Source organism: Rattus norvegicus, chromosome 1 (genome assembly GCF_021556685.1).
Source record: "Rattus norvegicus strain SHRSP/BbbUtx chromosome 1, alternate assembly SHRSP_T2T, whole genome shotgun sequence".
NCBI classification, from domain to species: Eukaryota; Metazoa; Chordata; class Mammalia; order Rodentia; family Muridae; genus Rattus; species Rattus norvegicus.
Window position 1 is genome coordinate 215,982,215 of NC_141534.1, and position 138,964 is coordinate 216,121,178.

The 138,964-nt window shown below is 49.6% G+C and overlaps 6 protein-coding genes, 3 long non-coding RNA genes and 2 pseudogenes across 30 annotated transcripts in view; 4 read left to right on the plus strand and 7 right to left on the minus strand.

Moving 5' to 3' along the window:
* Positions 1-3,454: 3,454 nt before the first annotated feature.
* LOC147997033 (uncharacterized) lies at positions 3,455-4,951 on the plus strand. The gene is made up of 2 exons (XR_015652834.1): positions 3,455-3,563; positions 4,413-4,951. It is a non-coding gene; the product is annotated as an uncharacterized LOC147997033 (long non-coding RNA).
* A 23,114-nt stretch (positions 4,952-28,065) lies between these two features.
* Positions 28,066-32,359, plus strand: Neat1 (nuclear paraspeckle assembly transcript 1). The gene is made up of 3 exons (XR_015652832.1): positions 28,066-28,173; positions 28,314-28,398; positions 30,105-32,359. It is a non-coding gene; the product is annotated as a nuclear paraspeckle assembly transcript 1 (long non-coding RNA).
* A 1,513-nt stretch (positions 32,360-33,872) lies between these two features.
* On the minus strand, positions 33,873-35,953 carry LOC147997035 (uncharacterized). The gene is made up of 2 exons (XR_015652835.1): positions 35,688-35,953; positions 33,873-35,476 (listed from the first exon to the last, which is right to left on the minus strand). It is a non-coding gene; the product is annotated as an uncharacterized LOC147997035 (long non-coding RNA).
* An 884-nt stretch (positions 35,954-36,837) lies between these two features.
* Positions 36,838-57,479, minus strand: Frmd8 (FERM domain containing 8). 2 transcript variants are annotated; one of them, XM_087563252.1, is made up of 11 exons: positions 57,297-57,479; positions 56,919-57,003; positions 55,070-55,234; positions 51,862-51,963; positions 51,585-51,643; positions 51,270-51,436; positions 46,879-47,103; positions 45,241-45,364; positions 44,281-44,424; positions 38,827-39,031; positions 36,838-38,282 (listed from the first exon to the last, which is right to left on the minus strand). In XM_087563252.1, the coding sequence occupies exons 2-11, from the start codon at positions 57,001-57,003 to the stop codon at positions 38,161-38,163; spliced, it is 1,398 nt and encodes a 465-aa protein (XP_087419378.1). In that variant the 5' UTR covers positions 57,297-57,479; the 3' UTR covers positions 36,838-38,160. The 2 variants fall into 2 exon arrangements, with proteins under 2 accessions (XP_087419378.1, NP_001008349.1); NM_001008348.1 differs by having other exon boundaries at positions 36,840-38,282; positions 55,070-55,237; positions 57,297-57,453.
* Positions 57,480-60,339: 2,860 nt separating this feature from the next.
* Slc25a45 (solute carrier family 25, member 45) lies at positions 60,340-68,094 on the plus strand. 4 transcript variants are annotated; one of them, XM_087591891.1, is made up of 6 exons: positions 60,340-61,195; positions 62,466-62,509; positions 62,699-62,774; positions 63,055-63,240; positions 66,704-66,962; positions 67,082-68,094. In XM_087591891.1, exons 4-6 carry the CDS (start codon positions 63,076-63,078, stop codon positions 67,348-67,350), a joined length of 693 nt encoding a protein of 230 aa, XP_087448017.1. In that variant the 5' UTR covers positions 60,340-61,195; positions 62,466-62,509; positions 62,699-62,774; positions 63,055-63,075; the 3' UTR covers positions 67,351-68,094. The 4 variants fall into 4 exon arrangements, with proteins under 4 accessions (XP_087448017.1, XP_087448019.1, XP_087448016.1 ...); XM_087591893.1 differs by having other exon boundaries at positions 60,340-60,607; XM_087591890.1 differs by having other exon boundaries at positions 60,340-60,607; positions 62,699-62,770.
* Positions 65,202-65,339, minus strand: LOC120100409 (U2 spliceosomal RNA; annotated as a pseudogene).
* A 3,986-nt stretch (positions 68,095-72,080) lies between the features above and the next one.
* Positions 72,081-74,860, minus strand: Tigd3 (tigger transposable element derived 3). Of its 2 annotated transcripts, none has more exons than XM_087563254.1 (2): positions 74,702-74,839; positions 72,081-73,870 (listed from the first exon to the last, which is right to left on the minus strand). In XM_087563254.1, the coding sequence occupies exon 2, from the start codon at positions 73,851-73,853 to the stop codon at positions 72,441-72,443; it is 1,413 nt and encodes a 470-aa protein (XP_087419380.1). In that variant the 5' UTR covers positions 73,854-73,870; positions 74,702-74,839; the 3' UTR covers positions 72,081-72,440. The 2 variants fall into 2 exon arrangements, with proteins under 2 accessions (XP_087419380.1, NP_001101043.1); NM_001107573.1 differs by having other exon boundaries at positions 72,441-73,867; positions 74,702-74,860.
* A 2,434-nt stretch (positions 74,861-77,294) lies between these two features.
* Positions 77,295-92,599, minus strand: Dpf2 (double PHD fingers 2). 5 transcript variants are annotated; one of them, XM_087574393.1, is made up of 12 exons: positions 92,517-92,590; positions 87,185-87,345; positions 86,695-86,802; positions 85,724-85,887; positions 84,689-84,781; positions 84,478-84,556; positions 83,960-84,001; positions 82,860-82,997; positions 82,602-82,730; positions 82,344-82,456; positions 81,485-81,566; positions 77,300-78,548 (listed from the first exon to the last, which is right to left on the minus strand). In XM_087574393.1, exons 1-12 carry the CDS (start codon positions 92,546-92,548, stop codon positions 78,472-78,474), a joined length of 1,218 nt encoding a protein of 405 aa, XP_087430519.1. In that variant the 5' UTR covers positions 92,549-92,590; the 3' UTR covers positions 77,300-78,471. The 5 variants fall into 5 exon arrangements, 4 of the variants coding, with proteins under 4 accessions (NP_001101986.1, XP_087430519.1, XP_087430524.1 ...); XM_087574398.1 differs by lacking the exon at positions 92,517-92,590 and adding an exon at positions 92,057-92,200; NM_001108516.1 differs by lacking the exon at positions 83,960-84,001 and having other exon boundaries at positions 77,295-78,548; positions 92,517-92,599.
* Positions 92,600-95,626: 3,027 nt separating this feature from the next.
* On the minus strand, positions 95,627-104,485 carry Cdc42ep2 (CDC42 effector protein 2). 8 transcript variants are annotated; one of them, XM_087563281.1, is made up of 5 exons: positions 104,433-104,485; positions 100,906-101,083; positions 98,401-98,546; positions 96,953-97,074; positions 95,627-96,848 (listed from the first exon to the last, which is right to left on the minus strand). In XM_087563281.1, exon 5 carries the CDS (start codon positions 96,758-96,760, stop codon positions 96,116-96,118), a length of 645 nt encoding a protein of 214 aa, XP_087419407.1. In that variant the 5' UTR covers positions 96,761-96,848; positions 96,953-97,074; positions 98,401-98,546; positions 100,906-101,083; positions 104,433-104,485; the 3' UTR covers positions 95,627-96,115. The 8 variants fall into 8 exon arrangements, with proteins under 8 accessions (XP_087419407.1, XP_087419398.1, XP_087419401.1 ...); XM_087563272.1 differs by lacking the exon at positions 98,401-98,546 and adding an exon at positions 103,622-103,844; XM_087563275.1 differs by lacking the exon at positions 98,401-98,546.
* Positions 104,486-112,998: 8,513 nt separating this feature from the next.
* LOC108348875 (40S ribosomal protein S27-like) lies at positions 112,999-114,175 on the plus strand (annotated as a pseudogene). Its single transcript, XR_015652839.1, has one exon. The product of XR_015652839.1 is annotated as a 40S ribosomal protein S27-like (transcript).
* Positions 114,176-120,806: 6,631 nt separating this feature from the next.
* The window catches only part of Pola2 (DNA polymerase alpha 2, accessory subunit), a 24,144-nt gene continuing 5,986 nt past the window's right edge, over positions 120,807-138,964 (minus strand). Inside the window, 14 exon segments of one of the 5 annotated variants that reach the window (NM_053480.2) lie at positions 120,807-121,295; positions 122,229-122,355; positions 122,580-122,639; positions 123,635-123,741; positions 123,971-124,079; positions 126,957-127,030; positions 127,883-127,921; positions 128,635-128,759; positions 131,400-131,442; positions 132,077-132,139; positions 132,693-132,848; positions 134,209-134,297; positions 134,801-134,994; positions 137,275-137,381. In NM_053480.2, coding sequence (NP_445932.2) covers positions 121,140-121,295; positions 122,229-122,355; positions 122,580-122,639; positions 123,635-123,741; positions 123,971-124,079; positions 126,957-127,030; positions 127,883-127,921; positions 128,635-128,759; positions 131,400-131,442; positions 132,077-132,139; positions 132,693-132,848; positions 134,209-134,297; positions 134,801-134,994; positions 137,275-137,381 — 1,449 coding nt within the window. In that variant the 3' untranslated portion in view covers positions 120,807-121,139. 5 annotated transcript variants of the gene reach the window in all.

Sequence of the window (138,964 nt, forward strand, 5' to 3'; positions counted from 1 at the left end):
GGAAGGCATTTTGATGATTCATTCATCACTGGTGGAATGTGAACAGCCCTGTCAATCAGAAAGGGTGGCCCAAGGTTATGGGTTTGCTAGAGGTGACAATAGACATTTTTGTATGTCATTTGACTATCTTGACTTTTATTTATACGTATGCATTTGTCTGGGTATAGATTTGTGCATGTAAATACAGCACTCCTAGAGACCAGAAGAGGCCCTTTGATCACGTGGGTCTGGAGTTACATGTCCTTGTGAACTGCCTGACATGGATGCTGTCCTCTGGAAGAGCAGCAAGTTCTCTGGCCACTGGTCCATCCCTCGGGCCTCCAGCAATCTTTCTTTTCTTTTCTCTTTCTTTCTTTCTCTCCCTCTCTCTTTCTCTCTTTTTTAAAAAGATTTATTATGTACACAGCGTTGCACCTGCATGTACACTTGCAGGCCAGAAGAGGGCACCAGATCTCATTATAGATGGTTGTGAGCCACCATGTGGTTGCTGGGGATTGAACTCATGACCTCTGGATGAGCAGTGCTCTTAACTTCTGAGTCATCTCTCCAGCCTTTCTCTCTCTCTTTCTTCTCTCTCTCTTTCTTCTCTCTCTCTTTCTTCTCTCTCTCTCTCTCTCTCTCTCTCTCTCTCTCTCTCTCTCTCCTCCAAGTACTTGTTGCTTTAGTTCTATGTATGTTAGCGGGGGATGGGGGGAGGCAGGAGGGTTGCTTTAAATTCTAAATGAGCCTAGGATTATAATTCGAGATAAGACCCTGTCTCAAAAGATCCAAGCAGTGGTGGCACACACCTTTAATCCCAACACTCGGGAGGCAGAGGCCAGCCTTGTTTAACAGAGCAAATTCCAGGACAGCCAGGATTATGTAGAAAGAAAGCCTGTCTCAAAGCCCACTACTTGGAAGGCAGAGGCAAGAGGATTTCTGTGAGTTTGAGGTCAGCTTGGTCTACAAAATGAGTTCTGGGACAGCCAGAGGTGTTTCACAGAGAAACCCTGTCTCAAAAAATAAATAAATAGGGGTTGGGGATTTAGCTCAGTGGTAGAGCGCTTGCCTAGGAAGCACAAGGCCCTGGGTTCGGTCCCCAGCTCCGAAAAAAAAAAAAAGAACCAAAAAAAAAAAAAAAAAAACCAAAAAAAAAAAAAAAAAAAAGAACTTTGAAAAAAAAGAAAAAGAAAAAAATAAATAAAAACAAATAAATAGGGGCTGGGGATTTAGCTCAGTGGTAGAGCGCTTACCTAGGAAGTGCAAGGCCCTGGGTTCGATCCCCAGCTCCGAAAAAAAGAACCAAAAAAAAAAAAAAACCAAATAAATAAAAAAATAAGTAAATGAGAAAGGAAAAAGAGAACAAATTAAATTAAAAAAGAGGGCTGGAGAGTGGGCTCAGCAGTTAAGAACACTTGTTACACTTTCAGAGGACCCAGGTTCAAGTCTCAGCACCCACATGGCATTTCACAGCCCTCTGCATCTGTGTTCCCAGAGAATCTGAACGTCCCACGCACCAGGCACACACATGGTGCACACACTTCCATGCAGGCAAAACTGAATACACATAAAATAACAAAATAAATCTAAAGACAAAAACCAGCCTGGTATTGCACACCCTTGGTTTTAGTACTGAGGAAGCAGGCCAGTCTCTTGTGACTTGAAGCCACTGTGGTCTACATAGTGAGTTTCAGACCAATCAGAACTTGGGGGTGTGGCTTAGTCTATAGAGGGCTTACTTAGCGCTCAGGAAGCTGGGCCTTTGATCCTCAGCACCTGGAAGGTACCCGGGTCTAGCACTCAGGAGGAAATCAAGGAAGATGTCTTCACTCAAATGGGGTGGGTCTGCAAGATGGCGCCGCGGACAAAGGCACTGGAACCCGCACAACCTGCTGTGAGGACTCCCTCAACTTCTCTTCTGACCTCTGTTGTGGGTTACCCACCAGAATAGACTGCTGACATGACTTTAAGCCAATGGAAAGTCTTTATTAGCAGGCTGGCAAATGCCCTGAGTGCTTGAGATCCCAGTGTGGCCGGAGCCTTTCTCAGAGTGCTTGTCATGGGATCTGCTTAAGTCCAACATAATTCAAACACCAGGTTAATGCAGGTGACAAAAATGTATTGTAATCAAGCCGCTACTGATTGATTGATCAGAGCCACAGATCGGACTCGGGAGCTGAAGTGCAGCAAGAGCCGGAGTATCACAGATTATTTAAACTTGAGAATAATAAACACCCGTGTCAAGTTATTGTTACAGTTTCCACCAATTAGGGTAAGAGTTGGTTCCTGGGCCTGGGAACATGACCTTAGTTTGACCTTGCCAGCAAGATGGAGAAGCTGGGGGTTGGAGATTTAGCTCAGTGGTAGAGGGCTTGCCTAGCAAGCGGAAGGCCCTGGGTTCGGGCCTCAGCTCCAAAAAAAAAAAAAAAAAAAAAAAGATGGAGAAGCTGTCCCTGAGATGGCTGGACTCAGACAACTGTCTCCTTACTGCAGAAGCTGTTCAGACATTGGGAAGTCCCCAGCTCCGCCAGGGCCTGGGACCTTGAACTTACTTTCCCCCATGATTAAAGGGAGTCTGAAATTGAAACACCAGTATTTAGAGCAAAGTTTTTGTTTTGTTTCGTTTGTTTGTTTTTGCCTGTTTCCAGCAAGCTTTTTTTTTCTTTTTTTCAGAGCTGGGGACTGAACCCAGGGCCTTCTGCTTGCTAGGCAAGCGCTCTACTACTGAGCTAAATCCCCAACCCTTCCAGCAAGCTTTTAAGCAGAAAAACCATGTTCTGGTTTGACTTCCTTCAGTTAACAAGAAAGGTTGCCCAGAAGGCAACTATAGAACCCAAAATGCAAAGTCAGTGCCTTTAGAGACTGTCCCAGAGCTGTGGAAGTCGATTAGGTCTGTGTTTCACTCTGGCAGGTGGTGCTGCCTGCGTGCTGAGTTTTACCAACTGAATGGAACTTTTATCATGGAGTCAGTTGTGCTAAGGTCTGGGGGCCTGTTACAATCTCCACAGGAATGCCAGAAAATGCACACACACACACACACACACACACACACACACACACAAGCACACACACACTGCTTATACAAATAACTCAAACAATAGTCCTTAAACACCATCTTCTTTCCTACAAGCATAAGAAAGCTATGGTTATTTCTGAAACCAACCAGTGGTTGCTGCCAAGAAACGGAAGTCGAATTTGAGACTCAAAACAACCAAGGGACTCAAGGCTGCTCAGGAAGCCGCTCTGAAGCTTGCATTTAAAACACTGTGACAACTGATAAATTTTATAAATAATGAAAATGAGGTGGGGGTGGGGCTCAAAGTACAACCACCCCGCCCAAGCAGCTTGTTTTCCCAGGATTTCACCTTTACCGCCGGCTTGGTTCTGGAACATGCTTTTGTGGGGCAGAGGGAAGTGCTTCCTTTTCTGGAGTTAAGCACAACTATAAATATCAGTGACACAGCTAGAGATGACTGTGGCTGAGTCTCCCAAACCTGCGTCAGTGATTGCCACCAACCGCGGGTGGCTTCCGACAGCGCTAAAGTGTGTGGGACTCAATTAGGTCCGGAAGGATGAGTTTCTAGGTAAATTGGATAGGATATTCCAGGCAGGGGACTCTTCTGGAGGTAGGGCAGTTATTGCTAACTGACAGGATCTTGACCGGGATTAGACTGGGTGCTCACACACTGGAGAGATGCCTAAGGCTAGAAGCCAGCGTCAGAGTTTAGCCCCGTGACTGGAGTTCCAATGGCAGACAAAAGTCCAGGCTGTGAACTTTGCCCGCCTTCCAGGTGGGGACCACAAAGCTCCTCTTTGTTGCAAGGAGAGGCACAGAGCATTCTGACCAGGTCGTTCTGGAAGGCTGGAGCTGGGATCCCACAGGTGCAGGAAGCCAAGGCTGGCACTGTGCCCGCCCTGCCTCAGAGACTCCCACCAGGCTAAGGCTGGCACTGTGCCCACTGTGCCCTGGGAACCCCCACCACTGCTCAGAGTGATGCCCTCAGTCTCTCTCCCGCCCCATTGATCGACAACTGGATGTCCAGAGCCAAGGTATCCTGAGTGCCACAGGTCTAAGTTGTGATTCTAGAATTCCTTCCGGAGGCACACTGCCTCCTAAGGAGTCAGTGGGGAGCTGCGGCTGCTGTGGGGTACCCATCAGAGAAGACTGTTAGGACGTGGGTTCAAGCCAATAGAAAGTCCTTATGAGCTGGTTGGCAACTACACAGGGCACTCAGGATCCCAGTGTAGTCACGAGCCTTTCTCAGGTGAGATTTTAAGCACAAACCCCTAGGTTTCTGGGTTGACATATTTCAGTTAACAAGATCAGTTACCCAGACACGGACCTACAGGAGCCAAAAAGCAATGTTCGTACATTTAGAGACTTCCCCAGAACTATAGGCTGTGATGGATTCTGTCTTTGTTTTCATTTGCAGGTGGTGCTGCCTATGTGCTGAGTTTTACAGACTGAATGGTATTTCCATCATGGAGTCAGTTGTGCTAAGGTCTGGGGCCTTTACACAGAAGATCTGCCTGTACCCTCTGCAAAGTCAAACTGGTGGTGCTACTTGCCTGGAGGGAAATGACTGGGGAAGTTGGGCCTGGCTGAAGCTCCTCAGAGAGAGGGAAAGAATTGGACTGATTCCCATCCCTGCCCTTAGTGTTTGATCCAGCTCCTCTGCCTTTCATTTCCTCTCAAAAGACAGTTCGGGGTACTGCTCTGCCTGAGACTTGGCCAGTATGGTGAAACCACCAGCACGACTGAGGGTGGGGAACAGTGAGACTGGGGTGGGGAATGGTGGGACAGTGCCTGAAGCTCTTTATCCTCCTGCTGTGTCACACAGTGAAATGCCAGCCCTGAACAATGTAACACTATATCAAGTTTAGGGTTCATGTAAAAACTGTACCCTAAAAGGACCTAGGTCAAAAAGAAAGGTTCTTTAGGTTTTTGAATAAAACTGCTGTCTTAGGGTTGCTACTGCTGTGATGAAACATGGTGACCAAAAGCAACTTGGGGAGGAAAGGGTTCCCCGTCCTAAGTCAGAGCCCATCAGGGAAGCCAAGGCTTCAAACAGGTCAGGAACCTGGAGGGAGGAGCGGCTGTGGCGGCTGTGGAGGGTGCTGTTCACTGCTGGCTTGCCCATAAGGCTTGCTCATTACAGAACCAAGGACCAGCAGCAGCAGGGCCAGCACCACCCACAGAGGTGCTGGGCCCTCCCACATCCATCTCTAACTGAGAAAATGTCCTACTGGCTTGCCTATGTATAGTCAGATCTTTTGGAGCCATTTTCTCAACTGAGGCTCCTTCCTCTCAGACGACTCTAGCGTGTGTCAAGTTGACAGACTAGCCAGGAGACCCGCCTTCTCTAGTCCAGATCCTCCTGCTTCAGCCTCTAGATGCTGAGATCACCCGTGTTCATGCCTCAGCTGGATAGGAAACTGCAAGGCCTGTCTCGTTCGCCCTGAAGTCAGGCACAGGAGTTCTCCTAGGCTCTCTACTCTCTGGCTTTGTTTCCAAATATAGCAAACATGAATGTATCCTCAGGAGTGTGGAGAATGGTGGTCAGGAGGGAGGGGCCAGCTGTGCTAGCATGGGAGGCTGAATTGGGAATCCCTGGAATCTAAGCAGTGGGTATTGGTCCTACGTGTCACTAACCTGAGGGTGCTGAGGCAGGCAAGTCCCAGAGCTCGTTAGCCAGCATCGTAGACAATTAACTGGTTAGCTCCTATTTGGACACAGAGAGCCTGTCTGTCTCTAGAGTACTGTGGATTACAGTAGCAGAAGTGAGCCTCAGGCTCTGGTCTCGTGGTGCACAGGTTTTTTTTTTTGTTTTTTTTTTTTTTTTTTTTTTTTTTTTTTTTTTTTTTTTTTTTCTTTTTCGGAGCTGGGGACCGAACCCAGGGCCTTGCGCTTCCTAGGCAAGCGCTCTACCACTGAGCTAAATCTCCAACCCGTGGTGCACAGGTCTTAAAGGCATCTCAAGGATTCCAAATGCTGTATCCATTAAACACCAGCAGCCTGGAGGGAAAGGCCAGAGAGATAGAGACCTGACAACCAAGAAGTCAAGGAATCAGACAGAAACCACGGCTAAAACACCAGGTGTTGAAGGTCACTGTGAACTCAGGAAATTGGTGATCTACTGGGGCTTTCGAGGGAGAGAAGGACTGTGTAGATTTTGGCCTGGTTCAGCTCTAATGCCACTGTGAGAAAACTGTGACCATGGTTTGTCCCCACACTCTGAACTGGAAGAAGTGTAAGCTATCATGTGGCTCACAGTGGCCTCCTGTTTTTCTGAGGGGACACAGAGGATCTGGCAGAACCTGGGCAACTGCCAGCCTCTCTCCTAGGAATTGCTAAGTCCTTTGGGGCACAGGAAAGAGAGGCCTGGAGCCAGAGCAGGAAGGAAGCAGGGTACTGCGGGGACTCGAACCCCGGCCCACACGGGCGTGCCATCACCAGTGCCTTTTGCTTTTTCCTGCTCACATTCTCACAGACAAAGGTGAAAAGCAAAACCTGACCGAGGCTCGTGGCTGCGGTCAGGAAAAGAAACACCTGCGGCGGCTCCGTTACCCCCCCCCCCCAGGCTCACCCCTGCCTGTCCTGACACCCTGTCAGAGGCTCCGGGGCACCTATGTCCCCCTGCCTCCAAGTGCGTGTTCCTCAGCCTATGAGAAGTGCATGAAATCAGACCCAAAAACTGAACCACAAGTCACAGCCTCCTGGCTCTGAGACAGGGTCAGATGCAGTAAGACCTATTTGAGTCGACCCTTCCAGGAAGATCCGAAGCTACCTTAGGCTGCCTCTGTGTGGCGGGGCCAGGTAGGAGAGGGGAGAGGGATGCTACTCTCATTTTATACTTTTCCCTCAGCTTCCAACTTCATGCCAATAACTCACAGTTAAAGAGGTCTCAGAACTAAGGGAGCTTTCAAGCTAGCTTAAGTGCAGCCGTTCTTGAGGTCTGCTGGATGTCACCACCTAAGTCACACAGATGGGCCCACCTGCCTTCCATTCTCTGAGCTTGTGGTCACAGCAGGAGTCCTTCCAGGGTACTGCCTTGGTTTGGAAATGAAGTCCGTCCGGAAGCCGTGTCCCCACCAGCTCTCGTTTTGAGCTCTAGCATGCAGTCCATGTCTCAGGGAGGAGTCACGAAGGTCCCAGAGTCACCAGGTGTGCAGAGAACCCTATAAACCCTGCAGCCCTCTGAGTCATGGCGAGGACTGTGGCTCCCCTCTGTGAGTCTAAAGCAGCTCAGGAACCCATGTCCTCCACAAGGTTCAGGGGGAATCTGAGGGCTGTAACCTGCCCAGGGAGCCTGAGTCAGGCTGAGAAGAGTCCTCAACTCATACCCAGAAATCTGAGCAGTCTGCTCCACTTTATCCCCACACCCACACCACAGGCTCACGCACACACATGCGTACACACAGTAACTCATATGAACACATATACAAACACAGTAGGCTCACAGACACACATATACACACAGCAGATTCACTTACACACTTATAAATATATAGTAGGTTCATATGTACACATTTACACATGGTAGACTCACATGTACAAGCATACTAGGCTAAAGTGCACACTTATAAACACATAATAGGCCCACACACACACACCTTTACAAACACAAAGTAGGCTCACATGCACAACTTATAAACACATAGTAGGCTCATATGCACATACAAACATATACCACCCATAGACTCATATACACATATACAAACACACAGTAGGCTCATATGTACACACGAACATACATCACAGGCTCATATGTACATATACACAGGAGGAGAGCACGCGCATATGCATGTGCACACACACACACACACACACACACACACACACCCTGAGGTTTGCAGACTGACAGGTAGGCCGGTTCCTGCAGACCCCACCATCTCCATCCCCACTCCGCCCAACCCCAGCGCTCTGGCTGGTACCCCTTTCTCTCCCCGCCTCCTTTCAGCTCCCCATTGGGTGAAGCGCACTTACTGAAGCAGCAGCAGAGGGAATAGGTACGGTCATCTAAGTCCCAACCTGAAACGAACTCATAGCTTGGCCCTTACAAGCCTGGAAATGGGGGAGTCAGAACACATCCTGTAAGATGAGCAAAGCATTAATTCAACATGGTGGTGACCAGACCCTCAGGTGTGACTGCAGCACCCCAGTTGTTGAGCCACATAAGGAACAAGACCCCTTAGGCAAGGTGTGAAACGGCATCCAGGAATGTACTCAACCCAAAGGGTGTCACATCATCTCAGTATGAGTAACCAGGCCTCACCATATCACATGGAGAACCCCAACCAACCAACACCACAACTGGGAAAAAGAGACTTCAGCTCACTGCAGTCAAGACTGTGTGTGTGAGAGACGTGTGTGTGTGTGTGTGTGTGTGTGTGAGAGAGGTGTGTGTGTGAGACATGTGTGTGTGAGAGACATGTGTGTGTGAGAGAGACGTGTGTGTGTGAGTGAGGTGTGTGTGTGTGAGAGGTGTGTGTGTGTGAGAGGTGTGTGTGTGAGACATGTGTGTGAGAGACATGTGTGTGTCATGTGTGTGTGAGAGACGTGTGTGTGTGAGAGAGACGTGTGTGTCGTGTGTGTGAGAGGTGTATGTGTTGAGTGAGGTGTGTGTGTGAGAGAGACGTGAGTGTGTGTGAGACATGTGTGTATGTGTGAGAGAGACGTGTGTCATGTGTGTGAGAGGTGTATGTGTTGAGTGAGGTGTGTGTGTGTGTGTGTGTGTGTGTGTGTGTGTGTGATGTGCACGTAGGCTGTAGTGGACAGGACAGCAACTCAGTCACAGATGCAGTGGTGACAGAAAAATACCGTTCAAATCTTTCATTGCTCAAGGATACAACCATGGATTTATTTATTCCCAGAAAATTGAAGGGTTTATCCAATGTGACAAACGCCTCTCGCCTGCCATGAAACATCTGTAGCCTTTAGTGGCTGTGGCTGTGTATGACAGCTATGCCTGTGCTATGAGCCCAGCACTTCAGAGGCCAGCACATGAAGATCATGAGTTCAAAGCTGACCTCGGCTACAAAAACTAAACACCCTCTCCTACTCCCCCAAATAAAACCCAAACCAAAAAACCACAGCCAACAACTAAAATCAGTAGAGGCAGGTGCCTGGGAATCAGGGGCAGGCAGAGCTCTAGTTTGAGGCCAACCTCATCTACAGCGTGAGTTCCAGGACAGTCAAGAGCTGCACACAGGGAGACCCTGTCTTGAAAAATAAAAGAGGGGTGGCACATTCTCCGTATGTTCTGCAGTGCAGATTCTTTTCCGACTCCCTCAGATCACTAGGAATCACAACACATGTGGACTATGGGAGTGGAGAAATAAAAATGGCCAAAGCACCTGGAATCTAGAGGGCTAAGTTTAAATCACAGCAGAACTAAACTACAAACACAGCAGAGACAGCAAAGCTACTTCTAAATGTAGGGACCACAGTCAGCCCTGCTCACCTGCTGCCCTCACCAAAGAGGCTGTGGCAGGCCCCAGGCTCCTAGACCACCTGAGCCTCGGGGTGGGTTCTATTCACTCCTGGCTGCACTACATTCTTCTGTGGTTACTCTTGGCTTGTGCCATCACCTTCTGAGGCCTGTTCCTGTGAAAATCAGGACAGGACCAGTCAGTCACCTTGTATGTTCACGGGTCTCCTCAGTGCAGGGCGGAGGGATGCTGGCCAAGGGATGATGAAATTTGAAACCATGGCCAACAGTTTTCCTTTGCTGGAAACCCCAGTGCTTGCAAAACACTCACTCCTCAGGGGTTTCAAGTGGCCTCCTCATAAATGCCTCACCATCAGCAACTGTGCCTTGCCTGTAGCCAAAGGCCAGAACCAGAGCAAGACTCCACCGACACCTCCTGTTCCTGTTGATAGGTGTGTGACCTGGGCAAGCATAAGTAGGTTGAGCGTAAGAACACAAAATCCAAGGAGTCCTGGGAGAAGAATGAAGGAAACCCAGGTGGAACTGACTCTCCACAGTAGCAGAGGTCTGGGGACAGAGCAGTGGAGTCATGTGTACAAAGTTTCATCCCCAGCACCAGAACAAAACAGAACCCAGAGCGAGCTGCTTGCTTCATCTAAAGCTTCTTGTTAAAGGTCAAACTGGATGTCTTCAAAGTCTATTCAAGAGAAAGAAAAACCAGGAATTAAACCAGGGGAAAGGCCATTCTTAATGAGGATGTCAAATTACTTATTTATTAAAAAAAAACCAACTTCTACACTAGCAATTTTCTTGGAAAACAAACTTTATAGATATGACTTACAATGAGATAGAAATATTGAGTAGTCCAGTAACCCTAGAACAATGACTTTCACAGAGTGACTGAGCCTCCAGTGAGGAGCGCCAAGCACGCAGGTGTCATGGGATACCGTATGCCGTGTATTCTGTAGGTCACAAAAGGGTGTGTAGCCCTCCCCTGTCCCACACTGTGCCCTTCAACCTCACACTGTATTTATCCTCACTTCATTGTTGAGATGCCTTAGAGAATTTAAGAAACGTAGACTGGAGGAGGAGGAGCACTAACTACTCATCCAGAGAACCCAGGTTCAAATCCCAGCACTTAGATGGCAGTGCCCAACCATTTAACTCCAGGCTCTGCCAAGGGATCTGATGCCCTCTTCTGGCCTCCATGACTACTGTATGCATGTGGTGCACAGAAATACATACACAGGCTGGAGAGATGGCTCAGGGGTTAAGAGCACTGACTGCTCTTCCAGAGGTCCTGAGTTCAATTCCCAGCAACCACATGGCAGCTCACAACTGTCTGTAACTCCAAGATCTGACACCCTCACACTCAGACATACATGTAGGCAAAACACCAATGCACATGAAATTAAAAAAAAAAAAAAGAAATACATACACACATACCAAAAATGAACACAAGGAAATGTAGGTGGGCCAACAACAGGCACTCTGCAGCCCCAGCTACCTGGCTGGAGATCGCTTGGGACCAGTTGGATAACACACTGAGATTTTGTCCTTTATAAAACCAGTAAGACTAAAACAGCAAAATCTTAAGAAACATCTAGAAAGCTGTGCTCAGACCAGACCTCCCAATTGCTCTGATAATATCCTGATTTTAACCTTCCCTGGCAGTGTCCTGAAGTCCATGTAGGTCCTCAAAGTCTACGTCAGCAAAACAAAACTCAAGGTTTGATGGGGCACGCTGGTACACCCTTAACTCCAGCACTGCGGAGGCGGCAGGGGAAGGCCAATGTCTGAGTCTGAGGCCAGCCTGGTCTACAAGTTCCATCCAGGCCAGTCAGGGCTGAATAGTAAGAACCTGTCTCAAACAAAGAAACAAACAAACAAACAAACAAAAAAACCTTTAGGCCTGCAAATGGCTAGGTTTAGCAATCATAGATGAGCTATTGATATTACTAAAATCATGAATGTAATGCTGAGACTGGTCCTTCTCAGGAGACAGCTCCGTACTTCAGCCTGTGCCCCAGCTCAGCTGATGCTCTAGAAGACACGTATTTGAAGTATTGGATGCTAACTCAGGGTCACGGCGCATGTCTGAATACAGAAGGAAGGAAAGTTGCTCTTTGGAGCATTGGTTAAGCTCAGGGGTCTGACGTTTGCAGGAAGACAGACCCATCCGATAGCCGCAACACTCCCGTTGTCTCATAATCATTCAAGGTGCTCACCTACCTCCCAGAGTGAGCACGGGGTGCCCTGTGATTGTACAGCTGTGTTAAGGCCCCTGAAGGCCACAGAAACCCTCCAGCATTCTGAGGATTAGCAGTGACAGAATCCGTTCATGGATGATGAGCGGCAGGAAACTGAGTGTCTTTGCTCAAGTCTGAAGAAAGGGGTCTGAAGAAAGGGGTCTGAAGAAAGGATGAGGGGCACACAGAAAGAGCCCAAGTCTTCCAGGACATCAAGACAGTGTGATCCTTCCACAACCTAGCTGCTCATGACAGCAGATACAGCAATATGGCTGACAGTTGCCGACATGACATTTTCCTAATCACACTGTTCTTTTAAAAAGAAAAAAAGCACAAGAAAGGCTGAATAAATGAATAAATCTAATATCATGGCTTTTAAAAATTAAAATCTTCACAGAACCACCGAGTCAAGCTCACAGGAGACAACGGTGTCACCTGACTGGAACCTGTCACACAGGTGCTGCCTGTCCTTAGCCTAGGGCCTGTGGTGTCTGTGGAAACCTGAAGAAGCTTCTTCTACAGTCGGGTGGCTTTTTAATTCTTGCAGTAGTGGAGAGAAAGCTATAGCCTTCAATCTACTCGTAAAACACAGGTGTGGCTAGTGATGGACTCAGGACACACCTGCAGCAAAGCCCTGCCTGAGTTTGATCCCTGGACCATGTGGTGGAGGAGGAAATTGTTTCCTACAAGTTGTCCTCTGTAAACACATAACACATACATTAATCCCTCTGTATACACACAACACATACATTAGTTCCTCTGTATACACACGACACATACATTAATTATGCTGGAAGACACCACCTGGGGATGTGGCTCACTGGCAGAATGCTTGCCTGGCATGCAAGAGGTCCTGGGTTCAGCTGGGGGGTGGTACAGGCCTTTAATCCCAGCACTCGGGAGGCAAGGCAAGAGGATCTTTGAGTTGGCCTGGTTTACAAAGCAAGTTCTAGAACAGCCAGGCTGTTACACAGAAAAACCCGTTTTGAAAAAAAAAAAAAAGGGAAGAGGTGGCACGAACAACACACACACACACACACACACACACACCCCAGAAAGAACAGTAAGAAAGGATCAGCAGAGGCAGGGCCTCGAGGAAGATATGCTCCTGGCTGACATCAAAGGGTGCTTGCCATCCTCAGTCCAAATCACTGTGCTGCCTCTTCACATCTGCTACAAAGGCCAGAGAGTAGGACGATAGCCAGGGCTGGTGAGAGTGCAGAGCTGGGACCTTGGAAACTCGTCACGGGAGCAGCAGCGGACACAACGGCAGCTCCTCAGATTCAGTTAAACTACTGTACCATCTGGAACTAGTAGCTCTTCTCGAGGTACATAAACTATAAAGTCAAATAAAGACGAACACACACGTTCATAGCAGCATTGTTTAGATCAGGCAATAAGCAGAAACACCTCAAACCTCCAAGGGAACGGAGAAACGAAACGTGTTAAAGCACGGAAGACTACTCAGCCACATTGAGGGATAAAATCATGGCATTCACTGCAATACAGATGAACCTTGAAGACACTGAACCACATGAGGTAAGGCAGACACAGAGAGTCAGGCGTTGTATTACACTTACGTGAGGTACCAAGTACAGGCAGGGCCACAGGGTAGCACGCACAAATGCTATAGGGATGGGAAGGAAGGACAGACAGAAGGCTGTGAGGACAGAGCCACCACCTGTAGTAATGAATGAATCAACAGCTCACAATATCACATACACAACCACAGAACGGCTACCTCAAAGTCACAGATTCTGAGACATGTTATAAGTCAATTTCCCTAAAAAACAACATTTAAAAAGAAAACTTCTTACCAAAAATAAAACAGGAACATTGAAATACATAGCTATTTAAACGTAAAAACCCTATAAGCAAGAAAGAACAACAGAACAAACACACCTATAAGCAGATCACTCCAATTCATCCTGTGGGCCAAACAGAACAAGGACCTCTCAAAGCACCCTGAAGTTGGGCTGGCACACAGCCCCCAGGGCCAGTGCAATCCTGCTTCATCTGTTGATGGATCCCACCATGGGCTGTGTGGAACATGGCTGTAAGGTTCATGTTTTCTCAGTGATTTAAGTATGCATGGGATATTGATGGGCCCCATGCGGACATAACTACCAGAGATAACTCTTCCTGACTGGAAAACCCATGAGGACAGTTATTTCTCTAGGCCTAATTCAAGTCCAAAGATACTGACTAACCCTTCTTATACAAGAGAAAAGTCAACAAGAGACAGCCCAGGGGGAGAGCTGGTGTCCTGACACAGTGTTTTTTTTAGCCAGTATGCTGTTTGTCTCCCCGATGGCCCTTGTGGTGAAGCCAGTGTCTACAGTTAAGGCGGAGTACGGTGGACATGTCTTCTCAAGAGTTATCATCACTTTGACAGAAAACCACCACCAGCCACATGCCAAAACACGTCATTTCAAGGAACAAATTTCATGAATGCAAAGCCTACATGAAGAGGCCTTGGTTCTGCTCTACTAAAAATGTCTATTTGCCAAGAGATCTGGATAGCAATGGGGTGTTGGCTGGCCTTCATTTGCTGAAACCGGAATGCTGATAAAGAAAACACCCAGGTCCCCATCCTGACCCTGCTCCTTGACACCAGGAACCCTGAACGCACACATGAGCTGAGTCATCAGCTGCCTGTGACCTCAACAAGCTGTGTGACCACAGGTCACTGAACCGCCAGCAGTCACCCCATTGTCTGAGTAGCAGGAATTATCTTCGAGATGCACATACGTGAGAGAGGTATCCATATCATGATGTAATCAAACAGTTTGAAGTTACAAAGGCACTGGCGGAGCCTAGGGGAAGGCAGATCCAGCCGACTGGGCAAAGCAATTATCCAGCTAATCACTGATGGTGCTAAGGAAAACAGCCATTTTGAAATAACCAAATAAGAGTCTTACCTCACGCCATACACCAAAGCAACTTCTGGAAGCTGAAAGGGTTGATTGTCAAAATGGATCCAAAAGAATGTGTGATGTACGTGACACGCTGACAACTGCAAACCTTAAATCCATGCTGTGGACCTGATGGACAGGATTGTCCACAGAGCACTGGGATAAAAATGAAGGAGGCTGACATGGAGAGGACAGAAGCGAATGCTCCAGATGTTACAGTTGGTGAGTCCTAGCTCTCGAGGTCTCTCTCTCTCAAAACCAGGAAAGAGCAAAATCAACGACAGAAGTGCCAGACTGAGGGAGCTATTCACTGGTCATTCGCTGGGTGGAAATGGCTGAAACTCATCCATGGGGAGCACACCTGAGAACTAGAGTTTAAGGTTTTCCTAATGGTTCCTAAACTCTGGGCCAGGAGTTTCTCTTCTGAGAAAGAACTTCTCCCTGTCTTTCCCCAGCAGGAAGCCAGAACACATCCCATGCAGGAACAGAGGAGCAGAGGCTCTGACCAAAGGAGTGGCCAATGTGGGAACTCAAGACAACACATAGCTCAGCCCTCTTGCTTTCAGGCACACAATGGGCTTGGGGAGAAAGGGTGGGTTACCCCAGGGAGACCAACAGTCCCTCCTCAACTTGAGCAGCTCAGGAATAAACCTCCATGTCCCCCATTGAACAAGGTGTTCACAGCATCAGGCTCAAAACACCAAAGAGCTGGCACTTTGTGCCTTGAGAAGCTCGACCAGCATGCTGTCTGTTTTGTCCTGTGTCACTCAGTAAAAGTGTAATCACATCAGGCTTCCTGACCCCACTCATCACACAAACTTAAGTCCAGAGAGTCAAAGCAGTGATCACATCAGGCTTCCTGACCCCACTCATCACACAAACTTAAGTCCAGAGAGTCAAAGCAGTGGGGCACAGCAAGGGGCTCACAAAACAGTTTTGAATTAGACCAAGTTTTCTGAGCTCGTCATAAAATGCAGAAAGCAATGAAACAATACCAATAAACAAGTACATGTGTATATTTAAAATACTACAACAGCAAACTATCATAAACTATAAAAGTCAGAGAAAACCAGAAGTGTTTGCAATACAAATGGTTGGTTTCCTTAAAATGTAAAGAGCACTTACAAATCAGTAACCACACCAATCAAAACTACAATTAAGTACCATTTTGTTCAAAGTTCTAGCAAGCTGGGACCAGGAAAAGGCGGGTTAGGGTGGACCACAGCAGCCATTTCAGTGCTGGCACTGAAAATTAAATTCTATTTAGACGCACCAGAACCCTAGTGGTCTACACAACCCTCAGGAACAGTGTCTCAGAGAGCAGCCCTTCTCACTGTGCTTTCCCTGACTGTGATCTTGAGTCACATTCTATTGGGGGAGGGTGTTGGTGTTTTTTTGAGACTATGCAGCCACAGAACTCACTATGCCGACCAGGCTGCCTTCAAATTCAGAGAGATCTACCTGAGTTTGCCCCACAAGCGCAGTAATTAAGGGAACACCACCACTCCAGGCTCTTGGGTGCAATTTACTAGATTTGCATAAACTCACCAGCATTTCTACCAGAACAGTGTTATGGAGCCTGCCAATGACAAAGGCTACCGAACTGGACAATGACGATGTGACAGCCACAAGTAAACACCAAGTAACATACACAAGTAACATGCTCTGTGGGCCACTGAGATAGCTCAGAGACTACAGGGGCCTGCCACCAAGTTTGATAACCTGATTCGATTCCTGCCACCCACACGATGGAAGGAGAGAACACTGCAAGTTGTCCTTTGGCCTCACATGTGCCTCATGGAACTTATAACATGCTCGCTCCATGTGTAACTCTTAAATAGTATTCTGTGATAGTAGCAACTGTTTTGGAAGGGATAGGGCCTGCAGGGGCAGGTCGTCAGGGTCTAACTGTACAACAGGGTGACACGAATGAGCACATACTTTTTTTTTTTTTGCCAGGACATAGCCCTGTCTGTCCTGGAACTCACTCTGTAGACCAGGCTGGCCATGAACTCAGAGTTTTGCCTGCCTCCCGAGTACTGGGATTAAGACATATACCACCACACCTGACCCAGTCACACACCTTCTGATGTTACACAAAGTCAGGGCACTGGGATGGCTCAGCAGGTAAAGGTGCTGGTTGCCAAGCCTGCCAACCTCAGCTCAATCCCCAGAGATGAGTGGTGGAAGGAGAGAACCAATCCAAAAGCATTGCCCTCCGACCTTTACCGTGCACTGGCATACACACACGAGTGCAAGAAATATTTCAGTCAGGTTAGGTTAAGCCACTGGTGGAAAATGGAATAACATAGTTTATTCTTGTATAATTAGAAAATTAAGATGCCTTAAGGGAAGTTAAATACTCACACATGAATGACCAGGAACGCTCTAGGAGAATTGAGTTGGGAGGCAGGGCTGCCCTCACCATATGTCGAAGCACAAACTGTAGCACTTAGACTTGGAATTGATACAGAAGCAGATCAGCCAATGCCTGGTGGCTGTAAGTTCAGTTATGTGTAGCAACAAGAGGCTTTCTATCCACGTCACTCCTTACAAAGTCCAGACAGAACCAACAGAAATAAAAGCAAGACTGCAAAAGGAGTGGGACAAAGCATGGGGCTCAAGGAATAGTGAATTAGACCAAGCTATCTGAGTTCATCATAAAATGCAGGAAAAAATAACAATAAACAGGTACATTTGTATATAGTAAAGTCTCAATTGCAAAGTGTCATTAAACTATAAAAATCAAAGAGGAACATAAGTATTTGCAACACAAATGGTTAGTTTCCTTAAAATGTAAAGAGCACTTTAAATCAATAAACATACCAATCAAAGTGAAAATTACCCTTCACTTCTCACTAATAACCAAGTTTAGGGACAAGTGCTGGTGAGGGTGTGGGGAAAGGCCAACGGGAAGCCTCTTACAGAAGGCTAGCTGGTGCATCCTCGGGTGCCTATGCTCCCCCACGGATGCTCCCCATGCCTACCCACATGAAGACCATGTAAATAAGTATTTAACACTTGGTAAAAGACAGTGTTGCTAGAAGCAGCTCAGTTGTTCCCTGGAGCAAGGGTGAGCAGTTCAAATGTGGCTACAGCTCTGTGAGCTCAACAGCCCTGAACGCAAGCCAAGGTGAGCTGAGCCTGCATACTACGGCACGGCACGGCACCGTGCACTCTGGAAAGCAAGAGGTCACCTACGCATTTGCAGTTTTTTTTGGTTCTTTTTTTTTTTTTTTTTCGGAACTGGGGACTGAACCCAGGGCCTTGCGCTTCCTAGGCAAGCACTCTACCACTGAGCTAAATCCCCAACCCCTACATTTGCAGTTTTAACATAAACAATTCTCACTTAAACATATTCTGTGTGTATAAGGAGCAAAAGCTGGCGGGAACTCGCCGTGGAGTCACACAGTCAGCAGAGGGAATGGTACACTGTCACTAGAGTGAAGGGAGGAGCCCAACATAACCTGTTGGTGAGGAAGAGGCTGCCAGGAAGAAGCTGGGCCCATCATCCAATGTCCAACTCTCAGGGGCCGGAGGCAAGGACGAGACAGAAGGAGCTCACACCTGTTCTCTGGGCACTTGGTGGCCTTAGAGGACAGAGTACCCTTAATCCAGAAAGCCATGTGGGTGTATTAAAGGGAACAAGCAAGACTGAATGTGGCTTTCACAAGTGTCACAGCCCCCTTCATTAAGGTTTTCTGCAGCCCAGGCTGCACAGCAGAGGCTGGCCTCAAATAACCGATCCTCCTGCTTCTACCATCCCAGTGTGGCATGACAGGTAACCACACCTGGTTTGACTTCTGTTTTTAACCTTCTTGAGGTAAGAACCAGAAAGCTGCCTGAGAGTCAAAATCCATCATCATTCTAGAAGCACCTGCTAAGTTCTGGTAGGGACATGCAGTGCAGGCCCTCGCCAGCCCCAACAGAACCTCATGACTGGTGGGAGACCAGAAGTAGTTGATTTTGGTTGTAGAAACACTAGCCACTGAACAAAACAGAGCCCGAGAGTCAGTCTCAAGAGTGGAGAGTCAGAGCGTTCGTGAAAGCCTGGAGCTACAGCTGGGAGCCCTCAGCCTCCTTCAGGCCTGGCTTCATTAGTGTTCCAAGGAGTAAAAACTCAGTGAGCACCACTTGCCATGATCAGAAAGCAGTTGTAAAAATACTCCACAGTACGAGTCCATTTAAAAACAGATTAGTACCATTAGATAACTTCCTGAGGGAAGATGTCCTAGGGACAGAAGTACTGGCACCAGACACTGGAGAGAGACATTAGGAAGATAATGTGCTGGGGTGGTTAAGCATTTTACTCCCAAGTTCGTGACTTATAAAAGTTACAATTACATACAGCCCTGTCCATTATACCAGCACCTACAGACATATCTGCCCAGACTTACCTAAATCTGCAGTTTTGGACTCCTTGGAAGAGCTACTCTCATGCAATAAGCAGAGGATAAGTCAGCACAGAGTAACTTTTCTACCTTTGCAAAATCACATCCTTGTGTACCTTAGACCTTAGGGTTTCTATCCTAATTAAGCCATGGTTATCAAATTTATACACACAGATGCCAAGAATCGAACATACCAGGTAGTCTCCATGGGCTACTGTGGACGTGACAGAGCCAAGAAAGAACTGGCAGAAATGTGCAGTTCCATATGCGATTGCCTAAGACGTAAGACAAACCAACATGGACTCTCACATTCACGTACGTACGCAGGCCTGCCTGTCATCGCAACAGAACACAGGCAACAGACCCACAGCCGCTAGCCACTCAGACGCTGGGGCACAAGGGACTGCCTGAGAACATGATCTCACGGTGCTGCTGTCAATCCTGACACCTCTCATCACCGGTAGGAAAGCTGCATAGTTAGCAGCTGTGCGCTCACGGAGCCCCCACCACTAAGCAGAATCACGTCATCCTGAGACGTTCTACAGAAGAAAGGGGTGCAACCTCTCCCCCATAGACATATGACTAGGAGACCAGCAGGACACAGCCTATCGGTGATGACCACGGCTACCTCTGGATTGTGAGTGCTTAGTCTGGGTTCTGAGTTACTTCTCTATTGGCGCTATAGAAGAGGCATGGGGTGTCAAGCAGTTCTGTACACAGCAGCAGATAAATTCATTTAAAACAGAGGTTCCAGAAAATCACAAGCAGTTTAATTCTTCTACAAAGTTACAAACAACAAAGTATCTGCTTTATAGAGTTCATTGGGGTAAGGATAGTTCAGCATGACGTTGGCCTGGTGAGGTGTGAAAGGCACGGAGGGAGCAAGCTACTTTTGCTACTGCCCTGGTTTTCATATTGATAGAAGAGTCAGACGTTGACAAATAATTAAAGTAATGGAAGTGCTACACTATGAACCAGACACTAAGGCGAGTCAGGTCTGTGCATTCAAGAGCCAACCAGGCCAGGACACTCCTTCACAGGACCTTCCTACCAGACACTAATGTGACAGCTGTTAAGATCAGTTATTTGTGAAGACAAAAACTAGAGCCCGAAATGTCCACACCTTTGGACACATAGTTATGACAGACCTGCAGGCACGGGGGGGAGTGGAGCAGTCGCTCACCTTCATTCCTAGCAGCGGGAATTCGCTTGCATGAGAATAGCTATGTCTACTGAGCGAGCCCAGGCATGAACAGTTGAAGAAAATGAGAAGCAACTCCAAGTAACTTTTTCTTTTTTTTTTTTTTTTTGGTTCTTCCCCCCCCCCCCCCCCCCCCCCGAGCTGGGGACCTCCGAACCCAGGGCCTTGCGCTTCCTAGGTAAGCGCTCTACCACTGAGCTAAATCCCCAACCCCCTTTTTCTTTTTCTTTTTTCTTTTTTTCGGAGCTGGGGACCGAACCCAGGAACCCAGGGCTGCAAGCGCTCTACCGCTGAGCTAAATCCCCAACCCCAACTCCAAGTAACTTATCAGATATGGTCAGATTTAGATGGTTTAAATCCTTGTACATCATGACAATTGAGAAAATAAGGATATATATATATCTGATAGAACTGGTCCGAGCTAACCCCTCCCAAATACAAACACTTCAGGGTCCCAGTGGCCGAAGATGGAAAATACACACTGTGGGTTAAGCTGTAAGACTCACGACCAGCCAACAGTTAGAAATGTAGATTAAGACATGGCACTTTTAAGGTGTGAGGATGTAACTCAGTGATGGAGTACTTGCCTACTGTTTTTAAAACAAAATAATAACAAAAACCAAAGGAACAATACAGACTTTATGATGTTGGATCTGGCAACGATTCCTTAGGTAAGACACCAAAAGTGCAGGCAGCAAAAAGCAAACACATTAACAATGCCACAGGTTAAAACCTGAGCTGAGAAGATGGCTTAGTGGGTAAAGCGCTTGCTCTCAAACCTGAAGGACAATTGGATCCAATGCCGCAGATCCGCAGAGTGGAAGGAAAGACAGACAGCCACAAGCTGTCCTCTGACTTAGGAGTGCTATGAGTGGAATCATGCTCAAACATACACAAAAATAATACATGTAACTATAAAAAATCCAGCAGACACCTTTATGGAGTGGGAGAAAATATCAGCCAAATCACATCTGATCACAGCATTAGAACCCAGAATACAGCCAAATCTTGCAGGTCAACAACGGTAACAAATCCATAGCCTTTTCAACAGGAAAAGGACTCGAATGGACATTCCCCCAAGAAGTCTACATGGTCTATAATATGGAGTGGGAGGACACAGTGAATGTCACCCTACGTCCATCAGGATGGCTGTGCTGGATCCTACATAACTGAAGATTGGGTCTCAGAAAGATGCCTGCATCTATCCACCCACCTGTGCGTCCATCGCACAGCACGCAAGTCACGAGCAACAGGTCCACGGCAGAGACAATGCCAGCACGCTCATCAGCACGCAGATGCCGAAAGACACAAAATACCAGTTACTCAGCTTGTGTGAAAGCAAGGAAAATCACACATCCAGGATCAAAATCACCAGTGAACAAGACCAACCCTGGACTGTGGATAAAGTGGCCGGCGGCACAACCGTGACCTTTTGAGGTTGATCCCTGGGATCTACAGGGTGAGAGGAGAGAATCGACTCCTGGATTGTTCTGACAGTGAAAATAAAAGAGAAACCCTATGATTCTATAAACAAGCAGTCACTCACGGAAACGTGAAGCGGGAAGGGACTGGGTGGGGAGCCCACCTTTTAACTTTTAACTTTTAACTTGCCTAGTGGGTAGTTTCAGGTTTTGCAAAGTCTGGAGGCCAGTTGCCCAGCTCAAATCTGCTAAACAGCACTAAACTGTACTTACAAATGTCTAAAGTTTCTGCTGAGTGTGTATCACAAAAACGTTACAGTAGCAATCAGCCAATCAATTGAAATAATCTGTTAAGGACACCACGTAAGCAAATGGCACACATACAGGGAAGTCTGAACCATAAAATTGCCCATGTGCACTGGTCAATCACACCACTCTAGAGGTCTACGCACACAACAGCTTCACAGAGAGGTCTAGAGAACACTTACCTCAGAAAAATCTCTTCTGGACAGCAACTGAGCAATACGAACCTAAGGAAGACTTGACTCCGTTCCTTCTACAAACTGATTTATTTCGATATCTCCAAGGAGTAACAGAGGTGATGAAGCTTGAGCAACAAGTCAGCCACTAAACCACCATTTCCCAAAAGGAAACCAACAGCTGAAAGCAGGCTGGTGCACCTGCCCAGCAGCGGACCACGCCTGCTGCTGAGCTGGTGGCCAGAGTCACCCAGCTCCAGAAAGTTACCCTCTCGCCATCATGAGTCCGTTATGTAAAAGGGATTGTTTAAACAGTCAAGCAATGGAGCACTATGGTACCAGTAAAAGGATGCTCAGGACATAGTTCTTATTATGTATCATGGAAAACCAGTTATAGAACTAAAGCACAATCCTACCGTTTATATAAAGTGTACATATAGCGGATGCCCAGGAACAAAATGAGATATGTATGCCAGTAACACTTATTAATGGAAAAACATTTCCCCTTTGCTTTTCTGCAAAACTTAAGATCCTTATTAACCTGTCAGAAGCACCCACATTTGCCTCCCCACAAGCATCTAAGACATGGACACAACCCTGGTAAATGCCTTCGCAGCCACTCAATGCAGACAGAAGTTCTCATTTGGGGGCTGGGGATTTAGCTCAGTGGTAGAGCGCTTACTTAGGAAACGCAAGGCCCTGGGTTCGGTCCCCAGCTCCGAAAAAAAGAACCAAAAAAAAAGAAGTTCACATTTAAGGTCCTTCTGGTGGCTTAACATCCTAAGACAAACTCAATGGCAGGTGTCAGGATTGGAAACATCAGTTCCCTTTTTGTAGCAGGCCAGCATCTGAATTTCTGGTTGTTTCTAAGCTGGGAGGAGTCAAGCAATGACTGTGGTTAGGATATGTTTATCTTTAAAGACTGTTTGCTGCTCCCTGCTCCCCTGCAGTCATACAGAATCGTACAGGATCAACCCCACACTTCTGAGTTCCAGCTGCCACTGGCAGTTCAGAGAATGACCCCAACCAAGGCTTCTGGTTGAGGAATGGTGATACTATAGCCATCCAATGACCCCAGGACAAAGAGCCTGTGCAGGACAAGTGGCCCATATCTGTATTCCCTGAGGCAGAACTACCATAAGCTCCATAGCAACCTGGGCTACAGTGTAAGAATGTCTCAAAATAAACAAACCCAAGCCAACAGTCTTACAAGTCACCACACAGGAGAGCTCAGCCTTTGGTTGTTAGTAAGCCATTTCTTTTTTTTTTTTTTTTTTTGGTTCTTTTTTTTTCGGAGCTGGGGACCGAACCCAGGGCCTTGCGCTTCCCAGGTAAGCGCTCTACCACTGAGCTAAATCCCCAGCCCCTAGTAAGCCATTTCTAACACTGCATATATTCCTTATCGTTCTGTTGATACAACATGGAGAACTTTGTAAGGAGAAAAACCAAAAGGTGCTAAGAGAAAAAGAGGTGCAGAAACCAGGTAAGAAGCCAGGAAGAGGCTAAGATAAACCAGAGACAAGAAAGGTGGGTAGGTAAGCATGGCGATGCACACCTCTAATGCCGGAAACATTTGGGAAGCAGCTAGTAAATCCTAGGCCAGTCTGAGCTACATAATGAAACATTCTCAAAATATCAAAGTAAGTAAACAGAAAAGTGTGGGTGGAGAGAAGCCCCCTCATCTGCTGCAACATTTAACCCTTGCAGTCCCAGAAGCCTAGACAGAAAGCTGCTGGGACACCCCATTCTGGCTTCTCAGTACAAGTGAGAGGTCACCGATAAGACAGATCCATCAGGAAAAGGAATACACATGTAGGAGCTGAGACAGCAGCCAGCCTTGCTGCTCTCAGGAAGAGTAAGGCCACTTCTCAGCCCCGCTTGGTCTCCAGCCCACTCCAGTTCAAGACTCAGAACCAAGAGTTCCATACAGAGCCACACAGGCCGCCCTCTGCTTTTAGCAAGCAGGCTCCAGTCCTAGCAGAGGCTGGTGGTGTTCTAAGGTCTAATTTGTCTAAGTGGCAGCGTTTTCTAGCTTTAATGACACACCACAGCCAAATTTAGAGCAGGCTGGCTCCCATGATGAATCAGCTACATACCCAGGAGTCCAAAGGCTTCGACTACACCCTCCCATGGTAAAAAAAAAAAAAAAAACCCTTCATCATATACCAAAAGACGCCCACTTACCTCCTTAGGCAGAGAGAATTAATGTTCAGACTGAAACTGAGCCCACACCAGCTTCCAAGAGTGAAAATATGAAAAGCTCATACCATGCGAAGACATTTTCTCTAAACTTCATGAAAAACCATACTGTTTGGAATACAAACTAGGAATGTTCTAGATTACGGTTCAGAATACTCCCTTACCTGCAGTGCCATTATCCCATGTGACTTTGTGTATAGCCATTGCAAACCCCTAGTCCCACCCTCCTTAGTTGACAGGCTGTCTAGACCAGTTCTGCCTGGACGGTTACCTGCTCTACTGCTTCAGTGTCAGCACTGGTGGTAGTGAATCTAGGCCTAACCATATGAAGGCAGAGTGACAGAGGCCGAGAATATAACAGCCATGACAATTCTAAGGAGCTTCAATCTCAAACCTTTATTTTGCTGTAAAGGGGAGAAAAATGATTAGTGGGGGGTTTGTACACAACACTTTCATACAAAGAAATGGGTGCCGCAGGCCTGATGTCCAGCTTTCTTCACATTTCCCCATTCCAATGTGACCAGCAAGCATGTTGCTGTTCCAATGACAGTGACCATGCCCTGGTCACACCATTTTTAAGCACTCATAAAACGAATACACAAACAGGGTTTTCAGAGCCAATTTTTAGAGAACATTATCTAGTAAGCGGTTCACGCCCAGCCCCCTGCCCTTGCCCAGTTTTCACTTTTATTTCCCAAATGTTTTGACTGACAGTTTCCCCTCTGCTCGGGGTTTAAAGCACCATTCAAGCCCAGCCCACAATGTATTCAGCAGTGCAGCCTTAGCCAAGTACATGAGTGAGGTTTTCTACCAAACATCACAATGACCTCATAGCAAGCGCAAGACCATGTGCCCTAGTCACAATGAGTGATTTGAAAGGTTAAATAAGCAATCCCTGTTGACTTCCGGCCAATTCCAGAAATTCTAGACATGTTTTGAAGGCATGGCTCACACATTAAATTCCTGTATTGTAATAAGTCATAGATCACGCATTAGATCACACATTAATTTCCTGTGTTGTATAAGGCATGACTCCCACATTAAATTCGTTCAGATAGTAGCAGACTGCCCCCCCCGCCCCCAGCTAAGGACCCAAGGCCTTGCGCTGGCTGGGCAAGCGCTCTAAAGAGCAATATCCCCCGCCTGCATTAGAATTTTTTTTCCCCCCTGGGGCTGGGGATCGAACCCAGGGCCTTGCGCTCTACCGCTGAGCTAAATCCCCAACCCCTGCATTAGAATTCTTATTCACACAGTAAGACAGAATTTGAATTAGAGACCCAGAAGCCTCTGGCAACCCCAAGTCAAACAAGAGCCCACAGTGTTGGCATTGACAAGCCTCTCCCCAGTTATACTTCATGGAAATCAGCTCTCCAGCACTGCCCACACCCACAGGCCGGCCTGTGACACGGTGTTGACACCATCTATTGAGCAACTAAGAAAAGCTATTCAAACCCTTCCCCATAAAGAGTGAAGCAAAACAATTTTGCTTTTCCCCTTGTAGGATTTTGGTATTTTCCAGGCAACTGTCTGTGCATCTCAACCTTCAGTCACCGCATGAAGGATTTTCATGGGTCTTTAGATTTTCATCTGAGTTATTTAGTTCCCAAGCTATTATTCCCACCAACCCACATTTCCAAGCACATCCCTTACTGGCACCAACTCCACCATCATCAATCCTCTGGACAATACACCATTGCCAAGCTGAGCCCAGCTCTCCCCCACAAGTCCCAGTCCCACATTTGGTGCCAAAAGTACCACCAAGCTTGACCCAGTAAAACTCAAATTTCACCTCGGAAGGCCATGTGCACAGTCAGACCTGTCATTCAGCAGAGCAGCGCTTGCCCATCACCCAGTACCAAACCCACGGACCACCGCAGGCCACTGTTCCCTTAATACAAAGCCATCCCAAGTTAGATATGCCATCTACAAACTACAGAATTTGCGGCTAACTCGTGCCTTCCCACATTTAAAAACACAACCCCCCAACCCATTTAACAACAGGCTTCATCTAAGACTCTTCCACACCAGTCATTTAAAACCCAACAGTTTTCCCCAACACCCAAAAGTTCTGTTAAGAATTCCTCTGACCAATGCAGAGGCAGGCGGGCCGCAGACGCAGGGAAGGTGGCGAGGTCACTGGGCTCCTGCTGCAAAACCATCTACAAGGCATCATCAATCATGCTGGGCTGAAGTTAAAGTGTCCTACACCTTAAGCCATCTTCTCCGGGCCAAGTTCGTAGCACAGAACTAGAAAGGCTGGAGGCTTGTTCACAAGACGCTGCAACTGAACGCCTCTACCCCCAGGAACGGGGGTGCCTGAATCCGGAAAGAGCCATGCTCCCAGAACAAGACATTCATCTGGAACATTCATAGCTGACGGCCCCTCCAGCTGGAAGCACCCTCCCACCCCCCTACAAGCTGACTTAAACGATGGCCTTCGACACACAGGGATTCCTGAGAAAGGCCTGGACACGCGGCAGCGCAGAGCTTCCTAAGCCTCTGGAATTCACTGTGCAGACATCAACTTAGGCAGCTGTCTCCTCCAGGGTGTGCCCTCCTGTACTGCTACGACTCACACTGGCAGGGGGGCTCCATGTCTCCTGGCGCCATCTGCTTGCCTTGGTGAACGCTATAGTAACAAACCACGTCCATGAAGCATTTGGGTGACTGGAACCACGGCTGTGAACCCACCCAAGGGTCCACATTCAAGTCCCTCCCTCTGTGAATCAATACCAACCCTCCCCGCCCAGTCAGGGTGTCCTCCGACTTTACCAGTAATACCAAAATGCGGAGCCCAAGACTCCCACACGGGCTCTACATCTTCCCCAGGCTTACCAGATGACCCAGAGGCAAGGTTTTAAGTGAACCCTTAACCTCAGAGTGAGGGGGAAGAGTAGGGAAGAGTGAGACCACAGAAGAGGAAGCACGGAACCTAGGCAAAGTCCAGAGAGGGCACTGACATCTGAAAAATAAAGTCGTGATCAATGCGGCCCCAAGACGCGCGCCTTCGATCTCCTTGGTCCCCGCCTGGCAGCCAAAACTGTCCGTCTCTCAGCTACCCCTGGCACTCAGGAGTGGGTACAGACAGGCCACACCCAAATTACATACCACCCTGGGCCACAGCTGTCGGCCTAGCCCAGCGAAGCTAAGTCCACTTTCCATAAGACCAGGCCTCATCCCCAGGTGGGTTCACAACCCCTTATCTGGAAAAAAAGCGATTTGCTGGTATTGTCAAGTTCAAAGTCGACCTCCACTGCCACCTAGTCCCTGCCCTCCCTGTCTGTCTTCTTTCATTTTCAGTGCCTCGAGGGCCCAAGAGTCTACTGCTGCTCTGCCACTCACGCTAGGACATTGGCCCCATGTAGGCCTGTGAAACTTGTACCCTCCTGGACGGTACAAGTGCCCCCATGCCAGCAGACGGCAGGGATAGCCTGGTCTTGAAGGCTGCTGGCCCTGTGTTGTTTGACAAGGGCGGTTTGAAAGCTGCCTTCCACATACCCACTGTCCCGAAATCTAGTCTTCTTTATAGTTAGCCCCGCTTCTCCTCCTGCCCCCATCCTAGTAGCTGCCCCTAACTCGGCTAACTCTCTCATCTGAGCCCTGAACTGGCCACTGCCTCCCCTCCAACTAGACCCAAGCCCCGGCCCTCCTTGTCACTAACTCCTGCAGGTGGAGGCCCCAACTTTGGTTTTATAGTCTTGTGTCGCGTCACCCGAACATTGCTAAACGGAACGATTCCTCCACGGACACTTAAAAAAAAAAGTTCCTCCCCGACCTAGCCAAAGGAGCCCACGAGGGGCGGGTCATGGCCTCCATCAACGGCCACTCCCTCAGATTGCTCAACGATCCTTTTCTCCTTGGCGGTGTGTCATGGGATGAAAAACACAACTGAAAATGACACTTGGGAGGTGAATACCACCAGGGATAAGTCCCCTTTGCGGCTGGGGTGGGCAGACGTGACCGCTTCCAGAAGGGTAGGGTCGGCTGTTGGGGGGTAGGGCCACATCAACTGGCTGGGCAGAAAGGAAAAGTACACGGGTCGCCTCAGGTCACCACGCCCCGATGAGGCTCGAAAGTAGGGCCGGCAGAGCGCCTGGAAAATTCCACCGAGTGGCGGAGGGATCTCTGCGGTGGTGAGTCAGGCATGGGGGGTGGGGAGGGCCGGAGCGCATGACTTCTCGGGCGTTGCCACTGCTTGCTGCGGGAGGGAGGGGATGACGTCAGTGCGAGCAGCCGCAGGGTGGGGGTGGGGAAGAATTAGCCCAGCAGCTTGGGTGGAATGCTTAATTGGGTCTGAGGTTAATCTATGCGGGAAAGGTGGTTGGTTGCAAGCTATAGAATGAGTGTGCGTATGTAATGTGTATGATTGAAGAGCGCGCAACACAGATAAGTTGTTTTTTCAAATCATTTTGCTTTTGGGTGTGGTATGGTGAGAAAAATATTTTTAAGCTGCATTTCTCTTTGACAGTTTATGATGGAATCCAGGGAGTGGGTTTAATGACTACTGGGGGAGCCAGGCTGCCTGTCCACTTGGGGTGGGGTTCAGGCCAGGTCCAAAAGCAGACCTTGTCCACTAAACAAGGGTTTAGTGTGGGTTTTGAAAAAGGAAACTGTCGCCACCCATGCCAGTGAGGAGCCAGGACAGTCTGAAACCCACTCCCCGCCCCCCGCCCGCCAAGAGGCATCTCGGCTCTTCTGCCACCTGCCTCCACACACCCCAAAATAAAAAAAAAAAAATCTGGAAGGCCAGCTCAAGTAAGCAAAATGAAAAGGGCAGCTGGCAGAATTACTGCCCGGAAGTCTCCTCCCAGCTCAACACCCACACTACAAACAAAACCACCCTGTGACAACAGGCTCCCTTAGCAACCGGAGGAGGAAAGGAGGGGGTTGTTCTCCTGCCTCTAGCATATGGAATCTGAAGGCAAGGCCAGGCCTCGCCTGCACCCTCCTCCCGTTCCCGGAAAACTGGTGACTCTCTCTCATATGACCAGCAGTACTGAGGGTGATTATGTGGCAAGCGCTGGCTTGTTCGCTGGTTCTTATGCCCCGTAGATTTCTACCCCTCACTCTTCTCCAAGGGCTGACCTAGCCACCTTTTATTTATCTTCCTTTTTTTTTTTTTTTGAATTCTAGAAAGGGTCTCATAATTGTCCCATACTGGGCTGTACATCTTGGCAATCCTCCTGCCTCAACTTCTAGTGCTGGGATTACATTTACCATTGTGTCTGCCTTTGTCCCCTCTGGTGTAATGTTCCCTGGCATCAGTTCCAGGCGTGGGTGGTGGGTGGTGGTGACGGCCTGCAAGAACAGGGAGTTGCTTGTCAAAATGTTCTAGAAAGCCAGGGGGCGGCTATGAAACCAAGCCGGAGGGGGAGGCTTCCCTGTGGCTTCGCTGGCCTAGACCGTGGAGTCAGTCTTTTTCTTTCTGCCTTTGAGGTGCTTGGGCAATTGTTCAATCACCCTCAGAGCCGATGGTGTTTTCTTTACCTCTGATCTCAAAATTTCCCTTACATATCATTCCTCGGTCCCAGGGACAGCTTTTGAGACTTCTTTTTTTCTTTTTCTTTTAATTAGTAGGAGTAGAGTTCATTGGTGCCACCTAGGGCTGTGTGAAACTGGGCTGCTTGGTCTTGGGCAAATGAAGCATTCCTGTGCTAGCGACCCGGTGACTGTCCCCATTCCTCAAGGGCAATATGGCAGTGTCAGGGGTTCCTGGTTTTCAAGGACAGTTTTCCTTGGGAACAGTGTTTTTGAGGGAGGAGGTGAGAGGGAACAGTGTTTTTGGGGGCTGTGTCCACCTTTTGTTGGTGTCCGTACACCAAGCTCTCTTCCTCCACAGATGACCTCCACCCTGCTGAAGGACAAGGGCAGAGCAACTTCCCCAATGGAGCTGTTTCCTGGAGATGGCTGTAAACAAGGCTGTGGGTGGGGCTGAAGGTGACTCCATCTGAGCTTGCCCTGTGTCTGTGGCAAGTCCCTTCCCAGCCAGCTATGGGATTCTGGGATGGAGGGGAAAGAGCAAAATGGGGTCTCTTTGTAATATCCCATGGTCCTTGGTGGGGGCCCACTCTCCAATATCCTTCTCAAGGACGTGGGCAGCCCCCACTGGCCTTGTCATCCTCTTTGGAAGTCAGCTCAGTCCTGTTGTTTTCAAACACAGGCAGACTCAGGGTTTCCTACAAAAACTCTTGGAATAGTGAGAAGGGACGGTGCTCCAGGTGGGTCCAAAAGGCAGGGCCATGCCAGGATTGCTACCACTAGAGAATATGCCTGAACTCCAGCCCCCCTCCTCCACAGATCCAGTTCCTAGGCTGTAGCGTATTTTTTTAGGTTCCTTGTGCTTCTCTTGGTGCGAGAGCCTCCTCAGCCTGGGCTCCTTCAGAGTCCTGAGACAAGTGGGTCAGGAAACTGCACAATCACTGTGTGCTGGCAGGAAACCTTCCCACCCCCATTCACTGCCCTGAAGAGCTGGAGCAGAAAAAGAAGCCCTGCTCCCAAACTGCCAGGCTCTTCCGGTGGAAGGGGACACTTCTCCCACCCTTCCCCCACTGCCTCACAAATTTGGAAGCATACTGTTTTTATGAAAAACGATCTCACCCACTGGCTTCCTGTCTCCCTTTAATCCTCAGCTCCTGTAGGCCAGGGCTGCAAAGTCACCTCTCAAGTGAGTCCCCTTGGCTCTAGCAATAAGTCAGTCTGTCCCGTCCAGTCCTCCTCCCTACTTGATCTGTGGGGGCAGGGTTTCTGTCTAGTGTGCCCTAGATCTCTACCAAGAGGTAGGCTCCTGTGTGTATGACTTCACTGTTCATATTTTCTAAAGGTCACTCTGAATCCTGTGAGGCTCTTGGTAAATATTTGTGGACTGACTCAAACAAGGACCTCAGTTTGGCTGCTGCACATGGTGTGAGCTCAAGGACTGGGGTGACTGGGGGGGGGAGGGGTGCTTTGAGGACCCAACTGTAAGCAGAAGGGATTTGAGGGTGAGGTCATCAGAGGTGGAGGGGCTCTATTGTTCAGGGTTGTCAGGCCAAGGAGATCTGCTTTCTCTGCTCTTATTGGGCCCCTCTGGTCCAAATGCAGGAAGGAGGGGGGTATCTTCAGACAGCAGGAGGGTGCTCAGGTGTGGAGTCTGGGTTATTCCAAAGGGTCTGTGAGCTCCTTATCTCAGAAGCCCTTTGCTGGGCCCCCAGGGTGTGTCTTCCCCTTCACTAGGCCTAAAGCCATGACTTGCATGAAGTACTGTGGATGGTATTGGCCTCGGCCCAAAGCTCCCAGAACTGTGTTCCTGACCAGTCCTCTGTACATTCCCGAGTGTTTAGCCTGGCCCTGGCCCTAGGTTCTTGGGCCTCTTTGTCACTCCCCTTCCTAAACCTTTTCCGAGCTCACCCTTCTGTCACCATATTCTTCCGCAGCCCTAGATCTCTGGGCCAACAGGAGCTCTGGCAAGAGGTGGTAACTGACAGGCTTTGTTTACCCTAGGATTCAGTGACCCCCATGACCCCACCCCTGGTGCTTGCCTACTAACGATAAGCAGGGTTCCTAAGGCATTTCCAGGGTCCTTCCTAGCCTTCTCCCTAAGTCCACCCACCAGGAACCCTGACAGCCAGTTCCTCTAGGGCCATCTGCTGGCCTCATACCTCACACAGACTTCCAAAAGCCCTTCCTCCTCCTCTGGGACCAGCACCCAAGTCACTCTTAAATGAGAACAGGCTGAACCGACGACCTGCTTGCCACTACAGGGACCCCACACCCTGGCTCACTGGACTCCTTGAGCCTTCTACAGCTCCGCTTTGGTCTGAGTGCTATCCATGAACAATCACAGAGCCAGGGCTTCAGCCGCTGCACAGTGGGTGGAGCAACACCCCCTTGCTGATCTTGACATTGTATAGGAGGGCTGTGCTCATTGGCTGAGGGTGTCAGTGGCCTGACAAGTGCCACTCATATGCCTTCGGCAGATGGCAAGAAACTGAGATTCTGGGGTTGGGGATTTAGCTCAGTAGTAGAGCGCTTGCCTAGGAAGCGCAAGACCCTGGGTTCGGTCCCCAGCTCCGAAAAAAAAGAACCCAAAAAAAAAAAAAAAAAAAAAAAAAGAAACTGAGATCCTAGAGATGAATTTTAGTCTTCCTATTGTAAGTGACATTTATGTAAAATAATGTTAACTGGGACCGAACTTGGCCATGGCAGCCCATGCATTTAATCCCAGCACTCAGGAGACAGAGGCAGGCAAGGCTCTGTGAGTTTGAGGCCAGCCTTGTCTACAGAACAAGTTCTAAGACAGCAAGGGCTACAAGGAGAAACCCTGTTTTTTGGTTTTACTCTTTGTTTTTTTTAAGGGGGAAGGATAATGGTGTTCTTCAGTACTAGAGTTTTTACCCAGCGGTTACAAGGCCCTGGCCCTGTGTTTGCTCCCTGGCGTTAAAAGGGCAGATGAACTAGGTGAGGGCTCAGTGAGTAGGACAAGAGACAGCTGACTGGAAAAGGCCAGCAGCTGGGAAGAGGAAGGGGTAGGGTGGGTCCCAGGGACCTAGACAGCAGCTTCTGTGGGAACTGGGTGGAACACACGAGGGGTCAAGATTTGCCCACTTCTGGATTTCCCCAAATAGACCTCCTGGCTTTGAATATTTGGACTGAGTTGACACCTTTATAGAAAAACAGGTTCCAAAGGAGAATCCATTTCATGGTCCTGAATCCTGGGGTTCTTAGAAACCTGGAAGCCAGGGGCATTCGGAAGGTCCTGGCCATCAAGAGTGCATGTTTTTGCGCAGGGTTCTGTCCCTGGATGTACACTCTGTTCCAGGCGCCAGAACTGGGCTGGGCCGGAAGTGCTGACTCACGATGCCTGCAGCCGGCCAGAAAGAGAGGACTCAGCTGCCCCCTGCTGGTCACAGCTGAACCTGCTGTTCTTCTGAACCTAGACACTGGACTTGCTGCTGAAAGCTGAACCCATGAGATCCAGGCACTGCCCTGTACCCCAATTCTGGATGCAGCTGGATAACCCACCCGTGTTCTCTGAAATGGGGGATGGATTTGGACAGGGTAGAAGTGCCAGGGACTTCTGAAGGGCTTCCCAAGGACGGGCAGTAAGAATCTGTCCTGAGATCCACTGACTCCTCCTGTTTGCCAGGCTCCATTGAGATCGAAGCCAGGTTTCCCTGTGACCTCTCTGTTCCACTTACCTTGGAGCTGTCATCCCAAGACTCAGGAGGCTAACAGAACACCAAGGGTTTAAGGTGAGTCTGGGTAACTTGTTGAGACCCTGTCTCAAAAATAAGAAGGGACAGGAGCTGGAGAGATGGCTCTGACTGCTCTTCCAGAGGTCCTGAGTTCAATTCCCAGCAACCACATGCTGGCTCACAACCATCTGTAATGGGGTCTGATCCTCTCTTCTGGTGTGTCTGAAGACAACTACAGTGTATATAAAATAAATAAATCTTTTTTTTTTTCGGAGCTGGGGACCGAACCCAGGGCCTTGCGCATGCTAGGCAAGCACTCTACCACTGAGCCAAATCCCCAACCCCAAAATAAATAAATCTTAAAAAATAAGAAGGGTCGGGTTGGGATTTAGCTCAGTGGTAGAGCGCTTGCCTAGCAAGCGCAAGGCCCTGGGTTCGGTCCCCAGCACCGAAAAAAAAGAAAAGAAAAAAAAAATAAGAAGGGTCAGGGCTGAAGAGAGGTCCAGGAACAAAGACCACTGGCTGCTCTTACACAGACCTCTGGTTCAGTTCCCAGCAACTGCATGGTGGCTCACAACCATCTGTAATGGGATCCGGTACCTTCTCTTGGTGTGCAAGAAGACAAAGCACTTATATAGATAAAATACATGCATATTTTTTACAAACCCACACATACACAGACAAAAGTGCTTATTTTCGGCTTGGTTTGGGGTACAGTTCACTGTGGTGAAGCCATGGTGGCAGGGGGGAGCTGTGTGGAGAGCTTTTGGAGCCATCTAGGAACGTGGCAGGAATCTGACATTAGGCTAGGACAGTGAAGTAGACTCATGGTAAATGAGCTGAGGGATGTACTATATTCCTTGTATCTTGGTCATCCTGATAAACCCCTAGACACAGTGACCACGGGACTTTATTGCCTGGTTTGGCTACTTTATGTTTTGTTGTTCCTTGACTATTATGTTTATGCCTTAGGACTGACCATATTCTTTGTATGCACCAGAATGATATAAAAGCAGACTGGAATAAACCCACTTAAGCTTCAGAACTTGCTGGAGTCGTGTAATAGTGTTGTCTGTCTTTTCAGTCCTCACTTCCCCCTGGAGACCCTGTTGACCCACTGAGTTGGCTTGGTCAGAGCTAGTCGCGTCTAAAGTCATAAAATAGAGATGAACCAGGCTTAGCTTGCTTTTTGGATGACACCCAATACAGCAGCAGTGTTGAGAGTCAGGCAGGGCCTGGAAACTCCTGAGGGAGCTGAGGGAACTGGCCACTGCTGGAGTCATTCCCTATGCAGGGTCCTCCCCAAGTCCCCTTTGGCTCTCAAGGGTGCCTGGAATTGATCTGGGATGCAGACTTTCTATGAAAGTTACCTCTAGGGCTCAGCCTCTCATCTGTGCTGCCTCTTCTTGGGCCTCCGCCTCCATGGTTGTCAAGGCAGAGCTGGTGCAAGACAGGATAGGGTACAATGCTCTCAACCATGTCATTAAGTGGGCACAGAGAGCTTCGAGGTCCTTGTGTGTATGTGAGACATATTTTGCTCATATCATCAAACAATCAGAGACCTGGATTGGGTCTTGGGCAGAAACCTAATTGGGCTAGAGCCAAGCTCTGCCACTGTTCTGTGAGGAGTGTGAGGCAGCCACAGGCCAGGCACTGTACACGGCCACATCCCTCCCACCTGGCTTCTGTGCGAGGCAACCAGCGCAGGGAGTGTGACAAAGCCTGGTCAGAGACAGGCTGAGCGTGGTGGCACACACCTCTAACCCCAGTAGGGGGGGTTGATACTGGCTGATCTGAGGTTGAGGGTAGTCTGATCTGCAGTGACTTCCAGGCCAGCCAGGACTACATGGTAAGACCGTCTCCCAGACAGGGAGGAGGCATTGGGGAACATCCAGGCAGTAGAGGGTGAGTGAAAGGATGGGCACAGCAATGCCCTGCAGTGAGACTGAACCCTGGTGCCTGTAGTTCTCCCAGGTCACATGGCTAGAATGTTAGCATTGAGAACTCGACGGGATCTGTAATCATGTAAGAGCGAAACCTCTGGGGGCTGGAGAGATGGCTCAGCAGTTAAGAGCACTGACTGCTCTTCCAGAGGTCCTGAGTTCAAATCCCAGCAACCACATGGTGGCTCACAACCATCTGTAATGAGATCTGATGCCCTCTTCTGGTGTGTCTGAAGACAGCTACAGTGTACTTATATATAATAAATAAGTAAGTTTAAAAAAAAAAAAAAAAAAAAAGAGCGAAACCTCTGTGCGTGCGTGAGAATGAGAGTTCCTACATCTGCTTACGTGAACCCCCACCCTAAATGTGGACAGCACCATCCTATGGACTAGGCTCCCAGGGGGAACACAGAGGAGACTGTTGAGCACAAGTGCACTTGCCCCTGACTAGATGCAATGCACCACATGGCCAAGCTTCCACTGCTGAGCTCCCACGGTGGGCAGGACCTGAAACCGAACCAAACACGCCTTCCTTCCTTAACCTGCTTTCTCAGGTATTTTTGTCCCAGCAACAAGACAAGAAAGGACAGAACCTTGGATTATCCCCAGTGTCACAAGGTCCCAAGTCACAGAGAAGAACGGGCGTGGTGGTGGTGGTGGTTATGTGATGTGAGGGCTCTTTGCCTTCACTAGATCTAAGAATGAGGGACCAAGAGACAAGGGATTGATGTAGTGTCCTTAGAAACTGGAAGCCAACCCCTGGTCCCCTGAAGTCTCAGGAAGTCCTCCTTGCCCACACCTTTGGCCCCTTGAGACTGTGCCTTCAGCCAGCACTTATGAGATACTGAAAGGCTAGACTGAGCCAATGGGGTAATAGTATTGTCACAGGAGCACATTGATTCTGGGGGTGAGGTACAGTGGGCCTGGGCAGAAAGGGGTGCCAGGCACACTGCCACACTGACCTAAGGCACTGGTGTGGTCCTGCCCACCCTCCTTCATTTCCCCAGTTGCAGAGGCACACAGGATCTTTGAGGTAAGTCAGTTTCAATTGCCTGAAAAAGCAAGAACCAGAGCCCTAAGTCTGTGTGTCAGGGTACCACTAGTCACCGCAGGCAGGCAGGGAGCCACGCAGAGGACGGCATCTCTAGCTAATAGGCATGACAGGTGGCAGGCCCCAGCTGCAAGACCACAGGGCCTCACTAGGTCCCTGTGACCCACACTAGGTGTTTCCACAGGACCCAGGAAGCCAAAGGATGGCAGAGGACGCAGAGCTCCTCCTAGACACAAGTGAGCTGAGTCTGCCCAGACCACTGGTTTCTATGGAGACCTTGAGAAGGGTCCCCAGGGGCTTCCAGATGAGGTTTTACTGGGGTGAAGTCCTGAGGTTGTACCATGGGCACACAGGACACGTGTGGTTACCATACCCTGGCCATTCCATATTATAACCATTCCAAAGTGTGCTAGGTGAGGATTTTATTAAGTCCGATGATAGGAAAGACTGAGAACACTCAAGACAGTTAGTAAAACAGTGCTCTGTCCTAGAGGGTTAAGGCACAAGTGGAAATCCAGAGTTTGTGCTTCCACACACACATCTGTGCCTCTCACATAATGACCTAAAGCCATCAACAGCAGTCAAAATGACCAGAAGGTGGCCGAGAGTGGGCTGGTAGCTCAGGGAACACACGTGACTCCAAAAGGGTTAACTACAAGTGGCAGGTGACATCATCTTACAGACATTGCAACAGGATAGGCGACAGGATAGGCGAGGCCAGCCTTTTCTCTCTGCTGCTAAGACTTCTGGAGTTCACTGGGCAGGCAAACTGCTTTCATTACAGAAATGTAGGGGTTTGCATTTCTGGGACTTTCCACTGAGAAGACACAGCTGTTCTCTGGGCTCTGTGGGGATTCCCAGGGAGTACCAAGGGCTTAAGGGCCTGGAAAACACCCTTCCCTGGACCAGCCCCTCTCAGGAGCAATCAAGGATACCCGGGGTGCAGAGCTGGGATAGGCCTCCTGTACAGTGTCATTAGGAGACCAGAGGTGGCTTGAGCCTCTGTGGCTGGCCTCAGGGAATCCACAGTGTAGTGTAATTCTGAGTTGCCAGGTCCTAGGCTTTATCAGCTCAGAGCAGAGGAAACAAGGCAAAATTTAACCCTGAGACCCAGATCACAGGAAAACAAGGGAGCTGGCCGGAATGGGACAGCCATGCCAGCCCAGGGACATGTAAGGGCTTCCTGTGTGCAGTGTGGATCCAGTTCCTAGGACAGCTACCATTCAGCAGAGACATCAGTAAAGGCCAACAAGAAGCCAGCCATGAGCTTATGTTGGCCTGCAGAGGCACCCTCCAGTTCCAGCATACCTTAGGAGAAAGGGTGGAAGCCTGGCTGGGCAGCATGGTGGAATGTCAGCAGAAGGAATGCAAGAGAAGTCACCAAGGACCCATGACCAGAAGCAAGCACTGAACTTGATTTCAGTTACCTACATCGGAACTGCCAGCAGTCCCTCCAGAGAGACACAGTCCACTTGGGGAGGAGCAGAAGGGGCTGCTGGGCCTGGAGTTCAGGAAAGAGGGTAGAAAGGGCTGCAGGGCAGCTCTGCCCACGCCAGACTCACGGAAGGTTTGCGTGTCACTTTTCCACGGTCTGAAACTCCAGCAGACCCTGCCTAGCACCCGCCCAGGCCCACAGCCTGAGACTAGTGTAGCTTGGTCCTGCCTAGGACTGTGCCTGGTCATGTCCACGGCACCCAGATGTCATCCTGCTGCCAGCTGTGGCCTCTCTCAGCCCTGCTCCGGGCTGTTGTCGTTGGGCTGTACCACGGTGTAGCTTCCGTGGCTGGAGGAGAGCTGTCGGCTGAAGAAGGAGGTGGTTCGCTTCGGCTTCACCCGCTTGATCCCGCTGCCTGTGTGGGTGACAGAGAGGCTGAGAAGAGGCACTGGGTGGGTGGCCCACACCCCAGGAGGCTGGGCTCTGCTCCCACTGGGTCAGCTTCTCCTGGAATCTGTGGGAACTGAACTTTCCCATCAGAGCTGTTATCACTGACCCTGTCCATCCCGGGACTCCCATCATCAGTGACAGAAAAGGGACCCATGGCCATCCCTGAAGACAGAGAGTATACTCACACATATAAAATAAATACAAAAAAAGTCTGAGACCAGCCTGGTCTACAGAGCGAGTTCTAAGACAAGCCAGGGCTACGCAAAGAGGAAAATGTCTCTGAACACCCCTTCCAAAAGAAGTCTCCTTCCTGTTTTCCACATTCTGAAAGATGCTACAGTGGACAAGTTTGTCACTGCAGAAAAAGAAGGGACAGACAGGAAATGTCCCTGAGGGTCAAGGTTGGAGCCCTTCCTTCTCCCACACTCTGGAGTCCATGTGGCATATGTGTGAATGAGTGTGCTGTGTACACACTGGGTGCGTGGTATCACACACCACAAGTAGCTTACCGTCTTCCACGTAGTCGATGGTGGAGAGATGCTGAATCCGGCTACACACCACGCTACCCTGCCTTCGCAGCTTGGGGCGCTGAGTGGGAGCTGAAGAGGGGCTGGGAGCTTCCTGAGGGCCGGATGCACTCTCCTGGGGGAGAGCAGGCTCAGCGGCCTGGCTCAGCTCAATGCAATACTCAATGAGAACACTCATCAGCTCAGCCTAGGGAGGGAGAGGGGCTGGAATGAGGCCACAGAGCAGCAACTGTTGAGGGCCAACAATGAGACTCACAGCTCTAAAGCCTTTGCTTCCTGGTGGGGGCAGGTGGCAGAACAGGGAGGAGAGAGCTTTCTGGGCCCAGAGGGCAGGGAAGGTGAGGTCTAGAAAGGTGGGTGATGGAGTCAGAGGCACAGCTTAGGAAGGCTGTGGACTTGGCTGCCACAGACAAGGTGACTGATGAGAGGTGGCTGCACTGAGCTTGGCCTAAGGAAGAGGGTGAGGTCACTGGCTGGGGTGGTGTGAGTGACACCTCATGGGTCTAGAAACAACAGGCGAAGCAGTAATACACCTGGAAGCACAAGTGGGCACCATGACAGCAGCCTAGGGCTTTGCTCAAGTTACAGAGGAGGCCTTTTTTCGAGAAACACAATTACTAAGCACCTACTGTGTGAGTGGCCCTGCAAAGGGCTGGGGATATTAGATCCTGTGTGCTTACAGGTCAGGAGCCTGGGGAAGACATCATAGATGCTGGTCTAGCCGCTGCTGCCTGTGGCCTCGACAGCAGCCTAGCCCAATCTGGGGAGGAACAGGAGAGTAGGCAAGCTCCTAGACTTTAGGCCTCAGTAGGCCTCAGTCTCCACATCCTGTCCTAACCTGACTAAACAAAAGCACAGATGTTGCCATTCAACACGTCCTTTCCGGAGCCACACTGACACCACTGTATCCGTGTATCCCTGGCCAGTGGGATGGAAGGGCATCTCCCTAACCTGCTCAAGGTATCCAGGAAGCACTGAACTAACTAACCCAAACTGCTGAGGGAGACTTTCCCTCAGGTCAGAGGAGGCCAGGGACACCTGTCTATTCAGCACTGTCCGGACTGTCTGTCATCCAACTCTGCAAGCACAGGAGCAAAAGCATGTCAAGTGCAGGTGAGAAACCAGGCTTCACCATTCACAGACAACACAACCACTTACACGGAAAACTCCAAAGAACCCAGAAACCTGCACAAGTGCAGGCTGTGGCATGCATGAGGAACACGTCCATTGCACCTTTTCTGACCCTCCCTCGCTCCCTCCTTTTCCTTCTGGTCTCAGCTTCCACAGTGCTGGATGACAGATGTGTGGCACCTGGCTTCAAACTTCTTGTTAAATAGTTCAAAATTCTACATGAGGAATGCCCAACTGATAAAAGCATATGAAAACACTCAAGGGGCTGGAGAGATGGCTCAGCGGTTAAGAGTACTGACTGCTCTTCTAGAGGTCCTGAGTTCAAATCCCAGCAACCACATGGTGGCTCACAACCATCTGTAATGGAATCTGATGTGCTCTTCTGGTGTGTCTGAAGACAGCGACAATGTACTCACATAAAATAAATAAAAATAAATCTTAAGGGGTTGGGGATTTAGCTCAGTGGTAGAACACTTGCCTAGCAACCTCAAGGCCCTAGGTTCGGTCCCCAGCTCCGAAAAAAAGAAAAAAAAATTTAAAGGAAACACTCAAAGACCAAGAACCACCAAAATCTGACACATTTCCTCTCTTTTTGAGTTATTCTTACTTTATATGTATTAGTGTTTTGCCTACATGTGTGTATGTATGTAGTGTATGTGTGTGTGTGTGCACGCATGCCTGGGGAACATGGAGGTCAGAAGAGTGTTCAGTTCCCTAGGACTGGAGCTGAAGGCAGTTATGAGTCACCATGGAGGGAGGGCGTTTGCAAACAAACCCAAGTCCTCTCTAAGTCTTAACCCTCTGTTTTTCCAGCCACTTTCTCCTTAACTCTTTCATGTTTTTTCTTTTTTCTTTTCTTTTTTTCGGAGCTGGGGACCGAACCCAGGGCCTTGTGCTTGCTAGGCAAGCGCTCTACCACTGAGCTAAATCCCCAACCCAACTCTTTTATTTTTTAGAAAACAAATTTGCGTGTGTGTGTGTGTGTGTGTGTGTGTGTGTGTGTGTGTGTGTGTGTATGCGCACGAGTGCGCGCCTGGGGAACATGGAGGTCAGAAGAGTGTTCAGTCCCCTAGAAATGGAGCTGAAGGCAGTTATGAGTCACCATGGAGGGAGGGCGTTTGCAAACAAACCCAAGTCCTAAGTCTTTTTTTTTTTTTTTAAAGATTTATTTATTATATATAAGTACACTGTTGCTGTCTTCAGACACCCCAGAAGAGGGCACCAGATCCCATTACAGATGGTTGTGAGCCACCATGTGGTTGCTGGGATTTGAACTCAGGTCCTCTGGAAGAGCAGTCAGTGCTCTTAACCACTGAGCCATCTCTCCAGCCCACTCTCTAAGTCTTAACCCTCTGTTTTTCCAGCCACTTTCTCCTTAACTCTTTCATTTTTTTAAAAAACAAATTTGCGTGTGTATGTGTGCCTGTGTGTGTAGACAATGTTTAGGTGTATCTATGTATGTAATGTGTGTGTGTTCGGTGAACAGATGCCACCCTGCTCCTCCCTTCCACCTCACTTCTTTTTTCCTTAGCTTTGCCAAGTACCCCATGCTAGCTGATCCATGAGTTTCTAGGCCATTCTCTTTTCTGCAAGAGGAAAACAAACAATGTGGAGGCAGAGGCAGTACAGTCATCCTCAGCTAAATAGCAAGTCTGAGGCTAGCCTGGGTTACATGAGACTCCCTGCATAAAGGTGTGTGTGTGTGTGTGTGTGTGTGTGTGTGTGTGTGTGTGTGTGTGTGTGTAAGAGAAAGAAATAGAGACAGATAATTTCATTAGAATTAAAACATCTTGCCAGGTAGTGGTGGCTCATGCCTTTAATTTATGCCAGAATTTATGAGGCAGAGGCAGGCGACTCTGGTCCACAGAATGAGTTCAAGGATGGCCAGGGCTACAGAGAAACCTTGACTTGAAAAACCAAAAAAGAATTAAAACATCTCTTCGGGGGGCATTGTTAAGAAAATGAAAAGCCAGGCTGGAGAGATGGCTCAGTGGTTAAGAGCACTGACTGCTCTTCCAGAGGTCCTGAGTTCAATTCTCAACAACCACATGGTGGCTCACAATTATCTGTAATGGGATCTGATGCCCTCTTCTGGTGTATCTGAAGAAAGTGACAGTGTACTCATATAAATAAATAAACAAGTCTTTAATTAAAAAAAAAAGGGGGCTGGGGATTTAGCTCAGTGGTAGAGCGCTTACCTAGGAAGCGCAAGGCCCTGGGTTCGGTCCCCAGCTCCGAAAAAAAAGAACCAAAAAAAAAAAAAAAAAAGGAAAGGAGAAGCCAGCCAGACTTGGTGACACACCCCTTTAATCCCAGCACTTGGGAGGCAAAGGCACACCCATCTCTGAGTTTGAGGCCAGCCTGGTCTTCAGAGTAAGTTTCAGGACAACCAGAGAAATGCTGCTTCAAAAATGAATAAATTAAAACAAAACAAGCTCTTGCCTTCTTCCTCTTGCTCTGTCTTGCTCTTTACCCTCTCTTTCCCCATTCCCCTCCCCCCACCTCTCCACATGCTCATGGCCGGCCTCTACTCCTCTACTCTCTCTTTTTGCCTTTCTCTGTCTTCTACTTGTTCAACTCCCCTCCCCATGCCCTGAATAAACTCTATACTATACCAAAAAAACAAAACAAAACAAAAAACAAAAAAACAAAAAAAACAAAACAAGACAGAAAAGAGAGAAAACAAAAGGCCAGGGTATACACTGAAAGGGAACATCTACCGAGGGACGTCATGCATGGAAGGTAGAATCAACTGTCACCATCTGTCAACCACTACCGACACAAAGGACAAAGCTGGCCATGGTGTACTGCCGGCAAAGGCAGTGGACTTCTGTGAGTTCTAGGCCATCAGGGCCTGTGTTGGTTCCAGGCCCATCAGGGCTACAGAATCTCACTCAAGACACACATACAGACACATACAGACACACACAGAGACAGAGAGAAACAGAGGGAGAGAGACAGAGACAGATCGATCTGAGCTGACCCGACCCTGACCTGTGGACAGGACTAACCAGTGTGGAGAGATAATGTCCTTGTCTCTAGAAAAGTGCATCTTAAACCTGCAGTGCCCCATCCCACTACTAAGCTGTTACAACAGCAAACAAGAGTTGACAATGCCCAGTGATCACCGCAGTGGGGAGCAACTACAGAAACATGAACCTGAGGTGTGTGGCGCTCTGGAAGACAGGCTGGCTGTGTCTAATAAGTCACATCCTATGCCCACTGCTCAATCCAGCAATCCAAATCTAAGTAAAACCCCTGAGTCTTTTAATATGACTTAAAGGAGAGGGTCAGGGGCTGGAGACATGGCTTCCCATCAGGAGTACTATCTGCTCTTCCAGAAGACCTGGGTTTACCCCCAGAACCCACATGGCAGCTCACAACTGCCTGTAACTCCAGTTCCACAGGATCCGTCTCCCTCACACAGACACACACACAATAAAACACTGATGCACATAAAAAATGTTAAGAGGGACTAGACTGACGTAAAAGCCTGTGCACAAATGCTCAGGACGGCTTCCCAGCCACAGTCCGAGTGGGAACAGCTCACATCCTGATCAGTGGGTATCTGAGCTCTGCACTTGTCCAGCTGACAGCGTTAGCCTAGCGTGTACGGCCTGGGGTTTCCCCAGCAGCGGAAGTAAACAAGTAATAAGAAAGCAATAATCAATAAGACAATGGGCAGACACCAGGGACGAGTCTGAAAAGCGTGTCTCCTAGTTTAGAGCTGCTGCCCTCCACAGCTCCACATTACACAGGGCCAAATACAGCTCGTGTTTCTATTTGTGGGGTGGGTATCCGAGTACTCAATTTGTGGGAAGGCCACAGGGAGGGGACATATGTTTTCAAAGGAATCCTTGGAATTTGTCTATGTGCTAAAAGAAGAAGGGGGAGGGGGACAAGAACAGTCCCCAGAGAGGCTCAGAGTAGGGTGTGGCTCTGACAAGATGGAGGAGGAGGTGGTGGATGGATGGGTGGTGGGCAGAAAGGACAGAACGGATCTAAGCAACACAGGCGCTCCCGGCCTCCATCCTTTGCACCTGCTCCTCAGCTGTCCTCTCAGGCCCTCTGCAGCTGGCGCGCTGTACACAGCATGGGCAGGCCCTCAGGGGACGCCACCCCTGGTGTGTGACCACAGAGTTCTGCAGAGCTCACCAGGGTGATACAGGCCGGCTGAAGGCAGACACCTATCCTGGGCAGCCCTGCAACCTCCTTCCCCGGCACCTGGGAGCCTCCTGGGGTTTGGAATCCACTGGAGACCTGGAACTGGCCCCTTAGTCCAAGTGTGTGTGACCACATCACTACCTGCTTGGAGTAGATCCTCAGTAGCTTGTTGACAGGTGTGCCCTCACTGTCACCATCAAACTCCAGCCACAGGACAGGCTCCTCCTCCTCAGGGGAAGTGTGATCCCATGACAGCTCCTGAAAGCGTAGACCCAGCAGCACATGCTGGCCAGAGGGAGACAAAGAACAGAGTTGAGGCCTCTGCTTCCACAGGGCCCATCAGGTTCCAGCTGAGGGAGACTTCCCCGGGCTGCTTTCCCCTCCATACGGATTGTTTGCCTTTCTGAGAGGGGGTCTCACTATGCAGCCCTGGCTAGCTTCAGGCTCACGGACATCTGGCTGCCTCTGCCTCCCTCTGCAGGGGATAGAGGACATTGATTGTTCTTGTTTGTCTTGTGGCACTGAGAACTGAACGAGAGCCTTATATATACAAGGCAGGTATGAAATCTACCCGACCTTCATGCTAAGTCTGCATTTCCTATGTGAAGCCAGGACCTGGACTCTGCAGTGCTCTCCTCCAATAGTAAGGCCCGATGGCCAGGAACCGGCCATCCGGTGCAGGCAACTGCCACACAGGGAGGACTGGTGACACCATTGCCTACATGGTGACCCAGAGATAAGGCAGCCACCAAATGCTGGGAGGAGCAGGTCTTGCCCAGCCTAGGGAGCTCCCGGCAGGTGTCTCTTTGGAAAATGGCCAGCCAGCGCTGGCAGACACTACCCGGTCAGAATCGCAGCTGCCACCCCTCTGCCTCAGTTGAGTGCATGGATCAGGAAAACAGACTCAGAACAGGCTCAACGAAGGTTCTAGAGTACGTGAGCAGACTTCAGGGACACGAGGGAGGCAGTCTCCTCCATTCTACTCAACGCTGTTCCTAGGATGTCCATAGTCCTAGGGGAATCAGGAAGGCATGGACAAGACCCCACTCCCTTCTACCCCACCACGGACAATTCACTCCCACCCTGAGGAGCTCAAGGTACCTTCTCCCTGTTGTCGATGACATGCACACCCTCCAGACTGATGGCCACGGTCACTGGTTTGCGCCCACCCCGATGCAAGAAGCCCTGGGTTGGCTTGTCAACCTCGCCATGGAAGAAGGCACACCTGCAAAGGGGACCAGTGTCAGCACCTAGCACACAAGGGAAGTCTGCTCTAGATACCCAAGAAGCTTAAGCCGTTGGGGTGGCTGACCGGTAAATAGAAAAAGACCTGTCCCAAGGCTTGAGGGACAGAGGCAGAAACAGGAGCTAACATGGGTAGCTGGGGTGGTGACACCCGACTGGCCAGGCAGAACTAGACTGAGCGGGTGGAAGGACCTAGGTAACAGTACAGGATGGACACTGTGGGAAGAGGAAAGCACACATCCAAGGAAGAGGACAGAGCAAGCTGCCTGAGAGAACCTGGGGCCTCAGAAAGAGCTAAGGTTGAGCCTGCAGCTCTGTCCACAGTGAAGTCCTTCAGCAGCAGGGACTTGCTGGGCATGCAGAAGTGACGGCTGCCTAGCATAGTGGCTTCTGGGCTAAGACTAAAGGGGAAAGTGAAGTGGTTTAAGGGGAGCAAGACATTCAGCGGCTATCCTCACGGCAGGCCGTGACCTCATTTGTACTGAGGCTCACCCTTGCCGAAGTCACAGGCCAAGTCAAAGGCAGCTCTCTGTACAGGAGGGGACTACAGGTGAGTCTGCTTGCCTCCTGGAAAATTCTACAGCCCTTCCCGGCTCTGAGGTTCAGGTGATGAGGAAATTGAAGCTCTGTCATAAGACCCGCCCACTTCTATCCACTTTTTACTCAAAAGTGCTCAGTGCACGTACACACACACACACACACACACACACACACACACACACACACACACACACACCCCTCCTGCTCCACTGTCCAGTACAACTCCCTAAGAGCTCTGCACGCTCGCTGTTCCTAACCTTTTTCTCATACTATCCTCCTCCCACCTCCATCAGGCTGAGGCCAATCCACAGCCCAAAGGGGAGCTCAGTGGAAAATCGACATGACCTTGAAGATGCCGCACTTGCCCGGAAGAGCTCCTTCCTGCCTGGAAGGTGCCCCCACCCCACACTGTTCTTCTCTACTTATCCCCCTGGCCATTTCACAGGGCTCCAGGTTTGAAACAATTCACTAATCAGCCCCAGATCAGGAACCCAAATGCCTGTGTAGAGTCAGCATTCATCTAATGGGCATCTTTCAGCTGGTACATACAAGGCCAAGTTCCCATGGTAACGAACCTGCTTCACTGCAGCCTGCAGCCCAGCAAAAGGCAGCTGGTCAATACAACAGGCTCCGAGTTTGGGAATTCACTTATGTCTAGGTTGCTGTTCCCACCTCCTCTGCTTTCCTGGCTGCTATTTACAGTGGTTCTCTACCTCTGGTTTCCCATTCAAAGGGAAGCTCCTTCTGTGTGGGGCAAACCCATCAGGAGAGAACTATCGGTTACAGACCATGTGTGTGAGCAAAAGCTAGGCCAGTGAGTGGCTTGGCAGCTCTTTAGCAGATGGAAGGTGACACTAGAACACAGGTGGGATGCAGGTGCCACGTGTCAGGGGACTGGGGCAGTCTGGAGGGTACTGAGAGAGGGGGCAGGAGCTCCCAAGATGCATCACTTACCCGTAGAAGGGCAGCTCATGGCACTTGAGGAGATATGCGCGATAGTGGGAGCCCAAGGTGGTCTCACGCTCACTGTCACCGCCTGCCATTTCCTTTACCTGGCGGTAGGCATTCAGCAGGCCTTGCTCACATGGCCCAGTCTTGGCTCCACGGCCCCGGAAGGCAGCAAAGAGGCCATGGCCTCGCTTGCAGAGGTGGGCAGGGAGGAAGGAGTCCAACTTCTCTCTGAAGGGGAAGGAAAATGGGTAGTAGTGGCCGCTCCCAGCTGTGGAGGTCAGGGTGTGAGTACCATGCTCGTAGGGCAGGCAAGGATTGGCAGATGGCAGGCCTTAGGGACCTTCAAGGCTTGACTGCACCAAGGCCCATTGCTGTGTGTGTGTGTGTGTGTGTGTGTGTGTGTGTGTGTGTGTGTGTGTGTGCATGCGCTTGCGCACTGGAGAGTGACGGGTCCTGAACACAGACTGCAGAGATCCCCACTGCTCCCAACCAGCTGTGGCTTTGCTCAGAGTCAACCCTGGCTGATATGCAAGGCCTACCACTAAGCTGGGGTGGGATGCTCTTCCTCTTAAGAGAAAAATAGGGGGGTTGGGGATTTAGCTCAGTGGTAGAGCACTTGCCTAGCAACTGCAAGGCCCTGGGTTCGGTCCCCAGCTCCAAAATAAAATTAAAAAAAAAAAAAAAAAAAGGAAAAACAGAAAGCATTAAAGTTTACTTGGGCTGGAGAGATGGCTCAGTGGTTAAGAGCACTGACTGCTCTTCCAGAGGTCCTGAGTTCAAATCCCAGCAACCACATGGTGGCTCAGAACCATCTGTAATGGGATCTGATGCCCTCTTCTGGTGTGTCTGAAGATAGCTACAGTGTAGTCATATACATAAATAAATAAATCAAAAAAAAAAAAAAGAGAAAAATAGGGAGGCAAAGGCATGTGGATCTCTGAGGGTTCAAGGCCAGCTTGGTCTACAAAGCCAGTTATAGCACAGCCAGGACTTTTACACAGAGAAACCCTTTCTTGAAAGAAAAAAAAAAAAGGAGAAAGAAGAAAGAAACCCAGAGTATACACGGGAGAGCTCAGGACAGCAGGCCCAGGTATGGTCAGATCAAAGCTCTTGTGCAGATGGGTTCTGAGGCATTGTCTTCAGAGTTAGCTGTGAGACCAGCAAGGGGCGCCTGCCTATCTGCAGAGTAGGGACAGAGATGATACCATCTCTTTCTGATAACAGTTACCCTGACACTAAGACACGGTAAAGCTCTGAAGCCCTGGCCCAGGACAGGGGAAGTCACCCCACACAGAAAGGCTAGGCAGGGTTACCGCTGAAGGCCCGCTTGGATCCTGCTCTCCTACTGCACCACAGACAAAACCTCTCTCCTTGTCAGCAATGCTTTCACACAGGAAACTCAAGAGAATGCTCCAAGCTGACAGAGTGCAGACAGGGCGTCGCCAAGACCAATCTTCACCCAAGAGGGAAGAAGACACCGCCTTATGGCCATGCCAGGCACTGTGGGGGATCCCTTCCCATCAAATGAGGTCTGGCTGACACTCAGGACCAGGGGAGGGCAGAGGGGCTTGGGACGTGCTCAGGTCAGGATGGGAAGCCAGAAAAAGCTGGAATCACCTGAGAGGAGGGACCCTCAACTGAGAAAATACTCCTTAAGATCCAACTATAGTTAAGCTTGTAGGGCATTTTAATTAGTGATTGATGTGGGAGGGCCCAGCCCTTTGTGGGTGGTGTCATCCCTGGGCTGGTGGTCCTGGTTCTATAAGAAAGCAAACTGAGCAATCCATGGGGAGCAAGCCAGTAAGCAGCACTCCTCCATGGCCTCCGCATCAGCTCCTGCCTTCTCCTGATTTGAGTTCCCACCTTGGCTTCCCTCAGTGGACAGTGACTGAGGATGTGTGAGCCACATAAACTTTTCTTCCCCAGGCTGCTTTTGGTCATGGTGTTTCATCACAGCAATAGTAACTCCAATTAAGACATACAAACGCTCAGTGTTCTATTCACATCATCACAGACTCATGGGAAAAAGGGCGTCCTCCTACACAGCCAGAGCCCCAGGCTCACTCAGCGGCTCACAGCCTCGTCCCAGGTCCACTCTACAGACTTGCCTATAGCCTGACTGTTGGGTTCCCTCCTCTCAGATGATGACAGCTTGTGTCAAGTAGACATAAAAGTGGCCAGCACCGGTGGGGCTGGAGAAATGGCTCTGCGGGTAAGAGCACTGGCTGCTCTTCCAGAGGACCCAAGTTCAATTCCTAGCGCTCACGTGGCAGATGACAACTGTCTTTAATTCTAGCTTCAGGGGATCTGACACCCTCACACAGACATGCATGCAAGCAGAACACCAATATAAAGAAAATATTAAAAAGACAAAACAAAACAAAGTAGCCAACACGGAATATCACACCAGTTTTGTGTGGGAGAGGCCCATTCACTCAGAGACCAGGGAGGCTCTCGGCTAAAATGTGACCATTTTCTACCTTAGACCACCTGGGCTCCTGCTGGCAGAGAACCGACCACTCCAACAGAATACTTCTGGAGTTCTGGGTCTGAGGCCGCAAGGTCAGCATCTATGTCCGGGCCCTGCTACAACAGGACCACAAGTCCCAAGGGCACAGAGAAACCCCAACATGGCCCTTGGCTTCAGGTTAATTTGGTAAACCTCCATGGTGTCACCTTTTCCAGAGAGGACTCCTGCTAGGGCATTTGTAGCCTAAACACCCAGGATGTTGGGAGGGGCAGCAAGGGAAGGAAGGAACTTGTTAATCTGAGTCACTGGGTGCATGAGGGGTCTCCAGAAGCCTGGCCGCCCTCCATTCTCAGGACAGCCATGCCCATTTCACTTTCTGTGTCCCACCCTTACCCAAGTCCTAGTTTAACAGTAGTTTCCGCTTGTCACGGAAAAGCCTGCCTCAGTTTTGGGTGTGTGCAGACTCACAGTGGTGTCCCTCAAGGCCGAGCTGCAGCCCATCAGTGGCCGAGCCACAGACTTCTATCCTCTGGGTGGGCCTGGGACTCAGCTATGTGCCACAAGCGAGCCTGGGGGCTCTAGCTGGGTAAGGTAAGAGGGGCCTCTCCTCTGCAACAGACAGTTGCTGCAGCCACCCGGCCACAGGGCTAACATGTCTGAGCTTGTGCTGGCCAAGAAATCAAGGGCTGAATGACCAGAAAGAGAACAGGGTCTGGGACACAGCTGGGCTTGCATGTCACGTGAGTGAGAAAAGCAACTTCCTGTGCAAATCAGTTGAGTTTGCCAGGCCCAAGAAAAACAGGCCAGCCCATCTTAAGGTCCAGGATCCCAGGGCCATGGCCACCAGCCTTACACAGCTCAGTTATAAGCCTTCAGGGGACTGTATACCCAGGGCAAACATCAGTCATCAGCACTGGGTCTCTGGTCCCGTAAACTGCTTTGCTGACTTCCCCACTAGCTGCAGGGTTGGGGAAACAAAGAGCCCAGGTTAGAAACAGTCTGCAGTGCGAGTTTACAGTTACCAGAAGTTTTGTTTACGACAGGGTTTCAATGTAGTGCAGGCTGACTCACTCTAGTGGTTAAGAACGACCTTGAACTCCTGATATTACTGTTTTTCCCAACTATGACTATAGCCACCAAGCCTGGCTCACAATGCTTTAGCCTTGGCCAGAACTAGCTCTTTAGGCTGGCTTGGAATTCACCGCAATCCTGTCTGTCTCTTGAGTGCTGGCATTACAGGTGTGACTCGCACCTGACCCCTGGGATTATTCTGAACCTCAGGGTCACATCAATGGAGGCAGAACCCAACCTCGTCTGTTATTAGGCAGACTCATTCTCACCTTTTCTCTTCTTTTTTTAAGGCAGGGTTTCTCTGTGTCGTCTTGGCTGTTCTGGGACTCACTCTGTAGACCAGGCTGCCCTTGAACTCACTGAGATCCACCTGCCTCTGTCTCCTAACCTAACCCTGAGTACTGGGATTAAAGGTGTGCACTACCACTGCCCTCTAACGCTCATCTTTCCAGACAGACCAGCAGCAGCCAGTGGGGCTCGGTAAGTGCCTGGGGAACAGGATTCTACTCTTGGAGTTTGGAGCTTAACTATCTGTGGTTACTGGGGGATCAACACATGGTCAGTTCCTGGCTGTTCCTCCAGACTTCAGCTAGAGGTGGGGCTCTGCCTGCATGTGTCTGTGCATCCTTGTGCTGAGGACCCGTCTTAGACATCACTTCATGTGAGTATCCACTGTTACAAAGGAAAAGGAAGCTCAGAGAAGTGGAGACCTCACAAAGGCCATCCAGTGAGCATGCATGCACCAGAGGCCTGACTGCGGACCATCCACCTTGCAGACCCAGGCCTACTCCTCGGTAGAATCTCGCACAGCAGCTTTCCCATGGGTACCCATCTCAAGCAGCACTGCTCTTACCTCACCGTACAGGCAGCAGGCTGGCCAGGCTGGTAGGGCCCAAGCTGCACCCGGCACACGAGGCCACCCAGCACCTCACAGTCCTCCAAGTCACAAGGGTACCGAGCGGTCAGCACATTGCCCTTGGCTTCCTCATAGAGCAGCCGCAAGACCTCCTCATCATGGACCTGCACAGCAGTATGGCATGAAGAAGATGGCTCAGAGGAGCTGGGCAAAGATGACCGTCTAGGTGTCTAGGGGATTGGTGGTGGTGGTGGGGGGACGACGGCACTGGGCATCCAGGAACCCAGGGGCACTACCTGGACTTTGCCTTACCTGGAGCTCTCGGCGCTTTGGGAAAAACACATTCCTTCGGAACTGAAGGGAAGGCTCATCTGGAGAGAGGAGCTAGAGTCATTTTCTGGTCCCCTTGCTTAAGGCAGCCCCATCCTGTCCTACCCTGCACAGCCCTCGCCCCAGTTCCCTACCTCACTCTTCTCCATGGACAGAGCCCTCCTGACCAGACAGCACACAGTGCATCTCTGTTCACAGCCCCTCCCAGCCCACCCTTCACAAGGCGCCCTTCAGATGCCCCTGCCCCACCAACACTGACCCATGGCTATGTCATCGTCCGAGGCATCGGTGAACCGCAGCAGCAGCTCTGGCCACTGGCGGCCCAGTTTGTAGGGCTGGTGCTTGGGTTTCAACTGTACCTCTGCAGAGCAAGAGAGAAGCCATGAAGCTGTGGACCAGGCCAGTGGTACCTAGTCACCTACTATACTGTCAACCAACAATGAGGACAGCCACAGCCAGGTCCAGAGCCATCCAAAGGGTTCGAGTGTCTTCACCCTGGAATAACCCTGACCTCCATTCTTCCTTGGAGAGAACCAGGCTCAGGGTGGTTAGGTCATCTATGCCCAAGTCATGGTATGTGATGGACTCAACTTGTACAACACCAGGGCCTATGAAGTGGGTGACTGGCCACCTGAGGGCTGAGGTGTTGGTGAGCTCACAGACAGATGTATGGAGACGTGTGGTGAGGATGCTACTAGTGCTTGCCAGCCTCCTGACATGAATATCCTCCCTCTAGCTGTCCCCGTCCCCACAAACAGCAGGCACCTTGTCCTGCCAGCCAGATGCTGATGACTTCCTTGACACTTAGACCTTCCTCCTGGACCCTGACCAGATAGCAATCCTGCCTTCAGGTCCTTCTGCCTCATCGCCTCCATCCAATCTCTGCATCAGCTCCTGTCCCTTCCTGTCATATCTCTGTCCACAGCCATCATTTCCTTCACCTCCCCCACCTCCCCCATCCACAGGTTCATGAGAGGGAGCCTTGGGGCAGCAACGTCCCTCACTTCACCTGAAGCCCACGAGGGATGGCAGTGTCCTAGGACCATACAGAAACAAGTGGCTACACAAGTCCAGAGCTTAGGTTCCCAAGCCTCTCTCCAGTGCATACCCTTGGACTCTGTCAGAGGAACCCCTGGTCTGATTCTCTGTCTGTCCTAGCACTCACAGTGTGGGACAGTAGACGGCAGACAGGTGTGTGTTCCTCCTGTTCATTCCCAAGTCCCAGAGATCCTGCCATTAAAATAGGGCTATCCCCACACCAGCCTCAGACTTCTGAGTGGGGACCTCTTCCCTAGCCACCGTAATCCAAGTAAGACTAACGGTTCGTGAGGCCCGTTCCATGCAAAGGATGGGGAGAAGGCCAGACATCAAACTGAGGAAAGTAATGAAAGCCCCCGCTTCACAGGTACTGTGTGTGTCCGTGTGTGTGTGTTGAGTGTGTGAGAGAGACAGAGAGAGTGTATGTGTGTGTGAGAGAGACAGAGAGAGAGTGTATGTGTGTGTGAGAGAGAGTGTGTGTGAGAGAGTGTGTGTGTGTGTGTATGAGAGAGAAAGAGAGTGTGGGTGTGAGAGAGAGAATGTGTGTGAGAGTGAGTGTGTGTGTGTGTGTGTATCCGTGTGTGTGAGTGTGTGAGAGTGAGAGTGTGTATCTGTGCGTGTGAATTGAGTGTGTGTGTGTGCATGTGTGCATGTGTGCATGTGTGCATCCGTCTCGGGATTCCACGTAGCCTTTCAGCTTCCCACCCCAGCCTGGGAAGAACTTGGGTGTTGAGTGTGCTGCGGCCTCAGGCATCTCCTGCCAGGCGGGGCCACACAGGCAATGCTTTCAGTTCTAGCCACAGGCGGGCTGCAGGAATGTGAGGGAGTGGGATGGATGAGGTGGAGGAGGAGCAGGCTGCCCGGCAGCAGCACTGAGAGCCTCCTGTGGCAGAGCAGTGGCCACCCACCAGGGCCTGCTATCCCCAGCTTTCCACACAGCCAAGGGGCCCACAGCCCTGACCAGAGGCTCAGAGGGCAAAGGAGGGGCTGGGCCAGCAGGAAGAGTGTGGGCGTGAGCCTGGGAACAACAACTGTACAGGAAGTGGAGGGGCAGGGGGGCAGAGAGGGACAACATGGGGCTGGAGCTCCTCCAAACACCCACAGGACAGAGGCAGAAACTTTAGGGGTTGCAAACAGACACCCCCACATCTCCCCACCCCTAGGGCCTGACCCAGGTAGTCTTGATCAAATTATAGAGACCAAGTGTGCCCCCTTCCTCCACAGCAAGGGGAAAGGTCACTTTTTTGATGTTTCCTTTTTTTTTTTTTTATCCCAAGACAGGGTTTCTCTGTGTAGCCCTGGTCATTTTGGAACTCACCCTGTAGACCGAGCTGACCTTGAACCCAGAGATTTGTCTGCTTCTGCCTCCCAAATGCTGGGATTAAAAGTATGCACCACCCACCACTGCCTGGCTGTCGTTTTCAACACTGGGGACTGAACCTGGGCTGTGCACAGGCAACAACTCTACCAATGAGCTGTGTTCCTGGTCCTGAGGGGGGTTTAAAAAGTATACTTTAGTATGTGTTCAACCTCAAAAATTATGTCATTATTATTGCATATGCATGTGTCATCATGAATGTGGAAGTAAGAGTATTACTTGGAGGAACTGGCTTTTTCCTTCCACCATACAGGTTCCAGGGATCAAACTAGGGTCACCAGGTTTAGGGACAAGCACCTTTACCCACTGAGCCACCATGCCAGCCCTTAAGGGGAAATTTAAGCCGAAAAAACATTCCCAGTGCCAGCACTGATTTATTTCCCCGAATGACGACACTGAGCCTCCTTTTGTCTCTTTGCTTCCATGTCAACAGACTCAGGGACCATAATGAGGGACTTTATTCACTGGCCCGAGAGTCTATAAAACTCTGTCTTCATTCCCATTACACAGTGGGGCCCCAGCCTACAGGGGCAGGAAGTGTGTGGTCATGGTGCCAGATACCAGGTAGGGTGGAGGCCCCAGACAGAAAACCCATGTTCCTCTTCTCCCTGCAGCCCACACCTAAGCAATGGAGTCACTGTACAGGGCCACTTCCTAAGCTTCATCTACCTCTTCCCTACTGCCAGCAACACACGCAGTCCTGACACCCACCAGTCCGCTGCTCCAGATCCCAGCACTTCACGCAATAGGACAGACCTGAGCCATGGGGAAACACTAAAGTTACGCTCCCCACGCGGGGCCCAGATTGCATGCCCTGTAAGCAGGGGACCCTCCTGCTGTTCCGAAGGTCAGGGCTCTGGCAGCACTGCACCAGCACAAGAAAAAAAGAGGCAGGGACAAAGGATTCCGACACCTCCTCAGGACTCTGGGACACACTGGGTCCCATCATCCCTGACAGGGAGTGGCCACAGGTTCTGGTCCCTAAACCCTCTTTCTGTACCAGCTAAGTGTCCTCGCCTCCCCAGTACGTTCCCTCACAGCCAGACCTTACCCAGCAGAGGAGAGACAAGCCAGAGTGCAAAGGCCTCCAGGGCCATGTCTGGGAGCTGCAGGACTTCACGGACTGCACGGTGCAGCTCATGGGCACTGATCGAGGACAGGTTCTCCACAGCCAGGGGCACTACTGTGTCATCAGCCAGGTACACCAGTACATCAGCTGCTGGAATACAGGTCGGGCAGGGTCAGTTGAGGTCCACCACCAGACCAATCAGCATTCTCCAACGCCATTTGTTCCTTATCATTGTGACCACAATGACACATTCCTCAAGACTCCACTAACAGGGATGCTTAGGGCTTATGGTGACATACACCTGTAGCCCAAGGCAGGATGCAGGAGGCTAAAGCTAGAGGATTTCAAGTTCCAGGCCAGCCTGGGCTACATAGCAAGACCCAGCATTTTTAGTGTATGTCTTTTTTAAAAATAATTATTTATTTTATGTATATGACTACGCTGTAGCTGTTTTCAGACACACCAGAAGAGATTGTCCGGTCCCATTACAGATGGTTATGAACAACCATGTAGTTGCTGGAATTTGAACTCAGGACCTCTGGAGGAGCAGTCAATGCTCTTAATTGCCGAGCCATCTCTCCAGCCCACAAGTCTGTGTCAAGACCCAGTATTTTAAAATTAAATAAATAAAAGTGTTGCCTTTAAGGACTTCTTGAGAACTCAAAGCACTCAGAAACTATGGCCCAGGTACCAGCCCCATTTCACCCCTAAGGCTCAAAGTAGGGTGATAAAAACTACCTCCCTTCCACTGCAGCACCAAGCACTGCTGTTTCCAGTATTTCTCAGGTGGAGAGATAGGACGGGATAACCCATCCTGAGGTCACAATTCCCTATCAGGCTGGGAGCAAGGCCAACTAGTGACCTGATCTGTCTGGGTCACACTAAGAGGACAATCAGGATTTCTATGGCCACCCTGGGTTACAGCGGGTTCCAGGTCTCAGCTTCATTAGGACTCTTCAGAACTTTAAGGATTAATGCTGTGGCTTCTGCAGATAGCTTTAAGCAGTCTAGGAAGGAAAGACGCCTCAAACAGCCAAGTATTTCCTTGTAACAAGCTGGATTCCCATTTGAAGCTAGAGCCAAAGGGAGATGCTTCGCAGGCTGGCCAGACTCAAACACTCCATCCCTAAACCACAGGTACAGTAACAGAGCCCTGAGTTTGGAGGCCCACGTTCTCAACTTGCAGTCCTTTTCTGCTTCTTAGCTGACTCCAGCGAGTCTCTGTGTCAGTTGTAAATCTGTAAGAACAATAACGCTTCTTCAAAAGGTCATCACCAACCCAATGAGGCTGGTTAGCGCATACGGTCAGCACAGTGAAGCACTCTTTTAGATTCTGGTCTCTTCTGCTCCAACAGCTCCTGAGAGACCAGGAGACTGAGGATCAGATCCACTTTACAGGCAGAAAAACCAGCCCCAAAGGCTCAAGTTCATGATCAACCTTGGTCTGCTTCAGTAGTTGGAGACCTAACAACCTCTCTAGGGCCTAATTTCCTCCCAATAAAACGAAGAGGAGGAGAATCCCTGCTTTCAAAGAGCTGTCCGCAAGAAAGAAACGGGACAAAGAAAGTAGTGTCACTTTCCAAGCATGTGTCTTCGTTTGGAGACATGCCTTTTCACAAAGTGGAGAAGGTTCAGGAGTATGGATGGCTCAGTTACTAAGCTAGTGAAACAGCCCAGCTAAGTCCTTTGACGTCTATGAGTCTGCTACACCTTAACACATCTTATCACTTACTACATGATTAACTTACTGAAAAAGACAAACTGGAGTCACGTCCCCAGCGCTGGAACCAAAAGGGGTATGGAAGAGACGAAAAACCAAGTAGAGACCTACCTCGGGCACCCACCGAGGAGACGCTACTTCGGTGGGACCGCTCCGCAGGGCCAGGCTGCCCCGCGTTGCCTTCTGCCCCCTCCATCTGCAATAGGAGCGTCAGACAATTAATGGAGGTCTTGAGATGGTCTCCTCAAGCTCTCAACCAAGAAGCAAAGGGGTCCCGGGCTCGGTCTACAATTCTTAATCTATGTACAGGGATCAAGTGTGCTAAAAGTACAGAGTGATCTGCAGCCGAGTGCAGATCAGGGTGGGCTGGGTCAGGGCAGTGACCGTCAGGTGCAGGGGTCTTAAGTCTCTCCTAAGAAATAGCCAGACAAGTCAAGGCGCGCCCCTGTCAAGGGCGGGGACACGGGCAGGGTGTGGCCACGCTCTCACCTCCCAGGGTCGCAGAGTCCGCTGCCTCACTCCAGAATGCCACCCGACTAGGCCTCCAGTTCTGGACCCACCACTACGCCCGCCGGCGGGGTCTCAGGTCCCGCTGAGGGTCGACTTGCTTGCGTTGCGCCGCGGACGCTGCCGCGGGAGGAAGCACAAACCCGAGGCCCCGCCTCCCCGACTGAAGGAGCCAATCGGAGCCGGGAGATTTGGCGCACGCGTACTCACGCGTTTCGTCCTTCGGTCCCTCCTACCCCGATTCTTAGCTTAGTTATGTCACACAAGTCCAAAATCCGTAGTCTAGCCAGGCCCCTGACATACCCGGTCCTGTGTGGTCCGTACCCCGTCGCTCCCACCCCCTCATAGCCACCTACATGAACAATGTTGCTCCATGCATAAGACTTTTTTTTTTGTTGTTGTTCTTTTTTTCGGAGCTGGGGACCGAACCCAGGGCCTTGCGCTTCCTAGGTAAGCGCTCTACCACTGAGCTAAATCCTCAGCCCCAAGACTTTTTTTTTTTTTTTAAGATTTATTCATTTATTATATGTAAGTACACTGTAGCTGTCTTCAGATATACCAGAAGAGGGCATCGGATCTCTTTACAGATGGTTGTGAGCCACCATGTGGTTGCTGGGAATTGAACTCAGGACCTCTGGAAGAGCAGTCGGGTGCTCTCAACCACTGAGCCATCTCTCCAGCCCAGTCGGGTGCCCTTAACTGCTGAGCCATCTCTCCAGCCCCCATGCATAAGACTCTTGATCTATAATAGGAGGTGGGGAAGATTCATGAAAACCAAGGATGAGGGCACGAACTGTGCAGTTACCTCTGACTTGACTGGGCCCCTCTCTGAATTGGAGATGCTTCCTTGGGACTCCACCTGGTGGGCTGTGGTGTTGCAGTCCTCTTGGGCCTGTTGGCCTTGGATAGGAGTCAGGGCCCTGGACAAGTGTCTTGCCCACTGGTAACATGAGACTGTATTTGACTCTCAACAATCCCTGTCACTCTCAAATTATGTGTAAACGTTGGAAACATAGGACTTGCTGTGCTTCCACTCCCATAAGCCTGGCTGTCCCATAAGCCATAGCCTCCAAGAACATGAGGTTCCAGGCATTGTGGTTCCCAAAGTCTTACCATCAAATTGTTCTGACAAACCATCACGTGTGTGCCTAAGGCCTGGAATGTGTGGAGAAAAACAAGTCCACGGGCCGTATACATGCCACTAGAATCAGAAATTGTTCCTGGTGGCAACAGTGGCTTGGGATGAGGAGCAGGGACATGAGTGCTCCTTGCCACCTGGCTTCTCCGCTGGAAAGCAGATGAAAGCTCCTGGCCTCTCTTCGCTGTTTGATTTTGTTTTGTAGAGCTCTTCAATTTAATTTGTTTAGGGACAAACCTGATGGCACACAAGCCTTTAATCCTAGCAGAGAGAGAGACAGAGACAGGCAGATCTCTGATTTCCAGGGCAGCCAGAGCTAAACTATACAGGGAGACCTTGTATGGGGGCTAGGGGGCGGGCTGGGCAGGGCAGGGAACCAGCAAAACTATAGTAGGCGGGCTGACCACGGGGGCAAATGCTTGTAATAATAGCGCTGGATGATGCATCAGGAAGATCAGCACAAGTCAAGGCCATACTCGGCCACACAGCTAGTCCAAAATCAGTCTAGGATATGTGAGGCTCTGTCTCAAAACAAAACAGAACAACAAACAAACAGCAGCAGCAGCAACAACAACAGATGTTACAGAAGACCACAGTGTGGCTGTAGGAGATACAAGCCGCTACAGGCAGAGAGGAGAAAGTCTTCAGTTCCTTCTTATCTGCTATGTGCTGGGCCTAGGCCAAGTCCTTTCCTCTGTGTCACGTGTCACCTATGGGCTCTGTGAGTGGAATCAAGAGGATTAGTAGTCACCATTTATATGTTGAATGCTTTAAAAATTCTGTGTGTGTGTGTGTGTGCATGCGTGTGTGTGTGTGTGTGTGTGTGTGTGTGTGTGTGTTGCTCCAGGTTCAACCCAGGGCCTCGTACATGTGAACAGAGCTGAGCTACTCCTGAGAGAAACAGGGAGGGAAAACACTCAAACACATAAATCTTATAAGAATGAAAGTGTGTGTGTGTGTGTGTGTGTGTGTGTGTGTGTGTGTGTACTCTAAAATTAAATATCTGTCTATGAGAAAGTGTGTGATAATTATCTTTCTGAGGTCAGCTTACTTTGTTTAGCATGATGATCTTCTAGTTCTAACCATTTACTTGCAAATGGCACCATTTTATTGTCCTTTACACCTTAAATCTGCACCATGTACATATGTGTGTCACACTGTCTCTGTCCACTCCTCCGTTGCTCTTTTTCATTCTTTTGGCCACTGATGCTGTTCCTGACCTTTCTATGCATCCATCCATTGGTCGTTCATTAGCATGTGTTCCATGTACCCTGCGCCATGTTCTCTAACCTTTAAACATGTAAGGGAGGTAAGTGATCAAGCAGTCACAGATCCTCAGCTGTACAGACAACCCGTTGGCTGCTTATGATAGGTCAGCTACAAGAGCAAGGCCAAGGGACTTGTCCAGGGCCCAACTTCTGCCCAAGGTCAAAGGCCAGTGCCCTTCAGGCCTTCAGAACAGGCCTGAGAGGACTGCGACACCAGGTGGGTCCCAGGGAAGCATCTCCACTTCAGAGAGGGGCCCAGTCAAGTCACACGGAGCGGTAGCTGCACAGTTTGCGCCCTCATCCTTGGTTTTCATGAATCTTCCCCACCTCCTATTACAGATCAAGGGTCTTGTGCATGTGCAAGGGCTGTGCAGAGGCGAGGGCTGCGTGGGGAGCGAATACAATTCTCCATGAGATGCCTTGTGGAGAAAGGACTCACTCAGAAGGGGAGGTTTCACCCCAGCTTGAAGGAGGCCCAAGACAGTATATCCAGAAGGAGGAAGCAGCATTAGGGCCTGGAGGCTGAGAGCCCTTTTCAGTGGAGCAGGAAGCAGGACATGAGGTCAGAGGAGAAGGGCGGTACAGTGAGGACTCAGCATAGAAGAGACTCGGCCTCTTCCTTTTTAATTATTAAAGAAAGGAAATGTGCTTGTTGCAGTTTAGAGACAGTTTAGAAATCTAAATCTAAGGCCTGGCATCTGCTAAGGGCCTTCTTGCCCCATCGTCCCGAGGTGGAAAGGCAGGAGAGCAGGATTTTGATGTAGTGTATCGGGGGCCACTGTACGGTCAGAAGCCCCATTGTTTTCCCCTGGGCAAGAGGAGGCTGCGACTCTGATTCATGGCTGTAAACAACTCTGGAGAGAGTAGACAAACAGGCTCAGTGCCTGGTGAGTCATTTCTGGGGCCAGGGCCTCTCTTTCTCGGGTTATTCTCATCCTGACTAGGCTTAGGTGGCTGCTGCAGGCCACTGTAGCCTGGGACTGCCACCTCGTGGTCGTTCTGACTTCACATAGCCACAGCTTGTCAGGGTGGGTGGGAATGAATGGGAATTTGCTATGAACCGGCTGGACAAGCAGGCCTTCATCCTTGCACACCAAGGCAGCTGTGGAGAGGCTCACTAAACTAGGACTCGGTTGCCACCCTCTGTGACCCAACATGGCTGTCACTGTCTAGGCACAGAACTCAGCCTAGCTGCGGCTGTCAACCTGCCCCTAGAGATTCCCTACTTCTCAGGCCTCTTCCAGTCTCAGGCTCACAGACGTTGGCTCACTCTCGCTAATGGTTGCCTGAGGTCTGGGCACTGGGCCACCAGTCACCCTCCAGCCAGGGTTAAACATTAGTGGGAGGTTATCGAGTTTGGAAAGGGGGTGGGGAATCGCACTTGCAACAGTCTCCCGCGGGCCTGCTTGGAGTACCAGTTTCCACCGGAGCCCATAAAATGCCTGTGGAAGAGTTTGTGGCTGGCTGGATCTCTGGTGAGACATTTTTCTTCTTTCTGTCATATCATCCCTAAGGGTGGATCACTTCCCTGGGAGGATGGGTTGTTGAGAGAAGTTTTTCTCTCTGGAGCACCCAGCAGCCAGCTGTCCCCAGAGCCTTCTAGGAATGACCAAGGAGGCAGAGGAGAAAGAAGCAAGGAGGAATGCTTCTGTATCCCAAGGCCATGCTGCCAGAGAGTGGTAGGGATCTGACAGCCAAAGCACAGCCTCACCAAGCCCTTCTCCCAGACCAGTGTGAGGGGCCTGGAACACGTTCACCTTTGACCTCTCCGGCTGTCCTTATTTTACCTTTGGAAATCTGCCCTGCCTGGCAGTGGGTACACTCCTGGGCCTTGAGAAAGGACACTATGAACCTGCCCCTGGTGGTGCACCCCAAACCCCAGAAACAACATCTTCTGCAGAGAATAAGACTGCTAGTGGGTGGCTTTCTCCCCTGGGTCTGGTAGGACGCTAAGAAGGGCTCTCTGCTCTGTTCTGATAATTGTGACAAGGTAGAAGGCAGGAGGAACAAGCCAGCAGGGCCTGTTCTCATTCAAGGCCACAGAATTCTTCAAGGAAGGCAGAAGGACAGGCTGACACAATTTGGAATAGTAGCCACTTCTTCTAGAGCAGTTATTCTCCACCTTCTTTTTTTTTTTTTTTTTTTTTTTTGGTTCTTTTTTTTCGGAGCTGGGGACTGAACCCAGGGCCTTGTGCTTCCTAGGTAAGCGCTCTACCACTGAGCTAAATCCCCAGCCCCTTTCTCCACCTTCTTAATGCTGTGACCCTTAATATAATTCCTTCTGTTATGGTGAACCCCAACCATAAAATCATTTTGTTGTTACTTTATAACTAGGTTTGCAACTATTATGAATTATAACATATATATCTGATATACAGGCTATCTGATATGCAGCCCCCAATGGGGTCACCACCCACATGTTGAGAAACACTGGCCTAGAGCTTCATCTTCCCCAGTCAAAGCTGGGGATAGTGTTACACCTGGCTCTTTCCCATTGTCTGTGTGGCCTCAAGTGAGGCCATGGGCCTCCTTCCTTTGTCCCAGGACCTTAGTGACCCAGTCCCAGGTGTGGTAGAGTGGGGTAGGCAGCTGGAATATTTGTGGAGCCCCAAGAATGTAGATGGTGGGTGTCTGAGCACACACAGGCTTCCTGCTCCAGCCTGCACCCTTCTTTCCTCTAGCAGAGACTTGCTTCCTAGACTTTGGCACACAGGCCTCACTTACACCACCTTCTTGCCACCGCAGGAGCCGTGGGCCTGGTCCTGGGGCACCCGTTTGACACTGTAAAGGTGAGTGTAGCAAAGGCACCAGAGGTGGAGTAGATGGTCTGGCTAGATCCTGGGTGAGAGCCTGGGCCTGGCTAACCATTGGCTCACTGGCGTGCCTGCCAGCGTCTGCTGCGTGGGTGACCTGACTGCAACTGTGGGAGCAGCCCTGGCTTGCCCATCTGCCTCACATGCCCAGCACTTTCCATCCAGGTGCGGTTACAGACCCAAAACACGTACCAGGGCATTGTGGACTGCGTGGTCAAGACTTACCGCCATGAGTCAGTAGGTAGCCCACTTCTTTGGGGTGAGAGTCATCTGGGGCAGGTGGTGCCTCTTTCCTTTTGCTTGCTGCTTGCTAACAGCTTCTAAGTCTTCACCCTTGAGGCTATCTAATAGTCATTTAGCACCTCAAAAGTGGAGTCGAAGTCCTCACAGCCTCCTCCACCTGCTGTCTGTCTGGGACAGGGCTTGGGTAGAAGTGCTGTACAGCTCAGAGGCCTGGCCAGAGCTGGAAGTGGGACACAGAAACTCACCATGACTAATGGTGCTACCATGTTGTTTTGCAGGTCCTGGGCTTCTTCAAGGGAATGAGCTTCCCCATTGCCAGTGTAGCCCTGGTCAACTCTGTCCTGTTCGGAGTATACAGCAACACGTTGCTGGCACTTACAGCCACCTCCCATCAGGAGCGACGGGCTCAGCCACCCAGCTACACAAACATCTTCATAGCAGGTTGTACTGGGGGTCTCCTGCAGGTGAGAGGGTTGTGTACGGGCACACATGTAGGTGGCACAGTGACAGATCTGAGTTGTCCACCCCTAGGGATTCCCAACCGTGTAGAAGGTCATCCTAAGAGATGCTAGTAGACGTTGCTCCCATTGGTCTAGCCATGCTGTGCCTTGCCAGGCTGGAGGTGGAAGGTCATAGAGACCAGGGGTTGGGAGGAGGAGCAAAAAGCAGAAAGTTGGGGGTCAGTGTGAAGAAGGTGCCAGGCAGAAGCAGCCAATGCCTGCTCTCAGGTTTGTCTACCTTCAAAGGGCTCTACCAGTCCCAGAGTTGTGGGAAGACTATACAGCATGGTGACCTTTGACCCTGAGGAGCTGTCATACTCAGTAGGGTTGAGTTTTGTCCTGAAGCGATCCTAAGTGGTCCTAGAGATCATCCTACCCGTTCCACCAGGCCTTTGCCTGCAGCACCGAGTAACCATAATCAAACTCCGAGCCTCCCACAGGTCACAGATGTCATGGCCGGCCAATCCCTGCGTGAGTCGTTCCCATCATTTATGTCAGTCTTTGTTCTTAGCACTGTAGTGACCAGGTTTCTGTGGGGTGTGGTGAAGACTAGAAGAGCTTCTAGGCCCCAGAAGGGACCTGAGCTAAAGGGAGTGTCTGAGCTGAACAGAACAAAGGGACAGGTGCCAGCTCAGCTCTACACCCCAGATGGGCTCCTAGGTGACCCTCTAATGGGTACCTGCCCTGATGCCACTGATACTTCATGGGGCAGAGAGCAAGCTCAGAGGACAAAGTCAGGGTGTGCATAGCAGTGGTTAATGATTACAGAGGCCTTGGAGACAAGTGCTCGCTTCTCTTCCCTTCTCCTCTTCCTCCTCTCCCACCTCCTAGGTTTTTTTATTTACTTATTTTTTCATTTTATGTGTGTGAGCGCTTTGCCTACATATATACACTTATGTACGCCAAATGCCTGCAGAGGCCTGAGGGTGTTGTATCTCCTGGAACAAAAGTTACTACAGACGGTTGTGAGCTGCCATGTGGGTGCTGGGAACTGAACTCCAGTCCTCTGCAAGAGCAGCGTGTGTTCTTTTTTTTTTTTTTTTTTTTTTTTTTGGTTCTTTTTTTCGGAGCTGGGGACCGAACCCAGGGCCTTGCGCTTCCTAGGTAAGCGCTCTACCACTGAGCTAAATCCCCAGCCCCGCAGCGTGTGTTCTTAACCACTGCACTGTCTTGCCAACCCCCTTCCCTTTAGTGTTTTCAAAACAGGATCTTCCTATGTAGCCCTGGTTGGCCTGTAATTTACCATGTAGATCAGGCTAACCTAAAGCCTATGACAAAACCCTCTTGCCTTTTCCCCAAACTCTGGGATTATAGCTCTACGCCACCCGACCAAGCTCTGTGCTCCTTATTAGATACACACGTCTTAAATTCAGAGGCCTGTAACCCCCAACACAGAAAGAAGCGTAAGAACCTCGGCAAAGTGGCCTGACTTAGGCCCAGCCAGGCTCTACTTCTCAGTGACCTCCTCATTTCTCTGAAAAGCAGAACCAGGAACTGTTAGGGCCACAAATGGTGCCTGGGTTCAGGAACCTGCTAAAGCCAGGGTGTCCTAGGACATCCGTCAACAGGGTTTCGGAGCCAATTGTTTCAATGAGGAAGTGAGAGGAAGGGACAGGAGCCGAAGGCTTTTGTTGGCACGGAACTTTTGCTTGTGCCTTGGTTAGGGGTTAAGTAACCCTTTAGGCTCCATGGTTCCCAAACCACAAGATGCCCCTGCTTCAACCCTGGAGCTCCAGATCAGGAACCCATCTCTGAATGTCTCAGCTTAGCCCTGCTGGCAGGCTCTGGAAGAAACATCAGCCCCATCTTACGAAGGGGCTTCATCCTCTGCTGCAGCAGAAGCACTCGATGTGGCCTGCACCTGCTCAAACCAGGCACCAGTCAGCCTCCAGCCCCTCCACTACCAACCAGGCCTAGAGCTGAACAAGAGTTCACATGCTTCTAGCCACCCTAAGTGCTGGGACACAGCATGTGAGAGTGCAAGCAGGTTTCATTCATTTAAAAAAAAAAAAAGATTTATCTTAATTCTACACTTGATGTTAGCCAAAAGGCCAAGAAGTGATTTCTCTTCATTCTAAAATTCAATTTAAATTCTGCCTCTGAAAGCCAGAAGAGGGTGTACGATACCCCACAACTGGAGTTGCAGACAGTTGTGAGCTGTCCCAGATGAGTACTGGTATCCTTCGGACAGCACTACGAACTCTAATCCACTGAGTCATCTCTCCAGCTCTGGTTGGCTTTTGTTTTTCTTTCGTAATGAATGTTTTTAAATTAATTATTATTTTATGCAAATGGATGCATGCCTGTGCCTACAGGAGCCAGAAGAGGGTGTTGGATCCCCTGCAACTGGAGATGCAGATGGCTATTCAGGGCCACCATGTGGATGCTGGGAATTGAGTCTGGGTCCTCTGGAGGTGTAGCCAGTGCTCTTAACTGCTGAGCCCCCATCTCTCCAGCCCCAGTCACTGGGTTACTGAGACAGTTTCAGTCTGCTGTAGCCCACACTAGCCTGGAGCTCACTATGTAGCCTTGACTGGCTTTGAACTCTTTGTAGTTCTTTTTTTGCACCCTTAGGTTACAGACATAAGCCCAGCACAACCAGCCAGAACACCAGCTACAGGCAGGAGCCCAACACACCCAGCCAGAATCTCATTTGAGCTTCAGTAGTTTCTCTTGCTTTGTCTGTGTCTCACTCTTAGCACTGGTTGGCCTGGAATTGCTCTGTAGACCAAGCTGGCCTGGAATTCACAGAGATCTGCCTGCCTTTGCCTTCCTAGTGCTGAGATTAAAGGCACACCCTGGACGCCTAGCTGCTTGACTTGGTTACATCCCTGACTCAAATCTCACTGGTATGGTGACCTCCTCTTTCCCACATCCTCTCAGCTCAGTCCAGGCTCACCCCAGATCTGTATCCTGGCTGTCAAAGGGTTCTAGTGCCTACCAAATCCCACCTGTTACCACCATCTTGCCCCATAAGCCTTTTTGGTCAGAGGCAAGGAGGGCTGACCTGGGGCTTCAGAGAGGTGTGATGCAGAAGGGAGAGAGCATTCGTTTCTGTTCTGATGATGTTGGGTCTGTTCTGCAGCTTCAGCTGCTTACTGTTTCCTGCTGCTGAACCTTTACTGAGCCCCAGACACTGCAAACACGTGGTCCTCCCTGGAATCAGGGAGCCCAGGAACCAGGCCCACATGTCCTTGAACGCCTGTGCCTGCTATCTCAGGAGGAGGAGGAGCCAGTGCTGAGCCTATCAGGCCTGATAATAAGGGAGGCATCGTGTTCTCAACTGCACCCAGACAGTTGGCCAAACCCAACTCCCATGCAGGAGGCTAGGAATTGATGGCAGGACCCTCTTTGTCCTGTTATGATTAAAAGCAGACATTTTCCAAGCCTAAGCCCCACCCAGTCCTCCCCATGTCTTTCTCCACAGGCCTACTGCCTGGCTCCTTTTGACCTCATCAAAGTCCGTCTACAAAACCAAACAGAGCCAAGGATGCAGATAGGGAGCTCTACACCCCGGTACCGGGGACCTGTGCACTGTGCAGCCTCCATCTTGAAAGAAGAAGGACCTCAGGGACTGTTCAGAGGATCCTGGGCCCTGGTGTTGAGAGACACTCCTACGTTGGGAATGTACTTTGTCACCTATGAAGGGCTATGTCGCCAGTACACACCAGAAGGCCAGAATCCCAGTAAGTGGGGTGAGGTGGGGTGGGGTGGGGGTACAGCCGAGGCTATAGAGGGTACTGAAGACTGGGATCGGAAGATGCCCTGTTCCAGTCTGACTCAACCTTGGCTCCCTCTATCCCAGGTTCAGCCACAGTTCTGGTGGCAGGGGGCTTTGCAGGCATAGCCTCCTGGATCACAGCCACCCCTTTTGACGTGATCAAGTCCCGGATGCAGATGGATGGGCTGAAGGGGAGAAAGTATGGAGGGATGCTGGACTGTATGGCAAGCAGCTTCCGGCAGGAGGGGATAGGAGTCTTTTTCAAGGGCATGACACTCAATAGTGCCCGTGCCTTTCCTGTCAATGCTGCCACCTTCCTCAGCTATGAATACCTACTGCGCTTGTGGAGATGAGCCTGGCCCAGTGACACTGGCAGCTCTACAGCAGAATTATGGCTGACAGCAGCTTGGAAAACCAAGCTAAAGCACCCAGCTTTTAGGTGCAAAAGCAAGAGGTGCCTTGTTAAGGAGCCAATGTGCAAGAAACCAAAGAACCTGGCCCTGTACAGACTCTAAGACACACACACCCTCCAGCCCACCTCACCAGGCCACTTCCGTCCAGGAAGCAGGGGCACAAAGTACATGAAAATCATCCAAGCCACCATGCCATAACTGTCCCTGTGAAGGAGCTCTCAGAGAGCAGCCACTGTCCTGGCTTTACCTAGCCCTGGAGTTCAAAACACTCCCTGGATAGGAGAATGGTTTTTGTCTTCTTTATGTCCAGAAACCTTCAGGGAAACCCAGGTCCAGGCTCCTGGCTGTCCTGCCTGACTGGGTGGCCTTCTCTTGGTTACTTCCTGGTGTGGTCCCTCATGTCCCAGGAGTGCGGTGGGTGGTGTTATTGTCCTCCAGTGGCCCACTCTCCTCAAGATCCAGGCAGAGCTCTTTATCTGGGGGTCCTTCCAGCCCCATCTGTGCTGACTGTGGGGTACCCAAGCACCCCAGCCCTCCTGCCTACCTCAGTCAAACCTCTGTGTACAGTACTTCGTGGTTAGTTTTTTGCTCCTCTGAGTTGTTAGTCTGTGAGAGTCTTATGGTCAAGGTCATACTTCTGTCTCTTGAACAGATACATGCAATAAAGTTTCATTTGATGCAGTATTGATGATCCCTTTCTGTCTCTGCTCCCACCACACACATGGCTGTGAGCCTTCCAACCTCCATGTCTGTGCCCTGGCCCCTCTCCAGGTTGTCTGTCCCTCACTCACATCTTTCCTTATATTTGTCTGATTATCCATCCCAATTGCTGAATTAGATTTTAAAACTGCCTGAGGGGCTGGGGAGATAGCCGAGTGATTAAGGTCATTAACTGCTTCCAGAGGAACCAGTTTCAAATCCCAACATTCAAAGGGCAGCTCGCTCATCTGTAACTCTGGGGGATCCAGTACCCTTTCTGGCTTCTGTGGAAACTGTATGCGCTTGGAGGCAAAATTCCCATACACACAAAACAATAAATAAAACATTTTGAAGGGGGTTGGGGATTTAGCTCAGTGATAGAGCACTTGCCTAGCAAGCGCAAGGCCCTGGGTTGGGTCCCCAGCTCCGAAAAAACAAAAACAAAACAAAACAAAACAAAAAAAAACATTTTGAAGGAGGGTTCAAGACAGCATTTCTCTGTGTAGCCCTGGCTGTCCTGGAACTCACTCTGTAGACCAGGTTGACCTTGCTAGGCTGATCTGCTAGTCTATGCCTCTTGAGTTCTGGGGTTAAAGGCATTAGCCCAGCATAAAAATATTAAAAACCAGGGGTTGGGGATTTAGCTCAGTGGTAGAGTGCTTGCCTAGCAAGCGCAAGGCCCTAGGTTCAGTCCCCAGTTCTGAGAAAAAGAAAAGAAAAAAATATTAAAAACCAGAATGATACCCAACAACAACAAACTAACTGAGAGCTGGGCACTGGTGGCACATACCTTTAATCCAGCACTCAGGAGACATATATCTAAGTCAGCAGGCAAATATCTAAGTTCAAGGTCAGCCTGGTCTACAGAGTAAGTTACAGGACAACCAGGGTTACACAGAGTAACTCTGTCTCGAAAGAAAAACCATAACTAGCTAGCTAGCTAGACTGTACTCTTTAACAGCCTCTAGTTACTCTGAACTCCTTTCCCCAGCAGGGGATGCCTGTAGACATTTGCTTTTGATAAATGTTTTAACCTACTTCTGCTGAGCACATCTGGGTCTCTCCCACAAGGATTTGCTCTTGCTCTTCTCCCTGAGTTTGTACCTCCGCACCTTTCAGTTCTTGGCTCCTCCTTCGTGACATCTTCTGTTTCCTCCAGCTATGCCAATGGTTCCGAAGCAACTGGAGGGTTTGTTCAAACAGTTTGCTGAGCCAAACCTCGAGGTTGCCAACTCAGTAGGCTTTTGGAGGGTAAGAGGATGCATACTTCCCTAAGTTCCCAGCCACAGCTGCAGGTGTGGGCCACATACTGAGAACCAATTGACACATTTTTTTCATGTCACCCCTCTTCCTTGGTTTGTCATTACATGCTCACCTCTGAGTGTCTTTTCTGTGTGATTCTATCTGTCTCTCTAAACCATAAACTCTGCCTTTTAATCTTTTTTTTTTTTTTTTCGGAGCTGGGGACCAAACCCAGGACCTTGCACTTGCTAGGCAAGCGCTCTACCACTGAGCTAAATCCCCAACCCCGCCTTTTAATCTTTTAAAGTGCCTTTTAGCACTTGGGAGGCTAGCCTGGCCTACAGAGCAAGTACCAGAACAGCCAAGGCTATACAGAGAAACCCTGTCTCAAAAAACCAAACCAAACCAAACTAAAAAGACAAAAACAAACAAACAGGGCTGGAGAGATGGCTCAGTGGTTAAGAGCACCGGACTACTCTTCCAGAGGTCCTGAGTTCAATTCCCAGCAACCACATGGTGGCTCACAACCATCTGTAAAGAGATCCGATGTCCTCTTCTGGTGTATCTGAAGATAGCTACAGTGTACTTAATTATATAATAAATGAATAAATCTTAAAAAAAACAAAAGAGAGAAAGAAGTGGAAAGAAACCTGTAATGGTACAATGTGTCCCTTGTCACCTCTATTACAATGGCTGTAATAAAGACAAAAGATGAGCTGAGGGGATGGCCCAATGATAAGAACTCTTGCTGCATAGCCCTGCTTTAATCTCTGGAACCCACAGAGAAAGCCTGATGCAGTGCTGAGGATCTGTGAACCAGCATTCCTACAGTGAGAGAAGCTGTGCCAGAGGGACAGTTAGGTGTTAAGAGCCTTTGTGCTCTTACAGAGGACCCAGGTTCAATTCCTAGCACCAATGGTGGCTTACAACTATTTGTAACCCCAGTTGCAGGGGCTTCAATAAGCACGAATGTGGTACCCATACATACATGCATAACAGAACCTTCTTATACAGGAAGTAAAAATAAATAAATCTAAAAAAAATTAAACCTTCCAAATCTTAAAGAAAATAAAGACAAAAGCAAAAGGATTTAGTGGTCCTGGTTTCATTCCCAATTGAATGAATGAATATTCATTCCCCTATGTGTCACACTAGCATCCATCCTCTGAGACTGACCTCTCCACTGGGGAGAACACAGTCTAGCTCTGAGTGACACAGTGACTGATATACTTGACATGGAACACACAAGAGATACAGGGTATCTGCCAATATAAACAAGTTTCCTGTGTAATGAATGACCTGGTCATAGGTCAAAGTACTAGACCTCAAATGGCTCTGAGTTTTTTTTTTTTTTTTTTTTTTTTTTGGTTCTTTTTTTTCGGAGCTGGGGACTGAACCCAGGGCCTTGCGCTTCCTAGGTAAGCGCTCTACCACTGAGCTAAATCCCCAGCCCCCAAATGGCTCTGAGTTAAGTGTCCCATTGCAGTGTCTACAATATACCCATATTGGAAACACCTATAGCCAACCACTGCTAACACAGGGTTACCAGCTGCTCAGTTTACTGGGGGCTCTCAGAACGTCTCCCCTTCACACATCATACTCCGGGGTGCTCCCTCACCCCCCACTGGCCTGGGCTTGCTATCCTTTGGTTGGCTATCCTTCCCACTTTTCTCTCTATTCAGCAGTCTAAATATCAAAACTCACCACTGGTGGGTGAGACAGCTCAGCGGTAAAAGCACTTGCCACAAAGGCCTGGAGACCTGAGTTTGATTCCCAGAACCCACATAGAAGAGAAAGGAGAGAACAACATCCACAAAGTTGTCCTCTGATCTTCATGTATGCATGGTAGCAAGTGTGCATGTATGTGTGTGCTTCCCCCACCCCACATAAACAATAAATAAAAATTAAAAAGAAATACAAGGTTGGGCATGGTTGAGCATGGTGGCACACACTTTTAATGCCAGCACTCAGAAGGTGGAAGCAGGTGGATCTCTGAGATGTTAAGGCTAGCCTGCTCTACATAGTAAGACCGTGTCTCAAAACCAAAAACAACATCCCCACACAAACAGCAGGAAAACCAGCTCACCACTACTGGGTTTCACTAGGCTTTGTGGAGCCAAAGCACTGCATAAGTCTGTTATCACTTTCTGGTCCTGCTTGGCGGAGATGTCATCTTTGCAATCTTGTCACATAGGAGGTCATGATGAGGGAACTATGATGAAATGAATAAATGGATGAAAAAGTGTAGTGAGTGAATGAGTGTTCCAGAGCTTATTTCCCTGCCCTGCCTCTGGCCACTGCACTACACACAGTCTGATGCTGAAGCGATGCTAAGAACTGCAAAGGTCTGGATTGTCCTGAGACATGGTCTTCAAGTTTTCTTCTTGTAAGTGTGGTCCAAGAGGAAGGTCCATGTGTGAAGGATTCTTCCTTATAGAAAGACTTCACCCTTCTCTCATGTAAACCATGCCTTGTGAAGGTCGGGAGCAACTCAGTTGGTAAATCGCTAGCTCAGTCTGCTCAGAGCCCTGGGTTAAGTTTAATCCCTAGCATCACATAAATCAGAGAAGGGTGGTGAACCCCTGTAATCCTGGCCCTGGGAGGGGAAGGCAAGCAGATCAAGACATTCAAAATTATCTTCAGTTATAGAGCATGTTCAAGGCCAGCCCAGGCTACACAAGACCACATTCCCAAAAGAAAGAAAGTAAAAAGAAAATACACACCCTGACTTTCTGGTTATAAACTTTATTTCCTGAAGCAGAATTGGTTTTGACACAAAATTCAAGGAATGGGGCCACTGTTAGGAAGTCTACCTTTCTAGGTTCTACCCTATTTAGACTAACTCCCCACAAAGCTCTAGAAGTTTCACCAGGGCCTAGAAGCTACACAGCTCAGATTCTTATTCTTGAGGCCCCATCTATAGAAACTCTAGGGTTCAACAACTTTTACTCTGATCTTAGACTTTGTGTTCCAACTTCCTTCCCTTCTACACCCTCCACATATGATTTCCACAGGAAAGAGCCAGTCTGCCTCTGGAGAGGTGTTTCCATGGGAAACAGGAGAGGGAGACAACAGGCAGCCATGCCTCCTCACAGACAGCAGAGCTGCTCCACCTCCACCTCACAGTCATAGAATTTCTCGAAGAGTTCTGGAGAGGTGCTGTTGCATTCAAGCCACCTCCTCAAGGTGCACAGTGCCCTCAGGGCATCAGCTTTGGTGGGCAGGGACTCAAAGCCATCTTCTTCTCTCCCATTGTCTTCAGTACTGGTCTCTTCTTTGCATACTCTAGGCCCTGGGTCCTCATCCTCCAGGTCCACAAAGTGAGAAAACTCCTCTTGGCTCAGCCCACTAGGGACCGGTGACATCTCAGTATCTTTGTCCAGAGACAGTGGTGTTTTGCCCGGAGCGAGCCCTTCTTGAATGAAGCTGGTCAAAATGAGCTGGCGAGGTACTTTGGCCCAAGCTGCAGCCACCATATGCAGAGCATCCAAAACTGTGATGTTGGCCCTGGCCTCAGCACGTGAGGTACCCTCTTTCCCACTCTGCATGGCAGCTAGTTTGCTCAGCAGACGGTGACGGTAATGGGCCTTAAAGGCCAAAACCACAGAGCCAGGCAGGGAAGGAGTGGTGCTGGAGGTGGAGAGAGGCAGGAGTCGCACGTGGTGGAGTCCAGGAGGGCTGGCCCATTCCTCTACCACTCCAGAAGCCAACAGCAAGGCTACCTGTCGGCCCTGCTGTCCCATGTCCTGGTCGAACTGTGCCAGCCACTCTGACCATGGAATGGCTAAGTCAGGGTGATAAGAGGCAGGCAGTGCCTCACTGTTGACCCCAAAGAAGCATCTTGGGGCAGGCTGGAGCCCACCCACAAATACCCTTCTCTTTTCTGTGCCTCTGCTGTTGGCGCACAGCAATACTTGCAACCGATCACATTCAAACACTCTGCCAGGCACTGCTCGATACAACAAGGGTACTTCGGCACAGCCAAAAACATCTTCTGGTGAGAAGTCTTTAAGAGAAAGAGGTGGCTGGGCCTGAGAGGGGGAAACTGCAGGAGGAGGTTCAGGAGGGAGCAGAGGGACAAGGACCTGGCGAGTCCCAAAGCCCACATTGTTTCGGCGTTTCCAGCGGACCAGCCAGCCAATGCTGGGCACGAAATCCTGGCCCATGATATCGGCTAGTTCCTTGGCCTTGTGGAGCAACATGGGCCCTGTTACATCCCAGGCCTTGGCTCGGGCAATGTGGTACCAGCAGAGTAGAGCCTCATCGATCCCACTGTATTTGGATTCACGCTTCCGCTTCCGCTCATGGTTGGCTGTGCCACTGCACCAGTCTGCCAACAGCTTCTCCTTATTCTTGCAGATACGTGAGATCTGGGGCTGTGAGACCTGGAAGCGCCGTGCTACCTCTGACTGGGACATCTTGGACTCATCCAAGAGTTCCAGAACCTGGATTTTCTCAGCCAGGGACAGGGCGTGAAGCTTCTTCTTGGTGTTTAGCTCCATGGCTCCCTGAGAGCCTGCTGGGGGAAGAAAAGTAGGAGAGCGTGCCAGAGGCTGAGGGCAAGAGTACAGGATGCCTGAGGACAGGGCAATCAGCTGTAATGCAGAAGGCTAATCTAGACCAGCTGAAAGAGACACGGGATGGCCAGATGGAGGGAAGAGAGGAATAGACTGCCAGAACAGACAGAGCTAGCAGAATGTCTCTGGTCCCAGGCAGAGGGAATTCTGGGCTGGGGTTTGGTATTGATGGGATGGAAGGATGAATAGAGGTCAAAGGACAGCTGTAAAGACAACCAGAAGACAGCTGTAGAGACAACAAAGGAGCAACAACAGGGAGGCCTGGGGCTGAGGCTGAGTGAGGCATGTACAGGGTGACAGGGAGGAGACCCCTGAGAGGAGATGAGGAGGGCCTAGGTTGAAATTTGATGGTTGAATGAAGCCTGGTGGTAGACTGAAGGGACAGAGTCGAGGTGAACAGGTGAGATGGTACAGATGACAAAGCCAGATAAATGAAGTCTGAATGCGCTAGTCCAATTTGGTGATGGCAAGGCGGGTGGTAAAGCTAGTCAATGGTTCAACCTGAAGGAGAGAGTGAAGGTGCCAAGACGACAAAGGGCAGGCGACAGGGTGAGGAGGCTGAGGGCAGCAAAAGGGAAGAAGTGTCCTCTGCCTGGAGGGATATCAGAGAGACGAGAGCACCGGCCAGGGTGCAGGCAGCTCCAGAGCTGGGCTCTACGCCCCGGCTCGTTCCGCCTCGACCCCTAGTCAGTCAACTGGACCGACACAGGCGTTGACCCAGCCCGCCCGCCCACCCCGCCACCCAACCACCCGGCTTCCCGCTCCGCACCCACCTCCAGGTGCCGTCCCGCGGCTCCAGTCCCTGCCCCAGCTAGGTTCCTGGGCCTTGACAGAATCAGAGAGGGACGGGCGCCGCGACCCTGAGGGCAGAGCGCGCCGAGGGACTGCTCGGGAGCGGGCGCGCGCAAAGCAGGGCCCAGCGCGCGCCACCGGCGCCCGGGTCTCTCAGGGCTGGGAAAACCTCGTTCCCGCCCCTCCGCAGCCCCGCCCAAACAAACCTGATTAGCCAGCAACAGAAACTTGTCCCGCCTCCAGTTGCATCTGATTGGACGCTGTGGAAGTGGCGGTTCGTCAGCCCTCTGGAGGAGCAGCTTCCTGAGCTGTGTAGCGGGAGCCAGAGCAAGGGTCTGGCGGGAACCAGACCCTTAGTGCCTATCTCTTGTCGACCAGTGCGCCTTGCCTGCGACCCGGGTGGTTTTGACCCCATCCCTACAGGGTACCAAACAGGGGTGCCGGCCCTCCCGGATTTGTTTTGGAAAGAAGATGAAAGGAGGAAATGAATGTAAGCTTTTAGTCACAAAAACTAGTTACCATGGACAGCGCTGGCCTCCAGTCTGGCCAACCGGCTACCGAATACACAGGTGGCAAAAAAAGGACTTTTTTAAAGCCAGTTTTGGTGACTCACGGCAAGATCTAAATCCCTAGGTTAGTCATTTCCTTCCTTAACATTTCATCTATGTGTAGATAACTTAGCCCTCCCTGCCCCATAAACAGTCAGGACCCCCACTTTTCTGTCTTTTCCATAGGTTTAGAGCCCATCCATTTACCAGTGGATGCTGTCAGTCTCTCCAAGTGTGGTCTCCTACGAACCTAAAATTTTCTCTTAAACCTATTTTAAGTGGTCGCATTTGCACATTTCTTTTTCTTTTTCTTTTTCTTTTTTTCGGAGTTGGGGACCAAACCCAGGGCCTTGCGTTTGCTAGGCAAGTGCTCTACCACTGAGCTAAATCCCCAATCCCTGCACATTTCTTTTTTGGCCCTCAAGACTGCTCAGTTGCCAAGGATAACTGCATCACTCCCTGTACTCCTGACCTACACAGTCAGACAGGCAGTGCATGGTACAGACCACTCTGTGCAGTAGCAGGCCAGGGCTCAGCTTTCTTTTTTTTTTTTTTTTTTCTCTTTTTCGGAGCTGGGGACCGAACCCAGGGCCTTGCGGTTGCTAGGCAAGCGCTCTACCTCTGAGCCAAATCCCCAACCCCAGGGCTCAGCTTTCTATTGGCAATTATGACCTCAGGGTGTTCCAGAAAATTTGAGGGTACTTCGGGTGGTACATTAAGTAACTGAATCTTTAAAAAAAAAAAAAAAAAAGTCAGGCATGGTAGCTTGTAATTCCAGCACTGGGGTGAGAGAGGATTACAAGTTTGAGACCATCCTAGCCAACAAATAAAACAAAAGTGTCAAATATATGTGAACATGAATATGTTTGTATGCTTTAAAAAAAAACTATGTGTGTAGGTATACACATGATCCAATGCCCTCTTCTTGTGTGTCTGAGGACTGCTACAGTGTACTTATTAAAAAAAAAAAAAGGGTCTCCTTATTTAGCATAGCTGTCCTGGAACTTGCCCTGCCCACCAGCCTCGCCTTGATTTCTGAGTGCTGGGACCAAAGGCCTGTGTCACCATGGCCAAGCTCATGTTTTTAAAATGATAATATATGGGTTGGAGAGATGGCTCAGCGGTTAAGAGCAGTGGGTGCTCTTCCAAAAGTCCTGAGTTCAATTCCCAGTAACTACACAGTGGCTCACATCCATCTCTGATGTGATCTAATGGCTGCTTCTGGTGTGTCTGAAGACAGCTACAGTGTACTCACATATAATAAATCCTTTTTTTTAAAAAGGTACATCAGATGACAAAACTTGAGGTAGGTTACTCCTCCAGCAGCCTCATCATTTTTCCAAAACCTTCTCTAGTTCCATGATGGCATTAGTAGGCTTGTATGTGGATGAAGATGAGTGGGCAGGTGGGATTTTGCAGGAGCACAGGTGACCAAACAAACCACAGAGCCCTCTGATCCCCTGGAACTGGAGTTCAGGTGGCTGTGAGCCACCTGAGTTGAGAGCTGGGAATTGAACTTGGCCCTCAGCAAGATAATGAGCATCAATCCCTCTTCCTGCTGAGCTACCAGGCCCAGCTCTAAAACAAACAAGCTTCTGGGCCCACTTTAACCAAGAGACATTGCAATGTCACAGATTTGTTCCACCTCCACTTACATATTCACATCTACTAAAGTTTTCCCAACCAGCCAAAGTCACAAATATAGAGAGGGTGCTAAAGTTGATTTTAACCCAATTTTTCTATTAATTAAAATAGCTTCATTCTTTATAACAACTGCTATAAATTTGAATTTTCATAACAAAACTAACAAAATAACTAATTTAATATCTGTTTTACATGGAGTTTAACGAAAACTTTGATTTGGGGAGAAAAATTCGTTTCAATTTAAAACAAAACAAAACAAACAAACAAAAAAACATAAAAACAACAACAACAAAAAAAAAAACACCCCAAAAAAACCCACTGTCCTAACTAAGTAAGTCTGAAATGAAATGACCTTTCAACAAGGAGTCAGGAACAAACAGTCCAGCAGAGGGCTCTGTAAAAATGTTTATTTTTACTAATGTTTTGAATACAGGAACTAAATATGTGAAGAGGGGGCCTCAACTTTGCAGAAAACAACAGTTAGGGCCTGCCTGCCCACAGCCAAGGGGGAAGCCCACTCCAGAGTATCTTGGCATGGACTGTCCCCTCCTACTTAATGTCAGTGCCACTAAGCAGGAAACAGAAAAATCAGGGTGTGAAGACCTTACCAGCTACTAGCTAGCGTGCAAGGAAAGGGGACCAACCTGTGACCTGGGAGCCAGGATGCACAGGCAGGAGGCAGAGGCTCCTGATTCAGTTAAGGGCAGGAGGCTGAATGCCCAGGTCCAGGAAGAACGAAAAGGGGATTTTGGAGGTAGGCTTTTTTATCGAGTTAAAAAACAGGCACATTATCCAACCTCTCCCTGCGGCCCCAAGCTGCTGGCACAGCCCTTGACACTATCCCTCTCCCTACAAAACCAAAGGGAACAAGGAAGGAGGCAGAAGACAGTAGGTTCTGAGGATGGGAAATGTTTGGGTAGCCAGAGAGCACCTGTGAGCAAGCCAGCCAAGCACAGGAAGGACAGGTTTAAGCTGCTTGTCCCTTTGTGGGACAGGGAGAGCCAGGAGGTGTTGAGAGCACTCTAGCTCAAGCACAGAGCCTCATGTAGCATGGCAGAGGACAGGGGACTGCTTTGGCAGGAGGCAAAGGGAAGCAGACTAGGATATGAAAAGGTCCTGGCAAGTGCCACTTCAGCCAGCTCACTCCAGCTGCTTCAGAAAAGGCCCAGCCTGGCTCATCTCTGGGACAAAACCCAGGAAACCAAAGGGGGTTGGGGGTGAGGCTAGGCAAGGCTTGAGACAGTGAGCTGCTCTCATATTCCTTCTCAGAGGACCCTATTTGAGCCCTGTAATCACCAGGGTCTTGGGCCCAAGGCAAGCAGAGTGAATGCACTTCTTGGAGAACAGAGAGAAGTTGGGCCCACAGGTCAGTCCTGGGGCAGCATGCTGCTCCTTACTCCCTGAGGGCTTGGGGCCAGAGGCAGTCAAAGCTGCCACCTCCCTGTGCTGTTGCCAAAGGCAGGTTGGTAGGACTACAGGGTGAAAGAGGAGAGAGGGGGAATGAAAACCAAGGTAAAGAGAGAGCAACGGCCTTCGATGCAGGGGAGCTGGGTGGCACATCAGGAGGAGTTCTGGTTCTGGTAGATGGACGCTTTCTCCTTCAGCAGATCCAAACACAGGTGGCAACTCCAACTTCCTACAAAGAAGTAGAGGGTCAGAGTGGATCTTGCAAGAACTGTCTTCTACTCCTCAGACCTCACCCCAAGCAGGACAGGGAACGTTCTGCAGCAGCAACTTCATGGTTATCCTGAGCTGAGGGAACTGCTTGGTCTTCAAACCATGAAAACTGGAACTGGAGAGATGGTTCAGCAGGTAAAGAGAATCTGGTTCAGCTCCCAGCACCCACATGGTGGTTCACAACCATCCATAATCCATTTACAGGGGATCTGATGCCTCCTTCTCCTGTCCTCCAAGAGCACCAGGTACTCATGTGATACTCTAACATACATGTAGACAACAGACTCTTAACATATACTAAAAATACACACAAAACCCATTCTCCATGGAGATGGATACACTGAGTGTAAGGACAGACCCCAAACATGCCAGACCCTGTCTTGTTAAATCAGTGGCCCAGGGACTCACAGGATACTCTGGGCAGACACAAGTGTTTTGCTTTTTTTTTTGTAATTTATTATATTTATTTATTTGAGGGCACTGCCACAGCATGCATGTGAAAGGCAGCTGTGGGGGTCTCTTCTGTCTTTCCTCATGTGTTTTGAGGGTTAAACTCTTAAAACTCGGGTTGTCCAGACTTGGTTGCAAGTAAACTTTACCTACTGAACCATCTTGCCAGTCCAGTCACAGGTTTTTAAAATGCTCCCAACTTAAGACAAAAAAAAAAAAAAAAAAAAAGAGTCATTGCCTCAAGTAGAAAAGGGCTGGAGAGATGACTCAGCAGGTAAGAGCACTGGCTGCTCTTCCAGAGGTCCTGAGTTCAATTCCCAGCAACCACATGGTGGCTCACAACCATCTGTAATGGGATCTGATGCCCTCTCCTGGCGTTGTCTGAAGACAGCTACAGTGTACTCACATACATTAAATAAATAAATAAATCTTCAAAGGTAGAAAAAAGGTCATAAAAAGAGGATCCAGAGAAACTACTACATTTTCCTCCAAGACAGGGTTTCTCTGTTTAGTCCTGGCTGTCCTGAAACTCACTCTGTAGTCCAGGCTGGCCTTGAACTCAGAGATTTCATCTGCATCTGCCTCTCAAGTGTTCGGAATAAAGGCATGTACCACCATGCCTGGTTTGAGAAAGTCGGAAATCCCAACATCTCTGGTGTTTAAGCAGAAGTCAGAGGAAAGGAGTGAGCTTGTGTATCCTACCACTCATTACCCAAGTCTAATCGCACAGAAAACAGGAAATAACCAGGCACGGTGGTGCACACCTACAATTATAGTTCTTGGAGAGCAGAGATGAATCTCTTTTAAGTAATGAGACCTTGCCTAAAAAAACTAAACAACAACAACAAAAATAAAAATTAAAAAAAAGAAAAAGAAAATTGATAAACAGAAAATTGTTTTGTGCAATAAAAATAACTGGATAAAACACTATTGGTATTTATTACAGTTTGACCCACTTTTTTGAGAAGTAAAACTACTTATTTTTAGGGAGAAATATGACTACATCAAGCCCAACCCATCTGCTCGAGAGGTTGAGACAGGAGGACTGCAAGTTCAAGGGTTGGCTACCTGGCCTACCGAGCTAGCTCAGGCTACTTATGCAACGTAGTGAGACCCTATCTCAAAACAAACAAACAAACAAACAAACAAACAAACAAACAAGTGTGGGACCATAAGATGGCTCCAACCCTGATGACTCGATAATCTCCAGAACCCATGGTGAAAGTGGACTTGACTAGTTCTCAACTTTGCCCTCTGACCTCTACACAAGTGCTATGGATCAACTGCACAACACTCCTGGTAACAAAAAATTGAAGAGTTAGGGACAACAGAGATATAGCTCAGGGGTGGGGCATTTGGCCAGCATGTATAGGGTTCTGGATTCTACCTCTAGTACTACAAAAAGCAAAAGAAAAAAATGTAAAGCTTTTTGTAGCACTAGAGATAAAAAATATCTGTGCACATGTGCACGTCTGGTGTCTGCAGAGGCCAGAGGAGATTCTCTGGCACTGGAATTATAGACCATGGTGAATGGCCAATGGGTGCTAGAAACTGACCCAAGGCCTCTGGAGGGCCACTCCGTTTGTTTCTCTCTCTCTCTCTCTCTCTCTCTCTCTCTCTCTCTCTCTCTCTCCCTCCCTCCCTCCCTCCCTCCCTCTCTTTTAAAGATTTGTTTATTTATTTATTTATTATATACACTGTAGCTATCCTCAGACACACCAGAAGAGGGCATCAGATCCCATTACAGATGGTTGTGAGCCACCAAGTGGTTGCTGGGATTTGAACTCAGAACCTCTGGAAGAGCAGTCAGTGCTCTTAACCATGGAGCCACCTCTCCAGCCCCCCACTCAGTGCTCTTAACTGCCGAGCCCATTAAATTTTTTTTTAAGATTTATTAATTTTGGGGTTGGGGATTTAGCTCAGTGATAGAGCGCTTGCCTAGGAAGCGCAAGGCCCTGGGTTCGGTCCCCAGCTCCAGAAAAGAAAAAAAAAAAAGATTTATTAATTTTTATTTATATGAGTACACTATAGCTCCCCCCCCCCCCCCCCCCCGCGGAGCTGGGGACCGAACCCAGGGCCTTGCGCTTCCTAGGCAAGCGCTCTACCACTGAGCTAAATTCCCAACCCCCACTGTAGCTATCTTCAGACACACCAGAAGGGGACATCAGATCCCATTACAGATGGTTGTGAGCCACCAAGTGTTGCTGAGAATTGAACTCAGGACCTCTGGAAGAGCAACTGGTGCTCTTAACCACTGAGCCATCTCTCCAGTACCTAAGTTTTTGTTTTAATTCGCAACATTTTGTTATGAAATCTATGCTGCTAGACATAAGAATGCTGAAACTACACAACTACACACAAATCTATAACAAGTCACAAATCTCAGTGTCAATGTTTTACTTGGGTGTGTGGAGCTGTCTGGGATAAATATTTTGAGCCACTTACCTTCAGGAGGCTCAGACATGGAAGGGGTGAGACAGTACATGTGGTAGCCACGGTCACAGTCATCACAGAAAAGCAGCTGGTCCTGCAGAAGGCAAGAAGAAAGAACAAAGGTGCAATGGTTTATGTACCTAAGTTATGACACTGATGCTACTTCCAAGAGGGACTAGAAGCAGCTAAGATCAGTGGTCAGTCTGTCCATCTGCATCCATTCAGAGTCTAACTGATCACAAAGTCTACTATTTCCCTATAATCTTTTCTCCACAAAGCTGCCAGTTACCTTTTGAAAAGACTGTATTACCTACCCCCTGCCCAATAAAAAGCCTCAGACAACATCCTCAAGGTCTAAGCATGGGGCAGATCTGTAGGTCCTTAATGTGCAGCAGATCCAGGACTCCTCACTGAGCTCAAAGGTCGGCCCAAGATCCTACAAACTAGGATCTGCCTCCCCGTCACAGGAAGGGTCTAGTGGGTAACAATGGCCTCACTACAGCCAGCTTGCCCACCATAAGGCCTCTGCACTAGCCATACTTTCTGGGACTGGATCCTTGTAATGTCCAAACTCCAATACCAACCTCACTTCCTCCAGAAGCAAACACAACTACAAACCTCTCTCAGCATCCAGTTACCTCTTGGCACATCACTAGTTTAATTTTCCTCAAGGTGTATCATACAAAACTCTGTTCCCCCAAGTATCGAAATTCTATCAAAGTATAAACTTCTCTGTTCTTTGTTTACCGACCCAAGAGCTAAGAACACTGTCTCGCCCAAGAAACAAGATTTTTTTTTTTAAACAAGTATAAAGTTCCCTGGGGAGAGTTAGGGAGGAACGGGTGCGCTCTGACAGAAAGCGGGCACGCACGTCGTTCTCTGAAGTGCCGCAGAGGTTGCAGCACTTGCACTCGATGCACTGCCAGCGGTAGGTCTTCACGGCTGCCATCATCACAGGGGTGAACTGCAGGCAGGACGGATGCCCTGTGGAGGAAGGGAGTCAGACAGTGGGCTGGAGACCAGAGCGTGAGTGGGTAAGGGAGGCTGCCTGACTATAAAAGCACTCAAGGAAGCAGGCCAGGAGGGTTGTGGGTACCGAGTACACCCTGCTTTTTGAGGATGGAGGTACCTGAGCGGCCACAGTCAGAACAGGACACCAGCTCCTCAGGCTGCCCTGTCTTCTTGTTGATTTTTGAGTCTCCCAGGCAGAAGTCACAGTAGTTGTTAGGCAGGGCCAACCCATCAGGTCCTTTCTTGGCTACAGAAAAAGAAAAAGACTCTGATGATGGTCAAGGGAGCTCTGGGTTACCCTACATTCTCTAGACGGAGGATTTTTATAAACAAGCTGGTTCCTCTCCTGATTGCCTGCCCCGACAGCTCAGCTTACATTTCTGCTCCTCAGACCTCTGGGACACAGGAGTGGGTGGTTGGGAGTCTTCTTTGTCCTCTCCTTCCTCTTCAGCCAGGTGGGAATGGGCATAGTGGTAACTGAGGCCAGGTCGGTTCTTGTAACGTTTTCCACAAACTGGGTGGGAAAAAGATTGCAGAGAAATATTAGGACACAAAGGTGCTACTTTCCCACTGTGACAAGTTATGAAGCTCCAAATGAGGCCCAAGGGAAACCTCTGCCCCAGTGTCCCTACTCTGGCACAAGCTTTAGTGACAGTCCCTTCCCTTTAGCCAAGAGCATCAAGCCCTGGGCCTCTTTAATTTCTGGGACTCTCTTCCCTCTCTAAAACACAGACCCATAGCTACCAACATTTTTCCATGCTGGCTTCTAGAAGGACTTAGCCTCTGCTGCATCAACTTGCCCAAGAAATAGTAACGTCTGGGAGCTCCAGGTCGGGAATGTTCTACAGTGTAGCCTTATGGCAAAAAGGGGGATGTGATGAGGAGAGACCAGGCTCTTTTTCTGCTATGTAGATGTGTCAGGCTCATGCCACCCTGTGCATGCCAATCTCAGCTGAACAGACAAAGGGCTGAGGGTGGGTCTCCTGGTGAGCACCTACTAACTGCCAGCCAGGATAATTTCCCGCAAAGAAACTGAAATATATTCCCACACTAGTGCCCTGCCCAGCCCCTGCCAACCAACAAGGAAAGATTACATGGCATTTTATCTTGAGCAATGACACCAAGAGGAGCAAGGAGGCCAGCAGGAAGGAATGGGAGGATGGGAGGAGGTGGTGGTGTTGATGGTGGAAATGTGAGCTGACTGCCTGTTGTCTGGTTTGGGGAACATCGGATGAATCTATCCATAATGGGTTTCTGTTAACACTAGGCCAAGTGGCCATAGGAGGCAGTCTGTGATGCAATGGTAAAGACAGCTGCTAGGACTGAGAATGGAGCACAACCCGGGTACCACAGCACTACCCTCATACCGTTGCAGATTCCAAAGCTAGTATCACAGGAAATGAGAAAGGTAGGAGGAACAAGGGAAGAGGGGAAAGGGATAGGAAAACCACAAGTCTGAAAAGTTGAGAGAGCTACCTCTCTGGGGCGCTTTCGAGGTATGCTTTTGTTTGAAACTATCTGAAAGACAGAAAGAAAAGTCGTGAGAAGAAGGCCTTGATACATTTGAGACAGGGCAGCAGCAGCAGGAAAACAGAGCAAGTGAGAGAGAACCCCAGCAGTGGCACTTCAGGCTGGAGGCACGGAAGTAGGGTAAGCCAAAGCAAAGGGAGAGAGGACAGACACTAACCCTCAGGGCTGGCCGGCCCCTGAGCCCTGCCCTGATGGGTCAGCAGATCTAGATGCTGCCCACTATGAGGCCAACACTGCCTGCTTTGAGTTCCCTCATTCTCCCACCCCAGGACCCACAGAAATCTCTCCCCAGAGCATGCAGGTCCCACCCACTATGAAGCGAAGGCCAGGTTGGCAGGCAGGACAAGAACCCAGGCTTGTTTTACCACTCAGTGCAAGAACATGACCTCCCCCCCCCCCCCCCCATATCCAGAGCAGGAGCTGGGTCTGAGGCAAGAACTACCCACCCCTAAGGTGGCACTCACTGTCACAGGCATAGGGCTTATCCCGGTCCTCCAGGATGGAAGCGTCCAGCTTCTTCCGGGCACTGCTCACACCCTTACTCTGCCAAGAAAACCAAAAAGATGATGCCCTCACTAACACTAAGCGGTCTTGGCCAGAAGAGCAAGGCAGAAAGCAAGAAATGTCATAAGATTGGCCTCCACAGACCAGCCTACTTCATTATTCCCTCCTCACCTTGGATTTCCCCTTTCCCCGACGCTTTGGAGTATCTTCTTCATAGTCCTCGTCATCAAGGTCGTCTAGGAAGTCATCGGGTTCAAGGATCCGCTGAGTGGAGCAGGAGATTGGAATGAGCAGAAGTCAAGCACATCCCAAAGCACCCTCACAAGATAGAATTAGCCCCCTGGAACTACCCAGAAGCCTCTCTGAGGCTTAATCCACAATCATTCTTCACCCTGCAATCCCATCACTGCTTCCCCAAATGCTTTCTTTTCCCTGTGCCTCTTCAAGTTGCTCCCCTAGCCTAGAATGTCTGTCCTCCATCTCTCAGGAGCCAAACACTGTTTCCATAAAGCTCTCCTGGCACCCCAGGCAGCCTCGTCCTGTTCTGCCTGCTCTGCTTCCAAAATGCATGTCCTACTTTAAATAAGGTTTTCTGCTTACTTGACCTTGGGAAGTTTTAACCGCTTTGATTCTGCCTCCCTGTCAATGAAATGGGAACCACAGGACCTACCTCATGAGGCTGCACAAGAGGAAGCATATGGGGAATACTTAGCAGCGTACCTGGCTCATCTGTAGCTCTTCTCATCTTTAAGCTTAGCATTAACTTCCCAGTTGACAGGTGGGAACCAAGTGTGCTTCACCTATGTCACAGCAGGTATCTAAGTCTCTAATAGTCAGTCTTGCCTTGTGTGAGAGAGAATGAGTGTGTGAGCCTGTGCTGGGAAGGAGTGTGGAAGGCTAGATGGAGCCAGGCTGGGGCTGGCAGAGCCCAGGACTGCAGGGCAGCCTCCGCCTCCATTTCGGCTATTTTTGTTTTTTGTGTTAGGGCTTACACATCAACAGGCATGTATTCTACCATGATCTGCTTCAGTTCTACTAATTGGACCAAAAATTGGCTCAGAGGTTAAGAGCACGGATTGCTCTTCCAGAGGTCCTGAGTTCAATTCCCAGCAGCACTTGGTGGCACACGATTAGTGGTCCAATTAGTAGACCCAAAAGAGGCTGATCCTTATTAAAGTCCTTTAGCCATAGATAGGAACGACATACCTTCCGTGCTCGACTGTTGGTAACAGGAAACTCGCCCAGGCTGTCATCATCAACTCGGGGATCTGGGGCACCCCGTTTCTCCAGGGGATCAGTACGCAGCAGAGCCTCTAAACTGCTGCCATCCTGGGAGATAAGGCCCTCTTTCTTCAGAGTCTGGTCCGTGTCTGCAACAAGTCAAGATGAAGCTAACTCAGAAGGGCTGAAGCTGAATCTACACCACGAGGGGCCAAGTCAAACCCAGCCACTTCTGTTCTCCAGGAACCGAGATGTATCTGTTCAGCCGGCACTGGAATAAGCTGCATTACCTGTTTTCACTAACAGTGGGCTCCCTGAAGGACAGAAGCAAAGTATGTGCAAGCTCAACAGAGCCTGGGGAGAGCCGGCAATCAGCAAGCCTCCCCTCATACAGACCATGGCCTTCCTGAGAAGGGAGCCCCTTACTTGGTTTATTTACTCTGGATTATTTTAGTCATGACATATAAGACATAATCATATATGTCTATATGGCGCATGAACACATGTGGCTACACATGTTGGGAGGACACTGGGGGCTCTGCCTTATTGCCTTGGAGTCTCTCACTGAATTAGATTGGTAGCTAGAAGCGCCAGCTCTGTACTCAGAGTTTTGGGATTACAGGAACATGTTGGCCTTGGCCACACTGAGCTTTGTATAAATGCTAGACTAGAATTTAGGTCCTTGTGTTCACACAAGCACTGGGACTTCTCTCCAACCCATATCATTTTGAGGGAATTTCATGGTTTTTGAGGCTCTCATGTAGTCCAGGCTGGTCTCAGACTCTCTATTAGTAGAGAATGACCCTGAATTTCTAATCCTCCTGCCCCAACCTCCTCAATGGTATTGTTATATAGGAATATACAACCATGTTCAGTTTATGCAAAGCAGGATATTAAACCCAGGGCCCAGTGTATGCTGGGTGACACTCTAGCAACTGAGCTACCCCAGCCTCTACCTGGCTTAATAGACGGGAAAGAAAGCCTGGGATCCTCAGGTGGGTGGGCTCGACGCTTTTTTCGCCAGCGTCGGGCAGGGTAGGAGTACAACTGTCCAGAGGCCAATCCTGTGGAAGGAAGGAAGGGAAGGAAGAACTATTAAGCCCTAATCCAGCCTAAAAACAACGGCAAACATCTTGTAGATGAGAACTTTATTGAGTTCTAGAGCAAGGGTACAGAACATGTGAGCCTGGGCCGGGTGGGGATACTTCATGGTAAAGAAAAACAGATGTCAGTTGAAGTACACAGCTGTTCTTAGTCCTCGGAAGATCATAGCTGCCTCAGAGGCTGAAAACAAAGGCCGGCTGCTACATCCCCCCTGGTTCTCATCTACCAGTGTGACAGTGGTGGAGCCTTCTACTACCTAAGGAGCCTAAGGAGCATCTCCTAGGGGATAGCAGATGCTTCCTCGTGCTCCTGTGCCACCGTTCCTGAAGTCTGCGACCTTACCTGGGCCCCGGTGCCGCTTTTCCATCCAGATGTAACAATTGCTCTGGGCTACTCCAGTCTGAGAGTCCAAGAAAGGCAGACGCACGCTACGCTCGGCACACAGGCGGGCATTATAATTGTGGCACTGTTCCATGGCATCTTTGTAGTACTGCTCCCCAAGGCTGCAGGACGGTAAAACATAGAGGGATGGGGTCAAATCATCCTTCTTCCCTGTCAACTGCTTCTCTCAAAGGCTCAGGGATCTAAGAGACTCTCTTTCTGTCATTTGCCTCCTATTCTGCCTCAAGGGACAAGAAGAACCTTCACTAAGCTATCACATGAGGAAAGATAAGTTACAGAGCCCCTGAATAATAATCATGGGACACACAAATTTATCATGTGTATAGTCAGACATAAACTTTTTAAATATTTGTTTGTTCTGAGACAAGGTCTCTTTCATTCTTCAGCCCAAGTGCTAAACTCATGAAAATCCTCCTGCCAAGTCAAACTTAAATCTTAATCCACATAGAGTGAAGAATGGTCAAGGAAACAGATGTGGTAGAAAGCTTGCTCAGCCCGCACAGGGCTCTGGATTCAATCTGTCACTACTGGGGGAGGAAGAGACAAGAAAGAAATGAATGGCTCATTCTGTGGTTCCCATATGTCCAGCTCAAGCTGGTTAATGCTACCTGTCTTAGCCTAAGCATCTGAGCTGCAGACATTACTGTAGATATTAACTTCCTGACAAATGGGGAAAACAACAAGATCTAGGACTCGTCACAAGATTTTTAGTGCACTATTAGCAGATTCACCCGTCAAAACGCTATTCAGTTCTAGAAAATGGTACATATGTCTAATAGTAAGACTAAGGTAGGTATATTACCCTAACTTCAAAGCCAGTTGAATCAGACAGCAAAACTCTGCCTCAAAATTCAAACTAGGCTGTATGGTGGCACACACCTGTGATCCTAGCACACGGGACGGGAGGTATAGGTGTTAAGTGATCCTCAGCTAGATATGTAGTTCAAGGACAGCCTCAACTACACAAGACTAAAAAACCAACCAACCAAAACAACAACAAAAAACCAATAAAACACAACAGAAATGCCTCAAGAAGCAGAGGCAGGTGGAATTCTGGGTTCGAGGCCTGTCTCATCTGGATAGAGTTCCAGGTCAACCAAACACTACAGAGAGACCCTGTCTCAAAAACCAAACAAAAACCAAACAAAAAAAAAAAAAAAAACAAAAAACAAAACAAAACAACAACAAAAAAAAAAAAAAAAAAAACAAAAAAACAAACCAACAAACCCAAAACACCTGTTCTCGAGGAGGACCTGTCCAGGTCTGGTTCCCAGAATCCATATATATAGTGGTTCACAGTTAGAAGGATCTAATTCCCTCTTCTGGTGTCTGTGGGGACCAGTCACACATGTGGCACACATACATACAGGCAAAACGCTCATACAAATAAGATAAAATTTAAAAGCTCTTCATGTACAAACAATCCAAAGGTAATTAGGGGAAAGAAGGCAGGCACAGTGCTGAGAAGTGCCATGGGGTAGGACCACTTTTACTAAGCACTACAACTAGTAATAGAAAATCTGTTACACCAAAGCCCACCTCAGGCTCTTCCCAACCGACACCAAGAATTGTCTGGTGTTGGAGGAGGCGATCTGAAATCTGAGGGGCTCTCTAAGTACTTTATAACAAGACAGCAAACTGGAGAGCGAGGGGTTTTGTGGTTCTAAGCATGTTCAACGACCCCACCTTGTTTTGGTTCAGTAAGTTTGTAAGGACTCATTTTTTTTTTTTTTTTTTTTTTTTTGGAGCTGGGGACCGAACCCAGGGCCTTGCGCTTGCTAGGCAAGTGCTCTACCACTGAGCTAAATCCCCAACCCCAAGGACTCATATTTTTAATCAATCAATCAGTCAATCAATCTTTTTGTTGTTCTGGGGCTCATATGCAGAACCTCCAAAGTGCTATATGTATTCTACCACTGAGCTATATCCCAGTCACATATTCAATCTTTTTTTTAAAACGATTTATTTATTTATTATATATAAGTACACTGTAGCTATCTTCAGACACACCAGAAGAGAGCTTTACAGATGGTTGTGAACCACATGTGATTGCTGGGATTTGAACTCAGGACCTCTGGAAGAGCAGTCAATGCTCTTAACCACTGAGACATCTCTCCAGCCCTCAATCTTTTTTTTTTAAAAATAGTGGTTCGTGTAGCTCATTCTCACCTCCAACCCCATATGCAGTCAATAGTGACCTTGAATTTCTGATCTTCCTGCCTCTACCTCCCCAAAAGGCATGCACTACCACATCCAGTTTTATGTGGTGCTCGCTAATCAAACCAGGATCTCTTGCATGCTAAGCAAGTATTCCACCAACTGAGCCACATTCCAACCCCCACCCCACAAAAAAAAAAAAAAAAAAAAAAAAAAAACATTGAGGGCAGAAGAGACTTCTTTCCCATAGTATCCCCAGGACCCATGAAGGTGTCATCTAGATCACATCAGGATGGATTTGGGAGTAAAAAGACTGATTTTGGTACAGGCACCACATGGACACAGTCATGTGGTTAATCTGTATGAACCTCCATTCCTCTCCTATAGATTGGGGCAGTTAGATTAGATGATCTCTGGCCTGCCAGGATTCTGATGGAGATAGTAGGGATAAGGAGGCATGAAAAGCAAGAGGGAGAAGGTCTCAGTCTCAGTGGCCAATACCTACAACTAAAGCTGTATGGACAAGCACTAACGTAGGATCTGATAGGGACTTTCACTGAGCAGTCACAGGAGACCACTGCATAGCTTAATAAAAACACACACACAGCAACACTACAAGTACAGCCTGAGTTGATTCAGTGAGCAGTAATAACTATAATTAAGGTATGAATGTGTTGGAGCGCACAGCACAGAAGAGAGCAGGCTCACATTTGCTCGCCTTTAGGAGGCAGCCTTGTCCTTACCACACAGGAAAAACCGATAAACAAGGCTGACTGCAGCAGCTCCTTTGTTTCTGCTGATGGAATTGATGCTGACACTGGAAGTCAAACGGAAGGAAGGACCAGCCCAGTGGGGCTGAAGACTGCAAAGTCAAAGCACAGAGGCTGAAGAAGGCCTGGAGGAATGACTGGAATGTCCAATCGGCTCCTGCAGGTCAGGTAAGATTCTAGAAGGTGAAGCAAGTGCTCTAGTAGGAGAAATGGCCAGAAGAAATTATGTACATGTATGTGTGCCCATGTGCGTGTGCGTGTGTGTGTGAAGAGAGCAGCAAAGGGGAGAATACATGAATTCAAGACTCTGTAGCAAAAAATTTCAAGCTTCTGTTATTCTACAGATAGCCTTATATAACTCATATAAAGTTTTAAAAACTAGTTGGTAGTCATGGTTATTTTTTAGACTAGTATTTACTCTATACTCTAAAGACTATGTCAACCATGATAATGTATTTGAGAAAAGCAGAAAATTAAGACAAAGTCTTCTCACAAGGCAAAAATCAAAGAAAAAGATGAACTAGTGGTCTTTCCCTCAATGAGTGATGTCAGCTGCCAGAAGACTTAAGCACACTATAATAAAAAAGAAAGTATCAGAAAGGCATCTTTCCAAAGTGAGAATGGTGTGAGAATCAAAGTCTTCTCTATAAAGGGAAAGTTCTGTGAGGTACGTGTTAGTGATGTCTAGTCTTCTGCACCTAGAAATGGGAAGAATCAACTCAGTACCTCGCTGACACTAGGAACCATTGACTGGTTAAAGAGGCAGGAACAGCACTGCTCTATTTAAATGGGAACCAACACTTAAAATACTACACCAATGGGTTGGCAACTCCATTCTCCGCAAGACCATCTTTCAATATGAAGAGCTCCATTAACATGTAATTCTGAAAACCTAGGCAACACGTTCTTCTAGAAAGTAAGATTTCCAGGGTAAAAGCTGTGGCTCCTCTTTTCACAGGAAACCTGTGGGGTAGGAGTGGGGGCACAGGACAACTCCCCTTCCACCAGGAATAGGGGAGGTCAACAAAGAAAGGCAGAGTAACAAAGACCTAACAGCTGAGTCTAGAAGGAGAACCATAAAAATGTTAAATTAACAGCTTCATTTCTAAATTAAGGGAAATGTCAGCCTAAAGAGGGCTGGGGAAGCCGGAGGGGGCAGATCATAAGGATAATAGTGTTGGGAGGAGGGGTGGTTGAAAGAGGCAGCAGGATGAAGCCAAAAGCAAGTAAAAAAAAAAAAAAAAAAAAAAAAAAAGCCACAAGAGAAGGCACTTAGCTTAATGGAGGTGGGAAAGCATTCTCGAAGAAAAGGGCTCCAAGCAGCGGGGGAGAAGCAACTTAACCTTAAAAAAAAAAGCCTCTTGGGACTATGGGGGCTCAGCCCACGACAAAGACAGATGAAGCTGCGAAAAGTCCTCCAGAATAGTTCCTAAACCATTACTTTGCCATCCAGAATCCAAAAGCTTTGACTGGACACCTGAACACTTCCATTTTTCTATTCTTACATCACGCCCAACATGGCCATTAAAGGAAGAAAAGGCCATTCTTAAGCCCAACGGGCATTTTTAACCCCGTTCCAAAACTCTCGATTCTTCTTCAAGAAGGAAGGAGGAGACTCATCAAAACCCCAAACACCTCTAACTCGGGGGAAGCGGCTAACAGGCCAGTCCCCGTTCCCAGTGTTTCCCAACAACCGTTAACTTCAGCTCTGCTCGAAATCTGACCCGCACAATGGCATCTAGGGTACAGAGAACGCCCACTTCGGGGCTCCTGCGGACCAGAAGGCCGTCTGGTTCCGGTCTAGTTGCCCACTCCCAGAAGTTCTTTCCCTTCTGTATCTGCTCTTGGAACAATTCTTCCCAAGAACAGTTTTAGTTTCGTGTACCCCGGATTTCCCGGTTAATGTCACCGGGCTGCTTAAATCTTAGGATCCCAGCAGGTACGGCGGAGCCTGTAGTCCCAGGGAGGGCGGTGGGCGGAGAGGGGACCCCGATCTCCCAGGGCCGCCGGCCTCAGCGCGACGGGACTGAGGGGCCAGGGACCGTGAGCCTCTCGTTCGCAGTCCGCAGCTCCGCTCGGGGCTCGGCCCGCGAGAAGGACGCTCGTCGGGGACTCTAGTGTGCCCCCCTCCCGGTCTCCACAAGTTTCCAAAAGAAGCCCAGCGCCTTCTCCAGAGTCTCCTGTTGCCCTCCCTACCAGCAGTCGCACAGCAAGGACTTCCCGGGCATGTCCTTCTCTCTGTCTTTTCTCTTCCCGCACTTCCCTCTCTACTCCCAGGCCCCATTACAAGATTTCCTGTACAGGAGAGATTTTTAAAAAGAAAAAGAAAAAAGAAGACCACTCACAGCTTCACTACATTCTCCACCACAGCCGCCATCTTCCCAGTTCCTCTCCCTCAGGCCGGGAGGCCCCGAAGCCCGCAACGCGCAGGCGCTAAGCCTTCTCAGGACACACGGTCCTCGATCCTCTGCGCAGGCGCAGCCCGAGGGTGCGCGCACGCACAGGCTCACGAGGGCGAGCGCTAAAAAAAAAAAAAAAAAACGACCCGACCTGGAGCCTAGGGGATCCCGATGCGCAGGCGCGATTGGAAAACTATGCGCCCTCTGCAGCTCATTCTGGAGATCTGTCTCCCCTCCATTTAGTAGAGCCTCAGGAAGGCTTGGTTGGAAAGTGAGAAAGGTAAGTGAATAGGCCAGGCAGATGAGCTAGAAGGAGCAACAGTGTCCTGCCTAGCTGACCGTTAGACACATGATTGACTCACAGGGAAGGATTGGAAAGGTCAGGGAGGTACCCAGTCCTTTAGGTACCTCTGTCCGCAACCCCCTTTGCCTATTAATCTGCCTTTTTCCCTACCTCTCGTCGGTGGGCTAAAAGGGAGGTTGAAGCATTTAAGAACCCTAAATAAAGTAGGCTTTGAAAAACCTAAGCTTACACTACATAGAGGCTCAGAACTGTCTGTAACTCCAACTCCAGGATCCCACAGTTCTTTTGACCTACTTCTTGACACCCTGGCTCAATGGAACCCTATCTTAGGGTTTCCACGCCTGTGGAGAGATACTATGACCAAGGCAACTCGTATAAAGCACAGTATTTAATTGGGGCTGGCTTATAGTTTTAGAGGTTCAATCCATTATCATCATGGCATTCAGGTAGGCATGGCTCTGGAGGAGCTGAGAGTTCGACATCTTCTTCAGAAGACAAACAGGAGAAGACTGGCTTCTAGGTAGCTAGGAGGAAGGTCTCTCCAAGCCTACCCCCACAGTGACACACCTCCCCCAACAAGGCCACTCCCTGGGCCAACCATATTGAAACCACACAGATCCCCAAAGCTTACACATGGCTACCAGCTGTATGCAGTATTAACGGCAGGCCCTGGCAGAGTCTGTATTCTCTCACTTTCCTGCAGCCTCAGTGCTGGTGTAGCTTCTCTCCTGGCGGGGTGGGGTAGGGTAAAAGAGAGGCACCTTTCTTACATTCTTACTCATGCAGTCTCACCCGAGACCTGAGCTGAAGCTAGAGGAGCCACAGGTAGAGGACATTATTGCCTTGGGTTCTGGGACAGACACCAGCCATACATGGAACTCCTGTGTCAGAGTGGTAACCTGAAGCTTTGAACTCATTGACCTCAGGCACCTCCTTACACTGAGGTAGCTAGAAATAGAAGGACCTTCCCTCCTTAGCTTGTCTAGGCACCATACCTTCAACTATACCACAATCAAAAGGAAGTCCCAAAGTACACACAAGTGTTTAATGGACAGCTAACAATGTCAAGTGTTCCTACAGTACACTGGCTTTTTTTTTTTCTTTTTTTTTTTCGGAGCTGGGGACCGAACCCAGGGCCTTGCGCTTGCTAGGCAAGCGCTCTACCACTGAGCCAAATCCCCAACCCCAGTACACTGGCTTTTAAAATTTGTATTTGTTTTTGTTTTTTGAAAGAGGGTCGGGGTTGGGGATTTAGCTCAGTGGTAGAGCACTTGCCTAGCAAACGCAAGGCCCTGGGTTCAGTCCCCAGCTCCGAAAAAAAGAAAAAAAAAAAAGAAAGAAAGAAAGAAAAAAGAAAGAGGGTCTGTCTACATAGCCCTGGCTGTACCTGAACTCACTATGTAGACCAGGTTAGCTTCAAACTCACAAAGATCCACCTGCTTCTGCCTCTCAAGTACTAGCACTAAAGGCATGGGCATCTGCTGTTTGTTTTTTTAAAGATTTAGTTTGTGTATGTGTGTGTGAATGTATTCTGTATGTGTCCTCTGGAGAACAGCAAATACTCTTAACCATTGAGACATCTCTCTCAAGTGCGGGGTTTTTTTGTTAAATTTGATTTTATGCGTATGAATGTTTTGTTTGCAGGAATTGTCTGTGAATCACTTATGTGCTTGATGCTGGGGTGTGGGGTGGTAGGAAGACCAGAAGAGGGCATCATACGGTTGTGAGCTGTCCTTTGGGTTCCGGGAATTGAACCCTCATCCTCTGGAAGAGGAGCCAATTCTCTTAAGCAGTGAGCCATCTCTAGTCCTCTGCAATTTTTAAAAAAAGTATACGGACCCACGGTCTGCCCAGTTCATGAATGCAGAACCCACAGATACACAGGACAGTGCATCTTTCTTCCTGTCAGAAAACACGAAGGTCTTACCGCAAGTACAGAGCTTCTTCCCATTCCTGTGGCCATTCCCTTATCAGCTCATCTCAAGCTTTTGTAATTTAAAAACTATGGCATAGCATTAATTGAAGGACAAACATGTAGCTCAGTTGATAAGAGTACCAGCCTAACATGGAAGACGTTCTGAGTTCAATCCACAGCACCACATCAACTGAGCCCAGTCCCTCTGTAAGAACAGCTAGCATTCTTAGCTAGTGGGCCATCTCTCTCCAGCCCCTGCCAGCCCCTCCCTGCCACACATCTAAATCAATGTCCAATAGCCACCATGGATACTTGGTTTGGATGGTAGTTAGTCTTGGTGGTCAACTTAATGAGATCAGACTTAGTATGGAAACTCTGGAGATATCTGTGAAGGACTTTCTAGATCTAGTTAATGGTGGGGGGAAGACCACCCTGACTGTGGGTGGCACCATCCCATGGACTGAAGTCCCAGACTGAATAAAAGAGAAAGTAATTGAAACACCCACAGTCATCACTTTTGGCTTCCTGGCTGTGGACACAAGGTGACTGGCTGCCTCAAGCCTGCTCTCATATCTCTTCGACATAATGGACTGGACTGTACCCAGGAACCAGGAACCAAGGTAAACCTTCCAGAAGCTGTTTTCATCAGGTATCTGTCACAGCGACAAAGTAACCAGGGCAGATTAGTCTATTTCCTTCCCACTGTGGGTGCAGTATAAACCCTGGAGGGAAGGTCCAACCGCTACAGAATCTTCTAGGGTGGGCTGTTCCCATGTAGCACAGCGTTCATGGAGACTGGCCCACCTTCAGGAGGAAACCCAGCAAAAGGGAACAGGATGCTCAGCCAACAGCAGCAGCACGTTTTATTGCAACCAGAATCCCCTGGTCATGTGAGGAAGGGACAGAACAGGACACAAGACAGGAGATAGCATGCTTTATGGACCAGCACACACAGACCGGTGGGAAGCATACCCAATGATGCTGACATGGAGGGTAGTTGGAGAGGAGGCGGGCTCCATTTTAGCAGAGTCTTCCCCACAAGGGACCTGAGGGAAAGGGGGCAGTTGACAGTGCGGGTCAAATGACCAAAGAGACTCAGCAGTCTCTAGGGCAACTTCTGCATGGGTCCCCTGTGGATGTTGTTAGATGAAAACAAAGATATACTCTGTCCATTGAGAGTAGGGAAAACAAAGGCTCAAAATGACAGTCACTGGCCAGCACCCATAGGTGTGACCTGAGACCCTGACTCCTAGGTTAGGGCCATTGTCCATAGATGTCTCCAGGCATCACCACAGCCTGGGTGACCTGCCTGATCAGCCAAGGGTCTTATGTGGGGATCTGTACACGGCCTAGGTCCTGATCCATAATCTGGAGGACGTCATCCAGGATAGAAGGCCCCAGGTCCACATGCAGGGACAGCAGAGAGCTGGCATGGGACAGGAAGGGCTCCTCGGCCTCTGGCTCAGGGCTCATCCCATTGTGGGGCAAGCCAGCCTCTGGAACCCTCCAGATGTCCACATTGCCTGCCTCCTGTGGGGAGGACTTTGGAGAAGGCTGTGGTGATTCAAGGTGCAGGCGCGGAGGCTTAGGTGGAGCCTGGGTTGTGGGCAGAGTGAGGGCCTGAGGTCCACCAATTACTGGAAGGGAGATGGCATTTTTGAGCAAAGGTGACAGCCCGCCAGGGAGCTCTCGCCCACACACCGTGGTAGTGCGGGTAAACTGGAAGGGAAGGTCGAAGCTGCCATCCTCCTCAGCCTCTTCCACTGCTGTTCCTGGAAGGAGATGGAACTTGCCCTGAAGGAAGGAGATGTCCCCAAACATGTCATCTCCACCACCACTGCCAATGTGAATAGTGTGACGGAAGTCCCCAAGTGGCGGGCTGATCATGTCTGAGGAGAGCAGGTCCCGAAGCTTCTCTTTCTTGCCTTTGCGGCTGCCACGTTTCAAATAGATGGGGACCTTGGTGGACATGGTGACTTCAGCACACAGTCCTGGCTGCTCAGTCCTCAGTGCCTCTCAACACTGTCTGCCTACGACAGGCTCCAGAGGCCAATGTCCACTGTTGCCAAAAACAAAACAAAAACCGGAGGGTGAGATGTGATCAAGTTGGCCCAAGATATCAGAACAAGTTAAAGGCCAACAAAAACAGGGTCGTGAACGCACCCCACTCTCTTTCCAGGTGGATGAAATTCCTGTTGGAGAACCGGAGGCAGAAAGGTGAGATCTCAGCAGCGATGTGTTTTGCTCTTGTTCCAAGATTCTCTCCTTAGTCCAGAGTTGAGAAGCTGAAATAAAGGAACACATACGTGAGGAACAGGAAGACGACAGACAAAGCAACTGTTGAGTTGAAGTGCGGTGTATACCAATAACCCCAACACTCAGAAGGCATAGACAGGAGGATCAGGAGTTCAAGGCCGGCCTAGGCTACATAAGACCCTGCCTCAAAACAATACACAAGAAGCATTGGGGGTGTAGCTCAGTCACAGTGGTTGCCTCATGTGCAGGAGCCCAAGCTTAGCCCGGTCCTACATTCATTCATGCCTGGTGTTCCTTGAACTTGCAAGGTAGAGGCAAAGAGCTCATCCCTGACTACATACCAACTTCTGGCTGTGACACTGCAGGTATACAGGGATCCGTCTGAAGGGATGGAGAAAACTAAATGAGTGGAAAGGGGCAGGTGAGATGGCTCAGTGGGGAAAACACTTGCTGGTAGAGAAAGCCTGGAGACCTGAGTTCCAGGAGTTGTTCTCGGACCTCCTCATGGAGGCTATGACGTGTGCCTACACTCTCAAACACAATATAATAATAAAATTAACTTTTAGAAAAGCCAACTCTCCTGTGGGGCTTGGTGGATTACACCTTTAATCCTAGCACAAGGAAAGCAGAGGCAGGTAGATCTCTAACTCTGAGGCCAGCCAGGTCTATGTAGTTCAACTCTATCTTGAAAAGGAAAAAGAAAAAAAAAAAAGTCAGGTGGTGTAAACTTCTAATCCCAGAAATCAGGAGGCAGAGCCAGGCTGATGTCTGTGAGTTCAAGGCCAGCCTGGTCTAAACAGAGTTCCAGGACATTCAGGACTACACAAAGAAGCACTGTCTCAGGAAGAAAAAAAGAGGCATCTCTGATAACTTTTTTCATTTCTACCCTCCCTGTATCAGCGCTCTCTTTAGGGGACACCTAATAAAAAGTACGTGTCTTTACAGGCCCATGGTGTCTTACAGAATGATGCCAGGCCCCTCAATCCTGTTTTGTCTGTTTGTTTTTAAACAGCCTTTCACTCTGTAGCCCTGGTTGACTTAGCACTCGCCACGATCTGGAACACGATGAGATCCACCTGCCTTTGCCTCTCAAATGCTGCAATTAAAATGTTAGCCCTCCCCAAGACTCTCTTGAGGGGAAACTGAGGCCCAGAGTCTGAATGGTAGGTCCTACAGACTCCTTTCCCTGGATCCTGGCTCTGCTCATTGCTCCTGCCCAGGTATTCACTCGCATCCGGGACCTCCACCAGGTATGTTCTGCCACACAGGAAGTGCCTCATTGTACTGGAGTCTCATCATTGCTCTTAATCCCCTACTCAACTGAGGGTGGGGCGTTTGGAAACTGCCTCTCCTACCTGGGCCTGGTCCAGAGCTGGGAACAGGTCCATCCCAGTGAATGGTCAGTACCTCACACTGGATCCATCGTTCCTAGTTCCTAGTCCCTTTTCTCCGTGAGGTCAAGTCTAATGGAATCTGTCTGAACCTCCTTCCAGTCCCAGCACTGAGAGAGATGAAGTAGGGTGTACAAATACTTTTGGGGTGGTTGGCATTCTGCTGAGATTTTGCAAACACGTTATCACAACCCTCCTATGATCCCCCCCCCCCGAACATTAAAACTCTCTGGGCTGCCTGCCATGCAACCCCAGGCAGAGCCATGCCTACGGAGGAGCAGAGCCAGGCAAGTGTGAAGCATCAGCTATGTGTTGGGTTCCCACAGGAAAATGCGGAAACGTGGTCAAAAGGAGGCTATTAACTTTTGCTTTTAGATTTATGTGTATGAGTGGCTGCCTGCAAGGTTGTAAGTGCACCACAAGCACAGCTGGTGCCCACCGGTCAGAAGAGGGCGTTGCACGTCCTGGAACTGGAGTTACAGAGGGTTGTGAACTACCATGTGGGTGCAGGGAACCCAACCTCTGCAAAAGCAACAAGTGTTTTTAACCACTGAGCCATCTCTCCAGCCCTGAGAGGGCGCCATGTATTAAGAGGATTGACTACCAGTGTACCTGCCGTCCACCTCCATATATGCCAGCCTGGATACGGTCCTGTCTTTTGTTTGTTTTGTTGAGACAGAGTTTCTTTGTGTAGCTCTGGCTGTCCTGGAACTCACTCTGAAGACCAGGCTGGCCTTGAACTCGGAGATCCTCCTGCCTCTGACTCCTTTTCATTTTTTTAACCTTTATTTTTATTTGATGGGTGTTCTGCCTACATGTGTGTCTGTACACTCTGCGTGTTGGATATCCTGGGACTGGAGTTAGACAGGTGTGAGCTGCCTTGTGGGTGCTGAAAATTGAACCCAGATCCTCTGGCAGAGCAACTAATCCTCTTAACCCTTGAGCCACCTCTCCAGCCCCATAGGATCCTGTCTTATGAGAAATGAGAAAGAACAGGAAGGTCGCCCATGGGTTGACAGAGAGGTGTGTGGTCACTGTGTTGGAAGGAAGGTTGTCCCCAGTAGCTGAGTGATCTGCTACACTTTGCCCCATTGCTATAATAAAGTAATCTATATAATACACATGTGTGCGAGGGGCTGTAATGGTATCATTTCAGATTGACTTTCCCTCTCTTGTTTAGACCTTTTTGGGGGACTGAGACTCACTAGGCAGGTTTTTTTATTTTTTTATTTTTTTGGAGCTGGGAACCAAACCTAGGGCCTTGCACTTGCTAGGCAAGTGCTCTACCACTGAGCTAAATCCCCAACCCCACTAGGTAGTTTTGACTAGCCTAGAACTCAGAGATTAATCTGTATCTGCCTCCTGGATGTTGGGATTAAAGGTGAGCATCACCACACCCAGATTAATAATAATAAGTCAGGGGGTGCACTGAATAATGATATGGCTTGGTGGTTAAGAGCACTTACTGGGGCTGGAGAAATGGCCAGTGGAGAAAGAGCACTGACTGTTCTTCCAGAGGTCCTGAGTTCAACTCCCAGCAACCACATGGTGGCTCACAACCATCTGTAATGGAGTCTGATGCCCTCTTCTGGTATGAAGACAGCAGCAGTGCACTTGTATCTCATGTCCATCAAAAAAAAGCATTTACTGCTACTCCAGGGGACTTGGGTTCAGTTCAGACCCCACATGGCAACTGCAGATTCCATGGGATCTGATGCCACAGGTGTCCAGACTTATACACACTTACACACATAAATAAAATTAGAAATCTTGTTTATTTGTATTTGTTTGGGGTTTTGTTGTGTTTTAAGACAGGGTTTCTCTCTGTAGCCCTGGCTGTCCTAGAACTCACTCTGTAGACCAGACTGGCCTCTGCCTCCTGAGTGCTGGGGTCAAAGTCATGCACAGCCGCCAATGCTACTACCAGGCTTGAGAAATCTTTTTAAAAAACAATGTGTGATGCCTTGCAAGTGTGAGTGTCATCCTTGCACAGGGGTCACACTGAGCACCTCTGTATTGTCTAGTGTATATGCTGTTACAGTGTTCAGAGTTTTATATAAATGCAATTTTCTTTTTTGAGATGCTGTCTAAAAACACAAAGCAAAATAAATACAAATAAAAAGAAAGAAAGAAAGAAAGAAAGAGCTACACCCCAGCCATCGGGTTTCTTAATTTTATGTAGTCAGGAAAAAAACCAAAGCTATTTTTAAGGTGGAAAAAAAATGCACTGTGAATGTGCGTCGTGCTGATTTAACAAAGAAGGAAGTGGAGCGGTACCCTCCAGTTCCTTGGTAGGGGTTGGCGTGTGGAGGGCTTGACTGGTCCCCTCAAGCTCATTTAAGTCTACATGCAGAATCCTGTACAAAAGGCAAAGAAACTTGTCCAAGCTCACATAGCAGCTAGGGGCAGGGCCAGGATTGAAGCCAGAGGAGCCCATCCTCCTCCAACCTGAGCAAAAGAGGCATTTACCATTTCTTCTGCCTAGGCTAAGGGTGAGCAGGAAGAAGGTGGCAGTATGCAGGGCAGGGCAGAGTCCTGTCTTCATCCCTGAATTAGACCTTGCTCAGGAAACTCCGCCCCAAGGCCGGACGTCCCAGGCCAGTCATGTTGAGCCATAGAAGCTGGACACCTCCAACCCCCAGAGCACCTGCAGCCAGCAGGAAACAAAGGAATGACTTTCTAGAGGTAGATTCCACCTAAGTCTAGGGAAGACACATCCTAAGTCTTAGGATCTTTTTTTTTTCGGAGCTGGGGACCGAACCCAGGGCCTTGCGCTTGCTAGGCAAGCGCTCTACCACTGAGCTAAATCCCCAGCCCCAAGTCTTAGGATCTTGTTGCCACCACAGCAAACTAGAGGCCTGCTGACAATATCTTAGTCTGTTCTATTTGCTGGTGTGAGGCACTGGGTGACTCTCCCTTCCTTTCCACTGAGGGAGAGTCGGGATGACTGGTGAGAGCCTGGGCCTGGGCCTTCCCCACCCTCACTCCATCACACTAGATTGACAAGACAGCTAGGGTTTTTCCACAGCAAACTGGGTGTCCCTGACAGCTGTCCCACTCTGAGCCAGATGTTCCCGCCCAAATCCAGATGTGAGGAGAACAGAGGCTAAAGGGAAGGGTGGGGCCAATATCAACCACCCAGGAGAAAGCTGGGAATAACAACAAGCAAAATAGAAGATCTGGCCACCTCGGGACCCGGGACTCCAGCCTGCCATGGAGTTCTTACATGTTAACGCTATAAGGCACGTTGTGGTGGGTGCCACTACTGCCGTGGATAGCTGTTGGAGCGGAACCGCAGAGATATTAAGGAACTTTACCAAGGTCATCAAACTAGCAAGGGAAAACTCTGGTACCAAGGCCAGTCCATGTGGTTCCAAGGCAAGGGACCATACCTATGGTGATAGGAATGGGGGACAGGAGAGAAGCTATCATGTCTCCAGGCTTCCTCCATATAGTCAGATCTCCTGGCTGCCACTTCCCCAGCTTGCAATTGTGCTGTGCTAAAAGGAGCTCTGATTAGGGCAAGGCTGCCAGGAGGAGCTTCCTCCACCACTGGAAGGCAGAGATGAAAGCATCCCAGTTGTATGGGTCACTCTGGACAAGCCCCGCCTCCCTCAGAGAAAATGACTTCCTAGGGGCAGCTCACCTCTGGTCATGGAGAATGTTTAGCCCCTACTTACTCTGGATGTTCATGAAAATCCCCCTCTCTACATAGACACTTCAAAATTAATGGGCTCCCACACACTTTTTTTTTTTTTAAATACAGGATCTTACAGTGTAGACCGGGCTGTCCTAAAACTCACACCTTCTTCCACCAACCAAGTACTGGGATTAAAAGTGTACCACCCAGCCAGGCATGGTGATGAGTGCTTTTGGGAGACAGAGGCAGGCAGATCTCTATGAGTTTAAGGCCAGCTTGGTTTGCATTGTGAGTACCAGGACAGTGAGACCCTGTCAAACATTCAAGTTTCAAAAACAAAAACAAACAAAAAAACAAAACAAAAAGAAAGTGTGCCACCATGCCCAGCTCTAGGTGTGACGTTTGCCTCTTCTCTAAAGGTTTACTGAAAAGTTTTATGGTTTTGTTTTTTCTTTTAAAAAAAAGATTTATTGGGGCTGGGGATTTAGCTCAGTGGTAGAGCGCTTACCTAGGAAGCGCAAGGCCCTGGGTTTGGTCCCCAGCTCCGAAAAAAAGAACCAAAAAAAAAAAAAAAAGATTTATTTATTCATTATATACACATACACTATAGCTATCTTCAGACACACCAGAAGAGGGCACCGAATCCCATTATAGATGGTTGTGAGCCACCATGTGGTTGCTGGGATTTAAAGTCAGGACCTCTGGAAGAGCAGTCAGTGCTCTTATTCGCTGAGCCATCTCTCCAGCACCCCCCCCCTTTAAAAAAAGATTTATTAGGTTTTGGTTTTTCAAGACAGGGTTTCTCTGTGTAGCCCTGGCTGTCCTGGAATCCTGGAACTCAATTTGTAGTGTAGACCAGACCAGTTAAACTTAGAGATCTGTCTACTTCTAGAAACAAAAACAAAAAAAGAAAAAAAACTAAGTTTTTATTATTGTATGAGTGTATCATGATATGTGTGTGAGTGCACACACACTCGCAATTGTGTATGTAATACGGAATGTGTGTGGAAGTCAGAAGAAGACTTTGTGGAGTCCACCTTTGATGGGAACTCATCTCCAAGCTTGCTCAGCAAGAGGCTTCCGCTGAGACATCTTGCCAGCCCAAGAGGAATGGTTTGAAATCTAGTTCCACCTGGGACTCTGTGTCCTTAGGTAATGAACCTTTCCTCTTTGGGACTGGACTCACCTCTATCTTTAAAATAAGCTGACCCATTGCTATACTGGAAACAAGAGGCCTCTGCACAACAGATGAATCTATAGTCACTGTCAAAGGACATTCAGCAAATATCTGCAGGGCTTTCCTCAAGTAGTGGCTTCAACAAGAATAAAAACCAGGGGCTGGAGAGATGGCTCAGCGGTTAAGAGCTCCCCACTGCTCTTCCAGAGGTCCTGAGTTCAGTTCCCAGCAACCACATGGTGGCTCACAGCCATCTATAATCAGGTCTGGTGCCCTCTTCTGGTGTATCTGAAGACAGCTACAGTGTACTTATATATAATAAATAAATCTTTAAAAAAAAAAAAGAATAAAAACCAAACCCTTCTCACCTCCCAGGCGTGGATCTCCTCTTGTCAGCCCTGACAGAGCCAGCTCAGAATCTGGCTCTCCTGTAGCGGTCTCTCTGTAGTCCAAAGTCGCTAGGTGGCGCGCGCGCCCCTGCTATAACGCGGCGTTCTAGGGTCCCAAGGAGCATACCCCGTTCCAGGCAGACGCCCACCGAGGAACTGCGTGCTCCAGTACCCGAGGTGGATCGCCCATAGGCCTTTTTCTCTGGGTTGCATATCGGACCACAGTGAGGGTAGAATTGCAATTATCGAGGACCTTGCCCCCAAGATTCCCGATATCTGGGAGGGGCCTTGCCTGAGCTTCTCCGCCTGGGCTAAGTCTCAATGTCTGTTTGGCGCACGGCCAGACTTCGGACGTGCAGGCCCCCGCCCTCCCGGGAGTCCGGCTGCTCAGCCCTGGCTCCTGTTCCCGCGCCGACCCCTCCAGGTCCCCAGTCAAACGCTGCCCAGCGCGGCCCAGATCCATTTCAGTAATACTGCAGCTAAAGATAGGAGGACACCTAACCCTAACCCTAACCTCACTATCCGCTAAAAATATGGCCTTCAGCCCAGGCCGGGACACGGGCGGAAGAGAGGATGTTCCCAGGTCCCCGGTCTCCGACTGGCAAAGACAAGCAGCTAGAAGCTGCGAGACTGACAGCGCAGCGCCTTGAGCTCTGCTGGAGGTCATGGGTAGGGGGGCGGGAACCCAGACTCCAGGTAATGGACCTGATCTCGGCCAGAACAGAGTACCTCCTGACTAGCACTCTCTAGGGAGCTACAGGAGGCCCGCAAAACCCCAGTCCGAACTCACCTTGAGGAGCGCGGGCAAAGCAGCAGAGCTGTGCGGCTAGGATAGAGGACCACGGAGGGCCTGGGAACTTACAGTGCAGACCTTGGGCCTAAGCCACGCCCCCAGTACCAGGAGCCAATCCCGGGCTGCTCCTCTCGAATCCCCCACCCACACATCCCCGCCCACCGCGGCACCGCCCAGGTTCTCGCCTTTCTGCAGAGGCTCAGAGCCGGATTCCAAGAGTCCAGAGCCTCAGCCTCAGACCGCTGAGAGCGATCACCGAGGGGTAACAAGGGTGGATACACACGAGGACGCCAGCTGTTCGTTTGGAATAAAAACTTTAGGCTAGAAGCATTGGGCCAACGAAGGCCGGAAGAAAGAATTCTTGAGAAATCTCTGAGCATCCTTGGATGAGTTTCCTTGACGGAAGGACTGGGACCCGGGAGGTGCCTGCACTGTGACTCTACAAGAATGAATTGGGCTTTGCAGGGGCCTTACAAACTTAGGAGCGTTTTTGAAGAGTTTACCCTAACCTAGGAGAGAGAGTGATGAAGGGTGTGAGAAAGATTCCGGGTCGGGAGGCGCAGAGAAAAACAGAGACTCAGCCTGAGCTTGCCTGAGTTTGCTGTCCCGCTAGGTGGTTTCTGAGGTGGGCAGTTTAGGACAGGATCAGAAACAGTTATTGAAGGGCAGGTCCGAGATAAACCGAAGGAAACTTCTCATTGCTCCGTTTTGTGAGTAAATTAGTTGAATGTTTGTGATTAGGGAAGCTGAAGGGTCTGGACTGAAGAAATTCGAGGTTCCAGGCACAGGCTGGTACCCTTCCAAGTGGATAAGTGCTAAGAGGAGTGAGGCAAAAGAAGAGGCGGACAATTCTGGGAGGAGAGACATCAGGATGCTTGGCTTCCAGAGAGCAGATGTGAAAAGGGTATATGTATAGGAGGAAGGGAAGCTAGGGTTGGGGAGTATGTCAGGCAAGCCAGAAAGGTGGGGAGAATGGGAAGGACTGAGTCATTCTTCCCTAAGACGACCATCTCTGGGCCAGGGAGTACAGCTCAGAGGAGCTCAGTGAGTTCCCCTGTATGTCAGTCCTTCTGTTTAATCCCCAGTCGCACATGTACGGACACCACACACACACACACACACACACACACACACACACACACACACACATGCATACATTCACATACTCTTACACTTACACACATGCACCACTAGATCAAGAACTCCACGTTTTAACCTCTGGGACCATTTTGTCATGTGGGAAAAGGGAATTTCAATTACTAGGAATTATGATTGATTTGAACTCCTGGGCTCAAGAAGTCTAGTTTCCTCCACCTCCCCAAGAGCTGGGACCATCGATGTGAGCCACGTGTCCCGCTCAGATGACTTAACACAGAGATTGTCCTAGTTTAGGCATGTGATGGCCAATATCTGTAATCCCAGCACTCAGAGGGTGGAGGCGGGGGATGAGGATTTCAAAATTATTCTCCTCAGCTGTATAGTAAATTCAAGCCCTAAAGTAAAAGAAGACATTCTGAGTGAAGACTCATCAGGTCAGGGTGCTTGCGGCCAAGCCGCACGACCTCAGTTTCATTTCTGGGCCTACATGGTGGAGGGGGGAAGGAACCAATGTTTAAATGTTTTTCTCTGATCTCTGTGTGCTCCATGACACACACACGCCCCCCACCTCCACAAAGGTCAGTGTCATTTGTTTCTTGAGGCAGGTCTCTCTGTATAGCCTTGGTTGACCTGGAACTCACTATGTAGCCTTGCCTGGCCTTGAACTCACAAAGATTAACCTGCCTCTGCTTTCAGTGTAATTTTTTTTTAAAGAAAGAAAAGGAATAAAGAACGGGCCAAAATTAATTACAAAGGCCCTTACAAATAAAGCAGCAAGAGAATGAGAGAAGCAGCAGAAGCCACCTGACAGGGAGCTGGTGACCCTGTGCTAGAGAGCTGGGGAGGCTGGGGAGGCTGGGGAGGCAAAGGCACTGCCAGCCCGGTGTACAGTGTGAGTTCTAGGCCAGGCAGGGCTACAACATAGTGAGACCCAGTGTCAAAAGAGAAAAAGGAAAGAGGGGCACAGTGAAAGGGTTCGGCTCACCCTCTGAGTGCCAGGATTACAGACAGACATCATCACATGCTGTTTATTCAGTGCTCAGGACAGAACCCAGGGCTTTGTGCTTGCTCCATAAGCGCTTGGTAAACCAAACACGTTATCCCCAAGCCTGATGGCCTGGGTTTGAGCTGCAGAACCCACATGGCGGAAGAGAGAACCAATTCCCACAGGCTTTCTGCCAACCTGTACACACATCAATAAACACGTCATTTTTGTAAAATGAAGGGAAGGGCAGGTCAGGAAGATACCAGAGTGCTATTCTTAGAGATGAAAGAAGGGCTTGGGGGCCAAGGACCTCTGGACCTTCCAATGGCAGGAGAAGACAGAGACAGACAGGTTCTGCCCTGGGGCTTCCAGAGTGAACAGCCTTGCTAACATCTTCCCCTTAGCCTCACTGACCTTCTGACCTACATGACATGCTAATGAATTTCTGTGGCTCCACTGTTATTGTTTTAAGTTATGTTCATATGCCTGCCTCTGTGGGGATGTGTGCAGGTAGCCTCTGAGGGTACCTGAAGAAGACCTTATTACAGGTGTTTGGGGACTGCTTGACATTGGGTTCTGGGAGCCAGGCTCAGCTGCTTGGCATGAGCAGCACTTTAAGCACCGAGCCATCTCTCCAGCCCTGTTGTACTGTGTTAAGCCACCAAGCTTGTGTTAATTTGTTCCAGAATCTGTGGAAAATGAAATAAAGGAAGCTGAGAATTTAATCTTTTCCTGCCCGTCCCCCTCCCCCTCCCGCTTTTTTTGTTTTAATTTTTTTTTTTTTTGAGACAGTGTCTTACTACGTACGTAGTCCTGACTGACTTGGAACTCTGTGTGCCAGCATGGCTGGCAGTGTTTAATCTTCAGCTGACAGTACTTCATGTTCAGTTCCACAGAATGTATCAGTGCTAGTCTGATGGCTTAGAGAAAAACCAAGGACAGTCCAGGATAGAGTCCTGGGCCACACTGTGGTATGGGTGAAAGTTAAACTTTGAATATGCCCCTGAAAGAGATATGTTGGGAATTTACTCCCCATGGCAACCATGTTGGGAGGTGGGGCTGTTTCAGTCACAGTGCTCTAAGCCCACAAAAAGTTTAGTTCCAGCCTTGGAAGAATTGGAGGGTGGGAGCCCACTTTCTCTCTCTCCCTCTCCCCCACCTACCCAGTCTCCCTTCTGACTTCTGCCAGGGGATGAAGCCATATGAGGACCCTCACCAGATGCCAGCTGTTAGCCAGATGTTCTCAGAAAGTCCAGCCTCCAGGACCAGAGCTGACAACAAGACAGGAAGTTACAACAATGCCAAGCAACCAGAGCTTCCAGGGACTAAGCCACTACCTAAAGACTATACATGGACTGACCCTGGACTCTGACCTCATAGGTAGCAATGAATATCCTAGTAAGAGCACCAGTGGAAGGGGAAGCCCTGAGTCCTGCTAAGACTGAACCCCCAGTGAACTAGACTGGTGGGGGGAGGGCGGCAATGGGGGGAGGGTTGGGAGGGGAACACCCATAAGGAAGGGGAGGGGGGAGGGGGATGTTTGCCCGGATACCGGGAAAGGGAATAACACTCGAAATGTATATAAGAAATACTCAAGGGTTGGGGATTTAGCTCAGTGGTAGAGCGCTTGCCTAGCAAGCGCAAGGCCCTGGGTTCGGTCCCCAGCTCCAAAAAAAAAAAAAAAAAAAAAAAAAAAAGAAAAGGGGGGGTCTTAAGCTCCTCTCCAGGGACAAGGGCTGTACTGGCAACAAGCACCTCGAGGCTCTTTGCTCAGGGTAGCCAGCTTCTGTAGGGGTGGATGGTGGGTTGCAGAGGGTAAGTAGGGAGCTACAAAACACTCTGGGAATTGTTTTCGGTCACCTTGGATGAGAAAAACTTTTGCTCAGAGCTGTTCATACTGCTTGGATGGCTCCTTGGCTCTTGCTGTTATCCTGAGCAAGACAATGACCTGGTCTGTACCCAGAACGGCCTGGCCCTGGATTCCGTCCTAGTCCTGTGCACGGGTTTGAGGAGGACACTTAGCTTTTCCTCCGCTTATGAACAGGCTAGAAACACAGAGTCCTTGAAGAGAGTCCCAGCGGGCTGGGCTGTGCATGCATGGGATTGTGCGGACATACCTGGCATTGTCATTTGGTGTCTCACAGTTAATCATTTATAGAATGGAATTTTTAGTTGGGGCACTCTGGTATGTGCCTTTAGTCCTAGCACTGAAAAGGCTGAGACAGGAGGATTGCCATAATTTCTAGACCAACTTGGGCTACCTATTGAGTTCCAGGCTAGTCTACAGAATGATACCCTGTGTCTCAAAAAAAAATAGATTTTCAGTTACTAAATTAGTTTTCACACAACCCTCCGCATCCACCTCAGGCTACGTGGTGTAAAGATCTAGGTGTGTGTAGGGTGGAGCTGGACTAGCTTAACTCTTTAGGGACAGCTCCCAGCCTACACCCCGTATTCAGGTCGGACATCCCAGTTAGGATATGATGTGCTCATTGGGGAAGTTCTGGGGGGCACTGCTGTGACTGAGGAGTAGGACCCAGAAGGTACAGAGAAAGGCAGTGGAATCCATGATGGCTTGGCTAGAAGAGGGAATCTGGCTTCACTCTCAGCCCCCAGCCTCCCTGCCCCAGGACGGACGGGCCCACTAGATTCAGCCCTACGGCTTCCTCCCCACGGAGATGACCACACAGACTGACTCAGTCCTTCCTTCCCGTCCCTGCCACTTCTTCCTGGAAATTGCCCTCATCCTAGACCCTGACCTCTGCGGGCCCTAGAGGATACAGTCAGAAGCCCTCCCCCAAGGGTAGACAGAAGCGAAGTCCGTCAGTCCTCTCAGTTGGGCTGGAGCCAGCTCTCCACATCTTGGAAATACAGGGTCCCGAGAAGTAGATAAGACACCAGAGATGTCAGGGGCAGTCATCTTGGGGGCATCCAGGGAAGACACTGTTCTCAAGACGTGTGTGAGCGCCTTTTCTGGGTCACAGGGTGTCTGGGAATGGTGAAGTAGCTGTGTGCACCCCTGGGGAGCCTCTGATGTCCCAGCCCAGCTTGGCTTGCAGTGCCTGTGGCCTGAGCCCACCCCAGGCCTGGGCTGGATTTTTTTTCCTTGATTGTTTTGTGTTTCCTTCCTCCCCGGGACTCCTGCCAAGCCCTGCCCTCCCCTCCTCCCTTTTCGTTCCCTTTCAGAGAACTTGACATCCAAGGCTGGGGTTCCAGATGAGCAGTCACACATGGAGTCACCCTAGATGGTGGCCTCTGCCCTGGAGCCTTCCTTGGGAATTGGGTGGTAGGGCCTTCCTGGGGGACTTTCCTTTAGGTTTTGGGTTTTGGCCTCTAGTGCAGTATCATGGGGTTTTCCAGAGTGGTGACAGTCCTGTCCTAGTAGGGACAAGCCCAAGCACTTCCTCCTAGAAGCCTTTGGGAGTGTCTTGGCCCCATGGCTGCCACTGGTAATAAATGAAAGTGTCATTAGGGGCTGCCTTCATGATCGCCCAGGTATAGACTTCCTAGGTGACTCGTCATTATTAGGATATCATTCCGATCACAGTTTCACCCTCAGCCCTCCCACCTCTCTCTGGCTGGTGGTGTTGCAGGTGCGTGCAGACCAAGATCCTAAAAGGCCTTTTTGTGAGACAGGGTTTCTCTACATAGCTCTGGCTGCCCTGCAATGTACTGTGCAGACCGAGCTGGCTTCTAACTCACAGAGACCTGCCTGCCTCTGTCATAAAGGACATGAGCCAAAAAGCCATTTTTGCATTTGACCTTTAGCTCAGGACCTGCTAGTCTAGAGAAGACACAGTGGCCAAGCTAGACCCAACCTCTGAATAGCTGACGTAAACATCAGTTCTAAATCAGTTTGTATGTGAGATCATGTAGTCCCCAGGTGATTCAGCATCAAGCTCTGAATCACCGCCAGAAAGACTTAGTCAGTGGCTGGGTATCAAAAGAGCAAAAGAAGGGGCCTGCAATATGGTTTAGTGAGTACAGGTGCTTGCTGCAAAGCCCAGCAAACCTCAGTTCAATACCTAGGACACACCATAGAGGGTGGTGGAAGGAAAGAATCAACTTTCAAAAGTTATCCTCTGACCTCCACATGTGCACCATGAAAACACACACACACACACACACACACACACACACACACACACACACACACACACACACACACACCAAAACAGAAAGATTTGCTGCCAGGAATAGAAAAACAAAAAGGAGGGTTAACAGGGCTCCAAAGAAAGGGGACACGTGAGTACTGAGTGGGTATTAATGGGAGAGCTGGAGTTTGCAGAGAGCAGGAGGAAGCCTGGAGAGACTAAGATCAAGAGGACTTGGCACATACAGGGTGTGACCATAGATGAGACGACATTCAATAGAGCAAGAGGCAGAAGGGGACAGTAAAGGATGTACTGGTTACTTTTGTCAGCTTGACACAACTCAGAATTACCCGAGAAGAGGAAGCATCAAATCAGATCAGACTGGCTGTGACCATGTCATCCGGAGACTGTTGTAACTGTTGACTGGGCGGCACCATCCCTCAGCAGGAGGGTCTGGGCTGTAGCGGAAGCTAGCTGGCTATCGTCCCAACTTTCTGGTTTCCAGTGTGAGTGAGCCCACACCCCAACTTCTAAACGGTGGAGGTTTTTACTTGGCCAGTCTGAGCCAAGTGATAGTTCAGGGGTGGAAATGGGGTAACAGTAAACATGAACTTTGGAAATCCTGGGACTCTGAGGGTTCCAAAGGCCAAGGCTAGGGATGCTGGTAGCCAGCTCTGCTGCTGTAAGGGAAGGACCTGCCCGAGAATAGAGCAACACGGAAGAGGCAGATGTACTTCCTGTGTGGCTGCACACCTGTAATTCCAGAGCTCAGGAAGTGCAGGAGGAAGATCAGGAGTTCAAGGCCAGGCTCAGCCTCTGAGTTGAGTTCAAGGTTAGTCTAGACTACTCAAAACCTGCCTTTCCCTCCCTCCACATAAAGAATGCAGAGCCAGGAAAGTGAATCTGTGAGACTGTGCTCCTGGTCCTAGACATACCCAATGCGTTTTCCTTTTGTGCGCTAACAAATTCCAGGTTTTGCTCGGAGTTTTTGGTATGGTTTCTGTCACTTGTCACTGAGAAGTAAAGGCTCATTGTGTGACTAAGGACCAGAGATGATAGTCATGACAGTTGCTGAATGTGTCAGGAATGACAATAGGTGTCCTACAGGGGTACCCACAATTAGTTGTTTCTTCTTCTTCTTCTTCTTCTTCTTCTTCTTCTTCTTCTTCTTCTTCTTCTTCTTCTTCTTCTTCTTCTTCTTCTTCTTTTTTTTTTTGGTTCTTTTTTTCGGAGCTGGGGACCGAACCCAGGGCCTTGCGCTTCCTAGGTAAGCGCTCTACCACTGAGCTAAATCCCCAGCCCTCCTCCTCCTCCTCCTCCTCCTCCTCCTCCTCCTCCTCCTCCTCCTCCTCCTCCTCTTCTTCCTCTTCTTCTTCTTCTTCTTCTTCTTCTTCTTCTTCTTCTTCTTCTTCTTCTTCTTCTTCTTCTCCTTCTTCTTCTTCTTCTTTTTTTTTTTGGTTCTTTTTTTCGGAGCTGGGGACCGAACCCAGGGCCTTGCGCTTCCTAGGTAAGCGCTCTACCACTGAGCTAAATCCCCAGCCCTCCTCCTCCTCCTCCTCCTCCTCCTCCTCCTCCTCCTCTTCTTCTTCTTCTTCTTCCTCTTCTTCTTCTTCTTCTTCTTCTTCTTCTTCTTCTTCTTCTCCTTCTTCTTCTTCTTCTTTTTTTTTTGGTTCTTTTTTTCGGAGCTGGGGACCGAACCCAGGGCCTTGCGCTTCCTAGGTAAGCGCTCTACCACTGAGCTAAATCCCCAGCCCTCCTCCTCCTCCTCCTCCTCCTCCTCCTCCTCCTCCTCCTCTTCTTCTTCTTCCTCTTCTTCTTCTTCTTCTTCTTCTTCTTCTTCTTCTTCTTCTTCTTCTTCTTCTTCTTCTTCTTCTTCTTCTTCTTCTTCTCCTTCTTCTTCTTCTTTTTTTTTTTGGTTCTTTTTTTCGGAGCTGGGGACCGAACCCAGGGCCTTGCGCTTCCTAGGTAAGCGCTCTACCACTGAGCTAAATCCCCAGCCCTCCTCCTCCTCCTCCTCCTCCTCCTCCTCCTCCTCCTCTTCTTCTTCTTCTTCTTCCTCTTCTTCTTCTTCTTCTTCTTCTTCTTCTTCTTCTTCTTCTCCTTCTTCTTCTTCTTCTTTTTTTTTTTGGTTCTTTTTTTCGGAGCTGGGGACCGAACCCAGGGCCTTGCGCTTCCTAGGTAAGCGCTCTACCACTGAGCTAAATCCCCAGCCCTCCTCCTCCTCCTCCTCCTCCTCCTCCTCCTCCTCCTCCTCTTCTTCTTCTTCCTCTTCTTCTTCTTCTTCTTCTTCTTCTTCTTCTTCTTCTTCTTCTTCTTCTTCTTCTTCTTCTTCTTCTTCTTCTTCTCCTTCTTCTTCTTCTTCTTTTTTTTTTTGGTTCTTTTTTTCGGAGCTGGGGACCGAACCCAGGGCCTTGCGCTTCCTAGGCAAGCGCTCTACCACTGAGCTAAATCCCCAACCCCTCCTCCTCCTCCTCCTCCTCCTCTTCCTCCTCCTCCTCCTCCTTCTCCTCCTCCTCTTCTTCTTCTTCCTTCTCCTCCTCCTCCTCCCCTCCTCTTCCTTTTCTTCCTCCTCTTCCTCCTCTTCCTCTTCATCCTCATCCTCTTTTCCCTCTTTACCCCCTTCTCCTCCTTTTTGATCTTTCCAGACAGGATTTTTGTGTGCAGCCTTGGCTGTCCTAGAACTCACTCTATAGACCTGGCTGGCCTCAAACTCACAGAAATTCAACTGCCCCTGCCTCCAAAATGCTAGGATTAAAAGGCATGTGCCATCACCACCAGGCATTCCTTTTGTTGTTTAGAGACAGGGTTTCACTATGTAGCTCTGCCTGGTCTCAAACTCACTGGCTAGTCTTACGTCAACTTGACACAAGCCAGAGTTAGATGAAAGGAGGAAACCTCAATTGGAGAAAATGGCTCCATAAGATCCAGCTATAGGGCATTTTCTTAATTAGTGATTGATGGGGGACCCCATTATAGAGCTACCTCTGGGCGGGGCTGAGCTGATGGTTCTGGGTTCTATAAGAAAGCAGGCTGAACAAGCCATGGGGAGCAAGTTAGTAAGCAGCACCCCTTCATGTCCTCTGCATCAGCTCCTGATTCCAGACTCTTGTTCTGTTACAGTTCTTGTCCTGACTTCCTTTAATGATATGAAAGTGTAAGTCACATAAACCCTTTACTCTCCAACTCACTTTTTGGTCATGGTGTTTCATTACCACTGCAATAGAAACCTTAAGTAACCTTTCCGGTGGCGATGACTTCCCCATGAGAACATGCCTCTTGAAAAGGATCTCTTTCATCCCTCTCCAGGAGAGGAGAAGAGGAAACACAAGAAAAGGTGCCTGGTACTGAGCCCCAATTCCTACTTTATAGACGTGAAATACCCAGAATGCTATAAAATCACCACAGTGTTTAGCCATGCACAGACGGTAGTCTTGTGCGTTGGAGGCTACGATGCACTCTGTCCGCCTACAGCTGGAAAAGCAAGGCTGGCAGAAAGGTGCTTCTTCAGGAGGAAGCAGTGCTGAGAGCCCCTGATTCAAGATGTGTGGGAACCTTCCCAATAAACACATTTTGGATTAAAAAAAGAAAAAAGAAACCCTAAGTAAGACACCCACCATATAGACTGACTTTGAACTTGTGTCTAAGTCTCCTGACCCTGTCTCCTGAAGGCTGGGATTACAGGTTGTGTTCCCATGCTCAACCCAGATTCAGGTTTCTTTTTTCTTTTTCTTTTTTCCAACAAGGTATCTTTTGGTATCTTTTGGCCCAAAACTCAGTCATATCAAGAGTCGTTTCCCAGTCACCCCTGACCTCTAGGCACCCACTTCTCCCAGAGATGATGGCATGACCAGCTTTTACAGATTCTCCCAGAACTGTTAGTAAACATTTTTTTTTTTTTGGTTCTTTTTTTCGGAGCTGGGGACCGAACCCAGGGCCTTGCGCTTCCTAGGCAAGCGCTCTACCACTGAGCTAAATCCCCAACCCCAACATATTTTTTTTACCCAAATACTAAATATTTAGACAAGTTGAACCCCCAAATCCTGCAGGGACTAATGGAAGTCCCAGGGAAGGCACTGCTGGGGACAAATGACTCTGAAGGGGGTGGGGAAAACCATTTCTTGTGGGGCCTCTGCTGTTTTCTGTTGGCAATATATTTTGTAGACTGCCTGCTGTGGTTTGATATGCACCATCCCCTGAGTACACTCAGGATGAGTTTTAATTCCAGCCAGGCACGGTGGTGCAGGAATGTGATCCTAGCACAAGGTACTGAGACTGGTCTCGAACTCTATCCAAACTGAGACAACAGAGAACATGACTGTCCTTGTTCTTGGAGATCATATCATATCAATATCATAAGGGACACGCTACGGAGAACTTCAGGAATGAAGTGGCAAGAAAGTTGTGACTACTTTTGTTGTTAAAGGCAAGGATGGGATGTGGCTGGAGAGGTGGCACAGTGGCCTCTTTCTGTGAGAGAAAGAGAGCTGCTCTTTCACAGTGCGATCCCTAGCATCTGCAGTCAGGTGGTTCAAAACTGCCTGGAACTCTGGCTGCAGTGGGTTCTGACACCTCTGGCTCCTAGGGTACCTAAACTCACATACACATAGCCCCCGCCCCCCCCCACAAGTTAAAAATAATAAAGATAAATCGTCTTTTAGAAGCTGGTGAGAAAGCTTCTCCTTGTGATTTTCTAATGATGCCATACCTGCCCACTTGGGTTGTGGCTTCTTCCTTTAAATACCCTTTCTCCCAGCCTCTTGGGGTTGAACTCCTGTGCCCCTGCGTGGGATATGAGTTTCGACCCCAGTGCCCTGGTTCCTACCAATAAACCTCATGTTTATTACAGAAAAAAAAAAAAAAAGAAGCCAGTGAGATAGTGAGATAGCTCAGCAGGTAAAGGCACTTGACTAGAAACCATGATGACCTCAGTCCCCAGAACCAACATGACTGAAGGAGAGACCCAGCTCTCACAAGTTGGGTCTCTCACCTCCATATGCTGGCTGTAGCACGCATGCCCCATCCATCCAAACGAACGAACAAACAGACAAACAAACAAATAAATGTAAAAACCAAAAGGTTGGTGATGTAGCTCAGTTGGCAAAATCCTTGGCAAGTATGAGCGAGGCTCTGGGTTCAGCCGCTAGCACTGAATAAACTGGGCATGGTGGTATGCCCATGTAATCCCAGCACTCAGGAGGTGGGAGGACCAGGTATTCAAGGCCAGTCTCAGCCATATATTTAGTTTGAACAGGATATAGGGATAACCCCAAACCCTGTGACCCATATATATCCCTAGAGGCACCTTCTGTTATCAGAAAAATTCTAGGGGCCTCAGGCACTCATGGGAACAGCAGGCTTTAGGAGAACACTGCTTGGGGTCAGGCATGACCTTCCTGTCCATCTCTGCTTATGTGAGAGGTCGCCTGTGGCCCGCCTGGTAAGAGAGTGCTTGGAATACGCTCAGTGCAATAATGGTCAGAGGCGAGCCTCCTTCCCCAGTACTGCTCCTGCCAGGTGGACTGATGGCTCCTGCTGCTGACTCCCGTCATGTTCTTGCTCCTGTTGTGTGTGGGGACAGCCCTGGAGGCTCTGGGCATGATCAGGAGTGTGGAGCGGGCAGTGGAGACAGGGTTGGCTGGGCTCTCAGAGAGAAGTGTCCAGGAACCAGGGTCATTGGGGTCATGGGGAGCAGCTGTCCTTAAGACCTCTGAGGGGCCTCTGGGCCAGGGCAGCTGCAGGCCTTCAGCTGTCACCCTGGCTCTGGGCTCGGAGGAGCCTGGGGCTGGAAGAGGGTGGGGCTGGGAATGTGGAGCTGGCTTTGGTTCAGTCTGGTCTGAGGGCAGTCTACTCTAGGACCCTAGGCGTTTCCAGGGCATTCCCACAGGGAGCAGAACAGTTATGGGTATGTGAGAGTTGGCCAGTTGGCAGAACCCAGCTGATTGAGCCCATTTTGGACGTCTTTGGAGGTTTCCCAGTCCTTGCTCCAGATCCCCACCATGCTCCTCCAATCCCGACCTTTGCCCTGTGACTCTTAGGTTCAAATGCTGTTCAATGCATTCCTTATGGGTGAATTTATGATATAATACCCAACCCCTGCCAGCCTCCCAAAGCTGAATTGGACTAGTAACCATGTCTCAGCTCCTAGCAGGACAGTGAGTGTTCGTTCTTCCCTTTCTCTCCTCTCAAGCACAGGCTGGGCTGGTTCCCAGGACTCAAGTCATCCTCGTGGGTCGGCTGAGTGCATTGATGTCTGAAAGATGGGGCTACACAAACTCATGATTCAGAGTCCAGCCCCCTGGCTTCCACCATTCTGGAACCTCAAACTTCTTACAACAACTTTATACATTTAAGCAAAGCTCACAGGTCCTTAGAAGGTCCTTTCCAATTTTGAACTCAATGTGTAGCTGAGGCTGGCCTCACCTCTTTTGTTTTTGTTTTGTTTTTCAAGGCAGGGTTTGTGTAGCCTTGGCTCTGCTGGAGCTCATTCCGTGGACCAGGTTGGCCTCAAACTCAGAGATCCACCTGCCTCTGCCTCCAGTGCTGGGGTAAAGGGCTTGAACCACCATCGCCTGGGGGCCCAGAGTCTTGATCTTCTTTTTTTTTTTTTTTTTTTCTCTTTTCTTTTTTTCAGAGCTGGGGACCGAACCTAGGGCCTTGCGCTTGCTAGGCAAGCGCTCTACCACTGAGCTAAATCCCCAACCCCGAGTCTTTTTTTTTTTTTTTTGGTTCTTTTTTTCGGAGCTGGGGACCGAGCCCAGGGCCTTGCTCTACCACTGAGCTAAATCCCCAGCCCCCCCGAGTCTTGATCTTCTACCTAGGACTACAGATTAAGCTACCATGCCACTATGTCTGGTTAGTCCAGTGGTTTAGGTCTGTTTGTTTTTCAAGACAGGGTTCCTCTGGGTAACAGCCCATCCTGGACTCGTTTATAGACCACCTGCCTCCGAGTGCGAGGCTTAAAGGCATAAACCACCACAACCGGCCCAGTAGTTAATTTTAAAACTAAAAAAATTTTTATTTGGGATATATGACAAACTTCATTTATGTTGTTTTTTTTAAATGATTTTATTTTTAACTTCATGTACTTTGGTGTTTTGCTTGCATGCATTATCTGTATGAGGGAGTTGGAACTGGAGTTATAGACAGTATAGACTGTCATGTGGGTGCTGGGAATTGAACCCAGGCACTCTGGAAGAGAAGGCAACCCTCTTAACCACTGAGCCATCTCTCCAGCCATAATTCTGGGGTTTTTAAAATAATGTTTATTTTATGCGTATGTGCTGGAGTGTGTCTATTCATCATGTGCTGTCCCAGCTTGAGACAGAGCAAGGAAGGCTTTGTCTCAACAAAACCAAAACCAACCAACCAGCTGAAGGGATGGCTCAGGGGCTAAGAAGAACATTTGCTGCTGAGGGAGAGGACCTGAGTTTGGTTCCTAGCACCTACACGGCAGCTCACAATCATCTGTAATTCCAGGAGATCTGATCGCTCTGACCTCTGCAGGCTCCTGCATGCCTACACACGATGCACATACATCCCAGGCACACATGTGTCAAATAAATGCTCTTTTAAAACTTCAAAAGTTGAAGTTTGCAGCTGGAGCTCTGTGAGTCCAGGACAGTCAGGGCTACACACACAAACTGTCTTGAAAACAAAACAACAAAACAAAACAAAGAGAGAAAACAACGTAAAACCTCACCATTCCTACTCAAGACCTCTCTGGCAGGTTTAGAAGTTCTGGGCTGGAGGGAGGAGCTGATGTGCATGCACAGAACCATGAGGTGGTTCAGTCAGGCCCAGGGCCAGCAAAGTGAGGACTCAGCTCACAGGAAGTGAGTGGGGCTGAGGAACCTGGGGTCAAGGGAAGGAAACCACACCTGGGGTGACTCCAGAAAGCAGGGCAGATGGAAGGATCTAAGGACCAGTGTCCTGGCATCGGCCCAGCCCCCCCACCCCTGGGTGCCCCTCAGGGCTCCACCTCCCTTGCTTTGCTCCTGGCACTCAACTGAGTTCCCACGAACGGGAACTATGAGGGGCTTTTGTTCCCTCAGCAGCTCTGCCCTCCCAGAGAAGGGGCTTGACTCCTAAAGGGCAGCCATGCCTGAAAGGGGAGAGAGCAGTTGCCCTCTGTGAGTGACAAAAGTGCCTTGGGTAGGAAGCAGAGTCATCACTTTGTCCTCAGCTCTTGTGTCACGGGCACACTCTGAAGTTGACACAAATGGAAGTTGTAAGGCAGATGGGGCCCTCGTCAGCCTGTGCCTTCCTTTACAAGTACTTCATCCAGTTTCAGAATCCTACATCCAAGAGCAGGCGCACAGGCGAGGTCCACCAGCAACAGATGCTGTAGAAGAGTGTCGGACAGATGAAGTAAGGACCAGGAAGGCAAGCTGGCAGTCATTTGGCACCAACTTCCTGACAAGAGCAAAAGAAACCTGGTGCCGCACCCTTTTTGTTTGGGTCTTAAATGCCTGCCTGGCTCTCCCAGATCATCTCCAGCCCCATTTAACTTGTACCCAGGCAACAGTCCGGGGCTTTCATTCATGCTTAGTGACAGAGTCCCCTTGACTCACTTGAAGCCCCTCCCACTGCTACATCTCCATTTCTTCCTAAGCCTCCAAATCTTCCGAGTCTGGACTTTATGGTGAGGCAGTGGCAGGACCTCACTATTCCCACAAACCTTCAGAAGCAACATGACAATCACTAAGTGTCCCCACAAGAGCTCTTGGACTCCCGTGATAAGGGCTAAGTGGGAGGGCAGCAGGATGGAGCTGGAGGCTGTTCACCACTGCCCAGTAGTTTAATCTTCCCAGACCATTTCTAAGGCAAGGGGGGGACAGGCTGAGAGCTCACGCTCGGCTTGGCTAAAACACCAAAGCTCATATGTGCCATGCATGCCACTCCTGAGGTTGACAAGTCACCCTGCACTGTGGACCATTAAATGTTTCCTGTGTTTAGAAGCCAGAGGAACAAGGGTTATTGGCTCAAGCCAAGGTTGTTTTTAAGTCTTTCCTTTAAGGCACTTAACTCACAATGTTGACCAGGTTGGTCTCAAACTGAGAGATCTCCTTGCATCTGTCTCCCTTATGCTGGGATTAAAGAGATACCCCACTGCCTTAGGGTGTCCATTGCTGAGGAAGCACCATGACCAAAAAGCATGTTGGGGAGGAAAGGGTTTATATGGTTTATATTTCCATATCGATGTTCATCCTTGGAGAAAGGAAGGAGACCGAACAGGAACTCAAGCAGGGCAGGAACCTGAAGGCAGGAGCTAATGCAGAGGCCATGGAGGGGTGCTGCTTAGCGGCTTGCTGCCTATGGCTTGCTCGGCCTGCTTTCTTATGGGATCCAGGACCACCAGCCCAGGGATGGCACCCACCCAGAACAGGGTGGGTCATCCCCCATCAATCACTAATTAAGAGAATGCCCTACAGATATGCCTACAGCCATATTTTATGGTGGTGTCTTCTCAGTTGAGGTTCTCTCCTTTCAGATAACACTGATTTGTGTCAAGTTGACATAAGACCAGCAGTGCAGCCACCATGCCCAGCCTAGCACTTTCACACAAGGTGAAAGAAGCAGTTCTCAGGAGGGGCAACCTGTTCCCTGATGCCTCCTCCCATCAGAGGTGAGAAGCACAGGCTGGCTCTGTAAGGTCCCATGTTAGTCAAGGTTACCCCTCACACTTCCCAGGCCTGCCAGCTGGGTCTTCCCTCCTGGTCTTTGTGAGGCAAGACAGCCTGCTTATATGGGGCAGAAATCTGTGCCAAACTCAATCTTTCAGTCTATCCCCAGAGGCCAGAACATATGGACAGGGAGTGTCCCGGGAATCCTGACCTTACCAGAGAGCTCTGGGCTATGGGCAAGTCAAAGTTACTGCCGAACCCAGCAGAGAGTGACCACTGACTACAGCGGAAGGCCTATCAAGGCTGCCTCCTCCAGATGGAGAGGTGGGGCTGAGGCTACAGCAACGTGAGCTGCGGTACACGAGACACAGCACAGGGAGAGCCAGGCAGGCTGCCAGCTGCTCGCTCTGCAGCCCGGTTCCTCCTCAGCAACTGTAGCCTGGGGACTCTGGGAGGATACAGGGTAAGGCTGGAAGAGTTCCAAAGGGCTGGACCAAAGCTCTGCCTTCTCTGGACATAGGTCAAGTAGACAACATTCCTAGGACACTACTCAGGAAAAAAAAGATTAAAATCAGTTATACTAAAAAATTTTTTTATTTCTCCACACGCTGTTTGCTTCATACAGAAAATCACAATGTTTTCCTGCCTTTCTGGGCGGGCTGTCTCCATAGATGGTTCACGTCTGGACACCTATCTTGTGAAGCAGGAGAGAGGCAAGAAGCATGATCCAGATCAAGGCCCCGCTGCGTGGGGTGAGGAGCAGCGGGGGCTGCGATCGGATGGCGCAGCCCTGAAGTCCTGACCTTGTGGCCAGATCCTTGTCAGGTACCCTGACAGTTTGGTCACCAGGGGGTCGTACCTGGACTCTTGGTGTCTGTGAGGCCAGACAACCCAGGCTGAAGACTCAGATTCTGACCACCTGCGCAGCCACACTCAGCCCCTGCCTCCCCTCACTGTCCGTGCCCTTGGGCTGCCTCCTGAGGTAGAGGCGGCCAAAGGTGCCGCCCACTTGTCCTTTGGTGAGCCGTCCAGGATTCATACAGACACAGCCGAAGATGTCCTGGGAAAGAAAGGCCGCCGGGTTTAGAGGCCTTCACTGGGTGTAATATTGTCAGAATCTTACACTGTGTTTTAGAAAACAGAAACAAAGGCAACCACGCAGGCAAGTATGTTCACTTGTAAGTGGAGAGTCTCTGGGGCAGAACAAAGAATGCAGTGGCCTCTCGGGAGAAGGAGCTCCCATTCTTGAGGGGCAAAGCTGAACCCAACACGTGCTTGTTTCCCACATGAAGGACATATCTGGGAGCTGAAATGGGTGTCACACTCTGTAATCTTAGCGCTCAAGGCTGAGGCAGGACAAGTCAGGAGTTCTAGAACACTCCAGGCTGTAGAGACCCTACTTCAAAACGCTCCCTCCCTTGAAAAGCAGACAAACCACTGTTTAAGAATGGACTGGACCTAGCTTGAAAAAACTGGTGTGTTGGACTCCCTGCGAGGGAGTCAATACTGAGGCAGTTGGGCCTGTAGATTAAGAGCTTCGTTTTTTTTTGGGGGGGGGGGTTCTTTTTTTTTTCGGAGCTGGGGACCGAACCCAGGGCCTTGCACTTGCTAGGCAAGCGCTCTACCACTGAGCTAAATCCCCAACCCCGATTTAGAGCTTCTTTAAAGTACGGTTGGCTAAGGCCATGGGGAGGTCAGGCCAGAATTCAGGGGAAGGCAGGCAGACAGGCAACACATTCCCAGGTCACCTCGATGTGGCCTGTACCCCTCACCCTTTGACACCTAGGCTCTGCTCAGGTGGGTGTGTGCTACTTGCTCATGTTTCCTTCCACCCACGGACTATCTGCCACCCCCAACCTCAGCAATCAGCTCTTGTGCTGACCCTGAAAGGACACCGTCCCTTTCAGTAGACCCAGTTAGAGCAAGTGCCAGGTAACCTGAAAGGAAAAGGCAGGTTCTGATGTCTCTGGAACTAAAGTCAGTTCAAACCCACCTTCACGAAGTACCTCAGCTCTGATGGCACTATGAAAACATCAGGGGTGACCGGCAGCTGGGCATAGGTATAGAAGTTCTCGTAGTCTATGGCCATGTCCTCGTGGGGTGGGTAAAGTGGGTAGTAGCTGTGGGGATGAAAGAGCCAATTCAGGAGCCCTGGGTGAGGCTCCCACTCCCAGTTTCCACACCGCCCGTAAGTGTGGCCTGGCTTTTATTCTTCCATTTGAGAGGACAGAACTCAGGTTTGTCACCACAGGGTGAAATTTCCTAGTGGCCCTGTGCAGGGTCCTGACAGTCAAATAGTCCACAGCTCCCATCTAATTACTCGTGGGGTTGGCAGGACACTCACCTTCTCTGCGTCAGGATGTGCTTGAGGATTCGGCTGAATCTGTCTGAAGTCCCAGAGGAGCTGAGGAAGGCAGAAAGCAATGGGAAGGAGGAGGAGAACCAAGTTTCATAGTCAGTCCTCTTCTGGGAGGACCCTCGGACTCAAGCCAACTAAGAGAAGCTGAGCAGAGAGGACAACTCCAGGGGAAGCTCGGAGTCACACTGCAAGCAGCTGGCTCTTTCCCAGGACAGGGCAGCAGGGCACAGGGCTTAGAGGGAAAGAAGAATCCTAGGAATCAGGATATGGGAGGCCTCGGTGCTGGGGCCCACACTGTCTCACACAAGACAAGTCTAGCACCATGAAACCACACACAGCCAGGCAACCGTCTCACACCCCCGCCAAAGCACACACCCAAGGGCTGACCTCCTGGTTCATCCCTCTCTCCCGGCAAGGAAGGTTTGATAGAAAAACCAACTGTGTAGCCTAGGCGCCAGGTCCGGTGGCATCTGGCTGAGAGCCCCACGTTCACTATTCTGGTAAATCCATGGGAAACCTACAGAGGAACCCTGGAACGCTCAGGTCACAAACTGGGAAGGTAAAGAAAATAACCGGGCTGGAGAGATGGCTCGGTTAAGAGCACAGACTGCTCTTCAGAGGTCCTGAGCTCAATTCCCAGCAACCACATTTTGGCATACAACCATCTGTAATGGGGTCCGATGCCCTCTTCTACTGTGTCTGAAGACAGCAACAGTGTACTCACATACATAAAAAAATAAATCTTTAAAAAAAAAAAGATTTTAACCAGAGCCAAAAATATGAATTTCAGCGCCTGGGTGTTTCCATCAGATAGAACAGACTTGGCTCTTTGGGGCCTCACATGCGGTAGACTAGTGACAGCAACAAACATAGCTGTCTGCCTGTCTGCCACCTTCAGCAGACAGAAGGCTGCATTTTTGGTTCAAGCATGGCTCCCACAACTCCGTTTCAAGACTGTCAAGTAGCATGGGGGATGTGGGTGGGGGGCGGTGTCTTGGTGATGACAGGGACAGGATGCAGGGAGTCAGCCGTCTTCTTACCTACAGATCTCCTCGGCCCCAATGTGGAACAGCAGGTCCGTGGATGTCAAACCAAACATCACCCCATTTATGGAGAGGTTGCAGGGCTCTGACACAAACTGCACTCGCTGAAAGGAGGAGCTGACATGAACACTTGCATCCAACAAGAGAGCTCTTCCCCACCGAAGATGGGGCCTGCAGACCACTGGGGACCAAGCCAAGTGCAGCAACCTATGACACTTATGCTGGGCACTTAGGGGCTTTGCCCGATCCTGAGAGGGCTCCTCTGCCCTCACTGCCAGGGCTGTCTTCACCCCACCCACTGCTGGCTGGCCAGAGGTGGGCAGGCACTGGTACCTTCTTGTCCTCTCGAGGCAGTTCGGAGAAGGTGAAAGGTGGCTGTGGGTAGACTGGCTCGTGGTGCACATCCCTCAGAGACGGGACAAAGACAAGGTGGGAGCCGGAGCTGCTTGGTCAAAACAGAGCACAAGAGGGCCCAGAACTGAGTCAGCAGACCTGGGCCACAGGTGTGTCCCTTACCTGGCAGTCCCCCAGGGAGACTTGATGGTACTGCACGCTGACCAGACCCTATCTCCCAAGACCCTGTGAAGGGAAGGCAGCCTCCCGGCACAGACACTTATCTATCTGGAGCTGGTGCGTACAGCTAGGACACACCGTGTCTTGATCTTGTGACACCATTACAGGGGGAACTGTTGTCTGGTGGGAAAAGGGGAACAGCTGTGACCTAGAGCTGGGCACGGAAGGTACACGCACGGAATCCTGGGCCCCGGGAGGCAAGAGGGCTGTTAAGAGTTTGGGGCTAGCCTGAGCTCTGGAGTGAGATCCTACGTGAGGGGGAGCCTCAGGACTGGAACTAGAGCTAAGGTCTGACCTCACTCCCCAGGGCACTGGTAGCTTGCGGGCTCCGACACATGGCTGGGGCCATACAAGTAAGGGCAGGGAAGAGCGAGGCAAACTGGTTAGATCCTGAGGCTGCCGCCCTCACACCTTGAAGATCAACCCAAACCTTTCCATCAACAAAGAGCTAAGCCAGGTCTGCTGGACACTGAAGACAGACACTGTCAGAGGGCCAGGCACCTCCCCACTGGCGTCAGGAAATGCCGTTTGTGCTCAGCAAACTGACGCTAAAGAAATCCTGCACAGCGGCAGCACAGGCAGCTGCTCCTTTGATGGGGACAGGAAAGTCTCTAGGGTTACGACATGGGGCAGAGAAAAAGCTGAGGCTCCCAGGGCCAGCAGTTTCCATAACCACACAAGAGAGAAAAGGGAAACCCATTTCTTTGATTTCCTTGTCATCCTTGGCAGAGGCGGCCGCTGTAAAGCAAAAAGGTGTAAACTGTTGCTGTGAGCACACGCCTGGAACCAGCCAATAGCTGTCACTTGCAGCCCCTTCCTCCTCATGCTTAAACAATGACAGAGCTCTGGCGCGTCTGGGCTGGAGTTACAGGTAGCTTCCAGCAGCTTGATGCAGGTGCTGAGAACCAAACTCCCACCACTGAGCCGCCTCTCCACTCCATAGGGACTTCTGACACACCATCAGATACTGGGGACCTGTGCATTGTAACAGACCACCAGGCTCTCGAGACCAAAGGTACCTTTCATATCACTCACAATCTCTCTGTCACCAAGTTCACTGCCACTGTCCAAGTCCACCATGTGGGTGCTAGAGTCTGGTGAACAGGTCAGGGAGGGAGTTGGAAGGGGTGACGGAACTCTAAAGGTACAAAGGACTGGGGGGGGGGGGCAGCTGTTTGATCTCACGGGACTGAGCTGCTCTCCAGGACCAGCTTCAGGAGAGCAATGGTTAAGGAGGAAACGGCCGGAGGCCGTTTGGCTTGGAGCTGGCTATGGGGGAGGGGCTAGGAAGAAAATCCCAACTATGTGCAGCGTGGCACAACTTCACTTCATACATCATGGTGGGAGGGTCTCACTGCTGTCACTTGAGCAATGAGGCACACCAGGGCTCTCTGCTGCTACAAGGGAGGTCGTGCACATCTGCCAAGTTCTGAGAGCTTGGGGTTCTGCATTTCTGACCCAGCCCCGTTTCTATACTGCTCTGGCAGGGTGGGGCTGCTCCCCTGCCCTGCAGCTCACACTAGTCAGGAAAGTGCCTGGTGGCGCTGGGCGCTGGCCCCCGGGGTAACAATGCTCGGTCTATTCTTTGTTTATGCCACTGCTATCAATAGCACATGAGATGAGGGACCAAAATCAGAATCCACCTCATGTCGGACGCACCAGCCAGCGCTGGGTGCTGCTCCAGGGCCTCTCCTGCTTTTTCGGGGGTGGGGGTTGGGGTTATCTTCTGAGGACTTCCTTTCTGCATTCCCAGCTGGGCCCTAGCAGCCCTCGGAGCAGAGGGGAGGATATGTAACCCTCCATTTGAGAAGGGAGAAGGATGGATGCACCCAAGGGCTCAAGTCTCCTGGCTCCAGGTCTGATGCCAGCACGCGGTTGTATTACAACTAATCAACCTGGATCTGTTCTCAGGACAGAAGGCGGAAGGAAGACCTTTAAAAACCACCTTTGTTACAGGTTTGCTTTTAAAGCTCAGCCTCAGGGATGTTTGTTTACTATGAGTTCATCATCAAGAGAAAACAAGTCCCAGGAGCCCGCCCATCACTCCATTTTCTTTCTGACCCAGCCAAACGAAAAGGACAGAAACTGGGGGGTCAGCTTCCAGTGACTCTGCCTCTAGCTTTAAACTCTTCCTGGAGCTGTGAGGCCCACACTAGAACCACAGCGCTGATGTCAGTGCTGGGGCCTCACAGTCCTGTCTTTCCAGCTATGCTGAAGATTCAAGATCCACCCTTACTCGTCTCCCACCCATGGCTCTAGCCCCTGGCAGCCATCCACCACCCTGGGGAGCACTGACTCAGGAAAGGAACTTGGGTTTACCCCAAAACATTCCCTTCGTGCAAGGAGAGGCTTATGGCCTCTCAGGATTTCACTGTCAATCAAATGCCTCCCCAACCCTGGGAATATTCCCATGGAGTCACTGCTTATACGAGGGGAAGTGAGAAGGGGAAGTGAGGAGAGCCCAGGAAGAGGGAGCAAGTGAAGCTCGTCCTTTCACATTTGTTTTTCTGACTTACAAAGATGCCCTTTTACCCTCTGTCCCAGCGCTCGAAGCTCAAGGGCTCTATCTGATCCCTGAGTTCAAAAGGGCAGGAAGGACAGGGACAACTGTGACTTTAAAGCAGTTTCAGTTTCCCACTGGTGGGACAGGGACAAGTGCAACTTTAAAGTAGCTTCAGTTTCCTACTGGTATTCCCTGAAAGAACCTAGAAAGCTCCAGGTTCTGTCCAGTGTCTGGGATGCTAACCTTCTCGTTCCTTCGATAACTGTTCTCAGGCACTGCTTGAAAATGTCTTCGAATGGGCTTGTCAACTTACAGTTCTGCAAGAAAGGAAAGGAGGTGCACTCGGGGCAGACAGGTGGGGTCTACTCAGGGCTAAAGCTTGTGGGACGACCCTGAAGGGCTGAGTGGACACAGGGTAACGATGAGAAAGATGGGAGCCAGGCACAGAGTCTGGAGCTTTGCAAACCCAGCACTCAGGAGGGTGAAGCAGGATTGCTGTGAGCTCCAGACTAGCCTACGATACAGACCGAATTCTAAGCCAGCCTGGCTCTAGTCTCTCAAACAAACAAAAGCGGGGGGATGGAGAGGGGGTTGGAATACGGCTGCCCATCTGCAAGGAGTGGAGTCTAGATAAGGGAAGAATTAATCCTCCTGCACACAAGCTGAGAATCTGGGATGAAGAATGCCTTGAAATCTTTTCTGTGGAGGAGAAACACCTGGCAACAAAGGCTAGGAGGCCCGGGCCCTTGACCAAGTTCCCAGGAAGGACCATCTGTACTTTATGAATCAGAGGACCTTAACACGTGACCTACCAGTTTAGAGCAGTAGTCACAGAACACAGCTTCAGTCTCTGCCTCTTTAGCGCAGTAGGTAGCGTGCCAGTCTCTCAGGGGACTGTCAAAGCCCAGATCCACCTGCATTTGTTACTGCTTTTGCGCCTGAGCAGTTTAGTGGTATTAAGTGGTATTCCCTCCCTGAGTTCCAGACAGTCTGGTATACTAGTGGGATGGAGTCTTCAAATTCAAGACATTTATTAAACATGGCCAGTGACAATGTTTTCCTCATTAGCTACTGGGCTGATGGAAGACTGCCGCAGTTACAGACTCCCAGAGAGGAAACTAAGAGTCTAGGGTGAGTGTAAGTACCCAGCCCCTCCCCCATGCACTCACCTCCACTTGTTCATGCTTAGCATCCAGGAAAGGGCCGAACTGTGAATGACAGAGGTGGGGAGAAAGCACCCAAAGAACAAATCAGAATCGTCCACGGCTGCAGAAGCCTTTAGACAAAGTGTCTAAGAGCAGTTCCCTGCCCAGCTCCACCTGTCCCCTGGAGAACCTGGGGAGTTAGCAGATGGGCCAAGGAGCATTTGAGTCCTGTTCCCTCAGGGGGCTTCCCAGGGCCCTCTATCCCCTGCAGTTGCCCCAAATGACAGCGGGCTCTTTCCAGTTTTCTACACCTAGCAAGAACAACAGACCGCTATGTTCCCAGTAGTATTTTAGCATAAAAAAGAGATTAGTTTGAGATCAGGGTAGCAAGACAGAGCAAAAATCTTGCAAAACTGGAGGATGGCAGTGGTGCTGGGCCTCAGGACTTGCAGCTATGGAGTGGGTATAGGTGCAGATTTTACAAAATCCCAGCACTTGGGAGGTAGAGTTCAAGGCCAACCTGGTCTATGTAGTGAGACACTGTCTCAAAAACAAAAAGTAAGAAAACAAACTTTGTAAAGGGATAGACAGATGCTTCCTTTCTTTTCTTTTTCTTTTCTTTTCTTTTTTTTTCAGAGCTGGGGACCAAACCCAGGGCCTTGCACTTGCTAGGCAAGCGCTCTACCACTGAGCTAAATCCCCAACCTCCAGATGCTTCCTTTCTAAGGCCCACCTCGTTCCCATCCTCACTGCCCTCCTGAACACAGGGGACCTACCAGGATGCAGACATCTGGCCGGTCATGGTTGATGGTGCTGATCAGATCAAGCAGGGGGTCGTATGTGATGCTGTCAGAGGTGGTATAAGGCCCACAGGCAACTAACACCATAGTCTGCTCAAAATCTGAGACAGAAGACATTGCAAGGTCACGAGGAGAAAGAGAACAGGCATTGGGTGGACTAAGCAGGACCACCGAGGGAAAATGCCACAGGATTTGCATCATTAAGTCCCATGAGGGCAAGTCTGGGGAATCCAAGGTGAGGAGCCTCCTCCCTCCCTCCCCCCAGAACACCGAGCCAGCACAGGCGGGGAGGACCCTGAGGCACGGCTGGCACATTCCCAGCAGTGTACCTGGGTGATGTGAGCAGATAGGGAGGCAGAATCAAGTAGACGTGTGCTCACACTGTGGAGAAGCGAGGGATCCTCTGTGGGCTCAGTGCGTGGGACAGTGTGGGCAACTGAGGCCTAGACGCCAAGCGACCCTGCCGGGGATTCCTGCTACCTGGACATCACAGCTGCCAGGCTTGTGTCCCCACCCCAAACTCAGGTTTCTAAGCCCTGTCCAGTTCTTAGTGAAGTATTTTAAGCTGAAGTCTGATCGAGCCCCTGTGGCTGATACAATAAATCCCCCACTTCCCCATGTTTTCTAACATGTAGTATTACTTTACAATTGCTGCTCCTGGGGACCCAAGTTTGGTTCCCAGTTCCCACACAAGCAGCTCACAACTGCCTATGACTGCTGCCCCAGGGACTTAACACCACCCTCTGGCCTCCACAGGTACCTGCACTCAGAAGTGCACATACCCACACACGGCACACATATAAGCAAGCAAACAAACGAAAATCAAATAAATCTTTAAAAAAAAAAAAATGAATGAATGACCCCAACCTTGGTGGCTTTAAAGCAATTTACTATCTTACAGCTTTGGACACTCTAAGTCCATTAGTAAAGTGGTCAGCAGGCTGCCATACTTCTAGAGGTCACTTGTGCTCCCCCTTTAAAGTCAGCAGCCTAAAGTCTGTTTCCTGACCTGATCTCTCTGCCATCCATTTTCATAAGGACCAATGTGACTGCACTGGATAATCCCACCCCAAAGATGATTTATTTATCTATTTAAAATATAATTTATTTATTTTAACTTTCTGTACATTGGTGTTTTGCCTGCTTATGTATGTCTGTATGAGGGTGTCAGATCCCTGGAATAGGAGTTTCATGGTTGTGAGGTGCTTGCTATATGAGTGCTGGGATTTGAACTCAGGACCTCTGGAAGAGCGGCCCGTGCTCTTAACCACTGAGCCATCTCTCTGGCTGTATAGACCAGGCTAATCTAGCATTATGCAGACCAGGTTTGACTTGAACTCACAAAGATCTGCCTCCTAAGTGCCAAGACTAAAGGCGCATGCTACCACACTACCCAGCCCCATCTTAGCACTCAGCCTTGAGCAAAGCCCTTCTGACCATATAAAGTGGCGTACGTACAGGTTTGCAAGATCCTGGAAGTGTTATTCAGTCTACCACACGAGTACCACCATGAACTGAGACTGGGAAGAGTCTGCCTCTCTCTCTCCCTCATACAGATATTCTGTGATGCTGTGTACAATGTCACGAACACCTGGCTTTCATTCCTGATTCCAGGTCATCCCCCAGGATGCCTGCACCACATCACGTGTCTGGGGTACTGGCCGCACGCCAGCGTTGGCGTTCATTGAAAATCTTTACTGGTGCGTGTTCCACTTTGCTTACAGAACGGTTTAAAGATGCCTTCCCTTCTTGTGGTAGCGGGGATCGAACACAGCCTCACATATGCTTCACAAGTGCTGTCCACTGAGCAGCACCCAAGTCCAGTTTACAGATTTTGATTTTTTTTTTTTGGAGCTGGGGACTGAACCCAGGGCCTTGCGCTTGCTAGGCAAGCGATCTACCGCTGAGCTAAATCCCCAACCCTTGTCTTACATTTTCTATCCAAATTACTTGATTTTTTTTTTTTAAAGACAGAGTCTTTTTTGTTTTTTGAGACAGGGTTTCTGTATAGCCTTGGCTATCATGGAACTTACTCTGTAGACCAGGCTGTCCCCAAAGTCAGATCTGCCTGCCTCTGCCTCCTGAGTGCTGAGATTAAAGTCGTGCATCACCACTCCCTTGGCTAGAGTCTGACTGTGTAGCCCTGGCTGGCCTGGAACTCCCTATGTAGACCAGATTAGACTTGAATGTAGAGATCCACATGCTTCTGCCTCTTGGGTGACAGGGTTAAAGGCATGTGCCACCATGCCTGGCCATAAACTTGCAGAGAGAGAGAGAGAGAGAGAGAGAGAGAGAGAGCGCGCCCAGGCTTCCCTGTGTCTTTTCCCAGAGCTCTCGGATATTAACATTGTCCTCCAGAGACATTTGCTGGAATTACCTCTGGTGTCACTGTCAACTAATCTAGGATTTCCCACTGGTGTCCATTTCTCCTCCGGTCTTAGACACGGGGTTTGTGTCATAGCGTGTGCATCCTTTCCCTTCACATGCATGTTAAGCAGAGTCTGGTGCTGTCACTGTTCTCACTGTGTCATCAGAGCCCAGATAACGAGACTACCTGTGCTCGAGGGTCAGACACACCAGTGGCTTGTGAAGAGGGCCTGTGTGCCCACCGACCGGTGTGTCCTTACCACTCGGATGCCACTCCCACAGCTTTTGTGGCTTCCTGAGCCTGGGCAGCTACAGTCTGGGATTCTGTTCATCACTCCCGTTGTTGGCAAGAGAAATTTTGAACCAGAACTCACCTCCCTCCTCTTCAGTGGGCTGATAGAACGGAAGTGGCACACCCTGAAACAGAAGAGCTCAGCTGAGGTCCCGCTCCTGCCGTCCTTGGGTAAGGGGTGGCTCTGCGTGCTTGTAGGTATGCAGTGGGAGGACTGGGAGAAGGACCAGAGGATGTGTCTCTGCCTTGCTCTTGGGGGTTATAACCCGGAGCCCACAGAATTGGCCATTTTTCTAAATAGCTCACTGAGACTAGACAGATCAGGCAACAGGAAGTCACTGACAGACTCAAAAAACACCCCATGCAAGGCCACTGGCACGTAGGCCAGGATGGGAGAGAAGGGGGCCCAGCTGCCTTCCCTGGCACCCTGCGGAACTCCCTGGAGGACTGTGTGGAGAGCAGGGATGAGGCCAAATTTGGCTGTAGCCGTTTTTATAAATGAAGTTTGAATGGGACATCGCACAGTCATGGTTTGCCAGTAAAGTGAGGTCTCCTGTGAGGTCTTACGGCCTAAAACACCTGCTCCTTGGCTCTCTGGAGGAGACAGTTTACTAACGTACAGCTTGGAGGTGGGTTTCAGCCTAGAAACAGAGACGACTAACAAGTGTCCAGAGACTGAAAGGGATCAGTTTCTTGCACCAGAACTGAGCATACTGGGCCCGAAGCAAAGGTGGGGTGGGGGAGGGGGCCGCCCTGTACCTCATAGAGTTTGGTGGCAGTAAGTCTCCTGCCAGTGGTGTTGAATCCTTCCATAATTACAACCTGAAAGACAAGAAACACAAGGCGGCTAAGTAGGAGAGGTAAGTGAGATAATCACTTTGGTTAATTATAAACGCAGGGCATTTTCCAGAAAACAAATGAACGGTACCCTTCATCTGTAACGTATCAGTTACAATTATGCTCTACGCAAATGACCTAATTCCCACGACAATCCCATGAGGTAAGAATTTTTATTTTATTTTATGGATGAAGACGCCTTGGCCTTGAAGGTCAGGTACCTTGCCCGTAGCCGCACACCTCATGAGATGGAGCTGTGATACAAGCTGGACCCAGAGCTAAGGAGAGAAAAAAACACCCCTAAAATAGTGGGCCTGTGGGTTGGGGATTTAGCTCAGTGGTAGAGCGCTTGCCTAGCAAGCACAAGGCCCTGGGTTCGGTCCCCAGCTCCAAAAAAAAAAAGAACAAAAAGAAAAAAAAAATAGCGGGCCCGTATGCCCCGATCTCTGGGCAACAGAGATCTTCTTGATAGAAGACAAGAAGCAGCTGCCACCGCTGCCCACCGCTGGGTCTGCATCCCAGAAGGCTGTGGCCTCACCTGCCCAGGAAACAGAGAGTAGTCTTTGAGTTCGGACATGTCCACTGGAATCTGAGCGCCAGAGGAGTGCTCCCGGTCTCCCTCGAGGATCACTGACTTGCTGTTTAGCCTCCCGTTGCTGTCACAGCCAATCTGACCCAGCAGGATGACAGGTTCCTACCAAAGGAAGGACGCCACGCAAGAATGGGCACAGTGAAACCCCAAATGCCATATATTTTGGGAGGTGATCACAGTGTCACCATTGAAAGTGGAAGGACCCTTCAAGGGCGTCTAGGCCACCGCCTGCCTACCAGGTGTGCTGAGAGGCTCTCTGTGTGAGCATTCCCAACCAGGGCAATTCCCCTCCAGCACTGCAGCCCGCAGCACTTCTGGAAAACCACAGCTATTAATAGATCATTCACAGAGCCTGCCGCACACTGTTCTCAGCTGGCCTGCATTAACTCATTCGACCTTCACAACCCCTGTGAGGACGATACGGCAACGCCCAGCAACAACAGGATAATTTCATTACAGTCAAACAATAGGGGAAGCCTGGACCCAAAGGTCAAAAGTTTGGCTCCAGAGCCAAATGCACAGCACCTCTTGGTGCTCTCATGCTCTTGCCTCTCTCCAGAGATTCTTACATAACCCAGGCAGGCCTTGAACTTTCAGTCCTCCTGCCATGGGTTTCCAAGTGCCCGGATACCACACAGGATATCATACTGCCACTTCCAGAGGAAGTTATTCATAGACGGGACTGAAATCTCTCCTAGTGGCTTCCTGGGTAGGGCTTCCACTCTTGGGAGCAAACTGAGTTAAGTCTAATCTTCCCCTCATGTGAGGCCCTTCCCCCACGCTTCCTCCTCAATTTCTCTAGAACTTCCTACGGGACAAAGTTTATTTATGGCCCCTCCTCCCTGGAAACAAACATAGGACAGAGGCCATTCAAGGATGGTATAGGACACACCTGGTACTGGACACTCCAGTACCCACCGGAACAGAAGCACGGTGTAATCTAGATGCCAGAGCCGGCCACTGGCCTGCGACAGTCCTCAGCCCAGAGCAATCACCACCCAGGCAGTGAGAATAGACTCCCTAGCCTGCTGCTCTCACCTTGCAAACCTGGACACTTCTACCCATGGGGGCTCTCCACAGGCAATCTGCCCCAGCACTGAGAAAACAAGGTTTCAACCCTTGCTTATGTGTAAGACCAAGTCCAAGAGAGAGGGAAGAAGTCTGGTGAGCCATCCAGGGAGCACTTGCCTGGGAGCCAACCAAGACTAATACTGAAGCACGGCAGTGGCCGGGAGAAAGGCTTCTCCACTGACGTCAGAGAGTAGCAATGACTTAGCTGGGCACGATGGCACACACTTTCAATCCCAGCCCTTGGGAGGCAGCGGCTGGCTGGTTCCTTGGCTACCTCAGGAATGGAGGGTATCACTAATTATGTTTTTGGTTGTGAGCCTAGCCTTTAACAGCTGAGCCATCTCTCCAGCCCTATATCACTAATTATGGAGGACGCGTCCATGACTCTTACCTGTGCTGGGACTAGCAGAGGGGTAAACGCCTCGATCTTGTAATGTTCCTTCAGCTCGCTGCCAAGCTCCTCTATCTTACAGGTCAGAACTGCAACGCAAAGGGGACAGGGTGTTGCCATTAACACACTCCCCTCGGGAAGAACAACCCACTGCCAAACATCATAGTCCTGCTACAGGACCGAGAACCACGGACATCTGTCTTGTTTGAACCCCCGGCCTTAGCCTGTTCTCTGACACAATTACTCATCTGGTGTTTGGGAGGCCAGCATGGCGCAGTCCCAGAGGATCACTGGGAACCTCATCCTCACTAGACTGCAGGGAACTCAAGGATAACCTGGAGCATTTGTGTGTTCATAATTCAAGAGCTGAGCTCTTTCGCAGCTTGTGTTCCATGACTAGGGTAGCTGGTAGGACTTGGGAAATTACAGCCTCACCCAGTGTCCTTCCCCTTCACCCTCAGAGCACCCATGAAGCCATCTACCAACTTCTTGACCAAAGGCCGCCAGCTGAGCCAGGCTTTGTTACCTCACTTTTCTCAGCTCTTCCACAGGGCTGTAAGCCCACGACACTGTCCAAGAGAAAACCAATTACCTTCCCGAATATCCGGGAGCTGCTGAAACATAGTTTTATAGCTGCTGGTGAGTGGTTCTGGGTACCCCATGACCTTCAGACTGATGCTTCCAGAGCCTCCTCTCCCGGACCAAGACACGCCCTGTGCTGAGCCAAAGGTGGTGACCACTTCTCCCCGGTTGGTTCTGGAGCTGTATTTCTGGGAAGGGGTAGCACTGAGGGGAAGCAGAACAGATTAGAATTACCGTGCCTGCCTGGCTACCTGAGAAAGGGACATGACGTGGGGAGGCTTGGAGAAAAAGCAAGCTGTCTTGTAGAGCTAATCAACATGGAGGGGCTGGAGTACTCTGACCCTTCCTTCAGGAATCTCGGGAATGAGATACCGAGGAACACCAGAAGACAAAAGCTTACAAGTTTAAGGACAGAAACACAAAAACATTTTCCTCCATCAAAACTAAATGAAGTAAGACAAAACACACTCAGACTTGACTGAACAGGAGTTTAAAGTGCTTCCCTTCCTTCTGTGAGTCACTCTCTGCCATGTGATCCTGAAACAGTGACTGGGTCAGAGACTGTGGAGCGAATACAAAAGCCTACAATACAGCTGAAACCAGGCATGGTGGCAAGGCCTGCAATCCCAGCACTCTGAGGGCAAAGGCAGGACAGGGCCTCAAGGCCATCCTCAGCCAAATTTGAGGACATTCTAGACTACAAAAGACCCAACCTCAAAACAGAAACAAAAACCTCACAGTTCAGAGCACAAACAACACTAAAATAAAAGTTCAACAAAGCTAATGACACTTTCCCTTGTCTCCAAGAGGGGGACCAAATGAAGGAACGGCGGCCCTCAACCCCAACCCCCAACTGATGAATTCTGTGTCCATTCTGATTGTAAATCACACCTCCAAGGACACTTAAGTGTTGCTGGTCCATTTGGAAACTTCTAACCCTCCCTCCTGCTGTGAACACTGCTTATGGGGAGGTCTAGAGGCAACCATGCTCAGCGCACTAAAACTCTGTAGGAACTCACTTCACAAAGGGCATGGTCGAACTGTTGCCAACATCCCTTCTTTCCAGATAAGCTACAGAAAACGAGCTCAATTATGTTTATCTCCCGGGTTGCCTCAACCTAAATAATTTATAGGCTACTTTCGTAAGTTACAGAATGAGTCTCTGATGTCATTCTTACTGTACATTTAAAAAGGGACCAGGCAGGGAAGTCACCAGTTTCTCCAAGCTCGACCCGTGAAGGGACATGTGTCACAGCCCTCTACTCTCATCGGACGCTCCCAGGGGACAGCTGTAAGCATGGCCATAGAAAGAGATTTAAAGGGCCTCGCGCTTTGAGGGCATAGCTCCCACAATGGCTCTGCACAACTATTTGAACTCTCATAGGTTTTGGAGACACCCTTTCCAATCGAGAAAGTTCATTCTGAGGGCAGTTTTGAGATCTCTCCAAACCAGGCAGACGGCAGTGGAACCAAGTGGCCCTTCATGACTCAGTGACCCCTGATGGCTAATACTGCAGAGCTTCTGTCTTGCCTCTCAGCCTTTTGAGATCTGTATCTCGTGTGTGCACTGAGTATTCTGCCTGTGTATCTGTGTGTGCACCACTTGTGTGCCTGGTATTTGCAGAGGCCAGGAGAGCTCACGGCTCCCATGGAACCGACTTAGGAATGGTTGTGGAGACACAGAGTGGAGGCTGAGAACCAAACTTGTGTGCTGTGTAAGAGCAGCAAGCGCTGTAGCCCCCGTCACAGCCTCTCTCTCAGGTAAAACTGAGAAACCTTTACTCTGCTTGGTTTAGAAGGGATCCAGATGTCGGTATTTCCCTAAACAGTCGGACTGCTGTTTGAGCCTCATCCCGATGGGTCAGACCTACAGTTGTCTCCTCAGCCAAGCACTTATCTGTGGGTCTCTCTAATGGAGACCCATCACTTGTGGATTCCTGCAGATTTATGCACAGTGGCTGCAGCCATGAGGAAGTGTCAGTTAAGCTTCTGAAAGAAGATGCAGTGAGGAGAAGAAAATGCTCAGAAACCAGCTGTCCCCTGGGCACCAGGTGAACAGGTTGTGCAATGCTGCAAACAAAGACACATGCTTTTCCTTTAAAAAACAAAACAAAACAAAAAACCTTCAGATTACAAAAAGAAATCCAAGTAAATGCCAAGCGAGTAGAAACAGGTGAGGGCCTATCTGCCTTGACTGGCCAGACCCGCCAGACGCCTTGGCTTTCTGAATAGCCAGGCTGTTTTCAACAGGAGATATCGGCTCCCTATCTAGGAACAAGCCTAAGAAATGGGAGGAAGGCAAGGCTCCTTGATTACAAAGTTACAAAACGGTAACTTTCCACAAGGCAGAGAACCTTGGGCTTTCCAGTCAGCTCCAAGTAGACGGCCCACTCCCATGGTGGTTAATAAGTCACTAGCTGTTCAACTTGTCAGCAGAGAAAGAGGCGTGGCTTTCTTGGCGCCTGGATCAATTATGATACGTACCTTGGGGAGAAACTCGATGGGGAGAGAAGCTGGTGTGGGCTGCGAGTAGAGATACTCCTTTTGGTTAGGGGGGTTTCTGGGGTGCTGCTAACTCGCTTGTGAGGACCCTAGAAACAAGACAAAAAGTGAAATTCCACTCACTCTGGCTTCAAGGTGCTAATTAAGTGCTGTAGTTCCTTAGAAAGGACAAAGTGGCACAGTAAGGGACATGGCCGGTACGGGGAGCCTCGAACCATCTCCAGCTGTGTTCACACACCTTCAACAGAAACCCAACACCCACTGGGACACGCTCTGCCCTCCGAAGGCTGCCATGACAAGAATGCAAACATTCCCATTCCCCAGAGGAGTAGGGCAGGCCAGCCACCTGACTTGCCAATGTGCTCAGGATCTTCACCCCCATCCCGCCCTACCCCACCTTCTGCATTTAGGAACACCAGAGTTTGGCAATGCATAACTTTGACCTGTGCACACACATTCTCCCGAGAAGGGATGGGACCACGTTGCACTTCTTTTGGCTAAGTCTACCACACATTTTCCCAATTAAACCCTGGAGTAGCTCCAGGCAGATAAGGTGGTTGAGCTCATACTTGGAGAGAGTAGTCAGCAAACACCTCACTAATGGTCACGTCTGGTTAGGGTTTTTTGTTGTTTTGTTTTACTTTTTCTTTTCTTCTCCTTTGCTTATCAACACGAAGCCAGATAAGTCCAGAATTAAGGGAGAAACCCGATCACAGGACCTAACATTCCCAAAAGCCTAGGCCAACGGGAGACGAACAGGAAAGACAGTGTCTTGCCCAAGATCAGGATACACAAGCTTTTCTGACTCAAGGGCTCCCCCTGTTGGTGCACTTAAGGAAAGGCCACCAAGCTGCCAACTGGTAGAGACTGTGGGACCCAAGGTGAGAACAGACTCAGAACGATCACTAAGAAAGACATGATGGCTCTTATACTTGAAATCCCAGCTTCTGGTAGCTGCAGTGCAAAGGCTACCCAACTCTGAGACCCTGACTCAAAAAAACAAATGAAGAAGTTGCACTGGAAATTTGTGGTTATTTAAGATTTTATTTTTTTCATATGTACTAGTGTGAGCCTAGTGTGAGCGTGTGCCTGCGGTGGTGCCTGTGGTGAAGTTGCCTCAGGAGGTCGGAAGAGGCGTCGGGACCCCTGGAGCTGGAGTTCCATGCAGCTGTGAACTGTCTGATGGGGGTGCTCAGAACTGAACTCGGGTCCTCTGCAAGAGCAGCAAGATCTCGTAACTGAAGAGCTAGCTTTCCAGCCTGTGCTGGTTTTTGAGACAGTCTCAGGTATTAAAGCCCACACTGGCCTTGGACCCACTATGTAGCTGAGGCTGGCCCTCAACTCCTGATGTGCCTCTACCACACCTGGCTGACAAACTAGATTTTAAATTTTTCTATGTTTACTTGTTATTTGAATGTGTGCATGATGTGTGTGGGCACGGGTGCCCCAGTGCAAGTGTGGAGTCAGTGGACCATGCTATGGAGTTGGTTCTCCCCATCCACTTTACATAGGTCCTGGGGACAGAAGGCAGGTCCTCTAAAATGATCGCGCTGTACACTGATGCTCCTCCTCAACCAGAGTCTCTCTGTGTAATCCTGGCTGTCCTGGCACTATGTAGACAAGGCTACCCTTGAATTCAGAGATCCTCTTACCTCTGCCTCCCAAGTCCTGA

Bases quoted from the DNA above. Each gene is read 5' to 3' on its own strand.
- Dpf2 (XM_087574393.1), bottom strand. From the start codon at position 92,548: ATGGCGGCTGTGGTGGAGAATGTAGTGAAGCT. The intron at 86,803-87,184 runs GTAAGGTCGCAG...TTCCTTCCACAG, and splicing joins AAAGCGGCACCGGGGCCCAG to GATTGGCCTCTGGACAGTTG. The intron at 85,888-86,694 runs GTAGAGGCTGGG...GACTTGTTGCAG, and splicing joins TTTCCCGTCTATTAAGCCAG to ACACGGACCAGACTCTGAAG.
- Frmd8 (NM_001008348.1), bottom strand. From the start codon at position 57,003: ATGGAGGGGGCAGAAGGCAACGCGGGGCAGCCTGGCCCTGCGGAGCGG. The intron at 55,238-56,918 runs GTAGGTCTCTAC...CCTGTATTCCAG, and splicing joins CTCCTCGGTGGGTGCCCGAG to CAGCTGATGTACTGGTGTAC. The intron at 51,964-55,069 runs GTAAGGTCTGGC...CTTGCTCTGCAG, and splicing joins GCTTGTCTCTCCTCTGCTGG to AGGTACAGTTGAAACCCAAG.
- Cdc42ep2 (XM_087563275.1), bottom strand. From the start codon at position 96,760: ATGTCCACCAAGGTCCCCATCTATTTGAAACGTGGCAGCCGCAAAGGC.
- Slc25a45 (XM_087591890.1), top strand. From the start codon at position 60,559: ATGGCTGTAAACAACTCTGGAGAGAGTAGACAAACAGGCTCAGTGCCT. The intron at 62,510-62,698 runs GTGAGTGTAGCA...CTTTCCATCCAG, and splicing joins ACCCGTTTGACACTGTAAAG to GTGCGGTTACAGACCCAAAA. The intron at 63,241-66,703 runs GTGAGAGGGTTG...CTTTCTCCACAG, and splicing joins GTACTGGGGGTCTCCTGCAG to GCCTACTGCCTGGCTCCTTT.
- Tigd3 (XM_087563254.1), bottom strand. From the start codon at position 73,853: ATGGAGCTAAACACCAAGAAGAAGCTTCACGCCCTGTCCCTGGCTGAG.